The 144179-nt window shown below is 39.4% G+C and overlaps 5 protein-coding genes across 8 annotated transcripts; 3 read left to right on the forward strand and 2 right to left on the reverse strand.

Moving 5' to 3' along the window:
* The first annotated feature begins 11398 nt into the window (after positions 1-11398).
* On the forward strand, positions 11399-40876 carry tet2 (tet methylcytosine dioxygenase 2). 2 transcript variants are annotated; one of them, XM_069715440.1, is made up of 11 exons: positions 11399-11846; positions 11942-12140; positions 30950-33928; positions 34011-34101; positions 34214-34307; positions 34389-34597; positions 34851-35001; positions 35472-35561; positions 35795-35932; positions 36152-36506; positions 36705-40876. In XM_069715440.1, exons 3-11 carry the CDS (start codon positions 30994-30996, stop codon positions 38063-38065), a joined length of 5424 nt encoding a protein of 1807 aa, XP_069571541.1. In that variant the 5' UTR covers positions 11399-11846; positions 11942-12140; positions 30950-30993; the 3' UTR covers positions 38066-40876. The 2 variants fall into 2 exon arrangements, with proteins under 2 accessions (XP_069571541.1, XP_069571540.1); XM_069715439.1 differs by having other exon boundaries at positions 11399-12140.
* A 171-nt stretch (positions 40877-41047) lies between these two features.
* ppa2 (inorganic pyrophosphatase 2) lies at positions 41048-45829 on the reverse strand. The gene is made up of 12 exons (XM_069715407.1): positions 45490-45829; positions 44646-44710; positions 44504-44548; positions 44367-44420; positions 43669-43788; positions 43348-43434; positions 43101-43227; positions 42234-42361; positions 41993-42078; positions 41815-41884; positions 41659-41698; positions 41048-41569 (listed from the first exon to the last, which is right to left on the reverse strand). Exons 1-12 carry the CDS (start codon positions 45680-45682, stop codon positions 41547-41549), a joined length of 1038 nt encoding a protein of 345 aa, XP_069571508.1. The 5' UTR covers positions 45683-45829; the 3' UTR covers positions 41048-41546.
* A 4084-nt stretch (positions 45830-49913) lies between these two features.
* arhgef38 (Rho guanine nucleotide exchange factor (GEF) 38) lies at positions 49914-63446 on the forward strand. Its single transcript, XM_069715397.1, has 14 exons — positions 49914-50248; positions 54905-55089; positions 55586-55703; positions 56973-57120; positions 57257-57274; positions 57364-57563; positions 57743-57876; positions 58023-58127; positions 58222-58326; positions 59030-59398; positions 59513-59650; positions 60069-60270; positions 61727-62010; positions 62876-63446. The coding sequence occupies exons 1-14, from the start codon at positions 50026-50028 to the stop codon at positions 63056-63058; spliced, it is 2412 nt and encodes an 803-aa protein (XP_069571498.1). The 5' UTR covers positions 49914-50025; the 3' UTR covers positions 63059-63446.
* Positions 63447-63592: 146 nt separating this feature from the next.
* On the reverse strand, positions 63593-68849 carry ints12 (integrator complex subunit 12). Of its 2 annotated transcripts, none has more exons than XM_069715398.1 (7): positions 68750-68849; positions 67558-67715; positions 67271-67426; positions 66389-66570; positions 66058-66217; positions 65780-65923; positions 63593-64534 (listed from the first exon to the last, which is right to left on the reverse strand). In XM_069715398.1, the coding sequence occupies exons 2-7, from the start codon at positions 67711-67713 to the stop codon at positions 63971-63973; spliced, it is 1362 nt and encodes a 453-aa protein (XP_069571499.1). In that variant the 5' UTR covers positions 67714-67715; positions 68750-68849; the 3' UTR covers positions 63593-63970. The 2 variants fall into 2 exon arrangements, with proteins under 2 accessions (XP_069571499.1, XP_069571500.1); XM_069715399.1 differs by lacking the exon at positions 68750-68849 and adding an exon at positions 68579-68737.
* A 274-nt stretch (positions 68850-69123) lies between these two features.
* Positions 69124-115007, forward strand: gstcd (glutathione S-transferase, C-terminal domain containing). 2 transcript variants are annotated; one of them, XM_069715384.1, is made up of 11 exons: positions 69124-69775; positions 71221-71679; positions 73080-73349; positions 77754-77847; positions 98009-98124; positions 98468-98512; positions 98991-99119; positions 104358-104491; positions 106875-106905; positions 109605-109674; positions 114632-115007. In XM_069715384.1, exons 1-11 carry the CDS (start codon positions 69356-69358, stop codon positions 114820-114822), a joined length of 1959 nt encoding a protein of 652 aa, XP_069571485.1. In that variant the 5' UTR covers positions 69124-69355; the 3' UTR covers positions 114823-115007. The 2 variants fall into 2 exon arrangements, 1 of the variants encoding a protein (XP_069571485.1); XR_011311667.1 differs by lacking the exon at positions 114632-115007 and having other exon boundaries at positions 106000-106905; positions 109605-109672.
* The last annotated feature ends 29172 nt before the right edge of the window (positions 115008-144179 follow it).

The following is a 144179-nucleotide window of genomic DNA, read 5'->3' on the forward strand; positions in this document are numbered from 1 at the left end:
GATGCGATTTTTTTTTTTCAGACAGACTACCAGAAAACTAAGAAGAAAGAGTGACTTTAGCGAATGACACCAAAATGACTTGTTGAAAAAAAATTCGCACTTTGTATTTAATGAGAATTTGTATAGAAGTCTCTGGAGCTAGAGCCTTTTTGGAGCTATCCCCTAGCGGTGCTTGGTGGTTTTGCACTTTATGGAACTTTCGCATTTGCCTAACTTGTCAGACCCAGAAGCTGCGTCTACTTTATATATAGTCTATGTGCTTAAGTGCTCACTGGCGACCTGACAAGATAAGGTGCAGGTGACAGCGTGAGCTGGCTCGAGTCAAGCCAAGATGAACAGTTCCCACTGCTGCACCTTTGCGACTTTGTAAAGCAACCTGTAATGTCTTGTGTCATTGAATGTTGAATATAATTCAGCACTATTGAGTTTCATTTTTTCAATTCATTTGTCATATGCGACCCTTTTCCTACTTCAGTCAGGATGGTCCTCTGAAAAAAGTTGTTTTGCCCACCACCGATCTTTGTTTACAGCCTACATAACATGATGTCAGAAATATGGTTCTTTATGGCTTACAATGTGGTTGCTATAATTTCAAACTTTTACCCTTGGAAATATGCAGTCTGACCAGCCATGTGAAGCAGAGCATGGTATGATGAAACTGTAAAACATCCCTGGTCAGACTCAGAGAGTTGAAATCCAGGTCAGACTCTGCTTCACTTGCTTTAAAAGTTCAGCGTGTAGCTCTGCTTTGGTGTCACCAGTCGTTCAAAAGGCCTTCACCTGTTTCTGGATATTTTACAATGCAAAGGTGCATTCAAATTTCAATGGCTTGTGTTTGTTATGGAAAGGCTCTGACGCCAGCCGGACCGGGAATAACCTGCTCAAAATATTCCCTTCCACGCTATGGATGTGAACGGATATGTCTCCGAGAGCCCCGGTGGATAAAAACACAAACCAGGCGCACTTTTACACTCGATGTCAGTCATTCTGTGAGGCAGGAAAGCATAGAGGGAGGCATCCATAAAACAAACATAGCAGCAGTAGTGGAAGGGCAGAAGTGGCAGGATGGGAACTGCTGCCAGACACATTACAAGGAGCTCTAATGAGGGAGCCCACAATCTCACCCCCCGCCACCACAGAGGAACGCGAGGCGGGAATTAATTGTGAGGGCGATGATGGCGAGCGAGCTGAGGAGCAGGTCATTACTGCACGCCTCCTCCTGGAGCGCCGCGGGCAGAGCGTGGAACGCCACGCTACTTGCACAATTCCCATGATCCCACAGGAGGGGGAACAGATAGCAGGAGGGGGAATGAAGGGGACAGAGAGAGAAAGAGGAATAGAAAAACATAGCGGAGGGGGAGGCGGGCAGTTTCCTCTTTGTTGGAAACAGAAAAATTTAAGGAAATGTAATAGTAATGGCATTATTATATAAATTATTTTTCAACATCATGATTGAATTTTGCTATGTATAAAAAAATAAATAAAAAAAACATATACTGTAGAGCTGAACCCAACGGTAAATGCTCATAATAAACAAGTAAAATGTCACAAGAATTAGGTTTAATTTGTCCCACAAGGTCTTTCTTTTAGTTATTAATCAGCTTTATGATTACTGGATTTAATTTGCAATATAAAATTGGTAGGTGGAAGCTGTAGAGAAAAACAAAAAATGCTGCGTTTAAAAATGCCTAATAATCAGATGCAAAGAGCAATGACAAAAATATTGCATGTCCCACACCTCCGAGTCAAAGGACAACTAGGACGGAAAAACGGCTTTGTATCAAGGTAATGATCAGAATTTGTGGTACTTCACTCTTCCAATCTGCACATGGTGTAATAACTGACTCTTTGTCATTTCTCTTTGTGTGGTTTGTCGCCCTTATGAAACCTGTGACATCAGATTGAATGCATTGGACACATTGCCCTCTAGTGGATATTAAATGTCATAGCCCAAAGGGACTCACTCCAGAATTCCTCCTGCTATTACCCAGCAGCAGACGTTAAAGGGTAATATTGATTACATTATTTATCCCCTTAGTTAGGAAGATCATGGTGGCATGTATTTGTGCAGAAAAAGCATTTAGAGTTATAAAACATGCCTAATCATGTGTCCAATGGTGAATGACATTGAATAGCAGTGGCTATGAAAAATAAATGTTTTCAAAAAGGACAATGCTGAGGGGAATTTAGGTAAACACCATTATTTATTATGGATTCCTCTCATTAAATTGATATTAATCCCAAAAGAGAAGATGTAAATAAAGCGCAACAAATGAGCTTAAAAGATTTTGAAACTCTGAGATTAATGAATTAGAGTTTACGCTGTGCGACTCAGACTGAGGAAAATCACTTCACTGGAATTAATCAAACCTATGCAATTGGTGATATAAGTTGCAGCAAAATTAAATTCTCTCATTACGGAACATTCCTTATGGCTCAGTAATTAGATACAAAAACACAAATACAAGCAAACACTGACTTACTTTTCCCTACATATAACCCCCTCCCTTTCCGTATAACCGAGGATCATTTTGGCGTTATCTTAACTCATAACGAGAGAGCAGAGACACACCTCTTTGATGATGTATTTAACGACCCTATTCAGCGCTTTTACTTCTTCGCTACTTTCATGACTAGAAACCCTAATGAGACCAGTGCTGTTGCCTTAGGGATGGCCAAGCCCATTGCATTAGCACAGGGAATCATTTAAGCCATGTCTCTGGGAATAAAAATATCATTATGGTGACGCTCTCTGTAAAAGTGAGCTGAAAGTCCGTCACTTCCAAATGTTTTACGTCAGGATGATATATTCCAAGAGGCAGCAAGGGACATACTGAGGTGGGATTCAACTAAACTGCTCTTTTGCTTGCCGAGCTGTTGAATACAAGACTATTATAAAAAAAACAAAAAAAAAACTGTTTAGAGTTTTGCATAAAGCAGAATTCAACCAAAATCCAAACATCTAACAGGTGTATGTTTGAGTAAATACTGGTCATTGAAAACGTCAGGTTAGATGGTGATACCTCAGGAGGAAGTCCTTTTGTTTTGTGATTTCAGTGCAATCGAAGTGAAGATGAAATATAGTAAATATTTTATTACTCATCATTTGTTTTATTTTAAAGGAATTAAATTTGTAGTAAAATGTTCAACATTTCTGTTGAGTTGTTCTGGTTGGAAAAAAAAAAAAGGTTTAACTTACAAAGGTTGAACAAAAGGAGACTGCTCCTGTTGTGCGTGAACAGTTAGTAGCACCGTGACGTGAGCTGAGCAGGGTGAAGCTGTAACCTTCATCAGTAACTATCCCTAGCTTGGTCGCTTTCATGCTGGGCGGGTGCATCGGTTTCTTCAAGGACTTGAGCACACATTTTGTGTCAAACTCAGGAAATCAACCACAAAGACCGTTGAAATTCTTTATAAAGTCTAAAACCATGAAGTAACAAGTCTGGAGAGGGGTTTTGAATGAAAGTATGTGGCTGAACACAATGTTATGTTATAGATTTTCTTGTTTGACAAATGTTTTAGTTGCAAGTTGCAATGCTATTTTTTTGTGTCTTTTATAATATGGTCTGGACCATCTCAGAAAATGTCTGAGTTGGTTGTAAAACGTTCTACTTCAAATGCAACCAATAACTTGTGTGTGTTATTTGAACTCATTTAATCTGCCTCTGTAATAAAAAAAAAATTTTTAAAACTTACAACTTTTCACCCATCAACCAACGAGATTAAAAAAAATAATAGTTAAACATATCAGCTACTTATAGAATACACTGGCTATCATCTGTAAAAATAAGTGCTTTAATTGCTTTTTGAATAAGACGGAATGATTCGACTGATGCATGGAAGTGCGACCAATGGCAGTTTATTCTTGTATAAGACCATGTTTACCATAAACCCTGTCACCTTCAATTTTGCCATTTTGCCAGTTCAGTTGGTTTTGATGATGAGAGGACGGCAGAAGCGCCTTGCTGACTGTAAATGAGAAGTTAATTTTGTTGATAAAGTACGTTTTGTTTGGAAATGCATACTTTGTGTCATGATGACTGCTGCAGAGCTTCAACACACAACTTTAGTCATATGGTGGTCACTGCCAAATGGTTAGACTTTGCTCCAAAAGTTTCAAAATTAGCCTGAGAACTACGCCCATTAGGATGCAACGACTGAAAATAATCCAATAGACTGTGCCAGACCCATAGATTCACAAAGTAAATTTCGGTCTGGCAATACCAGACATGTTATACCAGATCCCCAATTCCATTCCTTCTCCGCCAAATCCAGAGTCTACCCTGCTGTTATGACTTGTGCGTACATACTTTGGCGACGTTATCTTTGTTCAAAGCCACATGTTCATACCTGCTACACATGACCAACAACATTATTGCTTTTCTGACCAATCCAAAGACTGCCCTGTTCAGCTACTTCCGCCGCTTCCCTCACGGCCTGCTGCAGGCTCCAAGCTCCTGCAAATACTGCTGTTGTTGACCACACAATGAACTCTCGACAACCTACCTCCAGCTGACACACCCTTGCACTCCACAACCTCCCCATACTTCAGCCACTAGTTCGGACTATCTTTCCCTACTCAACTATACTCAAATTAATCTGAAAGATCCACATTCCAATAAAAACCCACGGAAAATAAATCTTCTTCATTCAGCCCTTTTATTATCAAAATGTGGATAAATGTACAGTCGGTGCATCAGTTTTATGACTGAGGAATTGTTTTGTAACTTATGACCACAGTTCTTTTCGTGCAGAAAATTTAAAAAAAAGAAAACTACTTTGTAAAATATGTATAGTTATTTCTGTGATATAAAGTACATTATCTTAGAAATGGCTGCACGTTGCAATTTTTTGCGATGTCCTGTTACAGCAAAAGAATGGCATAATCAAAATTTTTGAGAGAAGCCACCAAAAAAAAAAAATAAAGCATTATGAGTGCTATAATCCCCTAAAAACTGTAAAAATCTTGGAGAGACTGATTTTATTTCCAAAAAACAAAAGTGAACCTACCCTTTAATGCCTTGTAAATAGACGCTTTTATTCTGTCTTTGCTGAAGCAAGATGTGAAATCAACCCTGCTCCAGAAATATCTGCAGCAGCGACAAACACGATAATTTATGTAAGTGCTTGTTTGTGTGTTTGTGAGTGTGTGGGGGGCATATCAGGCAGAGCTTGTGTCTGTGTGTAAATCATGTCCAACCATATGCTGCCTTCCTCCGCAGCGCTCACACAGCTGAAATTGATCGTCAACCATCTCCTGCTCACAACAGTATGGGCAGAGAGAGAGAGAGAGAGAGAGAGAGAGAGAGAGCAAGGTCACAACCAAGGACTTGCCACAATCAGTGGCAGGCTGCGGAGGGGGCTTATGTGTCACAGTGCAGCTGTTATGCTACATTGCGAGTCACAAGCACACTTTTGCTGCTGCAAAACATCACCTTAATTATTTTTGATACCTCGCTGTATCTCCCTGTCGAGAAGAATTCTGCTCTGGGTGCCTTAATCTGTGCCTAATCTGCACCATCTTCTCGTACTGTTTTGGAAGTAAAATCATAGCTGTGCCTTTCTTATCTTTTTTTTTTTAATTTCCTGTCAGGTTTAAGTGTTTTATGGTTGAGCAGTTCAGAGGGAGGGAGATTTGTCTCGTGACAGACAACATGGCCGGGGGCGGTTGTTGCACTGGGTGCTTGTCATGCTGAACCAAGTCCGGAGCAGGTGAAGGGATGATTTCATGTCTGTGCTATCTAAAAGGGCCGTCTCAGCTGCCAATGCATAGATAAGCAAAGAGGAGGCAGCTGCTGCTTCTGAGCAGCTGTGGGACAGTTTCTGAACTGTGAGCTGAAGGCAGCTCAACAGGCTGGTTGTGCATCATTCCAACCTGACAAACAAGTTGAGCAGCAATCTTGAGCAAGTGCATGGTTTACCACTACAGAGGCCTCGTTGTCTCCGAGCCAAGAGCTTGTCTGGTCACTGCAAAAACAAACGTTTGTTGTGTGGGATAACAAGAAAACATCAGACGTTTTACTTACAGGTGTAGAACACATAAATGTATTCTCTACTGACGGATGCCAAAGTCAAAGAAAAAAAGACAAAGTGAAGCGCAAAATATTGAAATATTGTGTTGGTCCACCGCAACCAGACACAGAACTGCCACAACAAAGTGTTGCTGCAGAGACAGTTGGCAGACAGGTGGCGGCAAATCGAGGGGACACCTGTGGTAAGATAGTTAATCGGGATACTGTTCAGCATCCAACGTTCAAATGTTAAAGGCCAGCTGTCTGCACATGGAGTGCCTGCGTGTGATTTTTGTTGTTGTTGTTCCTTTTAACAGAGACACATTGTATCTCTGTTGGAGGAGCAACCTTGTGCCTCTACAAAATAATGTTGTTTTTCCTCACTTTCAATACTTTAAATTGAGAGAACCTAGACCGCTATAAAAGCAGTCAGGTGAAAAACTAAGGGAGACAGGGGCTTGTTGTCACACTGCTTTTATTTCCAACACTAGAGGGTGCTACAAATAATTTTATGATAGGTTTTGTGCATTTACTTATTCTGATGCAATTTCCTGTCTGGGAGGTGAGCCATGCTGTGAACTGAAATTAGCTCAAATTAACTGTTATATATATATACCAGTAAAACCAGTAAAACCTTGCCACATCCCAGTGGTGACCCAGCCATTTGAAGTACGATTTTAAAATGTGTTGAATACAGAAAAATATGCCACTATATGATTTATGGATCACAAGATATATAAGAGAGAGTGAAAAGTGTGACAACTAGCCCCGGTCTCCCCTACATCAAACAGAAATTATTGGCTTTTTTGACAAATATGAACAAGCAAACATTTCGATCCTCTTTTAAACTAGGCCTGCGAATAAAGGCGATATATTTAAACCAACGCTAAATTCATTTGTGGGAAAGTATATCACCTTTATCTGTATGCAGTGCATCAAAGAGGGTCTAATGTTTGCCTTTTCAAACATAAAAAAGCCCACACTTTCCATGTACTTACTTTTCACATGACTATTGGGTATAATAGGAGACCCAGAAAAAAAAAATGAATGTCTATATAGGCACAAACATTTTTTGTTACTTCTAAAAATAGAAAGAAAACTGATTTATTTTGGAATTTCATCACTACGATGAGGTTTCACAGTTTGTACAAACATTATAATGGGATTGTCTGTGGAACTAAATACAGGAAACTGCAGGTTTGCTCAAACTCCAATGCACACTCTTTAAAAGAAGCATTAGATGCATTTTAGGTCATCATGCTTCACCAGCAGGGGTCATCATCTGCTCCATGCCAAATACCAGTGCGTGAAAGGATCATCAGCACGTAGTAGTAGTAGTAGTATGTCAACTGAATTTATCCTGAATAAATGGGATTTGTAATTAGTTTTATGAAAGTTTTTTTTTTTTTAATGAATTTGGGACTGATTTACAGTAGATTCAAATAATTTCTGCTGTAAAACATATCCCATCCATGCCGAATTTGATGTGTCAAATTTTTGGATAACCACAGTTTTTACTGTCCTTCCTCTTTTGGTTTAAGAAGACTGTTAAAGGCAAAGCAGACTCAGTCTGAGTCTCACATGAGATATCTCTGGGATCAGGGGCTGGAGATGTGTGAGGAGCTTACGTTGCAGCTTTAAAGGGTCGTCCCCGCTCTTAATAGTGGCCCATACCAACTGAGGCTTCAGCTGGGGGCGGTCTAAGGTGAGGATGGATCCTGCAGCCTGAATGCTGGAACCCATTTTTAAACCTCTCAGAAGCAGTTGGTCACCACGGGAACAGTGGCAAGCCATGATTGGCCTTGTTCAACCCTGCTGTGCTCAAGGAGGAACTCTGTCAATCGTTACAGGGTGCATACAAACACGCAGTAAACAGAGAAGTGAGACAAAAGTCTTACAAATATAAATGTGCAAGAAATGTGAAATGTGTTGCGACAGCAAAAAAAAAATTAAAAAAAATTGTACATTTGGTGGCTGTTGGAGCTTGTTGTTTTCCAATTATTCTCCCTCTCTTTCTGTGAACCCTGGTCTTCACCAGCCTGCACCAGAAACCCCCTGCTGGGGCTTAAACAATTAGGCTATGTGAGAACCACACTAACGACTCTCCCTTGTCTTTTAAGATAACTGCAGGAGGAGGGGAAGAGGTGGGTGACATCTTGTTAGGGGGGGATCCTGTGGTCAGTCATTTTGTGTATTGGCCCAGGAGGTGCATGTAGTTAATACCCTACATAAAGACTTGTGTGTTTATATTGCCCCAGGTGAGATGTGTGCACTACCACATGGTGATTGTGAGAAGTGCTGCTTTTCTCAGCTTTGTGACAGCCCTGGTCGCTCCTCAACTGTCACCCTTTTTTTCCCCACTTTGAGTTGGAAAGCTGTAAATCAGTGCTTACATCACAAATTAGTCTCCAGTGATTTAAGTCCCTATCCTATCAGGACCAAATGATTCACACCAAATATAAAAATATCTAATGTCCACATAATGTGGGTCATTTCGAAAACAATGTTCACATATGGAGTGGTACTAAGTTTTAGTATCTTTAGGTTTCTTTGCAAAAATGTGGTGTTCAAACTGAAATGAAAAAACAACTTTATCAAAAAGGTATTTTTAAATGTGCAAACCCCTTTGAGTTAGATCACATGACAATTGTTTTTTTGTGCACATAAAAGTGTAAAAACTGTAATTATGATGTGGATAGGCAGCCAAAACGGATGCAAAAAAAAAAGACAGTTTTAAATGTTTATTTAGCAGTGTAAAACATGGCCCGGGGGACTATAAGATGTTACACCAACCAGTCATGTTGGTTTCATAGACATGAAAAACATTAAGAGTCTGCCTTCAAATTGCCAAGAAAGTGTTACATTCTTTATAGATCAAACAGTCACCCGCTAAATACTTTCTGTATATTGGACTTTTCATGTGATTACATAGAAATACAATTTTCAGACCAGAATTTCACTTTGTAGGTTTTCAAAAGTAGCTCAACTCTGTAGCTCCTCTCTGAGCTGCTTCCCTTGAAAGCTACTGTAGATTGTAAATCAGAGATTATCTCGTCATTCCTCTCACTTTGCCACATTTCAAAGGAGTGGAGGCATGTGCCGTCACCTCATCTGTAAACACAGAGCTGTGGCCTCATGCTGACCCGGGGTCATCACAATTTAGGCACACTTGTCACTTGACTGATTTCACACCTAGGGACGCTGATGAGCATTAGTGAGGGATTTAAACTGTTGATTTATGCTAAGAAAAACAAAGACAGGAACTACTTCTTAGGTCAAAGATCTGGGCTTTTGGTTTCACAATAAATCATGTGGTGGTTTATAGTCACACTCCCTGACCAGTTTAAAAATGTGAATGAATGCTTTGCAGCCCAGTTTTACATGAAAAGTAAAAGCCTGTTCAGGGAGTGAAATGACTTATTCTTAGGTATTCTTTACTTGCCACGTAAAAAAAAATATCTGATAAAAGTGACAATGATAAAACCATCTTCAAATGTAATGTTGAGTTCAAACATGTACATCTTGTCGTGCAGAAGGCTGCACACTGATGTACAAGCTCTGCCTGCCTGACTGCGTGCAATATGCTTGGCAAAAGACACTGCGGCTATGACAAGACAAGCATCAATAAATGCATTAAATGCACTATCGGAGTGCTGTGACCTCAAACCAAGTGGCTGCTTCGGGGCAGCAGAAACGTCCAATATTGACTCTCTTTTAGCGCTGTATTGTTCTCCACCAACTCCTGATGGATAATTTGGCTACTCTTCTGCTAAATGCTACGCTACGTTCACCGGTTAGTTTCTAACTGTGTCTATTTGTCTTTAGTGGACAGTGGACTGCTGTTTGTTGAAGCCCGATGGGGTAGTGACAGCGGCGGCGTGAAATACCCAGAAAAAGGACATTTACGGACCAGGCAGGTAAGCAATCAGCTGTGACTTAATTCCTACAAGAGACCACTTTTATATCGTTTTTAGATTATCGTTTGTTCTCACTTTTACTGGAAAAATATTGGCTGTAGCTGAGAATAAACATCTAAACTGGACAAAGTTTAATGGCTCATCTCAGATGTTATTCAACCAGACATGCAGACAAAGTGCACTTTCTTGTTTTAACAGCAGCGGCCTGAGGGAACCGGGAGATGGAAGGAAACTAACCAGTCCAAACAACCGCTTGAAGCCCTGCAGCATCGATTACTTGTACACTTCATAGGCTGGTGGCAGTGGTAGGTTTACACATTTGTCTGCTTGTTTTTCTTATCTACGTCTCCACCTTTGTGACCAGCGTAGATTTAAAAGGGGGACCTCTCAACATGATCCTTTTTTTTTTTGGACATTTCTGTGGATATTTATAACCGAGGCTCGACCAAACAGCAAGAACACAATTAGAACAAACTGCAAGCCTTAAACACTTTGACATCCATTTAAAGAACACCCTCGCTGTCTGATTGGTATATTTAGAAATACTATGTACACCAGTCTTGTCTCTGCAGTTACAGTCCACAGTGACTCCTCCTTCCTCTTTCTGCCTCTTCCCCTCCCCCATTCTGTGTAAAAACAAATCTCCTTTTCTGCTCTGAGCCTGAAACTATTGAGTCAACAAATGTCACTGCAGCTCTGCAGGGGCTGCTGGGAAAGAGGTGGGGTATCCTTTTAAGCCTGAAATACATCCAAAATATTATTTTCAGACAAGACCCAACTGTAAGTAATGAAGGAATTAAATAGTAAAATGAATGGGAGGTGCTGGTTAAAACTATGGCCACATATTTAGGACAAATAAGGACAAAACAGCTTGTTATTGGATAGTAAGGCTGAGTAATGGTCACAATATGCTTATACTTGTTGCCAAGGCTTTCCCCTTTTGTATTCTGTTATTCCTCAAAGGAAAAGACAAACACAATTCTTTCATTGATCTCCAAATTGTTTTACTGCCATCAATGAAACAGCTTTTTGAATAAACCCATGACCTTTAATAGCAAAGATGCAAACACACACTTTGCAAACTAAGATCAAACTTGCTGCTTTGTGTAATACGTAACTGACAGACACATACAACAAAAAAACAACCTCTGAAGTTTTGTTTTTATCATAAGTCATATTCCCTCCTGTTAATTGGACAACATTCCAGGGCTGAATTTGTCTTTTAAATCACCCTCAGACCCTTTCTCTTGCACACTGCTCTCTCTATCTCATTCAAGCCCACGTGGCCAGTGTCAACAGGAGGTGGGTCTTGGCAGACAGATGAAGCAAAGTATGCTGCCTGTATGCAGTCTGTAGAGTTGTCTTGCACCCCACTCTAAAAATGAGCCAGCCAGCTGAGAAGTACCAAAATAAGATAGCCGTTGGAAATGAGTGAGTTGCTCAACTGGTTGGACTCCAAAGCTGCCACATCTGATTGTTGCTGTAATGCTCTCTCTAAAAAAAAAAAAAAAAAAAGGAGTGTGATTACACCAAAGGGGAACTTCTGTAACCAATGACAGAAAAAGAAAGAAGTCAAGACAGACTGCATGAAAAGGGAGGGAAAAACCCTGAGTCACCCGGCTTCCTGTCTGAGAAGAGGAAGGGGGTGGAGGCATCTTCTGCTCTGCTACCGTCACACAGTTAGGACCAGTGCAATATTCAACATAAAGTGGACTGGGGGTGGAGTCCTGTCCAGCTTAAAATCCATTCCAGTGCTTCAGAGCTGCCATCACAGTGTGCACTATTGTGTACTGCTGAGGGAAGAAGAAAAAAAAAAAGGAGGGAGCAGAGGGGAGGGGGGGGAAAGAAAACCTGTCTCTTTGTGTGGGAAGGACTTAGCAGGAAAGTGATTTTGTGATTATTTGAGTTCACCACCAAAGTAAGGCTCTACGCCTCTGACCTGGGACAAGTTCTTGTCCACTCTATGTGCCACTGCTGCCTTACACCAGATTCACAAATATGTGTGTTTCTCAGGCCGGCAAACAGCGACACCCGGGCTTCTCCTGATGATGAGAGCCGACGTCAGACTGGTTTCCATGAATATTGATGTGGAGGATAGTCTGTTTCATAGAAGAACAGAAGGAGGCAAGATGGCTGCCCTTTAGGATTTGTTAAAGAGGAGATCCAGACGGTTTGTTGGAATTTCTATAAAGTGGAGGGACGTAAAAAGAAGGTGAGAGTTTGCTTAGTATGTTAACAATCTGTTTATGCTTTTCCCCTTTAACCTTGAGTGCATTTTGGTGGTTTTTTTGTCAGGTGAAGTATAGCAGATGTCCCCCACCGTAAAAGCAAGAGCCAACATAATAAGGAGGGGATATTAGATAAAGCTACTCCAACATGGCTGACAATTTTCTTTCTATTTTTTGCCAGCTGAAACTGAAAGACTGTCTCTGTTTCCTTGTGTGTCCTATATGTTCACACAACATTCTTGCTGCTTTTGATCATAGAAAATGATGTATTTAGACTGCTAGATCAGGAGTTATTCTTTGAGCTTAATTTAAATGCCTGTGTAATGCTTTCTTTCATAATATTTTAACCTTGCTTTTGTATCGGGCACATATCAAGTATGTTTGAGTGTGTAATATATGGGTGTTTTTTGTTTGAGTGAGTATTTTTGTAAGAGTGGAAACACATTTTTAACATTTATGTGTAATTAATGGATATTATGAAATGATGACCTTTTTTTTTTTTTTTTAATTAAATGAGTTTAGATGCAGGAAGTGTTACCCTTTGTAGGTTTTCCTTTAACATCCATTGCTATGTATGTGCTTGTTTATGCTGTTCAGTGGGCTTCAGTATGTGGGAGAGTAAAAGTCCAACCTGGACATGTCCAGTAGTAACTGCATAGTGCCGGCACAGCAGTGGAGCTGGAATAGCTTCTGGCTTTGTGTATCTCTGTGAATCAGCTTTCATTGCTTTCACCACTGAATGACAAGCAGACACAAAGGCAAATCCCAAGGAGAAGCAAAAGAGAGGAGAATTGTGGTGGCAGAGCAAAGTGAAGGCAGGCAAGGTCAGAAAGCTCTGAAGGAAATGAAACACAATCCTACTGCACCATTAACTGGGGGAACAAGAATGGTAATTCTGGAGCAGATTTTCTGAACTCCAGGCTAAACAAGGGGTTGTTGCCAGAAAGCAGAAACAAACATGTTCATCCTCAAAAAAGTTTACTAAACTTAAACCAATGGTAACTTCACATGAATGCATTATTTAATGAATTTCAAAGTTACATTTTACCACAATCAAGCCAAGCAACTAACAAATTTGATTATTGACAATAGAAACAGTGTGTATGGGTGAACTGTAACTATGTTTTAAGGAATTAAAGCACAACATGTAAATTCCGATTTTTTTTTTTTTTTTACACATCAGGTCTCACCTCAATTACCACATATCTAATTGGTTGTTAGTTTTATGTCTCAATTCACTAAGTGTTACTTTAAGATTAACATCTGAATGGCCCATTAGATTATAACAGATCTCTGTGAAGTTTGTATATTGGCCCTGTGTTCTACTGACTACAGTCGTAATGTAACTACACTATGGCCTCAGGTCACAAGCAAAGTAAAAGCCTGTCTGCAAGGTGGAGAACAATGACTGACCATTAATTGGGCATTGTAATTTACTGGCGTAGGCTATCTGCAGCAGCAAGGCAGAACTTCAGTTTTAACTTGAATCAATAAATAAGTTTTCAGAAACTTTAGACTAATAGTGCAGATTTATTTAAAGTGCAAAAGGGACTATAAAAAAAAGTAAATGGGCAGTGAAGTTAAATGTCTAGAAGACAACTACCAAGCTTTTATCTGAACAGCTGATGACAAAGTAAAACTATTCTTCGACAGCCAAGTGTTGCCTTTCCACTTCTGAATCAAGTATTTGTTGTGTGGTTCCCTCAGCAGAGCAAGCAGCTACTACACAACAGTACACACAATCGACTGTGAAAAGAAAATTATCTGCTTGTAATGGAAGATAATCCCATTTTAGTTAGAGTGGGTTGTCACTAAACTTGCAAACTAACAATTGTGGTGTACCTCTCTGACACAATAACATGGCCTATATTTTGTATTTTGATATGGCAACCATGGTCACTGATGTGTACTCTCAACATGAGTGCTTAAGCAAGGGTGTTCACAATGTTCATTAAGTATGTTTTGACTGCATGAGATCAGGCGATCAATGCTTTTGTGTGTCTACATGTGTATAGTGATCCCATTGACCCAAACATGACAAGACACTAGATAATGCCTCATGTGAAAGACTGTATCTACCACATTGTTTGGATGGGCTGAAAATAACCCAGTTCATTGCTTGCCAATGAAAGCACATGATTCATTGTTGTAAAAGTGCAGTTGTATAATTTGGGTTGAGCTGCAGCATGCAGAAATTACCAATGTTAATCCTGACCTGCATAATAATGCCACATTGTCAAATTAAAAATAAAGCACAATCTAGCTAGAGGTGTTTTCATAAGTCTCTGCATGGATGCTGTTACATCAGCTGAAAAGGCACCAGAGCATTAATAGGGCTAAAGGGGACTGAGTGGGGGAAGGGCTATATAGATCAATCACATGCACATAGCTTCTCTCATCTATCCACACCTACAGATAAAGCTGTGCAGTTGGATTGCTCCTCCGTCATGGCCATAAGTCCCCTTTATGTCACTCCCAGGGCAAAGACAATATCACCTTTGGGAAGAATGTCCAGTTGCCATAGTGTTCCACAACAATGCTGTCTAGTTACAATACCCAAGCCCTTACCCAAGCTCTCACCCCTGACCCTGTCTGTCCAGCCCACGGATCATTTTTCCAGCCAGGGGCTGTTGCACAAATGACACAGAAACAGACCCAGTGGCAGGTTAGACATTTTAGATTGCACTACCTGCTGGCTGGTCATAGCTCAACTGCTTTCCTAAGACAAAATGGCGAGATACTGAGTGTTGTATTGATTTCTGCAATATTGATTTCCCTCTTGTCTGCTATTGGGGGTTGTTTTTCTGTGGAGACCGGGGAGACGGAGCAAAACACCATCAGGTGGTTCTACAATGGAATCATAGAAGCCATAATTCCGTCAATCATTTGCGCACATACTTATACATTTGCACATAATTCACTGTCAAGAATGCCCAGATGTGAGAATTGTCTTGTTGATGCAAACTAAAGGCAACAATAAATTTGATAAAATATGTTTTTTTTCTTGATAAAATTGACAATGCTTCAGCCTCAGACATCCCTGTGGAATTTTGAAAGACATGGGTGAACCACATGTCATAATGTGTTTTCATTTAGCATAATATTTGTGTGAGTTTCCTCGTGACCCTTTTCAGGATTAGGTGTGTAAAGATAATGAATATATAGATAGATTTGTGTGAGTTTTCCATTTGATGGCCATTTTCGTTCTTCATGTACTGAACAGTCCTAAAGCCTATTTCAGGTACCAGAAGGTCTTTTGACTTGTAAATCACTTCTCTATGTATGGACTTACTGCAAAAAAATTGTGGGTTGACGATCATTTTATGTGCTTAAAATAAAGTGTATTAACTAAAACCAAATTACAAAAATGTATCAGTTATAAAAAAAAAAAATCACCAAACCAGATCCAGACCCCCAAAACAATCTTAGCTTTCTGTCCCATGAAGGCCCGACCTTGTGAGAGAGATTTTGATGTAATTATGGCCTGGGATGGGTTTGTTTGTCATTGCTGGTATCGTAAAATAGTAATTATGTTTTTACGAGTCTGAGACACCCAAACGCTATCCGTAATTGCCACATCACATACAGTGAATCCCAAATTTGACTCGTGGCCACCTTCCGTGAAGCTGCACATTGTTCGCCCAGTTGAGGCGCAATTATGGACTGGGAGTGACAAGGCTATGTTTGAGTGGCATAGGGCTGGAGGGAGTGTTGCTGGCCCTGTGAGCACGTATCGATGTCAGGGTTTACCTCGTGGGTGAGACAGCGAGGGCACCGACTCAAAAGCTTCCTCCACGTGAGCATACGCACATGGCCGTTCTGTTTACAAACACTATCCTGGCATTCCGCAGAGAGAGAGGCAAGTGAGATGTTACGTAACCGCCACAAAGTGAATAGCATCCCTTCCCGCTTCTCGCCGCTCCTCCTACGCTTGGACAATCTTCTTGATAGCGTTTCCGCTGGTTCCACCACTAGAAGTTAAGAATAAGAAAAAAGACATAAAGAGCCCTGGTCACAATAGTGTCTGTACCCAAGGACATGGCGAGACCTTGAGCACGCCTCTTCTTATGCCAATCTGCATAGCTCTTGTGCAGGTGAGGGGCCTTAACAGCGGCATGTCAGGAGATTTAACTGCCTGTAAACCTTTCTGCCATCTCAGATGAATCCATACACTTCCCTGAAGTTACAGCTTTGGTGCATGAAAACAAAAATTGCAATATTTGCACGTCTGCATGCATAAAACCCAACACATGTAGTAAATAAGACCACAAAATGGATAACAGACACTGTTAAAGACAAAGTTTAGCTTCCAGTGGCGCTCTCCATTACACTGCACTGCTGACATGAATGATTTATCTGTTGAGGAAACTTGCTCTGACCGTAATTTTATGATTGTGAAGATATAAATGAAATTTGGAACTGAGAACTCTTGAAACGGAAGGTAAAAAAGAAAAAAAATACTTATCAGTTGTATAATAATGGCCTCCTTACAGATAAGGTGTGTCTTTTCAAACAAATGTGTTGCGAGGTAGCAAAGCAGCACACAGGCCTTATAGAAATTTAAAAGTAACCTAACCTCACGCTAAGATCCGACCTCCAGTAAAATGTTTGTCAAATTGTATAGCTTTCAATCATTTCCAGTTACAAATCAAATCAATGACAATGAAGAGGTTTCACAAGAGGTATAATCCTGAAACATTCACAGGGGGAAAAAAAGTTAACTTTCAGCAAAATATAGCTTGTCAAAATGCATTTTTTGCTATGAAAAAAATGTGTTTGATCAAGGTCAGTATCTGAAAATAAACTAATGCTAAGGCTATCACAATCTGCAAAGTTCTGTCATGATAGTACAGTCTAAAAGACTTTCAAAGTAATCTAAACAACTCCTTCTGATTGCTGTCTGGCCTCTTCTAAAATGGCTGTCAGATATGAACCGTTTTGATGCTCGGAGCTATCACCATAAAGGTTAGGCCCCACGGCCCCCCGTTGTCTACACAAGGAGCACAAAGACAGACAGCTGGTCCTGATTGTCATTTAGAAGCGTTACGCTACGAAAGGCTTTGAATGACATCACTAACTACTTCTGAGGGCTTCAAGTGGCTCAGGCTTGATATTAGGTTTCTTTAGTGGAATGTACAAGTGCAGCAGCTGGTGTCTTTCCGACCCGTAGTGCTCAATGACAACTGGACTAAGTTGCATCCATATATGTATTTATATTGGGAAAGTTTCAAAGTCTGATTTTAGCTCTGGATCTGAATGAAGAGAAACTCCTGGATGGGATAATATACAGCACCTAAGCAAAAGACTGATATTTATTTACCAGCTTCCTTACTGAAAAATGACACAGCTGAACATGACTGCCGATTCCTGAAGAACTGTCACATTTGAATGACATGTTTTGTATTTAAATGAACACCTTAAGTGAGCATTAAAAACAATACACAGACCGTGTTTGAGAAAGGATTAATATATCTTTAATACTATATTCCTACTTCCCAATTAGCTCCTGAGGTGTGAGAGATGAAGTGAAGGATATAGACAACCTTTAACTGAAGTAATGAATCACAAAAATATCCCTCACTGGGAATTTGTGATTTCTATTCAATGAGAATCACGTGCCTCCTACTCAATGGAGGGAAAGAGGGAGCCTAGCAACAGTGGCTTAAGTCATTCCACTTAGAAACCAATGGGGGAAAGACTGTCACTACATTTGCTTTCCAGATAACTGAAGAGCACCTACCAAATAATTCTTACTCAAAGTTATTGTAAGCACTGCTACGATATATTTTTTGGCTTCATGTTTGATAAAGAAGAGAGTAGACATTGCCAAACTTGCCTTGCTTTTTGTTTACACTAAACCATAGTAGCACAGTCCTCAATGAAAGGGAAATCTTCCCTGGTATTGAGTATATTTAGAATTCCTTTACTGCCATGTTCATGTGCCATGTTATACTTTCCCCTGTATGTGTTTCCCTTCACTCTGTTTACTGTTCACCTCCGCTTCCTGTTGAATTGCAAGCTGGTTTGGATTTAGATCAAGCAAACAGAAAATAAATATTTGCTATATGTGCCTGTGAGCTAATCACAGGCCAAGGCAAGAAGCTGAATGAAAGAAACATGGTAATTCCTACATTTGGATGAGTTTTCCATTTCATTCCAGACTGTAGTGGATGGGAAAAGAAGGGAAAGGTTGACATGAAGTATTTCTTCTCTTACTGTTTCAACATTTCTAAACTGTAATTTTAATGGGGTTGATCTACACAAGTGCAAATGTATCTTTTTTGGATGTGTGGCACTACTGGATTACTGGCAGGATCAATGCATAAAGCACATGTGCACACCATGGCAAAGAAGCCTATTCTGCAGTCAGCCGTGCTGGGGTAATGTTTAGACCAGATGGGCTTTGAAGCGCTCATAAGATGGTCGCCATGGCTACCATGCACCCAGAAAGAAATTAACTTTGCTCTGTGCACAGTTCATCAAGTTAGTCAGATATATTGACTGTTGCATAGACAAAGGGTTGGAGAGGAAAAGAGACAGGCAGTTTGGAGGGGGCAGGTTAGTGGGTTTGTATGCTCAGGAGCCCATTTCTTAATTAGAGTCTCCATGTGATGCAGCTCGAGGGCACAAACAAGGTTTTGACTCTCTGTAAGCTTTGCTAAGGGAGACTCTGGGCTAGGCAGGGTATGTTTTCAGGTTGTGCTGATTAAACAGGAAATATTCAAGACCAACAGGTTTATGAAGTGAGATCTAGGCTAATGTTCAACTGCTGTTTGGTTTGACCTCTTCCGGGAAACACTCAATGCTGACATGATTTCTGTGCAAAGGCACAGTTTTAATGAACTGTTTTTTATATAATAAAAAAATATATATTATTTTCTAGTCTTTCATCAAAGGAGTAGTGTGTTGGATTTAGTGGCATCTAGTAATGAGGTGCAAATTGTAACCAAATGAATACCATTCGCCTCACCTGCCCAAGTGTGGAAAGCGAACCTACAGTGGCGGTGAAACTCTCTAAAGCCAGTGTTTGGTTTATCCCTTCTGGGCTATTACTGTAAATATACATGGTGGTGGAACATAGCATGGTCCGTGGAAGATGGCTCACTACCTATGTAGATATGTTGGAAACACTATATTTAATTTCTGCCAATAGATCTCCCTAAATTCTAAATTCCTAATTAGAAAACCCTTAAACTGCTGAGAAGATCAAGCTGATTTCAGTAGACAAAAGTAGAACATACCATCATGATGTTGTGTGTGAGCGTTTGTAGGGTTCCCAGAATACCGGTTGAACAAGTTGTATCAGAAATACAGAGGCGGGGTTTATCCCCAACAACAAAAGCTGTTGAGTTACTCATATGCATGTGCTGACTACAAGAATTTATATATAGTCATCTCTCAACTTTGCTGTTCACATAAAGCTTCACATTCACTGCAAAATAGATGGTGTCAAGAAAAAAGTCAGTCAATTCAACCTTGCCCATGAAAAGTTGACTGCAGACAAACCTGTTCAAAAGCCAAATCATTAACTCCTATCCTGTATTCGTCACGAGTGTCTTGCGGCAAAGTAAATGCACGGTCCACCACAACATCAACACTATCTGCCTATTTTTGCGTATGTCCCCCTCGTGCCGTCCAAAAAACTCTGACCATGGACTTTACAAGACCTCAGAAAGTGTCCTGTGGTATCAGGCAAAAAGAGGTCAGCAATAGATCCTTCAGTCTTGGAAGTTGTGAAGTGGGGTTTGGACTTGTTTTTCCAGAAAATTCCACAGATTCTCATCTGGATTAAGGTCTGGGGATCTTGGAGGCCAAGTCAACACCATGAACTCTGTCATGTTCCTCAAACCATTTCTGAACAATTGTTGCAGTGTGGCAGGACTCAGAGAGGAGACTACCATCAGATAATAACACTGCAATGAAGGGGTACTCGTGGTCTGCAACAAGGTTGAGGTAGGTGGGACTTGTCAAAGTGACATCCACATGAATGCCAGGACTGAAGGTTTCCCAACAGAACATTGCCCAAAGCATCAAACTGCCTTGTTCCATTGCTCCATGGTTCAGTTCTTATGGACACTTATGATGGTAGATAGATGTTAGCATGGGCTTTCTGACCAGTATGTGGCTATGCACCCCTATATGCAGCATGCTGAGATGCCCTGTGTGTTCTTACATCTACCTATCATAGCCAAATCAAATTTTCACCAATTTGTGCTCCAGTTACTCTTCCATGGGATCAGACCATACCGCCTTTGCGCCCCACATGCACCAATATCTGATGTCACTGGTCCGCTGGTTGTCCTTACTTATCTGGACCACTTTTGGGAGGTAATACCCTCTGAGCACCAGGAACACCCACAGGATCTGCGGTTTTGGAGATGCTCTTATCCAATCGTCTAGATGTCACAGTTTGGGCCTTCTCAAACTTAGTCAGATCCTTACGCTTGCCCATTTGTCCTGTTTTATCTTTTACCTTGAGGAAAGTCTACCAGTTCACCAAATAAGCACTTCTTAGAGTTGACTTGGGACTCTCTTGGCTATTCCAGTATTGCTTTTCATACCTTTTAACTGTTATACCCTTCATGAAGCAGATGGATGATTTTAGCTTTTTGATTTTTGGCTGGCCATTGAGCTTTGTCCTCAAGAAATTGATGTTTTAGTTATCACTGCCTTCTTTTGATAGCCGATTGTGCTGTCTACTATGAAATTCTTTAAAACGGACATTCATTTGTTGGGTTCCAGCAGTCACCCATCACAAATTATTTTTCTTATGGTTGATTAAAAGTAAGTAACTCTCAAAACAGAGTGTCTGTTTGTCTACTCTTTGCCAAGAAGTTGAATTTAAAAGTGGACAGTTGAAGACAGTTCACAGACTAAAATTGATACTTTCTTCAACCACATGTGTACACTTTATAACTGTAGAAATAACTGAATAATTTCACCAATTGAAGTAGTTTCAACTATACTTCCTTTAATAATGTTATAGTTCGGTAAATTCTAAAATACAATTGAAGAAGGCAATGAGACAAGAAGCTGTGGGAGTTCAAAGACTGCAGTGGGAATCTCTAAAAGTCTGCCACATGTGTCTTACATTAGACATAAAGAACAATGTAGATTGCACAGATCCCTTCTTCATATGGAGGGGGAGGAGGCTCTCAAGAGAAGAAATTATAAACAGAAGCGCGTGTCTTCTTTGTCTGTCTCATAGTCTGGACATCTTATGTTCAGACTGAAAGATACCAAATAAAGATACTGAATTGCATTTGCATGTATTTGCACGCTTACATTCTTGAAAATTGTCTATCAGAGCAAAAATGAGACATACCAAATATGCAAAGATTTTTGTATCATATTTGATCGGAATAGTAAATAATTTGCAAATCAGGATTCAATTTCTTAGCAGGGTGACTCTATTTGCAGTGCTGCCCCAGTTTTGGTCAGTCATTGAGGGGCGAGGAAAGATAAGGGAGAAAAAAAAGATCCTTTACTCCAGGCTGCAATGTGATGCAGTCATCATTATATCACAATCTTGTGATTAGGCCACAGATAGCATCAATAGGTAACTGCTCAGCTCTACCTGAAAAACTAAGACCTTAGGTTGTGCGTTACAAAGTCAGACCCTACCCCCATGCAGGAAGCTTTTTCAAGCTTATTAATGAAACCAACATGTGTCACATCAGTAGCTCTGAACCTCAAGGCTGTGCATTCCTGGTAATAACCTTCACATGTATCTGCATCTATACAGTAACCAATGCAAAAGATCACCATTTAAGTTAAAAACAGAAGCTCTGTATATACCAAACATCAGACAGATGCAGAAAAATCTTAAAAAACAGCAATAAACATGTGACACTTCAGATTTACTCTCAACCTCAAAACAGTAACTTGAAATGTAGGCAAACACTTACTTGCTTTCTTTTCAAGTGGTACATCAGATATCACTCAGTACGATAAAAATGAAGCTACAGGGAGCAGGCAATTAGCTTAGCTCAGGACAAGTGCATAAAGGGAGGGGGGGCAGCTAGCCTGGCTCTGTCCAAATGAACAAATTCTGCTTCCCATCACATTTAAAGCTCACTAATGAACAAGTATCTAATTTGTTTAATCCCTGCAAAGACTAAAGTAGAAATATAATAACTTGTGGTTTTACAGGATGTTGGGGGCCAAACTATTGCTTGTCTAGAAGAAGGGGGAAAAATGATGTGTCACTCTGATCTGAAAAATAAGGAAATGGTATGGCATGATGCTCTGACCAGTCTATGTGGTCTACTCCATCTTGATTTAGGATTTTGTTCCACATTTCACTTCCATGTTTGATTTGTTCAGATAGTTCATCTTACTGACTAGGCCGAAGAGCTAACTGAGTGTAGATCCCAGTTTTGCTAAGGCCATTAATGTGCAGCAACAAGATCCAAGCGCAGAAGAAAATGTTACAATGATTTGAGCAGCCTTTAAATTCAACTTTAGACCAGACAATGTAATGATTATCGGGTGTACTGGCACAAATCATGGTAGGACGCCACAACGGTGGGCTGATGAACCGTCAAAGAAACCCACAGAAGTTATTCTGCCCCTAGTTTCTTTACCTGCCCTGTCATTCAGGGTGCACATCTGTATTCTGGGACTGGGCTCTCTGGCCAACAACAACTAATATGTAATCATCACCTCTTTCCCTCCTCAACAAATAAGTCCAGGCTGAAATTCTTTGCCAGTGCACCCCTGTTGCAGACACAGGGGCCTTTTGTTTCTTAGCCAGGGAGTGTCATATGTTCAGACTGACAGAGAGAGAGAGAGAGAGAGAGAGAGAGAGAGAGAGAGAGAGAGAGAGAGAAGGCACAAACAACCACATGAACTGCATTGCACACACTCACTGCACAAGCGTGTCATGTGACAAAATTCACAAGTTTGAGGTGCATGACCAAGAGACTCAGTGAGATGAAGAACATGAAGGAACATCTGTTCTATTGCGCCTGATGAGCATTTGACTAACACGAACGCATGCTCCTTGCACATTAACTCACATGGTGCTTTATAACTTGGCATGTTCTGACCTTCTACTCTTTTCAGTCCACCCCCTTAACTTCCCCCCTTACATTCTCTCCAGGGAGTCAACCCACTCTGTTCATAGGCAAGCCATACATCATGAACTGTCATGATTCAAAATGTCTACACAAATGTCTGAAGGAATAATCAAACAGTGATTTAAATCAGGCAAATGAGTACGCGCAGAGTACCCTCTACTTTGTCAACATAGCTGATGTTTATTGATATGGCATCAAAGACAACAACAATTAGGCTGAGAGTGTGGTATGTATGCTTGAGTACCCCAGTGACCAATGAACAAATTCAGTCTTCGAATTAAAACTGATCATTAGATTTGTTTTCAGCATTCATGTTTTTGTTTTGTTTACACAGTCAGTTGGAATGGAGCTGTGAACATTTTCTTCGGGGTCATTAGGTTTGTGGAGCAGCAAGTTCAGCTCTATATTTACAGCAGGGATTTAAAACACTGTAGAATGCAAGTCATCTGACCTAATTACACTGGTAAAGGATTGCTAAGGATGAGGTTTCACTCACAGCTCAGCTGCATGCAGTCTGAACCGTCCAAGTCCAGTCTGTCAGCATAGCGTTACTTCTACTTTTTGAAGTGAAATATTCTTTATGAGAATGTATGTTCTAAACAAGGACTTTGTTTTATCTCAGTTTTTAGTGACATAACTTTATTTGTCATAAAAATGCAATTAAAAATGAGAACTTAGTGGCAATATAATTTCAACTTGGGGTCTTGTACGATTTAACAGTGGCTCAAACGATGCTTTTTCAGTATTGAAATATAACACAATATATACATATATATATATAGGTTAATGTTGACACTTCCATCATACACATAGCTATATATACTTATTTGGTGTATTATACAGCATGTTTTAGAACATCATATTTTCAGGTCAAGTACGCCATATGAAAGAGACATCAAGGTTGTTGTACTATCAATACTTTCAATTGTGTTTTAAAATGAAGGCCATATCAATGTTTACTGTTCCTTACAGTTGGTAGGGATACTGCAGCTATAGTGGCTAAATGACAATACAAGAATGGCAAACAATAGTTTACATTTTGTTTTTTTAGTTGACTACTGAATTGGTCCACACCAACTGTTGAGAAACCTAACTGGGTTAATGTCATATTATGTTGGTAAGTTGTGGCAGATGTAGCATTAGCACTGACTTACAGTGGTGGTGTAACACTTAGTTATAACATCAAATCACGTGATATTACAATGAATGTTAGCACTGCATGGGCCTTCTTGTGACTCAGCTCACAAGGCTTCTTGGTTTTCCCTTTAACTAAGTTCTTTGAAAATTTATAGTCTCTGGCCTGAGCGCATGCTCTGCGTTCTTATCTTCAAAACAGGAAAATACAAATGGGCCCATTTCAGCCAAGAAAAGGAAATGTACACTTGAGATTATGGCTTATTCTTGGGACTATTCTACAAAACAGTGGTGTGGCTTGGCAAGTGTGTGTGTTTGATTTACAGGTCTGCTCCACATCTCCCCTTCTTGAACGGCATGGCTCTTTAGCATAGCTGCCTTGGTCTTAACCTGAGAATACAGAGATCTGAGTCTCCCAGCAGCTGTCGTTAGTGGTGAATGTCACATACGGTTGCCAAGTCACGCTAAACAGACCTCATCTAGCATGGCAGATCTCATATTTCATGAGCTCTGTCTGGGAATAACAAAAACACAGTATGAGTCCAGTGCATTTAAACACTTTTACACCAGTGCTGTGAGGACATAGTGAGGTTTTACTAAAACGAAATAGGCTGACTATCCACCACACCGTAAAGTTTTTTGGTAAAGCAAAACTAGATTTTGACTAAGCAAAACACAACATTGCATTGTTAAAAAAAATAATAATAATAATAATACAAAAAAAAGGCCCTACTGTCATGTGCATTAACTGCCGCCTTTAAATGACCCTTGTGCAAACTGTGCCCATTGTTTTGCAACACTTGTCACACAGTGTCCAAGAGTCCACCATTGCCCCCAGGCTCCAAAGCACTAAAGCAACTGACCATCTATAAATGGCAGCAAATATATAGCTTGAGAGCAAATTACTATGGGCAACAACTGTCTAGCAAGGTTCATAACTGCATGGGTTAAGATAGTAGACTGAACAACATGGCATACATAAGTAGAGATGGACCTAAAGTGTAATTACAGGGCAGAGGTGAGGCTGTGGGAGAGGGAGGGAAACCAGACAACAGCATACAAAGACAAAGAAATTGACTTCTGGAGGGAAAGAAGGCTTTGTTGGCAAGTGAGTTTAAGCCAAATAAGTTGAGTCATATCATAAACTGTAACAGAGTGCTCATTTCCCTGGTGGACATTAGCTACTAGAAAGAAAACCAAAATAGATCGAAGCATTATAACTTCCAGCAGGCATCCACACTAAATCCACTGCAACGCTGTGCCTCTGGCTTAGTTTAGTGCTCCACTTCCGGAGTAAAAATAGATCTCCCCGTGAATCACATCTAATAAATAATTAACAAGAGGCAGCCAATACTAATGTCTTAAAGCACACAGTCAAAGTTGGACTTACAACATTGCATAATTGGTGTGTGTGTGTTTGTACGGAGCCTAGATAAACGCGCACACAGCTGGGATCTCTGGCTTTGTTCTGGGTTTGCAAAGATTTTTTTTGTTGTTGTTGTCAGTGTGGGTGTATCCAACTGTGACAAGCTGCTTGGCTCAGTTCAGTCCTTTGTAAAGCCTGGAGTGTCCCATAGGAATGGAGCTGCACTGAAAAAAGCTTATCACTGTGCTCACCTCTTGACTTTGTTACTGATTTACAGACAACAAGGTGGGCCACAAAAAAAAACATGAGTATGTTTTTGGGCTCGGGAAGTGGTATTCAATTGTTTACCTCATGGTTACATTTTGAGGGATGCATTATATGTGGGAGACTTTAAAGACGATGGGAGCACTAGCTCACTCCTTATTTGTTAACTGTGTACTTTTTTACATGACATTTTAATACAAATGTATGAACGAAACCAGTTAGAAATATCGACATAAAAAAATGTTTGGCATATTGGCATTGCTCATTTGGTTTATCTATCTGCAACAGTTTAGCAAGATTATTAAATTAAGATGCAACACCAGTCACTAGTCTGCGTTAAATGTAGCTCATGACTGATCATAACCACCTCATCTCTTATCATTCTCTCAATTTCTGGGCCAACAAATTACACAGAAAGAAAAGTTAATCCAAACAGCACATTGTGAAACCAGTCGAACTGTCAGCGATTACAACATTCAGTATTCCTGTTGAGTGAATGAAAATACCTTCCGGGTGTAGACTCCAATAGTCATCCGTCAAAAGGAGCCATGCACGATTCACAACTCCCACGTGGTGTGACTCTACTCATTTGTAAAAAATAACGCATTTCCATTTTAATATGGTTGACATGATCATAAATGAGTTCAGTGTCACTTCTGATTACAATGCTGCTGTTAGTATTCCACTGTGGCCTTAAACATCCGCTCTGCAACTTGTTGCCCGAGCAGCTAATGACACTCTTCATCTACAGGTTCCAGTGATGACTCCATATAATTTTATAGATTGACATGCACTGCAAAGTTTATAGTATAGTTTATATCATAGTAGTCATTTAGTTTGAGTAGTTAAAACTGCAATTATTTTGTATCCATTCCAAAAACAGATCATCCTTAAAAATCATTAGACAGGGAAACTTCAAGGAACTTCTTTAAATCAGTAATGAACTAAATTATTTTAGATTGATCATCTTCTCAGTGATGTGCATGCTGAAACAATTCCATACATGGTAAAATGTAGAGAATATACATAGGATCTTTAGGATTTTCGTTTTCATTTTAGGATCTGTTTATTGGTACATAATACTAGGTCTACTTAAGCGCTAAAAGCCAATGACTTCAGTTCTTTGGTTTCTGTCCTCTTCAATTCCCTTAGGTAATGCCATAAATCAATTCCCATCAAGCTGATGAGACAGTTTTTCTGAATACAAATTGATATTTGGGATGCAAGATATTCTCGTTTCACCCTCTACAAACAAAAAGACACGTGAGGCTCTTTTCTCTAAACATTGACCTTAAAGCTGATTTTTTTTTTTTGCCTGTTAACATGCAATTGGCTTCTCTGTTGTGACAACAGTGGGAGCTTCCAGACACCCTTGCAAAAGTTTGGCTCATTACTGGGAGATGTAAAACTCTAACTTTGAAGGTCTGGTGGCTCAAATGTCCTGGATGGGTGATTGACATTGAAAGGAGACCATTATGTCACCCAACTTGTCTGCTTAGGCACTGCTTGCCTTGACAGTTTCCTGTCGTCTTGGTCAAGTTGAGCAATTAGACCACAAGGCTGAAATTTTTTGTAGCCTCATTCATGGTCCACTTGACTAAGCTGGAGATTGTGGTTAAGAAAATACAGAGACCTAATTCAACATACTGCCTCTGTCTGAAAATGCGAGGTATGTTGAGGTCTTTCACAGGTCATAAGGTCTCCTCTTATATACGTAGTTTAATATATCAGATATTTCATTTGAACATTTTAACCATTTGTTTGGTCCAATCAGAATTTTGGACATGAATGTTAGACGTTGCTGAACTTTCAAAAATGTGTATGGACATTCTTATGTAAATGTTATTTATAAGCCATTTTCAGTAACAAAACCAACACACAAACTGATCCAAACAACAACAACAACAAAAAACAGTAAAGTTCTGGACATTCTTGAGTGAACAGTGTAAATCATTAATGGATAATTTTCTTTAAAATTGATTCTTATTGTGGTTGAAACAAATGCCGTACACATTTTTTTTTTCTTTAATGTCATCAAGTTTTGGAAAATACATCTTCATCTGAAGACAACAGCTGTTCTACCAGAATTATAAATAGCTGTAACATGTTCCAGATGTGATAATCAGGCCCAATGACAGAGCACAATTATGCTAAATGAAACATGCCATAGTACCTCAATTATTTAGCATTTCTTTCTTTGTTCCCACAAGCATCAGTCAGGGCTAATAGTGAACCTAAAGTAGGTTCACATTAACAGAACGGCTTTTGTGGAAATCTAATGTTGGATCCAAGTTTGCAAAGTACTGTATTTTTGTTCAGTTTTAATGTAAACAGTAGCAGCTGCCAGTTGTGACTGGAGACTTCAAATACATTATTCACTCCTTTGTGTATGTGTATAATGTGTTTTTAGATTGCTTACATTTCGGAGTCTTGGAGATCCATAAACAAATCGTTTTTTAATTAACTAAACCTAAACTGACCTGATGAACATGTTTTCTGACACCCATCACAATCAACTAGTCTTTGAATCCAAACTTGTGGTGAAACATCTTATTAGCTGGAGTTACAAACTCATTACAATCATTGTTATTCTGTGTTGCATTTGTAAAATGCCTTGGATGAAGTTAACAACAGGGATCTAAGACATCATTTTAAATGAAAACAGTTCAAATTAAGCCTGTTAATTTATGTTAAATTACATATATTGACTTTAAGGACATAAGCCTGGAATCAGACAGTTTGGTTTCCTACTGTGGTGTAAATAAAAAGGGTTGTATATTTCCCAAAACAACCACGCATTACGAATTCAGCATGTAGAGTTTGTGGCATTTCTGTGGGATACTTTTACGTAGGCGAAAAAAATCCTGTGGACACCACTTCAGCAATTCTATTGTTTTAAACATATGTAGCATAATGAGGCTCAGGGAAAAGCTCAGAGAGTTTGAAAAGATGGCTGCCTGTACTGCATACAATATTGATTAGCACAAGCTAAATGGAAATGGCAGCTCTGGGTCAGTGTGTTTTCTATCTTAAAGCCAGTGAAGAGAGTCAAAAGTAGGCAAATAAACTAATACAAAAACAGAGATGCAAATATGATACAAATGTATCAAACCTAATTCCAACTCTAATAACGCAGTACGAAATCAGCACTATTTCTCTCTTTTGTCGCGCCGCTTTTATGCCAAACACTAACTATTTCACTTCAACTTACAACAATGAATCTGGGCTCCTATTGATGCTCACCAGCTACCCATTCCTTTGGCATCTGCAAGAGAGTTGCTCATAATTATGATGGATTAGACTGCAGCTCTTTGTACCTGTGCACTGCAATGGTTTTGCAGATGCTGCGGATGTGACATGCATTAATAATTGAGGGCAGCAGACAGAAATCAATGCTCCACTGGAATCACTGGAATCTATTTGATTTTGGCAGAGTAAACCAGCACGGGAAAATGAAAAGGTAACCAAATGCATAAAAAAATATTTAGACTGCCATGTAAAAGATTCACCTACATTTTGCCCCTCTTCTAAAGTTTTGAGGTTTATTCCTGGAGCTAAGGAGAAAAACTAAACTATTTTGGCAGACAATTTTGTCTAACGTAAGATATAAATGCACCAATAGGTGCATTCAAACCATTTAGGAGAAACAACTGTTGTTTAGTGCACTCACACATGATACAGCACAAGTGTACCAACAAAATTGACATGAGTAATATTCAGTGAAGGTGTTTCTGCTATGTTTGTCTATAAAAGACAGTAATATGGAGCAAAACTGAACATTAGAAGTTAGCTGATGGGCATTTTGGTACCAACAACTTTGATTCAGAAGAATGTAGTTACAGTATTTTTCTAATTATTAACCCATTTTTTTGAACCTGCAGAACAGTTTTGTGCCGGAGCATTTGGTCTAAGGTGGCTTTTTAGATTTACTATGCACATACATTGCATGGTAGGAAAACCTTCAGAATGAGATAATGTTTTGCAAAAAAGAATGTATACATTGCTATGCACACCTGACACTAGTTATCAAAGATGCCACAGGACCACAAAGCATGGTCAACATCAAAATAGGGACTCATAGTACACCTATATTCTCTTTTTCTTGTTCACTTCCTACTAGCTCCCTGGTTTTTGGGTGATGGAGGGATGAGGTCATGGTGAATCAAATTCAAATCAAAATGACAGGACTTTTTCCACCCGACAGAACTTCGGTGCCAAGCGTGAAAGTGGCCTTCCCCTCAGTACAGCGTTTTAGTTTCAAAGTGTTGTAATAAAAAAATTCAGCAATGTATTTAATTGGTGAAAGTAGATATTTCAGTATAGCTGGTGTAAAAAGACTTAAAAAGGCAGGACTTATTGTAAATAATTAGCTTAGCTTAAAAAGTGTCACAAACAAGTGTCTTTAATTTAATTAATTTCTGATCAGAAACAAATTTCAATTCACCTTGTTTCTTTTTTATTATTATTTATTTCTGAATAAGTGCAGTTTGCCTATCACTAGTACATATAATAAAGCATAATGATGTAGAGGTTTACATGAATGAAAATAATCAGGCTACACTTGATTAGAAAAATGTATTTGAGGTGCAAATTGAAAATTATTCCTCTTTCTTTGGCATACAAAAGTTAACTGTATCCAATTGTGTCTAGGGGGCTGTCATGCTATAAGTACACTAACAAAAACAACTGGTTGGTTCTTCAACATGATCATGGATACATTTTCTTTCACACTATAATACATTTTGTGGATATATACAGGCACATACGTACCTAACCCCAATGCTTTTAGAGGTAGGGGTGCGACCACATAAAACATATTTTGATGTAAACAAACATTTCAACCCAAAAGCTTTTTGTATTATGTAGTATCCACTACTGTATTTGAAAACACAACTCTTCTTAAAGAATGACATAACCAAATATTTCTCTACCACTTTCTGCCTTGCAGGACGGACAGAGGGCAGCCCTGTGTATGGACTCTGAGCAGGCCAGATGGAAACAGAACAGACCAGACATGAGACGGAAGAAAGTTTGATATTAGCACAATTTGGCACATCTCGCAACATCTCTCACAAACTCCAGAATGGAGGCCAGTCTTCAGAGGGAGACTCTCTGCAAATTACTGGGGATGCGAACTGGAACCATTACAAGCCCAACACAGGTGCCAACTCCATGAAAAGGCACAGGGAGAACTGCAACAACCCTGCTGCAGAGCTAGGGCTGTTAAATCAAGGTTCCTACATGATGAATGGAGAATTGATGAATGGAGAGTTGAGACATGCGCTTACTGAACAGTCCTATTTGGCCCATCAGCCCAAGAAAATAAAAGTTGATTCTAAAATGAAAGGAAATGATGACAGTTTGGAGGACAACTTTCCTGATTTGACAAAGGCAAGAGAATTTGAATGCAGTTCCCCACAGACAGATATTAAGTTAGACAAGAGGAACTGTAATTTTCCTAATGGAGATATGTTCTGCCTACCACGGAATAAACAAGTTCCAAATGGTGCTGTATCACCCCCCTCAACAATTGAAAGCACTCCAGGTGATCTGTTAGAGAAAACCTTGTCTCAGTATTATCCTGAGCAAGTGTCAATTGCACCACAAACATCTGGGTCAAAATTAGATGCTGTCAATGATTCATTGGCCAACACGCTGTCCAGTGAAGGTGCTCAACCCCCGCCTTTATCCTCAGGATTGCCCAATTCAGCACAGATGCTTGACTCACAGCAACAGCAGCCTGGGACGTCTAGAAATGCTGAAGGAGGCAATAATTATAACTCTGTCAACTATGTAGTGAATGGATACTCCAACAATTTTGGAGCAGCCCACCAGCAGCAACAACAACATCAGCAACGATCTTACTCCAGTCAGGAGTTGGCTCTGGGACAGCTGCCCAGCATGATGACACCAACAAATAATGGCAATAGCTTACAACAACATCCAAATGGTGCACAGCATTACCCAGATGACACAAATCCTCAAGATATATATGCAGAAGCTCACCAGGGGTTTATTCACAGCTCTTTCCTGGAGAACAGTAATCCCATACAGGCGGCAGAGGCAGGTGGATATGGATCCTTTCCCATACAGAAGATGGGGCAAAGTGAGAAACCTGGATCTGGTCAGCATCTGCATCATGGCACTGACAGAGGCCTCCAGTATGGGATTCAACCCCAGAACTTTCAAGAAAATGCTGGGAACCCACATAGAGCTGACAGCATAGGTCCCATGGCGCCCAGTCTCCAACAGCCACATCACACTGGATTAGAAAATGGGATGGAGAACACATCTCAACAGAGAGCCAACTTGTCATGTTCAACTCCCAACCAGAGAGGCTGGATGGAAATAAATTCTTCACATCCCCAGCGGCAACCATCGAGTAGCCCATCATCTCAGGCACAAGAACAGGACATGTGGAGGGGCTTCCCTGCTAAGTCTCAGTCAGAACAGCAGACAGCTAACCCCCAGGTTCACAGCCAGACGTTTGAGCCAAACCCAGCGCAACGATTCCAGACACAGGGAGTTTTCACAGAGAGAAACCAGGCGTCTAACAGCTTCCAGAAGAAACAGCAGGATTGTCTACCTGCCCAAACGCACTGTGCTCCAGCTGAGCACAACACTGCCCCTGAGTGGGAGCAGTCAAATTCTAAAGCACCTCAAATGCAGCAGCCTCTACTGCAAAAAATGGCTGAGCAGCATAACTTCCCTCAAAATGAGCTGGCAGACAGCCGCTACCACTCCCGGATGCAGTCAGAGCACTTATGTGAAGACACTGACCTCCAAGATATACTGTCACCTGGGTTTTTAGCAACACAGCAACAGCAGCAACAACAGCACTGCCATCTTCAACGTCCACTCTCCCACCCACCACAATTTGAAGGGCAGCAAATTAAGTCTCCCAATTACAGACCTCGCAGTCAGCCTCCACCAGGTCAGCATCAGCTTCAACTCAATCAGCCTTTTAGAAACAACTCTGGTCAGCCCAACAACCAACACAGCCAGCACAGCGACCATACAATTTTCAGTTGCAATAACACAACAGAGATGCAACAACCGCAACAACATCAAAGGCAGTATCCATCAAACTCAGGCAGTAGTAACCTCAAGCAATTTCAACCACAACAGCCTAACAACCACTGCCACCAGCCCAACCCCGTGGACTTTCCTGAGACCTCGACACAGTCACAACCTCACTTATCACAAGGTGCGTTAAACCAACAGGTGACAACAGAGATGTATCTCAAAGCTGAACAGCAGCTAAAGACATCTTGCACTCAGCTCCAAAGGGGACCTAGACTACCTCTGGGACCTGCAGGTTCCCATGTGGACTTGCAGAGGCATGCCGCCCTGCGTATGCACCTGTTACAAAGGCAGGAGCGGCAAGGCCCTCCCCATCCCCCTCAGAGCTCTAGTGACCCTAAACATATTCTAAGAGTTGTAAAAATGGAAAACGGACCGAGATTTGAGCTGTCTGGTTCACAGCAGCAGGAGCAGCAGTTACAGATGCCTGACGTGGGCATTGGCGGAATCCAAGTCAAACAAGAAAATCAACAATTCCTGTGCGAGCAAAGCAAGAAGCAGGGAAGCATCCTGGCCTCTATGGAACAAAGCCTGAGGCAGTATCAGCTTTCACCTGTATTTGAGAAGAAATCCCTTGTCATCAATTCATTAAACAAAGTCAAGGTGGAATCTTCTGGGCCTGTCACAATCCTGTCAACCAACACTGATTTGAGTGGATTAGAATCATCAGCATCTGCCTCAACCACTCTAGCTTTGAAAAAAACACCTGATTCTACCCCTAAAAAGGAACAACTCCTACAAAGTTTTGTGGACTCTCCTATGAAGCTATTGGATACCCCTATAAAGAATCTTTTGGATACCCCCATGAAAACACAATACGACATTGCATCCTGCCACTGCGTTGGTGAGTGTACCAATTTTTGTTCCAAAGCATGAGTGATCTGTTCAAGTGTAAATATTAACATATTTATATTTATGATATTTAGAACAAATCAGTGAGAAGGATGAAGGCCCGTACTACACTCACTTGGGGTCAGCACCAAGTGTTGCTGGTATACGGGACTTGATGGAGAAAAGGTTAACCAAAAAAAAATATAACTGAAAATTACTGTAAATATGAATTCTGTTACATATGTACTTTGTACTTTTTAATTTGTGTTTATTTTAATGCCGCTATTCTGCTTTGAAGGTCTGGTCTAACTGGTCATGCCATTAGGATTGAGAAAGTAATATACACCGGCAAGGAAGGAAAAAGTACACAAGGGTGCCCCATAGCCAAATGGGTATGAGCATTTTTCATATATTTCATACGAGATGCAGACAAATCTTTATGTGCACATATTCCTATAACCTTCACGTTACAGGTGATTCGTCGATCCAGTGTCGAGGAAAAGCTTCTGGTGTTGGTGCGGCAACGTACTGGTCACAGATGTGAGACTGCCTGTATCATTGTTGTAATGATGGTCTGGGAAGGCATCCTGCCCAGTCTGGCTGACCGCCTGTACTTCGAGCTAAGTGAAACTCTCACAAAGCATGGAGCCCTGACCCAGAGACGCTGCGCTCTCAATGAGGAGTAAGTAACAGCACAACAAAACAGATTGTAGCAAAAGACAGTTCTCTGTAATTATTTTGTATGCATAAAGTACAAATTTAGTAATTGCTTTTGTTTTGTTCAAAAGGCTCATGTCATTACTTGTTGTCAATTCATTACTTCTTTGTTTGGATGAAGTCCAGTTGCCTATCTAGGCCTCAGTCATTAATTTGACTCTTGACAGATTTACCTGGGCAAAACTGACACATTTTAATTTATTTTCTTGCCCTTTTAGGAGGACCTGTGCATGTCAAGGGTTAGATCCTGAAGCCTGTGGAGCATCTTTCTCCTTTGGCTGCTCCTGGAGTATGTACTACAACGGATGCAAGTTTGCCCGGAGCAAAATCCCAAGAAAATTCAAGCTACTAGGAGATGATGTGAAAGAGGTACCTTATGCAGGTTAAAAATAGTATTCTAAGTGCACACCATAGTTAAATTACTATTATACGCTAATCAAAGTAATTTAATTCCAGTGTTTGGAGTAACGTGTTATAAAGTAAAGTAAAGCATAATGTCACTATTTTGGGCACTAACTCCTGATGTCAAAAATTACTTTTAAAATTAGATAATGCAATTACAGTTTGTGAAATTTAAGTGGGCTCATTACTTATTACTTTTGTGTATACAGTAAATAGTAATGGATAACTGCAGACTGTAGCTGGCAAGGAGAGTTGGGTACTTGGACATGCCTGAAGGGCGACAAAGGTGTATCAACTTGCGATGATATCCCAAGTGGTGGGCAAGGACTAGCACCCCGCACCGTCTTATGCGCGCACCCAAAAATAATGTCTGTCAGCCCTCGGAGGAAGTGTAACTTCCACAACATCGCTTAATACCGCCAATTTTTGTCTTTCAGGAAGAAAAAATGGAGCACAACTTTCAAAACTTGGCAAACTTACTGGGTCCCTTGTATAAAACTATGGCACCTGAAGCATATGGAAACCAGGTGAGTATATCTGTATATTGTATGAACTGCTTGACCCTTTTCATGTGTAATTTATCATAAAACATAATGAAAATGTTGTTTCTGAAAAGTAGAATTGACTTTCATATCAAATCTAAACCAAGTATGATTTTCAGTCACATATTAATATTTCAGTGACACGTCTGTATTGATTAAAGACCTTCACAAACTCTTTTTATAGCTTGTTCAAATGTACTTGTTGTTCATGGACACAGGTCGAACATGAACATAGGGCACCTGATTGTCGTCTGGGGATCAAGGAGGGACGTCCTTTCTCTGGGGTCACTGCTTGTATGGACTTCTGTGCCCACGCTCACAGGGACCTCCACAACATGCAGGGTGGCAGCACTGTGGTAAGCAGAACCTGGAAAGCGTGTATCTCTCTCAGAATGTTGTAATTTTTTGAGAATGAAACATAAAACAGATACACAGACTCAAACTGCACACAGAGGCACAATAACCCTTCAGAGCATAGCATTAAAACTAATATGTGAGTAAAAGTAAACTTGTTATGTGTGTTATGTCCCCAACAAAAAGTATTTAACTCAATTGGTTGTAAACTTTATTTCCAGGTGTGTACATTAACAAGGGAGGATAACAGACAGATCGGAAAGATACCAGAGGATGAGCAGCTCCATGTCTTACCTCTTTATAAAGCTTCCAACACTGATGAATTTGGCAGTGAGGAGGGTCAGCAGGAGAAAATAAAGTCAGGGGCCATCCAAGTCCTCAGTGCCTTCCGCCGCCAGGTGCGCATGCTTGCAGAGCCTGCCAAGTCTTGCCGGCAAAAGAAGCTGGATGCGAAGAAGGCAGCTGCCAACAAGAATGCCATGTTGGACAGCTCTAATGATAAGGCAGAGAAGGCCCTCCTGGCCAAGTCAAAATCTGGCACTTATGAGAACACTGCTCAGAGCACTCATATGGCAGGTAGGGTAAGATTTATACATTTAATAAATTGTACCGTAAATCTGGTGTCTGTTGTAGGGGCATATTGCCAAAATGCTAATTTAATGATAGAAAAAAAAAAAGAAAAGAATAATTGATTGACACAAACTGATACAAAGAAATGCTTGATATTTTTCTGGTGCCAAACCCCTTTATCTTTGTCGGGGTTCTGTTTTCTAGGACCTATTCCAGGTGCTATGGGAGCAACCCTACAGTCAGGTCAGCTGTCATACCCTCTTGGGGTCCATCATCAGCATCTACAGCAACAACAGCACCTTCTCCGTTATCCTGGCTCAACAAATACTGCATTCACCAGGTTCCCCAACCATCCTGGGTCTTTTCCAAGCACTTCCACGCCAGGCAGCATGTATCCCCCTCAGCCACAAACACCAGGGGGTCCTTACCCTTCCCCACTCCATGTACCAAATGCTTACATGAATGGATCGAATCGTCTGTACCCAGGTTATCAGTGTAATGGAGGAATGCCCCTCGACAGTTACCACCCATACTATGCTTCAAACCCAAAGCATCTGGAGATGTATCGACAACAGCGGCCGGCGCTTTACTCAGAGCAGCAGTACGGTGTACCTCAACGTTATGAGGTCAGTTATCCTCCAAGGTATGGTCAGCCAGGTTTACAGGTCAATGGTTACAATGCCAGCGGCATGAGACCAGTTCACCCCATGAGACCATATGGCCCTTATGGTCCTAACAGGGCCTCAGACCCCCAGTTTATGGATCCTCTCTCAAGAGCACCCTCAGTCCATGGTGGCCTCGATTATGCAGCTGCTGGGAGCAAAGGAAATCAGTTTGGTGAATACCCAAATCCATACCTGCCTCAGAGCCCTCACATCTTACCCCCAGGCCAAGATCCTTTCCATATGCAAATTAAGACGGAGATGGGCATTCCTAGTCAACAGATGCTTTCTGCTCAGCTCAGTGGTGGATGTCTAAACCCTGAAACACAGTCAGGGTTAGGTCTGCCTAATGGTAGCCTAATGGGCCCCAGTATTAAGCAGGAGCCGGGAACACCACAGACCCCCACAACCCCACAAAAGCCAGAGATGTGGTCAGACAATGAGCACAATTTCTTGGACCCTGACATCGGTGGTGTAGCAGTGGCACCTAGCCACGGCTCTGTCCTCATTGAGTGTGCAAAACGGGAGCTTCATGCCACAACGCCCCTTAAAAACCCAGATCGCAACCACCCAACGCGCATCTCCTTAGTCTTCTACCAGCACAAAAATTTGAATGAGGCCAAGCATGGCTTAGCATTGTGGGAAGCCAAAATGGCAGAGAAGGCTCGGGAAAAGGAGGAAGAAGCAGAGAGGAATGGTGGTGAGGGGACACCGAGCAAGAGCAGCAAGAAGGGGGTAAAGCGTGAGCATCCAGATTCATCAGAAACCACAGGGCAGCCTCCTTATAAGCGTTTTATCAAAGCACTAATGGAGGGGTCCTTGTCATGCACAACGAACACTTATGTAAATACATCTCCGTACGCCTTCACCAAGGTTACAGGGCCTTACAGTCAGTTTGTGTAGAAAACACTTACTAAGACTTTTAAGGTGCTTTGTCTTTGACAAAAATGACCACAGGCACTTATGCCCTCTCATCATCCTCATGTTGATAAATCACCTTTCACATCAGGTCTTTCACCTATTTTACAATCAAGCTTTACCGGTTGTCCCTACTAAGAATATTTATTTTTGTTCGGTAACTTTTGCAAGATACACAAAATCTCTGGTGCTTTTCAGTCTGAAACATATGGATCTATTTTAGCTGGAAACAAAGTTATCATTTTTTTCTTACAACATTTTGGAGATGTAATCTTGGCATCAAACACTGACTTTGTAAACATTCATGGTGCTAAAGTATGTGCTGATTACTCATTTAATGCAATTCAAATACTTTCACACTATAACCACAACACACTCTATTAGTGACCCTAAGTTACTTGTGTCCACAGGACATTGAAAATATCATCCCACTGTCAAGTCATCAACATTACAAAGGTTTTTGGCAAGTCAGTGTTTCTTAGAGCACTTTTTGATAATGAGAGTAAAATGTTTGGGGAAAAAACATTTTTGGTAAAACCTTTAAATCTGGTTATACTGTATTACTGCATTGACAGTAACTAATTTCTAAGCATCACTATAGTTACATTCATGAATTTATAACAGGGGGTTGTATGTGCAATCTATGAAACTGTTTCGAGTTCATGCAAAAAATGGTTTTAAACTATCATTAAGTTGGTGCTTTGTTCACTTTCCTATGTCACTTATACTGTAAATTGAGCCATTCTTATGGTGCATTTTTAACATTTTGAGAAAAAGACCTACATGTTTGTTTTATTTTAGTTTTCTACAGGTTTATTTTGTTGTCAGCAACTGTTTTTAATGTTCCTTACTGCAGGTTCATTGAACAAACCTGGATTGTGAATATTACATGTAGTTTTATGTCTGTGGTGCTTAGTAAATGTGCTTTTTATACACTGAGGAACATGAAACAGGGTAAGCTCAGTGTCAGTTTCAGAGGGCAGCTGGCTTGCTGTGGGGTCTTTAATTATTGTAATCTAACTGTAAGATAAACATGTGAGATTTGTACAGTAAATTAATTTCATTTTTGGAATTACTGTTATAGACTTTGTGTTGTAAAGAATGCTAACAGCCTATTTCATTGTGTTGCTTTGGGTTTCAACTGATTTTATTTCATAAGGTGCTATTCAGCCTACTAGAAACATACAATGTGAGACTCTTTGGGCAGTGAGAAGGCTTTTAAATAATGTACAGTACAAACCAGTCATATACCTCAAAACTAGTTTGGCAATAGGATTATAACATATTTTTCTTTCTTCATTTGTATATTCCTTTCAAAATGTTAAGAACAGTTCAAGTTCATAAAAGTTCATTTCTTACTTTCTTATCAATCTGCTAGAAAGTATTACTTGAACTTCTTCGATATTACTGTAAAATCAGGGACACTTTCAACTAATTGTGTTCATCTTCATTGCCTGTAATCATATTTTCCTTTCCACATTCAGGGACTTGCCATTGCATCCTGAATCCCAATACAATTCTTGTGTACTATGCTTCACCCAGATGAAAATTATTTTGAGGAAAATTATACTTTCCTGCAATTTTCTACTCATATTTTAGCTAGTAGGATGGTGGTAATCTTTTAAAGGTAATCTGAACATATATGCACTGAGTTGACTAAAGGGAATGATATTGACAAAGTAAAAAGCAAACTATTTGCTTTTGCTATGAGGCAAGACCAGGGCAGTGATTAATGTAGTTGCACATTTTTGTGCCTGTGTATAGTTAAATTTATTTATAACCACTAAGCAATTATATAATGATTTCTTCCCTGTCTATTTGATTTAATTAATGCGATATATATAATTGAATGACAGTCATGTTATAGTAACAACTCCCCTAGTAATCCCACTCTTCAACGTATTATTTGTCTGAAAGCACTTCATTTCTTTTTCAGAAGAAAAAAAATGTAATAAAGAATTACAAAACTTTTTATTTAAACAGATTGTAAATGTGTTAAAAATGAATAAATTATGTCACATTGTACATACCAAGAATTTGTATTGCAGGAGTAAAACTCATTCTTTGATGTTGATGTAGGTTCTTTTTGTTCTGTCAAATTGACCAGCATTTCCTCATATATCATATCTTTAAAAATTTGTTTTGGCTTTTTCGGGTTACCAGAATGATTAGATTATCCAGGAAGTTTTTTGTAAATACTACACTCACTGTCACAGCAATGTTTACAGTTATAGTATAATGTTAGCTCAGTCGTTAGAAGTTAGAGTTTTTTTTTTTTTTTTAACTGTTTTGTAAAATAAATCTACAAACAAAAATGTTGAATTTCCTTGTACAGGACCCAGCTACAGTAGCAGGTTGTCGTTGAGAAAGCCAAGGTGTTGCAAGATATAGCGGGTTATAAGCATAGCCATACTTGAAGATGCTTCAGTGCTTCTGAGTGAGTCAACATTACTTGAATGACTTTCTGGGCTTAACTAGGGCACCACATGTGCTCAGCTCAAAAGGTTAAGCTGGCAGTTCATACACACTTGGTCTTTTTTGCAGTTAGACACTAAAGTTGTAAAAAAAAAAAAAAAAAGGTGCAACATTTTGCCTGTCATTTTACTTTTTAAAGCTTTCCTAGTTCTCCTGAAGTTTGGTATGCTACAAAAAAAATTTAATTAAGGATGGGTAATAATACTGTAAGTATTGTAATGTAATGAATGCAGTTTATTTGAAAGCTGTTTATTATATCATTCCTGATATTGCTGATATGTGGGTGTTTTTTTTAATAAAATTTATATTTATTTAAAGCAATTTTATTTGTTACGCCAAGTTAATACCAGGATCTAAGTTTGACGCATTATTATCAATATGTTAAAGTTGCTAAATGCAATTACAGATATTGCAAAACTGGAAAGAGATGTTCACAACTTTTTTTTTTTTTTTTTTTTTTTTTATTAACCCAAGAGAATTAACAATTAACAAGAGAAACTTGTTGCATACAAAGTGAGTTGTGTTTGTGGCTGCAAGAACAAACAATTGTAAAAGCAAATTAGAGCATTAATTTCAGTCTTATACAAGGCTGGACCACAGTGGCCACAAAACTAGCAATACATTTACAACATAATTTACAATTTATTAGAAAAGACACCAATTATTTTGGTGATTAATCTCTAAATTATAATTGGCATTATCGACAATAAATCAATCTGGGGTCCAACATGACACTCAAAATCACATCTCACTTCCGGTCCCTAACTCAGCATCACAACAGTACATACGGTATCTTTACTGGCTCATTTTGTCAGTGAAGTGGGTATATCTCTTTTCTTCAACAAATTACTAAATATAGATGGCACTTAACACAGCTGAGATGAAGTGCTTACCAAAAATAAATCCAACTGCATACAAAAGCTGCAGCAGAGTTGATACTGCTTAATGGATGTTAAGACGTTTTGATGGTATCCATGCTGTTTTGGGAGCTTCAGACAAAATGCCACTTGTCCACTGTACAAGTAGAGTAGATTTAGAATGACATAAAATGTCAAATTTGAAGCATACAACCATAAATAAAACCAAAGTCATTGTTTGCTTACCCTCCGGAGAGTCAGGATGTGCTCTGCCAAATACAGGGGCCTGGAGAGTCAAAAGATAAAACTCGGCAATTAGCAAACCGAATTCCAATGCAGTTTTATATGCTATCATCGTGTTTGCTATCAACAGCGTGAAACAGCAGCTTTGGAGATGCTCACCGATTGGACTACATCTTTGGCCTCATCAGCACTGCATTTGAAAGGGCTATCACAGCAGGAGATATTTTTGCTGAACAAAACAGAAAGCAGTCAGTAGTGTTCATGACACTTTCATAGGCAATTACATGTGTAAATCACCCACATACACACTGCAGGCGTTTTGTCTCCTCTAACTTACCATTCAATCCCTCCAGTATTTGTCTGCTTCTGTACTAGTGCCCTCCAGTGCTCATGGGTGGACTTAATGATCTCCACTGCAAAGTCCTATCAGCACAGATAAAGACATTTTGATTTCTTTGGGAGCAGTCCTTTTGAACCTTTTTATTTCGAGCCAATAAAACTGCAACTGCATGGACTGTAAAAACAGCACACCATCCATCATATCTTATCTTTGTGTGTATAAATACAAAGGTACCGACCCTATCTTTGAACTGTCCATTGAATCCAAACTGATTCTCAGGCTTTCCATCAGGCACTTTATATTTCCTAAACCAGTCAACGGTGGCCTCCAAATGACCTGGTCGGCTCTTGCGGACATCCTCTATGCCTGAAGAAAACACATTTAATTGAATAAGAACCTGGAGACCAATAGGTATCTGGTTTATCTTGGTATTAATTAAGATATGAATCTGCAATTCGTTTCCACTCCATCTTAATCAAAAATAAGAATTTGTGGAATATGCACATCCTTTGGGGGATGTGAACTACTATCAAACTGCAGCAAATGCTTTGTGATAACAAATGTTAGAAGGTAGCAATAAACCATAAACCAATATACAATTATTTTTAGGAACAGGTTTCTGCAAATGCTAAGAAAAAAAATAATTAAACCAGTTTGATAGGTCTTAAGGATACACACAATATGTTTTGAAGAGAAACCTTGAATATAAACAAAGCCATGTTGACAATAAAAACTCCACAGCGTACAGACTACGCTAGTGTTTTAACTACAGAGCGCTACTCTGAGGTTACTGTTGGAGCAGCCAAACTTCTCCCAGGATTTCTGTGATGGATATTACAAATTCACTGCTCCCATATTCATAGTATGCCAAACGCAGATCTGACAAATTGTAGAGATTGGTATCAACTAATTTAATCTTAAAGGGCTTTGCATTACTTCCATTATCACTTGTATCTTATTACATACAATTACATTTGACCTTCATTTTCTAGTCAGGAATAAACAAAAAAACAAAAAACAAATTATAATATTCCTTTAGAGGATGAAACGGTTTGTGAGACACTCAAGAAGATGACTGTTGATAGAATTTGTTTAAAACACCCACTATTTAGGTTTTTGGCATCTGGGTCCTGAGCATTGATCCCAATAACCTTCCAGTCCATTTCTCCCTCATCAATCATGGCCAAGATGCCGAGCACTTTAACTTGGATGACCTGACCTGGAGAGCACACCTGATAAACAACTTACAGTCAATTTATCAGAAACACAATACCAAAATATATACTTTAAAGGTGTCTGTAAAATGAGTCATATATGAATACAAATCATATTTACACCTCATGCTATATTACCTGGGTGCCAATGTCACAAAAATCGATTGGATCATTATCACCACAACACTTTGTTTCTTTGTCCTCATGGTCTGGATCCTCCCACGTCTTCTCCGACCAACAGTTCAAAAACATGTAAGAAATGAAGAAAACTCTCGAACAATTAACTGACAGAAATAAATACATATGAATGCATTTACAGGAGAAAAGACACGAGACTAATTTACTGAAGGTTCTTCAAATAAAACAAGATTAATTGACTAAATGTGCTCACAAAACTTTACTCTAATGGTTTAAGTTATGAATCGAACACAGACCCTCAATGCTGTGGCTTTAACTCACCTGTGGGAGCGCCCCGTAGTTCCAAATGTAACCTTTATGGGGAAATATGTTGGCAACATATCGGAGCTTTCCTTTCTTTATGTCTTGTTTGATTGGGTTCAGCGGTTCCTTTGTCGCAATCTGAGAATTGAAGCAATAATGAAGGAATATTAACGCGAGTGTGCGTGTTTGTTTCGAAGCGTAGCAGAGTTTTTAAAAACGACTCGGGCTTACATAGTGAGGAAATAACTCTCGAGTTAACAACACACAAAAGTTTAGCTTCTACTGTTACACTAGCTACCTTCAGGACATTAATATTCTAACTAGAAAAAAAAGGCTTTTAACTGACCCTTCAGATAAAGTTTTTAAGTGAGACATTGAATTGTCAATGTCAGTTACAACTGGTTTTGTAAATTAAACGGTTCATCTATGAATAATACTTCTTAGGACTATGCTATCTATTTCATAATCCATTACAAATACATTCTTGAGAAATGTAAAATTGGACATCATAGAATTAAAGCTGGCATGCAGGCCCAGACATAGCCAAAGTGTTAACACATAAATATTGTAATATGAGCCAGCATTTAATAAAGCAGTAATAGTCCTTTAAGCAGTAGAAGCAAAATAATTGAATACATGATTTTTTTTTTTTTCTAAAAAGAAGACATTGTAATATTTAGCCAGTATACAGATGAACATACTGCATCTATATTTACCTCCATTTTAGCATTTGACCATCGAGGGACTTCAACAACCATGTTGTAGAGAACCTGAAAGTAAACAAAAAGACTAAATATAGTATATACTGGAGTAAGTGTTTTCAGATGGATAGACTATTTGAATTGGACAGTACCTCATTCTCATTCTTCTTGTTTTTTTTAGCTGGTACATCATTGTCCTATTAAAAGAAAACAAAACTGTGAAGTCATAGTTTGAATAATACGTTTAAATTAAACAAACAAACAAAACTAAAACCTCTGCTGTCAAAGAGTTACCTGTTCCGTTTCTGCTATAAGTGGAATATCGTGGAATGGTGAAATGTATTTCCCCTCGGAGGTTTCTACGAAAAAACATTACAAAAAAACAAAAAGTTAAACATTGGCCTTCCTCCATATAAACATATTTAATAATGAAATCCCAGAAGACACTTTACAGAAAGTAAAATACTGCACATACGTGTGGTGTGTTACAAAAGGATTATCAATCAAGCGCTTATTAAATAACAAATAAAGTCACGGTTGGTTTCTGACTGATTGGTTATGCTGGAAACCAAACGACAAATACAACACAATGTGAAAGATAACATAAGGAATTTACTGCTCAGCTATCCTACAAAGTTGTTTTATTATTCCTATTAAGTGATTAATAATAATTAAATCTCTCCATTAGGTCATTAGGATGATACATAGGAATATTCGTGAACCTCAAATGAACAATTGAATAAGTTTATGTCTGAATTTGTCTACTGTCTATGGGAACATGCCAGTTTTTGTCTTTGCTGAAGGTTTTTTTTTGTTTTTTAGCGACCTTTAATCACGTGACGGCCTAACAGGAAGTAAAACCACGTGAGGTGATGCGCATACACCTCTTCCTTACTTTCGGCTTATGGACATTTTATAACACTTGTGAGTGGGGAGCCAGCATAAGCATGGTTTTGATGCAAGTTGTAAGGGTGCCACGTGCTGAGAAAACACCGCTCTTGCAACTCAAAAGTCAAACATTTACCTGGAGGTCGACCAGGTGGTTTCCTGTCAAGACACCGGCTGCCGTTACATAAAACATCTACATCGTGCAAATGACACGCATTGGGTCTTCCATGATGGCGGCAAATCAACTTACTAAAATAAAGCCGGTAGTCGGGAGAATTCGGGTGTCCTCTCTGCTCCGTTTGATAGTGCATCGTTTTTCTCAAATAACACAGAGGAGAAACAGCTGCTGCTTGTGTGACGACTTTGTGGCGAGAGGCGCAACGTGATCCGAGAACCGTCACCGAGCAGCCGAGCGAGGAGCGCAGCAGCAGAAGCGGTCTCATTGTTAGACAGTCGTTATCCCCTCAGTTCCTCCTTCCCGTCCGCCACCTCCTCCGAAACGGGGAAGCTCCAAATTAGGACTTCTGGTCAGGGATTTTCAACGTAAAAGCCCTTCACGGTGCTTCTTCTTCTTTTTCTTCTTCTACTTCTACTTCCCATTCTTCTTCTTCTGCTTCTGCTTCTTCTTTTTCGTTTTACTGGCGGGCTACAAACCAACGTTGAAGGTGCATGCCGCCACCTACTGCACCAGGATGTGAAACATCATGACTTTATGTAGACGTTATATTCTTGCCATTAACCTGGTTTCAATGAAATACCTGAATAAAGCCCTTTTGATCTGTGGTTGTTTCTCTCCTGCCTCTAAAAGCCCTTTGAGACTCCACTACCTTTCCAAACAGATCACTCTGCCCTTCCACCTTTGTCTTTCCACTCATAATTCCCTGCATTCTAACAGTACATGTACACAGTCTCTTTGCAGTTTCAAGTCACACGTTCACCAGTTTCCGTGTTTTTCATTCTATAGGCCTATAAGGTCGAATTGAGCGGTCCAGGCTGAATGTGCTGCTTCTGTAAGTCATGCAGTGCTGAAAAAAATACGAAGTATACATAATCAAGTGCAGCCCTAATTCTAAGATACTTGTTCTCTACTTGAGTATTTGATGCTACTTTATACCTCCGGTCCATTGACACGAGCTAGTTGATCATATAATAAGCCTACAACACATTGTTAAAGATTAAACCAGTGGTCCCCTAACTTTTGCAAAAAGCAGTATGATGTTCCTTGCTAAAAAAAAAACAAAAAAAAAACAATGTGAATTTCACATGTGCAAAAAACCCATGTGATCACATGACACGTGTTATTGTGCACATGTGAAACATGTATTCTGCCAATGGGGAACATGTGGTTTTGAAACAATGTCATGGTGTAATGTGTGAAGCGCATGTAGATTCCAACTTTGCCACATATTTTCCCCATTTTATCACATGTTACAGCATGTGGAAAATGTGCCTGTCAGACATGTGATAAAATGTGTCCCATGTGGAAAACATGGGAACTCATGTCTTTTTTTTCTGTAAGGCCAGAGTCACAAATATAGATTTTATTTTTTTCCCCCTCTAAATTTCTCACACGGTTCCATTTTTAATAAATGCTTAAATGTCCCAAATTGTCACAAAAACTCAAAGATTGGACAAATAACGTCCAAAAACTGAAAACAGATTAGTGTATCAGAATTTGGGGATTTGTTTTCTTCCTTCTTCTAATTGTTCACAAACCCTCCGATTTATCTTCTGTCCCTGTATGTAAAACTGGTTATAAAGCAGTTCAAACAAGCCCCACCTCCATCTATCCACCCGCTTTCTCAGTTATGTCTTCTGGTGTTGTAACTGCTAAAAATAAATGTTAAGAAAAGCTAATCCCAGATGTTATGTTTTCTATTCTTTTGCTGTCAGCAGTTTTTTTTTTTAATTTCACAGCTACAAAAATATGTCCAAAATAACTGTATTTATTATAGAATTGATAATAATTATTGTCATTTGTTCAGGCATTAGCAAACAGGAAGAAAAGCAGACACAAGGTATTTGTGGGGCTTATAATTATGCTAATGCACACCAGGCTTCGATTAGTTGGCAGAGGTATGAGAAAGTTTGTCTCCTATTCTGAAAGCTTTCACAATGGTCGCTTTTTTTGCTTCACAGTCCACCTGCTTATTTTTCAAGCAATGAGTGACTGAATTTGATGGTGGTAATTTCCACAATACATCATATGATCAAAGTCCATATGTATCCATTGTGTCATGAACAAACACCCACCCCAGCCACCCTGATGTGCCTTTTTTTTTTTTTATTATTGTTGTATAGGTTGGTCTCTGTTCAAACAAATGACTTAAGCACAGCCATTAAAACGGTGGTTTATTGAGATCCCTTTGATATTGTTGCCAAAGGTAACTATCCAGCAAATAGCAGAGTTTTCACTCGTGTCAGTGTTGTAAGTTGATGAAAGATTTGTGTAAACCTGCACGTTTGACAGGAGTCAAGGTTAAAGTACTGTGACTTGACATTAAAGAGAGATGAGGACTGTGCTGCCAGAGCCACATTTCAACAAGTGAAATGATGCAATATTCCCAGGATATTAAAAGGTGTTTGATCAGTTCTAACGTCTGCACAGATTCAGATAATCTGGATGGAGAGCCACATAAAAATCAACTAAAGCGAAGTAGGTTAACATTGAAACAGTTTCAGAGATTTATCAATAGAAAGAAATTGGAAACATTTTGATGTTTGATGAACAAATCAGAAGCATTTTTTTTTTTTTTAATGGACAGCGTAAGTTTAATAACTTTTCTCTTAGGTGTGAAATCATTTGAAAGAGTATTCTTCTGTCTTTCAGCAGGTCAAACAAAGCCACACCCTGAGTGACATCATGTCACAAATATTCCCTCGGGGTACTGCCATGCTGACAGCTCACAGAAGATAACACTGTTTACTCACTCGCATGTTTGTATATAGAATGTGATTGTTTTGTATGGTTTTCTTTACCAAGTCCACTGGGTGATGTAATGCTGCTAACATTGTAATCTGTTTTGTTTGACCACAGTTTAACTATGCTTATTCTACAGAGACGACAATAAATTAATGCTGAACCCTTGTTTGGTGTTCATGTTTTTGTGAGTCACGCAGTGTTGGCAGGTCTGGTAAACTCACAGCAATATTACCATACAATTAACAATCTATACAAAACACTGAACAGCTGTTGCCTTTATCTCATTTACAAGCAACGTGCACACACAAATACTTTCTTGCTTCAGCTACTGGAGCAGGTGATTTTTGGGCAGATGGGACATGGAGTCCTCCATCTAATTGCTCCTCACAATTGGGGGCAGAAGCTAGGGTCCATGTTCTCTCCTCTGGATTCAAGGTCTCACCAAAGCTTCCAGAAAGAGCTGTTCGTTATGCAATTTCTCTTTAATTATATCCTGTCTGATTTTGGAAAGAAAAATGAAAATGTATCTGTGTGAGCAGAGGTGAGCGTGTTTTGTTGGAGGTGATGGGGAGGTGCGGGTGACAAGCTTCAAATCTATTATTATTTATTTATTTATTATATGTTTTTACTGAGTACCTGTACTTTTTTCCTTTTTTGCTGCTGCGTAGCACTTTGTGACCTTGCTCTAATGAAACGTGTCATACAAAAAAACGTATTTTTACCTATTTACATCTGTTATTTCGAACCATAGCTTGAACCAATATTTCTTTTACTAAACATTGAAATGTGTCCCATGGACCCTAACAGGATGAATGGTTTAATTCATGATTTGTTTTCTCCAGTACTCACGTTGATAATGTTGACGATGATGTGCGATACTAGAAATATACAGTTTTGTGTTGATGATGACATCATTTCTACTGTCCATCAGCTATATGTGTGCATTTAGTCCAATAGAAGTTAAACGGATGTGTTACACTGATCTAGAAACACAATGAGAGCCTTTACTACCTGTGCTTCAATGGGAAGAAATGTATCCATTGTTCTGACAATGAATGCAGCATCTGGTTGCCTTGACCAGAAATCATTGTGGCAGCGTGTGTGTTGATGAACTATGAGTCTAACCAGATTCAACAATTAATGTCTTTCTATCTGTTTGTTTCATTTATGTAAGACTTGCTAAATATTTACTCAACATTAGCTCACCAACATACAACTTGACTGGTTGAAACCTTTGCTTTTTCCTGTGGTTAAAGAGTACATAGATACAGATATTCAAGATAAATTATTCAATTTGACTATATGATTATTTATTACTGTGTAAATATAAAGCTTTTTGTATTGCCAAGTGTAATTTAGATAGATAGATAGATAGTTACTTTATTAATCCCTAAGGGGAATTTTTTTTCTGCTACAGCAGCATTTATAGCCCAGCCATTTACATGATCACTTCCTTGTCAACATTTGGCACATTGTTTGTTGCTCAGGCGTGTTTTGTTTTGACAGCAAAGTTTTAGGGAAAAAAATATTAAACTTAAGTGAGTTATTTCTGTCTTCAAACCTTCCGGAGAGAGAGGGCGAGAAAGTGCACCATCACTTTCTCTCCCTGGATGGATGTGATGGCCTAAAGGGAAGAAACATAGCACAGCAGTGGAGAGGTGTGGCCATATACCGTCTCATGACAGGTAGACATGGGGAGGAGCTGCATTACCTGTGCAGAGCTCTGGCAGGCAGTGCACAGAGAACAGTACACCTGTTGCACTTCCCAGGCTCCTTCTGTCTCTCTTCATCTCTCTCTTTTCGCCCCTCTCTCTCCCCTTCTCTTCACTGCTCTGAAAGCACAAGGGAGCTGAAGGCCTCACCATGGATCCCAAGGAGGCCAGCGGGAGTGAGAAGGAGAAGGAGAAGGAAAAAGAGAAGGACAAAGTGATAAAAAGGAGGAATCGGCCCGTGTTCCTGCGTTACTTGGAGAGAAGAAGAACGGACACTATTGTGGCTGAGGACATGGCCAAAGGTGACATCAACCTCGGGACCTTGGTGAGGAGGAGTCAGTCTGACAAGACGGAGTACAGCGCTAAACTTAAAGGTACAGCAGCTAATGATGTCCCCTGGTGTCAAAACTATGGCAACAATTTATACACGTGTGAGCCAACAGTCTTGAAAGTCTCTCAACTTCATGCATTGCAAACCTGTTGATAACACACTGGCTAGGAGAGGTTTTAGAAAAATATGTATATGGGCTGTATGAGCAGCATTTATGATTGGGGGTTAAAATATTCAACCTACACACACACACACACACACACACACACACACACACACACACACACACACACACACACACACACACACACACACACACACACACACACACACACACACACACACACACACACACACACACACACACACACACACACACAGCCAATAAGTATGCTCATCTCTATACTGGGCACTTGTTGTGTTACTATGTGTTGAACAGGAGATACTCCCACAGGAACGAAGCCACATATGCAAACTGTGCTCAAAACTCAGGCCCAGAGGAGTGGCTTTAGAAGTGTTCCAGACCAGCTGGTAAACAAGACCTTGACACCAGTGATGTGTGGAAAAAGACTTACAGTTTATTTTTCATTGCCAAGTTTAGCAAAAGAGTTTTCAAATATTAGAAGACATTGTCAGACGCTTGGTCGTAAAGTTTGGTTGACATTAATTGTAGTATTTAACCAAAGAAACTGCAGTATTTGACAATGAAAAGTAAGAACCAGTTGGAAAATCAAATGGGTTGTGGAAAAAAATGGCCAATTCAGGTGTATGTTGCCTCATCACAACTGCTGACACAGTCTTTTCAGACTAACACACATCCATGTTTCTGAAAAACTCGCTCCGCTTGTCTTTGGAGGGCAGTCAGTGACTAGGAATGCTGCACTTCAGGCAAAATGACATCATTGTCATCAGAGGGTTACTATCAAAGATTAACCAGAGTATGTTGGCTTTCCTGTGCCACTTGTTTCTTTCCTGTGAACGTGCCAACATGATAAGTGGCACAATGATTAAAATAGAAAAGTATAACCTACTTCTCACTTGCATTTACACAGATAGGCGATAGCTTTCACACAGAAACTCACACTTGCCTTAACAGCAGCAGCTCTGTTTACCTGAAATAGAGTCACTCTACTCATACACTACTCTTTACTTTCTTGACCAACCTGCATCAGGCAAAGTTGTCAAAAAACACTGTGGTGTTTTCAGTAAACCAATTACCCGCACTTTTTAATTCTAGCCTCAAACCTGACCAGAAGTATTACATTCTGCATTTACAATGGTATTACCAATGCAAATATTGACAGAACGATGACTTCACTGAAAGAGGAAACATGTGAGTTGCTGCTCGACAGTCTGTTCTCATATGCTTGTCAGACAGGTTGGTCAAGCAATAGAACCATGGCAACGTGGCATCAATATGTGTCATTATTTACAGCAGCTATATATAATAATAGTTTTGGCAATGGTTTACCAGCACAAAACTATAAAGGGGCTGTAATGGTGAAGGTATTACTACGTATTTATCGTCTACGTATTTATCTACACCTATTGTGCACTTTGCTGTGTAGCAACGTCTAACATGCTATTTTTTTTTTTTTATGGCGATACATGATACACCATGCCTTGTATTCTTTCCGGAGCAGCCTGTTGGATCCCTTTCACTGGGCTGAATAGTGAAAAGGCCTGTATCCACTTTCATGGGAACTCCTGTGCCAGTAGCCATACCTGACAAAACATAAAGTTGGGAAAAGAATAAGTCAGCACTGTTTAAGATCTGCTGCTGAGTCTTCATAGGTCAAAAAACATTTTTATTATTATTATTATTATTATTATTATTATTATCATTTTTCATTCTGCCACTGTGGAGGGATATTTCCAAGGCCAGGTTTGAATGTGACAAGTGTCAAGCAGAATTCAAAGGGCTTTTTAGAGAATCTGCTTATCTTTTTTTTTTCTTATCAAGACTTTGTACATGGGCAAGAAAGAAAAATGGATTAAAAGCTGAAGTGCTGAAACCAGGGTAAAAAATAAAACACACTTCCATCTCACAAGCCATCATAGATATTTCACCCGGTCTCTCATTAAGGGGATTTTTCTTGTGGTTGGAGGTTTTCAGATATTCTCTGGCCTCTTTTCACACCGAAAGACACATGACACTTCATGATACAGGTGAAAGATGAATGTGATATGTCTCTTATACCACAACGTGTCAGATGCTCCAAATTAGATTTTGTGAAAAATGGCATTACACCATGAAAGGTATGAATACCTTTTAAACATATTACAAAATATATTCTAAAGCTTCATAAGAATCACATGGCAATTTTGCTTATCTTTTTTCTGTAGGAATTATCAAGTTAATTTAAAACTTCTGGAGGAAAAGGCTTAATCCTGCACAACAGTATGTTCAGGTGTTGACAAACCTTCATGTCAATGTGCTGTATACCGACTTTCCAAACATGTTTTTACTATTTGATAGACTGACTAGGTGAATTCATGAGGGCAACATATAAATTTCACTTGTTAGATCATTTAACAAAAAAACAAATTGGGGAGTAGGTTGTAGCCTCTTCAATAAAGACACAGACAAATGCAACTCCATTTATACCAAGTAAAATGTCATCTATATCAAGATTCCAGGTGTTTACCCAAGAAATGCTTAAAGTCCTTTGATGATTATCATTGTGTGTCAGAATTCCTGTCTGCTCCTACTGTTTGCTCCTCTGTTTTGTCCCCAATCACCTCTCCTCATGTTTTCTGTCATTCCCCTGTCTGTTTGTTATTGTTTTTCCATGTGTTCTGTGTCCTCCTCTCCCTGACTCCTGTCACCTCCCGTGGCCACACCCCTCACCGGTCTCAGCAGCTGCTACCACTCTCCCCAAATCACCACCTGCAGGTGGCTCATTTCCCTGATCACCTCCCCGGACTATATGTACCCTGCCCCTGCAGTCATCTAGTGTCGGTCCATACTGCCAGTCACTGCCAGTCACCCGTCCGTCTGTTCCCGTTCCAGTACCGGTACCCTGTTTCTGCTTCTAGTCTGTGCGATCAGTCAGTGCTCCTAACCTCAGCTGATATCTGAAGCTAAGCAGGGTCAGGCCTGGTTAGTACTTGGATGAGAGACCACCTGGGAGTACCAGGTGCTGCAGAGCCACCAGTCAGAGCTGCCTGGTCACTCCAGTACCAGAGTCTGTTGCCGCTTGCTGTGGAGGACCTCAGGATTCCCCCAGTGCAGCCTAGCAAATCAGTGGAGTTTCACTCCCGACTTGGGAATCAGACATTGACTTTAGGTACCGGCCTTTGTTGATCAATAGAGACTGTGTTTTGAACTTATACCCGAGTCTGTGTGCCTGCGTTTGGGTCCTGTTACACCTCACCTCATAACATTGTGAAGATTTTTCCTAAATGGTTAGAAAATTGACAAATTGCCCCTGCAGATATTAATTTCATCACTGTATCGGAAGGGCTTTGAAAAAGTAACGTGGAACTGGATGCAGTGTTGGAAGCAGAAAGCGATCAGATCTGTGCCGGAATCACCCGCGTGTGAACACACCGTGCACAGTGCTCCCATTCATGAGGAGGCACTGCCCACAGGCCAGAAACACACGAACCATTTTACTCTGCTTCAACAAAGGGCAGCCAGTGAATATTTTACCTTTCCATCATCTGCAAATTGTAATTTTTTTTCATTCCTGTTACCATTAAAAAAAATAAGAGGAATTCTTTGCAGATGCCCTTGCTTACCTGTTTAGCCTATTAAGTGCTAAAAAAAAAAAAAAAAGGACATGACAGCACATACAAATAGTAGATGTAAATGCAAAGGGTAGGATTGGTCTAATCATTACCAAAATGTCTGACATAAAGGACTTTATACTATTCATTCTTGATTGGTGAGTAATGAGATAGACGGAATATATATGTTTGCATGTGTGACTGTGACACTGTGCATATGTCTTTGCATTTGTAGCTGTGGGTTTATCAATGCACCCCCCCTACATACACACATACACACACACATACACACACACACACTCTCAGTCTCAGCAGATGGAATGCCTGAGCACGCTACGGAATTACATCAGCGGCACGATTAGTTTCGTAACCTGACACAGGCCTAGCAGCCTTCTGTCTCCCTTCCCTTCCCTCTCTCTCTTTTTCTCTGTGTCTCCATTGCCCCCCCCCCCCCACACACACACACACACCTCCCTCCACCAGAGGAGGAAGCAGCGCGTGGTGTCGATTAGCAGCAAGGAAGCATCCCTCTTCCCTGAACAGACACTCCTGCCTGCCATGCAAAGCACAGAGCAACCACAGACTGATTAGGCAGCAGAGCAATAAAAAAAGAGAGAAGTGAGCCTGACTGGCATGTTAAGTGAGGCCTTCTGGCATTCGAGTCAAAATAATTAGATCACCGTGAAATACCGAATACTGCTCAGGCGTCAAGCGGATGTGTTAGAAGAGATGTATATTTTTCAAAGCATGCCCAGTCCACAGAGATAGGGTGTTTACTAGAAAATGCATATGTGCCTCAGATGGCTTAAAAGGCTGGCAAAACCAGAACATTTTCTGAGTAAAATCTTTCATCAGTGTTATATGACATTGTATAGCCTGTATGGCTCATTAGGACAGTTGCTGGGATTGCTATATGACTATATGATTATGTAAAATAAAAGGTTTTTTTGCATCTTACCATTTACAGAGAAAATGACACCCCATGACCTGTCCACGCCCCCCTCTCCAGCACTGGATCCAGAGGAGGTCCGTTCAAGGAAGATGAACCGCAGGGCAAAGGTCATTCAGGAGCTTGTGCAGACTGAAAAAGACTACCTCACTGACCTGGAGTTGTGCATCAGAGAGGTGGTCCAGCCTCTACGAAATTTGCAGGTAGACACTTTTCAAGATCCCCAATGACGGCTCTTGCTCGCTAAATGTCACATTAACCCCATCAGCATGTGCACATACAAAAACAGCAATGACAGTCAGTGATTACATGGTAACCTTTGCTTAAAATAAATCCAATCACAAAGTCCAGCCTGCAAACACAAAAAGCTACGAGCGGCGCAAAAGCTGATGTTCTACTGTTGCCAATATAAATCTAACGCTAATAAATTTTAACCTCTTTTACCTCAACCCTATCTCAGTAACTTTTGCTGACATATTTAAAACCTGCACATTCCTTTTTAGTAAATCACAACAATTTAATAAACTTCAATGATATTTTACAAACAAACAGGTGGTTAGGGATCTAGGAATAGTCAAATGTTGCTATTTGAACAATAATCTCTTTAAATGACATTTGGACAGAAATGGCACTTTTAGTTCTACATCATTTGATTTAGAAAGACAGTAGATCAAACTCTTACTTCACATATTTTATTAGGTTGTGGACGTAGATCGAATGTTCACCAACATGGAGACAGTTTGTGAGGTATCTGCAGCACTCCTTCACAGACTGCATGAGGCCGTGGCTGACCCTGATCCAGAAGCAATTGTTATAGGTGAGGCTGTTTGGATTCTTTACTGATTGACATTGTAGCAGAAAGTACTAATACCACACTGGGAATATACTATCAGAAAAATCATGTCACGCCAGTAATATTTGTGTACGCCAGTAAAACTATCTAAGTGTCATCAGCAAAATGACCTAACAAAAGTAAAAGTAGACACTATGCCGGTTTTTACTTAGATGACTTAGATTCATCACATTCTAAAAGATCATCATTCGTTTGTAGCTTTACTGTCCTGTGAGAATAACATTAAAAAAAAATCAACATGACACAGAAAAACCCTTTGGATTTCAGCTTTCTGATGATTTTATGGCTCTTTATGCCATTATGGTTTTGGGTTCTCAGTCCATCCCGTTCTGGTGAACACCATATCTCAAGAAGCCTTTTATTAAGCTTAATTGTTCACTTTGCCCTAAGTATGAACTGATCAGATATTGGGGTTTTGAAGGCCAAAGTTGAAGGTCACAGTGACCTTCAACATGGACAGATGCACCCCATCTGTCCATCTCAGTGCAATGGCTAAAATATCTCAGAAATGCCTCAAAGAAATTTCTTCAAATTCGGCACAAATGTTCACTTAAACTTATGGGGTCAAAGGGTAAGGTCGCTGTCCCCTCACATTGACCCATGCTGGTGAACGTGATATCTCTGAAAAGCCTGGAAGGAATTTCTTCAAATTTAGCCTTAACCATGAATTGATTAGATGTTGGTGGTCAAAGGTCACTCTGACCTCACAAAACATGTTCATGTTGTTTACTGTCAATCAGCTTTATTTGCCAAGCATGTGAACACATTAAGGATTCCTTCTAAGTCTTTTTAAATAGTTTAAATAGATATGGATGTAAACTGCAACTTGTTGGTGGCCAAAACTGAGGTGATACTTCTAGTTTTAGTGCAAGCGGTAGTAGAATTTTCTGAACCCATGAAGGAACATTTAATAGTTCAGTTTTTCAGAAAAATGGGAGACATTGTTTTCACTGGACAGGAAAGCTATAATAAATTGTAATATTGTTAAATCTGAGGTGAATACAGCTCAGCTGTTGGCTGTAGTGGAGTAAAAAAGTACAGTTTTAGTTTTCAGGTAGCAGAATGAAGTTGCTTTAAATGTACAAGTGCCTCAAAATAGTATTGAAGAACAGTTCTTTAAGTAAATGTAGTTTGTGACATTCCACCACTGTTGATTTTCCAATTTTATATTTGTTGACAGTTGCCGTTGGTCAGTACTTAATGAAAGATCTGATGTCCTATTTTTGTTTGAAGGAGAAGTATTCATCCAGGCGAAGGCAGCTTTAGAAGATGTATATAAGATTTACTGTTACCATCACGATGATGCTAACATGTCACTCAAATCCTATGAGAAAGAGGAGGAAATAAAGCACCATTTTACCACATGTGTATTAGCACTAAAGTAAGTTGTGCCACTTCCTCCAAATATTTGTCATATTATTTTGAACCAATCAATTATATTGATGATTCCTTTCTGCTGATAATCTTTAATCGTTTTTTTCCCCCCCTTTTTTTAAATTTATTTATTTTTATTACAGGAAGATTTATGACCAAGAGTAAGTGCAGTCATTTATCAAATTTTTCTCACCATGTTTTGTTTCTCTTGTTGACCATATTTTACTATACAATAAACTTATTCTCTCAGAGGGAAACCTAATTTATTGAATATGGGTTCGCTGATCATCAAACCCGTCCAGAGGATCATGAAGTACCCATTGCTGCTTGGGGAGCTGTGGCAGGCCACACCTGAAGACCATCCTGACTTTCGGCCACTGCAGGAGGCATTCACCACAGCCAAGATCATAAATATTAACATCAATGAGTTCAAGAGACGTAAAGATATTGGTGAGATTTAATTTACGCTGGCTTGTACTCTACAAGGGTATTTTATTTGTGAAGTCTAACAAATGTGTGATTTTGCTACCTGTAAGCACAAGCAAGTTTAAGGTAAGTCATCTGTCTATGTCAAGTCTATTCAAACTTGATTCTTTAAATTTTGGCTCCATATTCCTGTTTATTCTCAGTTATGAAGTATAAGAGGTTGGAAGATGAAGGCACATTGAGGGGCAAACTAAACAAGTTCAACATCCACTCTATCCGCAAAAAAGGAGACAGGTTTGCTGGTTATCTCAAAATCCTCACAGGAGTTGAACCACAGGTAAAATAAAGAAACAATACACTTATTCCTACATCCACACTCTTTTTTATATACACTCTATATGAAAAAGATAAATGTGAGGAGCAATTAAGGAACAAATTGGCAATTACTGCTTAAGCCGAATAAGTGAACTGTTATTTCTGTAGGTGAGAGATGAAGTATTTGATAGAGAGGAGAAGCTGTTCAGGAGTTTGGAGAAAGCTGTGAGGCAACTCGTCAAGAATGTCCACTGTTACCTGCAGCAAATTCAGGTAAGTACACATTTCACCATTTCCTATTTGTGTGTTTAAATTTGAAATACTCTACTGACTTTCTGATGATTTTTTTGCCATACCTTTTCTGCAGGAGATGGTGTCGGTAGCCGTTCAGAATGTGCAGGACATGGAAAACATTGTCAAGGATACAAATGGATCGTCGCACAACAATGGCAGTGATCCCTATAAGCACTTTGTAAGTATAGCGTTTGTAGAACTTAGAATACTTTACTGTCCAGCTTCCCCCTCTTCCTTTTCTTCCTTGAATCCTTTGTATCTGTCTTTGTTTTACTGTCCTGTTCCTGCATGACCTCCCGTTCACCCTCCAACTGAGTCATATGTCACTTTGCCCAAAGCTACCTGTCTTCTGTCCATTATATTAATCCTCTCCCATGGTGCCGCTAACCTTTCGATTGCATCCTGCAGTAACCCTGCCACTCTCTCTTTTCTACCCTCTTCCCTCTGTGAACTATTCTGTCTCCAATTCTGAGGTAACTTCTTTGTAAGAAGATTTTTTTTTGTGCAGCAGATCTTCACTACAGAATTTCAGCCCTGCCACAAACCAAAGTCTGTAATGATAGATGTTTTCTGGAAGCATCACATTTCCAACAAAGAAACAGTTCTTTTTTTACTTGATGTATACCCATTAGATGCTTCCTGCAATTATAATCTGTTATGTCACCACATCCTTACCTCCTGTTCATCTGTATGCAAATGGGGCTGTAGCAGTTCTCTTGTTTTATGTATAGTCCTTTACCATATTCACTTATATTACACAAAAAATATAAAACAAATACACAGGTCTTTAGGAGCACCTGTTCACATATACAGTGTACAACATAAAGTCTACACAGGTAATAAAATAGGCATCATCTCCTGCCACCTTTTTTTTCCTCCAGAAAGACAGTGTGGAGCACTTGGTCCTCGCCCCCCTCTCCTCCCTGCACGGCATGTTCACAGCACCGCAGAAGCTCATCCAGAAACGTTATGACAAATTGCTAGATTACTGCAGCCGCCTGGAGCGCTCATCCTCTTTTTTATCCTCATCATCCACCACGTCTTCCTCCCCTTCACTGGTGTTGGAAGACCCACCTGGTCCTGCCAGAAGGGACTATGAAGCTCTCAATGCTTTGCTATTGGAGGAGCTGCAGAGGTTCAACATGGCTGCCTATACTATCCTGACCAACAGCGTGCTGTATCTGGTGGCCCTACTCAGAGCAATGATGAATAATGTATTGGTCGGTGCTCCAGCCGTACAGCAGCTACCAGTGAGGATCCCAACACACCATTGTGGTGTGACATAAATCACACCATTATACACAGTTTACAGTGTTTTGTCAATTTAATATTAAAACTAAAATGTGTTATGTTTGCCTTTTCAGGCTCCACTGTCAAACATTGCTGAAGTGCAGAACAGCATCATGGACGAGCTGAACAGTCTGACTTTCGTCAAGGATAATGCACAGAAGTTAATGGAGCGAAAAGTCAGCTTTGAGAGACAACGAGACAAGAAACTGCCGGTAAGAAAGGGTATAGATTATTTTGAATAGATTATTTAAATCTACAGACTAAAAGGTCTTTGTGCACTATTTAAATCCCCGGTCAGATGTGTAAGCATCTGTACACTTGTCACTGACACCAGGTTGAAACAAATGTTCTTCCAAGCTTTTCAAAAATGTTTGCATAAACGCTGCTTCTTAGGGTAGACACAGAGAGCAGCTAAAGGTTGTGATCAGGGAGGTCACATGGCAACTCAAAGGTCTGCCAGGTATCAGTCACCTGAGACAGCTATATGTTTGTAAGTGTACACAAATACATGCACATGTGCGGACAGACTTACTTGAAGTGCCAGGGTCTTATCACCTTTTACCCTCCTTTGTACACTGATTACTAACAAATATTCATACCAACACTCCTTTGTGCTGTGCTGTCCTCCAGATGCCGGAGGTGCAGCATCAGACCGAGGAGCAGCGTGCCTGGCTGCTAGCAGAATACCCGCTGAGCCGTATGTACCAGCTAAAGAGGAAGTGTAATGGCTGCCAGGAGCAGGACCTCAGCCTGCTGGAGGGAGAGCTGGTGGCCCTGCTGGAGGACACAGACCCATTAGGCAGCAGCAGCCGCTGGCTGGTTCATTCTGGAGGCAAGTGTGTGAACGTGTATGTGTGTGTGTGTGTGTGTGTGTGTGTGTGTGTGTGTGTGTGTGTGTATGTACGAGGACAAAGACCTTTGGGGCAAAGGAAGCTGTTGCCGCAGTAAGACATGCAAGGTGAATTAAGTTATTACAATAGATCATCTGCAAGGATGGTTGGTGCAGGTCTCCTCTGACACACATTCCTCTATGGATACACCTGCATCTATTAGACGACTGAGGCCATGTACGCGCACCAAACTTTACTTTCTGACGCTGACAAGTCAGCGCACAAGAATTGGTCCCAGGAGCTCGTGTGATGTCATGGTTGCTGGTGCCTGTGGAGATGGTTGCCTCACAACAAGGCCAACTCCTTACCTAGTCTCTATCTCCCCTTCACGTCTTGCAGAGGCACCTGAGTTCCCAGCGTCTTGTTTGGAACAAACCACTGCGCTGTGTAAGCAGTGTTACTTAGAGTACAAAGCCTTTCCCTCTGGGTATTAAGAAGCAAGGATGGAGATATTGCGCTTGCGCTCCTCTCTGTACTCTGCAATAACAAGTTTTTTTTTTTTCACGAGTACTAGGAAAAAAAAAAAAGTCTGTGTATGTTTCTTGGTACATTCTTCACAGACTTGTCTTTTCCTCTGGGATAAGAAATATTCCCAGGAAGTTGTTGTTCATCCTTCTGTTGATATCAACACTATGAATATGCCTTATATTTACACACTCTTCACTCACTCACAGTAACTGGATTTAAGACTCTGTAAGCAAGATGCTCCAGCCTCAAGCTGAAATGCTTCCAGCCTTAATGTGACACACGCAGGCCCATTTATTAAGCACACGTATATCATCTAGAAATGATGACCATTTCATTTCAAGCAGTTTTGTTGTGGGTTTTTGTGAATTACAAAATGAAATGTCTTACATTGTTTTTTGTGTATTTATTTTACTCTTTACTAAGACAAGAGTAAGTGTTGTCTCAGGACAAAAGAACATGCTTGATTGAGGAATATCTAGCCATGGAGATGGTTTGACTCTCTGGTTTTGTCATGCATCTCTCACCCCAATGTGATGTAAACCAACTTTTCTTGTGGTGTTTTAAGAATTCAAATGAAATATATATTTTTTAAAACTCAAACAATTTGATATTTACTACAATATTGCAGTAATGATTGATGGTTATTTGCTCTTGTGATTTATCAAGATTAACACACAAAACAAAGGATGTGGAAGTGGGTGGGTGGAGGGGGGGAGGGATGGGGGTCTCCTCGGGAATTTTTTTTTGAACAGTTTTTTAATGTTTGGAGCACCCCTTAAAAAAAAATGCATTCATTAGAACCATCTAAGTGCCTTGATACCTGAGAATAACAATAATTTAAAAAAAATATATAATTTGGCTGAATCAACCCTTTTAAATGGTCTCAGAGGTCAGGCCTCCTGACAAACTATCCCTGTGTGTCTCTGTTAGGTACACAAGGCTACGTGTACTCCACATTTCTGAAGCAGTACAACCCTCTGAGGGACTCCCAGCGGGCAGGCCAGATGGACAAAGAGCAGCAACAGCAGCAGCCAGCTGTCATGGTGGATGAGGACTTTGATGACCTCAGTCTATTCGTGTCAGGAAGTGGCAGCAGCAGCCTGCGCAGCTTCAACCTCAACACCACCGACAGCAGCTCCACCCTCTCAGGTCTACAGGGGGAGCTGGAGAGTGCTGAAGACCTGGAGGACACACTGGACACAGAGGCTCAGCAGGTGCGTGTGATGACATGCGACATTATCAAAACTGTTCTGGCACCATATGGATGTCATTTTAACATATTGCATTGTTCGGCACTTTAGAGGGAAAATATCTTTTGGTTTACAGGATAGAACAGAACAGTTAAGGTAAAAAAGATTAACTCCGTTTTCAAGTTTGTGCAAAAGGCAAAATTACAGAATGACTATGCTGAAAAAAACATGCATGAACAAGCACTTTAAAACAGTTATAATTAAAACAAGCAGTATCAGAAATGCAGGGTCAAAACTGAAACACAACAAACCACAAAAACCCCACAATTATTATCAAATGAATGCTCAGCGACTGTAACTTGAAATGGGTTTTCAGAGTCAGAAGTGTATCCTCATACAGGAAGACTCTGCAATATAAGTTATAAGAGTCACAGAAGTGCACAGGCATAATCTGGATCAGTCAAAGATGTGACACTGTAAAATTTGATAGCTTCACACTCTGTCTACCTTGCATTAAAATTAAATGGGTTGAATAATGGTGATGCTGCTGTGATTTAGCACGTCTTCATCTGCAATAATGGCTTTAATCTTCATCATATCATGACAGAGTTATTGGTCTTAAAATATAGTGCTGACAAGGGTCAGTAGTTTGCAACCAATGACAATTAGTATTTGTAGTAACAGCTTGTCTGGTTTTAAAGCTAATGAACAGTGCCACCTGCTGGATTTCTTGGAGGACACATGTAACTATTATTTCATGATATCTTTGTTTTGGAGTGAAAATGAAACATTTATGTTTGAAAGTTGAATGTCTTCATTCAGTCGTAAAAAACAGAATTAGACGAAGCTGTTTGCCTCTTAATGTGTCTGAATTGTGTCTTGTCTCCAGTTTTATGCCGTGTATGCATTTCAAGCCCGCTGTGACCAGGAGTTGACCTTACAGGAGTACCAGCACGTCCGCATCCTCAAGTTCTGTGACCTGGGAGGCAATAAGGAGTGGTGGTTAGCTGAGGCCAACGGACAAAAGGGATATGTCCCTGCCAACTACCTTGGCAGGATGTCTTATGCATAAATTGAGGGTATCGAATAAAACCAACTTGTGGTTTTAAGCATTGAAGTTCATTCATAAACTTGGAAACTTTTAGCTTTTGAAGAAAGGCTACTTACTTTTTAATACATCATTGAACCTTAATTTCCTCACTGTACACTAAGTTACATTTCTGCTATGTGAATATCAAACCTGCACTATGCGTCACTAGAAGTTGTTATGAATAGTGTCATACCAAAAGTGTTGATGTTGAACCTGTTTTGCTGTCAGAAGATCATGAGAAGGAGCTCTCCAATGGGACTGGACTAATAATCTGTGAATGTCAATAATCATACTATAATACAGGGCACCTTGCTGAGCACTTTTTGTACTTCAGTGTTGTTACGTTTATATTGATGATGAAGTGATTCTATCATGAAGTAAATTTTATATGTGAATTGATTTACAAACAAAGTTTATGTTGTATATGAAATGATTTATACACAAAGTATGTTTTATGTCCCGAAATGAAGAAAATGATGTCATTATTTAGATTTTATTAAGTACATTATGAATAAAAATGATCTCTATGATTAGACTATTGCAGTTTATTCTCCATTTGTCCTAAGGAATATAATGATTCTCATTCAAAAAACATCACTTTGTAAGAAGCCATTGTGACTGCCAGTTTATAAAAAGAGGATATTTAATGACACTTCACATTTTGTCAGAAATGTGACACTTTTTTCTCTGGTTAGATTTGTTAGGACAGAACGAGGCACACAAAGTCCAGCAGCATTTACACAAAGTAAAATTCAAGTATTTGACTGGATGGTGTTACTCCACGTACAGATGCTCTTGAAATACAAACAATGCTCTGAGACTAATTCCACATTTTTTGAATGTATATTTTCTACTCCCTCACACCTCTTCCTTTTTACTTCTCTCTATCTCTACTCATTTCTTCAGTTTCTTCTGCGCTGCTTTCTTCTTCACCAGCTGTAACCGTTTCATGGCGTTGAGCTGGGACTCTTGAGATGTTGGTGCTTTCTCTCCCGGTGCAGCCTTTGACCCATTCCCATTGTTCCCGTTACCTCCGACGTTATTGCCCCCGTTCCCTCCAGCACCTGTCTGGGAGCTGCTTGGGGAGCTGGCTCCTGATGACGCAGAACCTTTCCCTTGGCCTTCACTGCTCGATGAACGGTTCAGTGGCTGCTTACCCAGAGTCAGAGGTGGAGGGGGTTTCAGATTAACCTGGCTGGAGCCATTTCCATTGCTACTCCCTGCTATTTTGGCACCCCCAAGTCCTGACTTGGCTCCAGCTAGCCCAGACAGCCCGGCAGGCTTCTGACCAGAAGGAGTTGCCAAGGTCTTGTTGCTCCCACTCGGGCCTGAAGAACCTAGTTTGGAGCTAGCGGGAAGAGATGAGCTCGGTTTGGCGCCAAATGCAGCCCAGCCTGTAAGACCACTGCCGGAGGAGGAGGAGCTACTGCTGGTGGGATTGGCTGATGTGGTAGGTGGCTACATGAAATAAAAAAGGCATCAATGTAGATTATCAGAGTGCAACACAAAGTCAACACACCTAGTACGGTATTGTTATACTGTGATAATAACTTCTAATGTTTTGAAACTGAGACCTCAGGAGGACAACAATATTTCTGAATTCAAACACTACTTGCCTAATTGTCAGTGAGACTATATGTTGAAATCACACTCCTGAGACACCAAATGGGGATTTTTATACTGTCTTTCTGAAGATTTAGGCTCTGTGTTTATGTTTGACATTTTAATATTAAGGTTAACATTAAAAGTACAGTAACTGAAGCTTTTTACCACCTCGGGATAAATAATCCAATTTAAGATGCATAACATATGAAACATTCAGTGCACTAACTGATGTAAATGGTGTTATGAATGAGTGTACCAATCTCCACTCCATTCCTCTTGCAACACCTACAACTACTTCATCAGACCCTACTTTACCAATTAACACTCCAACCACCGTAAAAGCGCTTCAACCTTTGTGCTTTCAATCAAAATGTGACTGTATGATACAAGGTAACCAGTGACTTTGTATGTGAAGAGATAATTCAAAATGACCCAGAAATACAAGCTACATTTTGGAGCATCACTGCTAACATCTTCCGATTTGAAGCCATTGTCAGTGGCGAATTCACTGTAAAAGGGAATCTGGTCTCTTACCTATAAACAGACAACAACTATTAGCTGTTGTTTCTCTAACATTATTTATTCAGCTGAGTTACCAACAAACTAAACAGGAGCGTGACTTTCTTACTTGGGCAATACTTTTACTGCAAACTAACATAACTTTCACTCCCGACATGAGTGGTATTAACATAATCAGTGACTACAAGGGAGCATGTTTTGGGGTCAAAAAAAACTTCATGTCGAACTCCAAATAGCAAAAAGTGCTCTGAAAAGTTTTAAAACTCATTCCCTCTCGGGAAATGATACGGTACTGGAACACTATCCCAGCTGCAGAAGTCAGTGGTCTGATCCTTGAAAATAAATGTGTACTTTCTGCTTGCTTTCCTCTTCAGGGATTCACTGACTTTTACACCAGTTTTTCAAACTGACAGCAATTGCTCTTTTCCCTCTGGCTACCAATAATAAATTACAGATGGGGAATCCCAGTTTTTGCTTAACCTTAGGTTGACACAGGAGCACATGAGTGCCAAACAGGTTGGTCAAATATTTGTTAACTATTCACAATGACTGCGTCAGACATACTGAGTCAACACGTACCTTCACTTCTGTTCTTTTGAAGGCTTGGAAGGTGCTGGCTGCGTCCGTTTTGAGTTTCAGCTCAGTCTTTTTTACCAGCGTGTCTTTTACAACAGGAGCTGATGATGCAGATGCAGGTGACGGTTTCTGTGGAGGTTTCTGGGCCTTGTGGACAGAACAAAATTAATTAGTTTTACACAGAACCAACACCAGGTCCTCCTAACATGACTGTGGACTGACTGTACACGTCATCAGTGGTGATGGGCAGCGAATACTTGACCATAATTTAATATCCTCACCATGCGTTTCATTTGCCTGGTGCAGCGGGCACAATACCACACCAGCCGTGGGTCATTTACTTCTTTGTCTGTCACCTGGGGCTTGTGACAGTCCTGGTGGTACAGATTATGACACTCCTGACACTCCACCAGCTGATTTCCCATGGTCACCGTCATTTGTCTTAGGTTATTAAAAACACAACAAAAGAGTGAACATAGGAATGCAACACAGAGGTCACCAAGTTTAACTGTCCAGGCTAGGAAGAGATAATTGGAATTGGAGCAATATGAACTGACATCCTGAAGCTCAAGCATTACTAAATAATTATATTTACTAATAATTAACATGTACCTGCAAACCACACAAGCCAGGCCCATCTCCATGGCAAAGTCATCAGCGTTAGTCTCATCATAGTCATTTATGTTTGGCAGGAGGTCTTTGCTGGTCTGAACAGTAATTGGAGAAGAACGATTCTCCAGTTTCTCCGGACGTGGCTTTTTCGGCAGGTCCACCTCTCCCAAGTCAACCCTGACCTGTTTTTAAGCAAGACAGAATGAGGTCAGTTTGGACAATGCATGCCTAAAAACACTGTCAAATTATATCTACCATATTATCACACATGTGGAACTATGCACGTATGCTTCTTGCACTTTAAGAAAATCTCTGGACCCGGATTTCCCCATCATGCGATTAACTCTGACCTGAACTGCATGCTTGATGCAAAATACTGCTGCAGGCGTAAAAGAAAACTAGAAATCCAAAATGTAAAAACAACATTGCATTTTCCTTTCAGCTATCTTAACCGTCATTGCAAGATAACAGACATGTGCTTTACATATGAACATGTACATTTGATCACGACTTGACAACTTTCGCAGTTTATATTGTACTACTTCAGAAAGAAATCACATTAACAGGCATCACAGGACTCAAACATGGAGGTCAATTTTCCTTGTTACAGTCTAGACAGTTACAGTTTGTCTTTTAGCACTTTGAAGGTGCTAATGTGCAATAAAATTTGATACCTCTTTTGAGTCTTATTACCATCTTCTTAATTTGCCTGGTTACCTGTTTGCTCCATTCCCCCTCAATCTAAATTGTAACTCTCAATCAGCCTTAAGTCATGTGTGAGATACTTGTGAAGGAACTAACATTGAAACAGCTCACAGCTGTCCATGACACATTGTGGCACTAAATTATTCTAATTCACATGATTTAAAATGCATCAGGTACCTTTTCAGAGGGCCTCTTCTCTCCTTCTTTCTTGCTCTTTTCCGAGCTGGATTTGCTACTTCCGCTGCTGCTGCTGGAGGATGAACTTGAGGAAGACTTTGAATCTTGTTTACTTAAGCTCAGTTTTGACACAGATACCTTTGACACCTCTATATCCTAAAGATACAAATGCACAGAGTATAAGAGCATTTAATTGTGTTCAAATTACATCCCAAAGAAACTGAAAGAGAATTTGACAATAATGAGGTAGGGTGTGAATAAAAACATGTCTGTCTCCAATTTCTTACTTTTTGTGATGAACGGTAGGATGAGTCACTTCCTCTTGCAAGGGACTCATCGAGTAGACTTTTGAGTTTCTCAGCAGAGTCTTTACTCTTAGAGTGCAAATAACTCAGTCCCTTCAGAAAGACGGGGTCCAACTCCAAGCTGACAGGTCCAGCCATGGCTTAAATTGAGAATCATAAAGTATTGTCAGTTTTCCAGGCCTCAATTTCAACTTACAATGCTAAGTCCCACTACTAAAGTCTTTCCTAGACATGTTTTGTTAGACAAGTTAGTGATTTTCCAAATTAAACTCAAAATAAACGAACAAAAAAGCTGCAGGATCTGTATAGACAATATAGTGCTAACTTGCAATGTCAATCGACTTGGATGAGACTTTCAAGATTCATAGTACAGTAAAACTCTTCATCGACTGAAATAACAAAATATCTTCGCTGCAGTTGATACAACTCAGTATCACCTTGTAAAAAAAAAATAAAAAAAAAATGGGTCTCTAACATGGGGAACTTCCTGGAGTCAGTCTGATCTTAAGTTCATCCTGGTGTTAGGATTTAGCTATTTATTGGGCTCTTAACATTATATAACCCTCCTCCCCAAAAACAACAACAACAACAAAAAAATAAAATAAAAGATTTATACCGACGCATGAAAATCTTTAGAAAGAATAAGTATTCAGTGATAACTGTATGTTTCTTCTGGGCAAAGTTTGGAACTCATGCAATGGCCGTGTTTATATCTGAAACATTTTAAAAGATGACAATAAACACAATGAAAGGACGGGAGGACAAGAGAGGAGAGAAATAGATGAAGACAAAACAGTGGAAGTCAAGAAAAGACGCCTTAAATCGACCAGGATTTAAATTTGAAGTGTTCACTCCGATGACCAAGTGACACCTAGACACTGCTCTGTCATCTTAATTACTCCATGGCGATTTTACATTATTTTCATGCTTTCAGGTAGGATCGTCTGAAAAAACACGAGTCTCTTTGTTGAGCACCAAATCTCACAGCTGCCCTGATCTTTACCTGGTGGGTTTACTGAAGGGAAACGTACGGAAGCAACCAGTTCATTTGGTTGCTATTACGTTATTGGTCCGGACCGGGAACACGGAGCAGCGCAAGCGGCTAAAGTTTACTCTGAGCTGTCAGTTATAAATTAAAGTTCACAGCTTATCGTCTCCACTTGAATTACGTTACCTCGCACTCTGCTTCTGGTAAAAGTCGGACCCACAGCCCGGTGTTGTTGTTCTACTGAATAACTGAAGGATGGGCTGCACTTCCTACAAAGGAGCGAACGTTCCGTCTTGCAACCGGTGCAACAGCCAAATATGTCCGGAATCTTTAACAAGCGGAACCTTATCAGGAAATTGTTTTTTTTTTTAACTCAAGAATATTGCATATCGCGGCTCCTGAATTTAATGTTTAGTGAAAAGTACAATGTACACCGATTATATACGTACCGACGGAGCACTTTTAACATATTACGCCATTTTAAGTATTTATTTATTCCGAAGGAGACCGCAGAAGGCGCTGTGGAGCTGTGCTTGCCCACCTTTAGCACAAGGGAAGAAGAAGCGGCAGCATTTCAGGGTTGTTCTCTAACAGCGTGGTTTTTACTGAACCCGCCGGTGCATATTTCTGGATATCTCTTGCTATTATTGTAAGTACCTCTCAACGTCGTTCAAAGTGTTTGGTCCACCTGGTATTTTAGCTTACGCTCCCCAGCCGGGCATAGCAACACACATCCTGAACTAACGAGGGACATCCCATGTCTTTTAACCCACAGTATTGTTGTGTTTTACAATGAAACACACTGAGGTGAAGAAGCACCAGGGTCCCTCCCTCTACTTAGAAGTTTGTGCCCAGAACGAGGAGCCGCGTCTTCCCCTGCACACCTCCATTGTCCTGTTTCTCCTGTCCTACTGCGAGTGCAAGTCTTTCACAGTGTTTCTGGTCTTCAACGAACAAACCAGCCCGGAGTCTCTGAGGAGTCAGCTGCCAGCGTCTCTGAATGTCTCTGCCATCCAGCTGGAGGATCTCCCACAGCTGGTGAGGGGCTGCCGTCTCCCGGCTGTGTTGGATGAGACCGGGCGGCTCTGCAGGGCGGGGCTGGCAGTGGTCCTCAGACATATCATCAACAAAACCGTCGCGGCAGACCCCTCCAGAAATGATGTACTGACACTGCTGGGGTTCAAGAAGACATGTCTGAAGGCCTGTGCTGAGGTTGGTGGCAAATATATGACAAAAATACAAGAAAGAAATAGAAAGTGCTTAAATAGCAACTTTTTTTTCCTTTCTCACATGCAAGGTGCATGAAGATGATAAGTGTAAAAGGGTTAGGTGTTTTGCAACAAATGAGATATCAAGAACAACTATATTAAAAGACCTATGTAGTTTGGCTTTTCTCAAGCTGTCACAAGTGATCCCGATAGTTTTGACTTTTAAAACTCAAGTCAATCCATCAATATATTCAGGTGAATTTTGGGTAAATATGTCATCATCAGTGCTGTGCATACAGATTGTGTACATACTGATTTACAATAAACTAAAGTAACTACGATGTATAAGTTACAATTACTGAGAAGAACATATAATTAAATTGAAGTTATTAAAATGTTAAGGATTACAAAGGGGTTACATTTGAATATACTCTTCAGTGAAAAGCTTATATAATGTTAACTCTGTTGCTTCTGTTTCACAGTAATCAATGTTGACTGCTTTTGGGAGATTTACACTGCCTAGTTAAAATCAAGCTTTTAGGACTTTTCATTTTTATTGTCCAGTTTAAATCATTTATTCGAAAAGTAATCAAAATAAGTTGCATTGAAGAAATTAAAATGGTTACATTACTTTATTACATTTTTAACAGTCATACATTGCCTTCCCAACACTGATACCTACAGGGAAGCATGCAGTTCAGCACCAATGAAGAATCATTTTTCTATAATCAATTTGAAAAATGAACTCGTATGTAGTTGGGTTTCAACTAATCAGGTCTCAGTAGATCTAACAAAATTCACTAACCTCACAACTTGTTTTTGACATTGTTCTTCAGCATTAACCACCCAGGATATTATTCAGAATTGATCAGGTTTAAAGTCATTAGTGGTTCTCTGCAGGCTGCACTCGGTGGTAAACTTATTTTCTCAGTGGTATCATACTTTGACCAACTTCACTATAATATTTCATACAGTGAACCGTCAACAAATGTCTTTCAGTTTTGATTGAGGCTGCCGCTAACAAATAATTTCATTATTGATTAACCCATCGTTTATGTTCTCTATTACCTGGTTAGCTGTTTGGTCTAAAAATGTTAGAAAATGGTGAAAAATGTCGATGAGTGTTTCACACAATTGAGGGTGCAGCATAAAATGTCTTGTTCAGTCCCAACCAACAGTCCACAACCAAACAACATTCTGTTTATAGTCATGGAGAACCAAAGACACCAGGAAATAGTCACATTTAAGAAGCTGTAATCAGAGAACTTAAGCTTTTTTTCCCACACACAATTACCCAAAATTATTATTTGATTATTAAAATAGTTGTCCAATTCATTTCTGCTGAGTAACTAATTGATTCATCTTGTAATCATTGCAGCCTTAGTATTGAGTGACTGTAAAGACGGTGCTGTATTTGACGTCAAACCTCTTGTCATTCCTGACTCTCAGGTCAGCAAGTGGACCCGACTCTGTGAACTTGGCATCCCCTCTGCTGTAGAGGAACACCTCCAGAATCCAACAAATCAACATTGTCAACTGCCTGTCTCCATTCTCACCCTCGAGCAGAGGCTCGCTGAACCCGTCAAAGTCCACAACGATGACAAAATACGGAGACAGAAACTCCAAGAGCAGAGACAGAATGAAAAGAATGAGTCCTCTGAAGGCCAAGAGAGCCTGGACTCTGAGTCCAAGCCTGGACAGTCGTCCCAGGCCTGTGATGGTCTTGAGCTTCGAGCGGCTCTGGCCAAAATGTCTGTGGATGGAGTTCCGGCTTTGACCACCAGAGAGAACTCTGAGATCAGGAAAGTGAAGACAACAGATTTGCCTCAGCTGGAGCATGTGTTCGCTGAGGGACTATACTTCACTCTGACTGATGTGGTGCTGCTGCCGTGCATTCATAAGTATCTGGTAAGAGCTTTAGACGAGATGACATGACATGATTAATGTTTGAGTGTTGTCAGCAATATACCCTTGTGGCTGCGGACCTCCTTCCTATTAGCTTCAATGATTGCCTAATCTGGATCCATGAGTACACATCAAATGCTTATTTGATTTTATTGTCAATGTCTTTATTTCCTACATATTTCTTATAATTTCAACACGCTGACACACTTTCTTTAAGAAATATTCTTTCAGCAAAACACATGTTATTTTTCTGTCCGTCAAAGGCTTTGCCTTACCACTTTAAACAACACGCATGACTGAGGTGTGATGTCACCAATCTGACGTTGCCACTCAGGCCAGAAGGACCCACATTACATGTATTTGCTGGCGTCTTAATGCCTTTTATTATGATGACTTATCAAATTGTGCGTGATATATAGTTTTGACACTCCGGTCAGGGTGAGCAGGCGGTACACCCAGCTCCTTTCACATCCATCCAGGCACACTCTTGACTTAAGAAGACTCACTGCATCAGACTTGGCATAGGTTTTGCTCTCTAAGGTGGTCTAGAGCCACCTGGCAACGACTGATAAGAGCGTATGGGAGGGTTTCTATTCAAATGCAGCAGGTTGAAATGCTTTTCACTTTGCTTTGGGAACGATTCTCTCTCTACAGCAGATCAAGGGTTGGCAGGTTGTTATGTTGACCTTCAAATTGTTAACTTAACATTTTTTTTTAACACTTTAAAAGCTGGCAAACATTTTCTGATTATTCATCACAGACAATGATTTTGATGAGCTTGCTTGTAGCAATCGGAGTAACTGCAGTGGAGGACTGAGAGTTGTTTAGTACAACTGTATATCTTTATTGATCAGTAATGCTGCATTGTCAGGCAGTGATGTGGGACTCAACCTCCAGTTCACCTCTCAGCTGTCTCCAGCTATTCCCTGAGTGTGGGAATAAACTGAAGTTCCCACAATGAGGCTTTTAGTGGTCAGCTGTGCTCCAGTGGTTTCCAGTTTCACACTCAGCCTAGCGTGTCTCCTCCTAACGCCATTCACTGTCCACGACACACGCAGCCACAGTGGATCCTTTCCACTCCGCCCACTCATCGTACTGCAGAGTGCCCCCGTCTCCCTCTTGTGTCTTCGTCCCTCTTTCTCTCTTATGTCTTCCACACATTGTCACATGCACTGATACAGCTTCTCTGATCATGTCACTGTTTGTGTCTTTACTCTCCCCACCCGCCAACTCTTGTTTTGATGTTTTTCCCGCTGGCCCCTTGTGTGTGTCCATCCACCACTGTGATGAGTGAATTCTGGTGGAACCTGACATCTCGCTTCGCTGGAGATGACACTTCAGTCGAGTCATTTAATCAATATCTCCTTGTTTTTTTTCTTTTCTCTTTCATTCCTCTTTAATAGTGTTCCCTCCAAGCTCATGCCGCGAGCTCTCTACATCAGCTTCCCCACCTGCTGCGTTGGTACAGCCGTGTTCAGGAGGTACCTGGGTTGCTCCGCGCAGCCGAGGATTGTGGGTTACTTCTGTCCATCCCCCAAGTTCCCGCGTCTAGCCTCCCCGTGGTCCCATCAGAGAACAACCCAGCCAGCCTGCTGGCACAAGAGGAAGGCCAGGAGATGACCACACAGCTTCCTTTTGTCGGTGGCCCCAGGCCCACAATGACAAAACTTCAAGTAAATCATTGTTTTCCATTACTTATCTCTGTGCACGCGTTGCCTCTATAGTTCTCCAAACATTTTTGCTTCCACACTTGCATATACACTGACCTAGACTTAAAGTAGCTGTCACCCAGTGTCCCTTCATAGCACAGATAGAGGGTTTGTAGGCATCGACTGGTTGTTAACTATTATCCCTGTCATTTCATGCCTCCATTTTCTGCCGATTTAGCCTTCAAGAGTGTAGCTCTAAGATAATGTTTCGGCTTCTGGCAGGCTTTCTAAATTGTTGATTTTTTTTTGTCTTTCTGCCAGTTCTTTAACGTTAATTGCTTTGTCACAGAATTGTCATTTTAAGTGGGCTTTTTAAGGATTTTGGGCTATTTGTCTGTTGACATTTGTTTTCTTCTCATAGGTTGTAAATAGTACAGTCAATTTTTAGTCAAGACATTGAAACAAAAAAGGGACCTTTCTTTAAATGAAACAAATATGTTTATAAAAAAAGTATCCTCCTGCATTCAGCATTTTTTAAAAGGCACATTTCAGTACTCTCAGTGGATCCTTGTTGCCACTTGCATTAGTGCAGACAGTGCACATTCAGCCGGTCCTCATTTCAGGTGCAATAAATACAATGAATCCAGTCCAAAACAAAGCAAAGTTTTACATCCATACTTAGTTGTTGTTGTAATGGTTGAAATTCTTGGTGCTCCACTCCACACTTTTAAAATGCTGCTCCCTCAGGAAGCATTGGCAACGGTCACATGCATTTATAGTTTCCTTAGCTCCATGCCACCCCAGATATTACCTCTGCTCTGAACTAGCTTTTTTTGCAGCACAAGATAAGTAGGCCCAGCTGTTTAAAAAGATACTGTCTCTTCAACCCTGACTAACCTCTCACTACTGAGCCCTCAGACTGTTCTCTTGGCCTTTTTGCTCTCCTCGCTCAACAAAGATATTTCCTTGATTTCCTGCTGGCTGTGATGTGCATAACAATATATTAAGTGACAAAAAGGGAGAAAGCAGGAGGCTTTGGAGAATTTGGTTGGGGCTGAGTGAGCTGGGTGGTCAGGATGGGAAGTGTCTTAAACGTGCCATGCTACAGGATTAAATTGAGTTAGGCCCAGATGTGAACAAATGACAGTTTTCATGGAAGGTTGAAATCAGGCATTAAAAGTGAGAGGAATGTGCACAAAGACACATACACAATGGCCACCATTCTGTCTCAGCCTGGAGGGATTACAAGGATGGCTACATGTCGCCACCACCCTGTCTGCAGCGCAGCTGTTGCCTTGGCCTGTGTGTGTGTGTGTGTGTGTGTGTGTGTGTGTGTGTGTGTGTGTGTGTGTGTGTGTGTGTGTGTGTGTGTGTGTGTGTGTGTCTCTCTCTCTCTCTCTCTCTCTCTCTCTCTCTCTCTCTCTCTCTCTTTCTCTTTCTGTCTCTCTCACCAAGGCAAGTACATAGAGACAGAGAGGTCTGCTGTCTGACATGGTGGCAATCGATCCTTCACTGCGGCTAACCAGAGGCACCAGACTCATCTTGCTACACTATCCAGAGTATAAATGGCTCATAAACTCTCCCTCTTTCTCAGTTCAGTTAACACACACCAGTGCATGGCAGTCAAACTGCCTGTGCAATGAGCTGTAGAGACACAACCTGTGATCCAAATGTAAACAAAAGCGTAGGCCCAACACTTTCATTTCCTAACAAGGGCTAACAGTAGACCACAGCTTAAAAGATACCAGTAAAAACAGAGTTTATCTTGAAAGGAATATAACTCGGCTAAAACGATGAGTTAAATAAAAACTAAGAGGAATCTTTAATTTTTTTTTACTGGAAGAAGTGGGCTCACAGAAGCTGGAGCTCCAAAAACAGGGATTGTAGACACAATCTATGTGTAAACTTTATTGCAGGAAACTTTCACCTGGACCTATTGGGTTTAAGGCTTAACCAAGAAACCAAGCTTCTTTTTTCCAAGCAGTGTCCACCCGAAAGCAGCTTCAGAATACAACTATAGTGCATCGTAATGATGTGGCCGGACCACTTTCAATTTAACGAATAAAGACAGATTTTGGCCCTGGCTACATATTATATTAGTTTATATTACGGTGTTAAACTTTAAGTACATTTTAATTGCTTTTTACCCTATAGAAAGGAGTTGGACATTTTAAAGCTGGATTTTGTGGTGTTCTTGTATTGGATTGCGTTGTAGTGTAAGGTTGTTGTTGTTTTTTGTTTTGTTTTGTTTTTTACATATTTTGGCTTCTCCTTTAATGTAGATAAAGAAAACACAGCATAACACTGTTCAGCCCCATTGGGCCGTAGTCAGTCAACACACAAACAACTGAAGTACTAGTTCAACCTATAATGTTTATTGTAGAGCTGTGCATTACATGTGTACATGTGTTTTGATCACAGTGTTCATATTTTTCTGATCTCTTAGTTTATCTTATTAATATGTACAGAAGGAACCATGAGTCTGGGGCGACTAGTGAAGATATTAGAATTCAATAAAAAAAAAAATCTTTATTGATATAATAACAACTTAAGAATTCGAGTGAAAAGTTGAATCTCTGAAAATTGTTCTTGGATAGTATTTGATATACTCCTTTTATGCTTCAATTACAGCTGTACCCAAGCTGCATGGACTCCAAAAATGTGTGCAAAACTGGATAAACTATATTATTCCAGCATAATTTTACGATGTTCCAAAGAGCTTCTTGTTATGTCAGGAATCTTTGACTTTCTCAGTCTTCAAGTGCATCATAAATGTTAAACAGGGTTGAGGTCAGGAGACTATGGAAGGAAGTCCAGGACAGTCAGCAATTCTTGGTCTACTTTGGTCTTCCAGTAGTTCTTCAAAGCTTTGACGTGTGTTTGGGCTCATTATCCTGCTGCAGTATGACTCCTCTACAAAGATGCAAACCAAGGGATGCATCATGTCTCTGAAGAATGGAGTTCTTACTTCTGTATCGCTGTTTTGTCAATTTCTTCCTCATTTCTCGTGTTTTCAAATGTTTCTAAATTTACAGATTTTTCGGATTATTTATCAGTTCTCGAAAATATGACAAGACAAATGTGGTTTCAGACTTTTGGACTCCTCTGTATACATACAGTTCTGTGTTGAGTTATTTTGGTGTACAGGCCTTGAAGTGAGGCCAAAAGGTATATTAACAATATTTTGTTTTACCATTGTACCTTCAGAATACTTTCTTCTCCAGTATAAATGTCTGTTGTCTTCTTTTTTAAATTGAATTATTGTAGCAAAGTTCTGCCATACAGTACAGCCATATTGTATGGTAGTAATAACTAAATGGTAATGCACAGCATTTTATACATAGTACTGTCTACACTTTAGGCACTGAAGGTAAAGTGAGGATAATTTAAAGAATAATTTCATAGTTTTTATGTATTGATTCATTTCATACAGAGCGCACTAAACAGAAAAAAAAAACAAAATCAAATCAATACTTCATGACCACGCTTGGCTTTAAAACAGCATCAGTTCTCTGAGGTACATTTTCATTTTCACTCATTCTGTTCCAATGCCTCTGTCTCTTTATGTAATCCCAGACTGAATCAATAAAGTTGAGATCAGGGCTCTGTGTGGTCGTTTTCATGCTGCAGAATGAATTTAAGACCGATCAAATGCCACCCTGATGATTTGTTTGATGGATTCAAATCTGAACATCTAAAGTACCCAAACGTTTTGCACAGTTCTGTATTTTACTCGGAGCACTTTGATAAAGTTTCACATTTGGGTAATTTCAAGCGAAAACATTAGTTGTCAAGTACCACTACCTTATAAATAATTGTAAATTGTAAACCAATATGCCCGATATTTTGCTTGCATCCATATTTGTTTCTTCCATGTGTGTCATATAGCCTAATAACAGTTTAAGCACAAAGTGATTTCATATTTATTATTGGGCATTTAGCATCATATTTGTATTATAGTGGCTTTCCATTCACATGGGGGTAAAAATATAGAGCTGTCAGAAAATATTTTCCAGAAGATACTTAATAATAGTTCAACTGTACTAACTCAAATAGACTGCTGTGACGAAGTAAATAGTTACTGCTTTAACCTTCTCAAATGTAGTCTAGTAGAAAAGAAAGAAATGTGCTGTACCTTTGTTGCCCTTTTCTATGTCTTGTGTATTTAACTGAACTGGTTGTGCAGGAGTATTCACTATGCAGGTGAAGAGTTGTTCTCTCCCTTGAGTAATAAGTGCTGTAGCCATATTTCTTCCTGGGGTCCAGCTTCAGATCAGTGTAAGCAAGGTGACAAGGGGCATGTTTAAGAGCAGTTCTCTTCAAGTCACTTCATTTCAACCATTTGGACCACATACCCTCATGGCTGTAAAGTGGTTTCTATGGTAACATGTTTTTTTGTGTGCGTGTGTTCGTTCGTTCTTCCCCTAGGAAAATGGTATCGAGGCAGTCTTTGCTCCCCATCCCCGCCCTGCCTGGACCCTCCCATGGGACAGTTTACCAGGAGCTATCAACCCCACTGAAGGTAGTCAAATCGAGCCTTCTGGCTCTCCTCTTTGCCTCCCCCATTTTCCTTTTTGCCCCTTTGCCCTTGCACTGTTTTATTACTGCTTCGGTTTGTCTTTTTCTTTTTCTGTTCTGATGTCTTTTTTCTTTACTTACTTCATATTCATCTCTTTCTATCTGCATCCAAACCTCCTCACGCCACTTTTACCGCCTTCATGTCTTTGTCGGCATACCTTTACATCACTTGATACTCCCTCTAAATTCTTGTTTAACTTCAGTACAAATACTAATGATACTGTATACAGAGCGAGGAACATGTATAAATATTTACATCAAACCTCCCTGTGCTACTGTGGACTGGTGCTTTTCAGGGGCACCTTCCATTGACATGTTGCAGAGCTTTCTGTTCATCCTCAGTTGGATGTGGTTTCCCATGAGGCCCCCCTAATTATTTTTTAAGTGCTTATCTACATATTATTCTCCTTAAATGTTGCAGGGGTGTGTGTGGAATTTGTATGTGATAAAAAAACTCAACACAACAGAAACACACAAAAAAATGCATACACTGCTTATGTTTAATTTGTGCTTATGCCTCATATATATAGCATATCCACCTTTTTCCTTTAAACTGACATGGAGATGCTTTAACATGATGTATCGTAGTGTACATCAGACAGTTATGATACAGACAGTTAGGCAGACATGCAGGCAGTTGATCTGAGAAAGATGGAGTTTCGCTTGGGAATATTTTAAGTTCAAAGCTGATGATGCAGGTGAGCCAACCGACAGGGATGAAACTGTGTGCTCTGCTCCATGAAAGTTATGGGGGTGGCCTGCAAATCCCTCTGCATGTGAGCTTCAAGTGCAGCATCTGAGTGAATTATTCACCAAGGTGGAAACTCGGGATGTCACAATACCTGAAATGCATAATGTGATTGATTGATGCCTTTATTTGTGGTGTAAAAGCACAGAAAAATAAACCTCCTTTCTACCCTGCTGCTTTTTCGCTGCTCAATATTCGTGTTTTGCGGGTCAAAGTGCTGATGAGAAAACAAACAGTTCCACAAACCTAAATAATACAGTGTGCTATACAGGTACAATGTACAAGATTAGACCCAAAAATCAAGCACATATTATAATCGCTTGCTGATTGCACTGTACTAGTAATTGTTTACACCCATTTGTAACCAATTAATGTGCTCCCACAGTGCAACTTAATCATCTATTTCTATCCCAAACCCCACTGACATCTAAAAGCTCCACCCAAAACCTCCACTCACACCTCAACAGAAGTACTCTTGATGATGTGGGAATTGTGTCTATTCTGGGAGTGAGAATCATGTAGAGAGACTAAATTTTAGCTGTCCCACTTTTGTCAGCACTCTGCATGATAAACGGCACTGTTGATATCTCCTTTTGCAGTATTAGCCTGGTAGGTAGGTAGCTCCTGCGTTTCAGTACTGTGTAATTAAAGAGGAGCAGAGACGAAAGGCAGCCAATTTGTCCTGAACCTCAGTGCGTAGGCTTTCCCATCTATCTGCTACTACAGTATACACAGATGGTTGCACATATGCCTGCACGTACCGTACCGAAAATTGCAGCAATTTTCCCTTACATATTTCCATGCCTACAAAACTAATAAATAACATGCACAAGTCCTTGAATCCGGTCTTATTTATATGTATTGGCTTATCATTTATTGTGTAACGTTTGGTTTTGTTTCTGTACTCCACAGCAGTGGATTTAAAATTAAACAATGTCTAGGAGGTCAAAGTGCTGACTTTCAGCTTCAATTTGAGTGTTTACATCCACTTTCAATGAGCTGTGTAAAAATTGTAGCCCTTTTCATCCATAACCCCAATGGCTGAAAAAGGCTACAATTTGTACAATATGGACCTCCAAGCAGAAAGTCATCGCTTTAACCCTCTAGTTGTTGTTCCATTTGAAATCCATTGTGCTAATGTTGGACCCAACAGCAAAGAATTATCTCAATGATTTAGTATGGCACTGTTCTTTTAGACATGTTGGGTATTTCTACTTCCATGTCTACAAAGAATATAATCACATTCATGCATCTGTGAAAACCAAGTTTGACTCCTTTGCATGCAGTGGTAATAAATCCCACACACTGACACTTAGGTATGAACAATACATCGAGGAACAAAGGGACTTCTGTGAATGTGAGGTTTTTGTCCTCCTTGCGTCAATGGCTGCTTCGCTAAATATAGTGAGGGCTGTCTGCAAACAGGTAAACAGCAACATGAATAGAGGGGCCATTGTATAGAGCAGCCAGCTTCATGTCTCCAACACTTCACTTAATAGAAGGAGGATGAGAGGTAGAAAATAAAGCAGGATAGCATGATGGAGTGTGTGTGGCAGTGGTGAGATAGGGGTGAGACAGCATGAGGAGAGACAAGGGTTATCAGGAGAAAACAAGGCAGGGGAAGAGGGGTGAACGAGACAATGAGGCATAAAGAGGAAGGGCTGGTGAGTAAACCGCATAGTTGTCATGCTTGAGACATGCTGCTATTAGGTCCTTCAGGGTTGTTTTGGTACAAGGAGATGAGATGAGTTCCCTTGTCTGTGTCTTGGGTTACAAGAGTATGACAGAAGTTGAACTGCTGGAGTGAAAACTGGCTTCATTTGTCTCTGTCTCCCTGCTTTGACTGCAGCAGGGACATGATTGAGATTTCACAAATTCCACAGTTGACTGGTGTGTGTGTGTGTTTTCTTTCCTAGTTATTGGACAGAAACAATGAGCCAGAGAAAAAAGCTTGTGGTCTTTAAAAGAAATGTTACTACCTTTATGTTGCATTACTTAAGCATGAAATCCTCATGTTTTCTCATGTTAGTGATAATTGGACTTGGGAACTTGGTATAAGGGCAAAACCAAAATTTGTATACTTATTTGGGAAGCCAGTCAGGTAGAACATATTGATTTGTGTGTATTAATGATTTATCTTGTTTTCACCATAAATATTTCACAATTACAAAGTTTCAAAAAGTTTTCAATTTCCATCGCAAAAGCACAGCCCTGTTCCCAGAAAAATTGAGACACTGTGTGAAATATAAATAAAAACAGAATGCAATAATTAGCAAATCATGTAAACCCATATTTAATTGAAAATAGTAATGTTGAAATTGAGAATTTAAAAAAAAATTTTTTTTAGAAGATATGTGCTCATTTTGAATTTGATGGCAGCAACACATTTCAAAAAGGTTGGGAAAGGGGCATTTTTACCGCGGTGTTTCATCAACTCTTCTTTTAACACCAATCTGTAAACATCTGAGGAAACCAGTTGCTGGAGTTTCCAAAGTCAAATGTCCCATTCTTGCCTAACGGTGGATTTCAGCTGCTTAACAGTTAAGAGTCTCCTTTGCTGTACTTTTCATTCACGATGCTCCAAATGTTTTAAATGGATGACAGGTCTGGACTGCAGGGAGGCCAGACTCTTCTCCTATGGAGCCATGCTATTTTAAAACGTGCAGAATGTGGTTTGGGATTGTTTTGCTGAAATAAGCAAGGCCTTTCCTGAGTAAAAGTGTTGTCTGCATGGCATCATATGTTACTCCAAAGCCTGTATATATCGGTCAGCCTTGTAGTGCCTTCCCAGATGCGCAAACTACCTATGCTATGTGCACTAATACATCCCTATACTATCACAGATGCTGACTTTTGAACTGTGCACTGATAACAACATGGGTGGTCCCTCTCCTTTTTAGCCCAGAGGAAATAGCATCAATGATTTCCCCCCAAAAATTTAAAATTTTGATTTTTTTTTTACTCCATGGAACAGTTTTCTGCCTTGGTCTGTCTGAAATTAGCTCAGTGCCAGAGAAGGTGGCAGCGTTTCTGAATCATGCTTACATATGGGTTCTTTTCAATTTTAACCTGCATTTGTAGATGCAGCGATTAACTGTCTTCACAGATAATGGTTTCAGAAGTGTTGCTGAGCCCATGCAGTAATTCCCACGACAGAATCATGTCTGTTTTTAATGCAGTGCAGCCTGCCTCATTGGGATGCTCTTTTTTTTTATACCCAATAATGTTACTGGCAGCTGTGGGCTTGATTTTGGTGGGTCGGCAGCTAGAAACGACTTTATGCGCAAATTACCATACAAACGCGGCAAGAATCGACTGCAGACTAACTAGACTGTACCATGTTGTTTTGTTTCCTTTTTGATGCTTTCCTAGTATGTCATGTGGTTTATTGATCTGATTGTTTGAAGCCAAGTGATTTACAGATGATTCATCAATCACCTGCCAAATATTTTTTGAAAGTGCCAGCCATTTTCCAAAAAGTTTGTAAGACAACTTCTCTGTGGAACAAACACTGTGGTGCGTCAGGTAACCTAAAACTGTAATAACAGATTTTCTTGATATTGGTGGGGAGCAGAAACAAGCTACAAACACAACACAGTGCACAGCATTGACATATTATCTTTTTAAGAACTAAGCAAGCAGTTGCCTAAACATCTAGCAGTTATGGAGCAACATGAGTATTCATGTTTTTGGCCACCTAATTAATTTCAGTTCAGTATTCACTCACTGTTGGCCTTCACTAGCTGCTGAATATAATATCAGGCTCTGACTTTAGATTTACCTGTTAAATACTCTGCTACTCGTTGCTCATTGTCTGTTTGGTGGACAGTAGTGTACAGAGCGCTTATCGGAGTTTGGCTTGTCTGCTGCACCTGAATTTGATGCTATGAGAGCAGAGAGAGGAAACCAAATATGTCAATTTTAGAGCTGCAAATCAGTAAGCTAAAGGATGCAAAGCGATCACTAGAGTTGAGGGGAGAACTGCTGTGCTCAAGATAATTCTCTGTAGGCTTTTTCACATACAAGTGTGATCTAATTTTGATATAAAAATATTGATTTTAATTTAGCTCCATTCGAACTTAGTCATCATTTTTGATCTACAAGAAAAACAAGTGTTTTCATTTAAGTTCACACATGCTACATACAGTATTGATAAGACACATTCAGCAAATTCCAATTTTGGTCCTATATATTGTTTGCCTCTAAGGTTAAGCTTACAGTATATCAGGATATTTCTCAGACTGCAGGACTGCTGATGCAGGATTTAATGGGTTGAACCCTGTAGTAATGGCTATTCAGCATTATAACATCCATGCAGTGTTAAGTGATTTCACAGCATCCTGAGGTAGCATTAAACGCTGTTTTAAAAACTGTTTGCAGCTGAGTTGGAACTTCTTATTCCGTTTACAATAATCCCCCAGCCTCATTCCCTTCTTTGTAATTTAAATCCCAATAGAAATCTTGGCCTCATCAGAATATGTAGCCCACGCTTATGCTTTGCTTGTTTTTTCTACTCTCTGCTTATGTCTAGTGAGTAGTTCAACATCTGTCGTGTTTCACTTCCAGATACCCCTCAGATGATTACCAGTTGGTTTGGGAATAGAAAGACATGTCTGTAAGATGCATCAAAGATGGAATATCTATCCAATAACAACTTTCAAATATTTCATTATGTAGGTGGATATGTACTTTTTCTCTGCTGTGTTTAAAATGTACTTTTCAACAACTTATATTAATGAAGAGGGGTTGATTTCTTCCACCGTTAAGTCAGTTTAGCGGCCTGTAATGGCTGTGCTTTTTTCCCCTCAGGCATAACATCTCACTGTTATTGAAGTTATTCAAGAAGATAATTAGCTTGGAATGATTAAAGTCAAAATTTATGAATCTTATACATTTTCTCATTTCACTGGATTGGGTCGGACTATTGACTGGATGCCCTAAGGATAGTGCAAATTCTCTGTTGGACTTCACTAATGGATTATCATTAACTTTAAATAAATAAATATGACAATGATTTCATCTTCCAAATTATACTGTCCATGTCATCCATCTCATATCCTGCACATTACCTTCCAAGATTACACTTTACATTTCATTTGCTTATAATCACTGACAGATATTCATAGAAAGAATTAGCAACCCAAACTCAATTAATATTAATAAAATGATCAGATCTTAAGATCTGATGTGGAAATCATTACACTACCCCTCTACAAATCCATGTTGTATTAAGTTTTTGTTTTCTGTGTTAAGATGAGAGCAAGTCAGGGAATATACAATGTTTTTTGTTTTTTATCTACTTTATGTAAGTATACCTTCTTTTAATATTCTTGTTGTAAGTAAAGGGGTGGATCCAAAAGTTCTTGGACTGCTCCTGTTGCGTGCGAGCAGTGCACAACACTGTGAAATACACAGAGCAGGAGGAAGGTATAACCCGAATGAGGACGTGTTGATAATATTGCTGCTTGATCATCAGTTCCTGAGTTGCACACGTTTTTGTTCGCGCTGGTCTGGCACGTGTGTGCAATCTCTCTGTGAACATGACCAGAGGACTAGGAGTCTGGAGAGTTGTTTGAGTGACATGAAGTGTCCGGCGCTCAACCAGGTGGATTTTCTTTGACATTTGTGGCGTTGTGCACTGTGAATTTGTCCCCCAGGGTCCGACTCTCAACACCAAGCTCTACTGTGATGCTCCGAGACATTTCAGGGAAAACATTCAGTGCAAATGACCTCACTGAATTTGGCTCCTCACTTGTTTCTGTTCCCCGATGATTTGTTCAAGTTTCAGGAGCATAAAGAATTGCTGACGCTCAGAAAAGCATATGTCACTCAGGTGCTGATTTTGATTAAGCAACGAAACTTGGAGTACTTACTCACGAAGGTTACAGCTTCTTTCTGCTCCGTGCACATCACGGTGCTACGCATCGTTCGTTCACAACAGGAGCAGTTTATGAACTGAATAATCCACCCTCATTTATCAAACACACTGAAACATAAAGCTCATTAAACATCCATTTTCAGGAAAGACTAGAAATGAGGTTGGCTGAAAACCCTGTGAACCAAAATATATTTTCCTCCCTTACTTGTGGGGTGTGTGCACAACATTTAAGTCAACTGATTGAATTGAGTTCTGTGCACATGTTTTTTTTTTTTTTTCCTACCCAGCTGTCAGGCTGAATGAGGCTCTGCACAGCAGGCTTAGTCACAAATGTGTCTAACTGTTCTCCCCATCAGCTCAGTCTTAAGACAATGTTGACTGATTCTCTCTCCCTGACTACTTGTGTATTTCTTTTAACGCATTACTGTTTTTTAGGTGTGCTACGAGCTCAACACAAGGGCAAAGTCAGGACATATGACAAGATTGTTGTTGTTTTTTTAAAGTGTGTCTGCCAGTCAGATACTTGTCAAAAGGTGCTTTAGGCTTCTGGCGGACAAATGTCTAGGGTAATCTAGGCGTAAGGTTAATTGGTTGATTTTCCCTTCAGACACATACTCTTTCAAGTAGACTTGAGCACAAGACTAATAAATATATCCGTCCAATTTCTTGGCACTACATATAAGTTACTGATCTTGTCACGTTTTCAGAAATCCGACTCTCCAAATGCTTATAATGAATGAAATATCCCACCAGAGTGCTTTGTAGTGGGTTTGATCTGAGAATGTTTTGAGTTGCAAAGCAAGATTAATAAGAATTGCAACAGTTCCTCAAAAGCAATTGACCCAGACTAATCTTGAATCCAAGATCCCTTTCACATTTGTCCTTGAGATAGTCGGCAGATTTCTAATTTACTGGAAAATAAACTGTGTAAAGTCTACAGCTGGGCAGGTGCCTTTGTTAGACTCTATTTAGGCACAGTTGTGGTTTGAGCCTACTGTGTAATGTAAGCACGTTAACATGCTGATGTTTAGCAGGTTCGCCTTCTTCTTTTAGCATACTAACATTTACTTATTAAAACAGAACACCAACTACAACTGACACTGGAGAGCAATGTCAGAAGCTTGGCACACTTTTGTTTTTAGTTTGCCTTGAAGGAGAGGTGTGTGTAGGTAGAGCTGTCAGTGCATGTATAAATAAAAGTAAATTCCCTGTTATTAATACTAAAGAGTTTCATTATGGAGTACATTTTAAGACCAATACAATTTATAAATGTTTTTTTGAAGGTTGGTGAGGATATGTGTTTGTACTGCGTTCTGGCATTTGGTTAATACTTTATTCCCCCAGGCTTTACTGCTCCAAACAGCAGGCTGCAACTCCCAAATCACTCCTCTCATTCTCAATTAATTGAACTCATTAGAGCCTTTAAATTGGAGATTTAAAGATACGCAGTAAACACGGGACCTAGCACAACAGCCACCCAGCTTTGTTACTCCCAATTAGAGGGATAATTGGCACTTTATTTCTACAATTCAAGTTCAAACACATCCAGACTCCCTGGAGGGTTACCACAGAGTTTCACTATTTGCCGCGATGTTTGAGGTGGGCCCATTTAAATGCAGAGCCACTGGCTGCCTCCATGATGAGCTCCTTGCAAATGTCACATCATGAATATGCATTTGTCTCCTCAGTTTTGTTTTGTTCAATAATCTCTGCTGAGGCATTGCGGTGTGGGTATGGAGCAGGAAGACAATTTGCCTAACCCTCAGCCAGCATTCAGTGAGGTTTGGATTACAGAGTATTTCTTGCGCCGTTTCACGACACTCGTAATTAATTACTGATTCATGTTTTCAGCTGGGAGCACAATGTAAAAGCAAATCTTTCCTCTGCAGGCCTTTCCTTTGGAGCACAGTTTGGCGCGTCTTATCGGTTAAACTCATGTTTGGATCATATCTTATGACATTTGAAGGCTACAACAAATTGAATGAAATAACTTCCTCACCTGGAAAAGTTTCTTTCTTTTTTTAGTTGCAGATCCTTTTTTTTTTGGTACAGATATGGCATGATTATGTAATTACTTTTTTAACTAATAGATCTGTAAAATATATTTAGAACCCTTTGTTTATATAAATGCTGTTCTCAAATGTTCAGAGGTTTTGATTGAATTGACGACCGTAAAATAATCCCAGCCAGAGTTAATCCAAGTTGCATTTAATATATATTGTCCGTTAAGGTTATTATTGTTCTAGCTCTAGCTTTTTTAGTTGAAAAGATGTTGTAATATTGGGGCTATTGTCATGATATCCATCCACTCTTATGTGGTTCTTTTTTAGTACATTTTAAATTAACACTTTTGAATTGTCAAAATGAGAATGTCATTATTATTAAAAGTAGCAAATGTGTGAATTGTTTTGTGTCCTTAAAAAAAATCTTAGTTGGCAACAAACTCGTTATTTTCACAAATTTCCTTCAAAATGTTGGATGACAGTATGAAGCGATATTTCCCAGCAGAAAAATGCAAATGAGGGGGGACAGATGCTGATCTGCCCTTGTTCTCATTCTAAGAAACATGTGTAAAGCAAAGCGTGTAGTGGGAAATAAATGAAAGTTGCTTCCCTAATAGATGACTAATATGTTCCACAACACTCTTGAACCAGTTCAGTTACGCAAATTAGCAGTTTATATCAGTAGCTTGATACCTCATTCATTAATGTGGTACGCATCAGTCAATTTCAGTCATTCTTTTTGAGAGTTGTCACTTTGTTTTTTTCTGTCCATAACTACCACAATTTGAGTTTGTAAACATTACTTTGACAGAAAGACATTTAAAAAAATGTATTCCCACAAACTCTGACAACAGAATTAAAGCCTTTTCCATTCCCATCACTATGTGTGACACATTTGCATTTTTCTTCCCATAACTAAACAAAGAGGCCCATCATTTTTGTATTTGTTCTGTATCAGGTGACCTGTAATAATGTGTCATATTTTGTTTTAGTGTGTACCGTGAGATGTGCTTCTAATACAGGAGGATCCTTCCCTAGTGCCCACATCTAATTTGACTCAAAGCAGGGTTGTGTATGGACTTTGGCATGTACTGTATGTCTCCGTTGTCTGTGTTCGACGTGTCTGTGTTTTTGTTAATGGTGTTTTCCCTTGTGTTTTTTACACCCTCATGGTGTCTGCTTACACTGCTATAGGTGTCAGCTTGAGTGTGTTTTGTCTGTTTCTGCGGCTGCAGCTCATTTCATAAAAAACATAAACCACAGAGGTTGCAGGAGCCATCATACCATCACCTACTTGATAATTATAGTCTTTTAGATAAATGTGCATATGTGGCTGTTAAAATTTGGACAGTGAATCATATCCCCAGAGTTACTCAAGTGTATCCTGTTGTCAAAATGTAATCATTGTATCATGTTGAGTCAGTTGGGGTTATATGTTGAGAAAATTTGGCCAAGCTTAATACTAGGGTGTATGATGTGATTTTTTTTTTATTTTTTTTTTTTTTTTTAGTATGCAGGTGGCTCAGTAACACACAATAATGGCTCATTTAAATTCTGCTCTAATTATCCAAAGGGCATGTGTAGTGTTTGCGGCCAATCTGCAATCCCTTGATTCTTGTCCCACTTCAGCAGCACAAACAACGTCCCTAATCTCAAAGATGCAGTGGATGGGGGGAGGGGTGAATAGTTGATTAATAATTGAAAAATTCAGAGAGAATTTCAAATAGTTTTCTACTTGAAATGCCCATGCTTAGTAGAGTTGAGTCTAATTGAGATGTATTCGGGTGGAAAAAAGGCAATAGAAAGTCAGGTTATTTTGAAGGGATAATCATCCGCAATCTGTCAAAAAGTAGTATTTGTTGTTCAAACTTTCCTCTCAAGCTCTAGGAATCTTCTGCGATGACAACATAAGCTTACAGAGTTGAAGGGAGAGTCCCTTTATTTCTCTCTATAGAGGGGCCCCCGGCTTTGACAACCCAACATTTGCTGTAAGAAAAGCAAGAGGAGTAGGGAGACCAGCTGGCTGGAGTTTATACTTGACTTAGCACAGCAAGGCTAGGGCTAAAAGCCATACGGGCTTGAAGATTTTACAAAGGTGGCAGGCCAAAAGACGTCGACACGGCCCTGCACAGATGCCAGCATTGTGCGCATCCTCCCCGACTTTGACAGCTCTGGCAGAGAGCAGAGAGTGTGCACTGAATAAAAACAAACTACTTAGTTTAAAGGAGGAATTGTGGGGGAAGGAGATTTTAAGGGATACATAACTGGAGGAACAGGTGGATTTATACACTACAATTTTCATATATTTTTCTTGCATTCAAATTTATTACAAGTATTCATTTTTATAGTTTTTTATAGAGCTGAAGCAAAATGGTAGATCATAACAGTTACTCCACATTTTGCCAGTTTATTTAAAGCAATACATTTGTGAGAAATACAACATTAACAATTCTTATTCTAATTTGGATCAGAATGTCGTAGATGCAGTATGGCCAGGCACCCAAACGTTTGTTAATGTTTTGCCATTTCCGTTTCTTACATTATAGCAATGGTCTTCTTGGCTAAGATGCTTCACAATGCCGTGATGAAGCTGGTATAGTTTATCCTGATTGATATGTCTGTTTTTTTTAGCACAGGAAATTTAAATTATTGGAATATACTCAATATGAATATGATATATGTAAATTGGAATTAGTGCTTTCATCTTTCTTCCAGTTGATCAGTAGGGAAACTGGTTACATGTGACTTTCTTTGTGATGCAGTAATGCATCCTGGGACAGGACAGATTGATTGATATTAAAGTGTGAAAACTATCTCAAGCACAAAACCTGAGCAAAATCTTATGTTTCCCGTGTGGACATGGTTTACCGACATGTGAGCTTGTGGGTAGCCTCAGGTCATCTGTTCCTGAGCTGAGCTGTGCATGTGCTGGTCAGGATCACAGGAGTTTAGTCATTTGAATCTTCTCTGAAAAAGCACAACAATGTTTTTCTCTGCCCTTGGCAACAACTTCACTGACAGGGTGGATCGATTCCAAACTGCCCAAGTTTTAAAGCAGAGGAGTGTAGTGTTGTTTTGCCCTGTCCACTTCAAATAGTGCAGAGAACAGTACGCAGGAGACAGACTGCAAGTCAACGTTTACTCTACACACTGAATGGCAGCCAAAAGGAGAGAGATTGCTTTGCATGAATGTGCCAATATCGAAATGTAGCGAGATTATTATCATGGCCAAAATATAAAATATGATTGTATAAATATTGAAATAAGACATAAATGTCTTGGATGTGTTGGTTAGCTTATTATGGTTCCCTTTGGTCACCCTTTTCAAATAAATTATAATAAATAGTATTTTCCTTCCCAGAATATCAATATTGTTTCAACAAATTGTCTTTGATGGGGGAAAAAAAGCTACATTGCTGTAATACGTGTGAAATACAATCAGCTGAAACGAGGTAAGGAAAGCTTACTTCAACCTCAACTTCTTTAATGTCAATCCACCATATGACATACAGACATCCAAACATTAAAGTCTTTATGTTACAATTCATACCATAGCAGCTCATGGGTAACACTTTATTTGACTTCACTTTATTTATCAAACAGCTGTTTTTTAATGAAATTTTAAAGAAAGATGTATGGATTAGATTTACACTTATGGCAAATCTTTCAACTTTTATTAGTTGATGAGTTTGATAGTTGTCGGACGATTGAATAGGTGGTTATCATCAAACTCCTATCCCAAAAATATGGGATATATACGGGCCTGTTAAGCCTTCTGGTAGGTTCAGGAGGCCATTATCAGCGGCAGGTGTAGCAGACCTCCTTCAACACAGTTGAACTAACAAACACGTGTTCAACGTTCTGACACAGTTTGGTCAGATTTAAGTGCCAAGACGACTTGGTTAATTTTGGTAAAAATTCTACGTTACTTAAAATTTTTACCCATTTAACCTATGTAAGTAAAGTTGCGTAAAGTTTTTAAGTAATGTAACATTTTTACTATGCCCAATTTGACTGTTATCAGTCTATTGAATAGGCAATTATAATCACACATCTGTCCCATAAGGGCTGGCTCTCTACCAGAGCTACTTGGCAAACTGAGAGTCATAGGCTAGAAAGAAAAGACATGTACGACCTCTTTCCTAGATGAAAGTCGTGTTTGATCCATCCAATCAACCCCGACCTGCTGCTTTTTGTGGTCTTTGTTGCTATTTATACTACATCACCTCAGTTCCTCCCCTGCTTCCGTCATAATTACGATGGCCTCTGGGAGGCCCACTTATTGTTACCGACTAGCCTTTGCAGTTTGCCATGTAGGTCTAATAGTCGTCTACCTGCCCATATCTTTGGAACAGATTATAACAGACTGTTCAATAGTTTGATAACAGTCAAATTGGGTGAATACATTGACTAAGCATTTTAGCTGTGCCAACAGAAATTCAGATTTCTATTGTGATAATGGATGTCAGCGTGTCTAGCATGTGTTGATTTGATGCTTTGAACCTGTGTACAAAAAAAGTCAGTAATTGGCTATATTTGGAGGAGCCAAACTGACATCTCAGTTTGGTTGTATGCTCATTTTGAAACAAAACAGTGCAGACAAATTGGGTAGGTGCCGTGACATGAGAGGAACCATGGGAGTTTGATAATTATGCCGACTTCTCGCTTTCAGCTACGTCTGGTCATGTCTCAGACATTCCAAAGCTGCTGAATGATGCACAGTAAGAAGGCTTTTTCCTCCTGCGTTTGTCTTCATTATTGTTCATTTTTCTTGTCATCACAGTCTTAAACAAATACATTGAAAACTTTCCGTGACTACATGCTGTTAAAGCAAACATTTCTTTCCTGACAGCTTGACAACAATGAAAGCATTCAGTGTTGTCAATGTTTTTTCTATTTTAAGGCAACTCAAAAATATTATATTTAATTACTTCTCCCTCTCACTCTAAAGGATAAGCTGGTAAAACTAATGGTATGCTATGGCATTGCACTTACACTACCAGGAAAGCTGTGTGTATGTTGATGAATCTTCTGTCATTAATTACCAACGTTATGCAAAACGTTCCTTGTTCATTAGTTCATAGATTTCCATAATGATGAACATATGGTCAAATGCAAATTTTTCTACACCAGTGCACATGTTGTTCATGCCAACAAACTTTCAAAATTTTAATTATGGGAAAGTTGTTGGTAGTAGTGCATGCCAAGGTAAAACTAAAGCCATGCCAGCTAAATATTGTGCCCGTTTACAGAAAGATGGGTCACTGCCAGAACCTTGTCACGTTAGAAATATGTCAAAAGTGCCTTTAACTCTGTGGAACTTCGATCAATCATTTTGTGTCCTTATACAGAAATTTTTTACCAAACAAGGACACATGCACCTCTGAATCTGTGTTTTAAGAAATGGTTCCCATTTCTTATTGTGCTTTCCCTTCCAGTCTCCCTCTGATGTTTTTTTTCACATCTCACTGAGCAGCAACTACAAGTGCTCTTGTCAGCAAACAGCACTAAAATCATAGAACAAGTTAACAAAGACGTAGCTTGTGCTGTAAGGGAGGCCTGCTCCGTGTTAGTTGTTGAGAAAATGTTGTGTTCTGGCAGGCTATAGTAGATGTGTAACTATCTTTGTGGAATTAGAGTTGTAATTAAACAAATTGAACAAACCTTTTAGAATGTTTCCATTTGTTGCAATTGGGTAGCTGTATTGAGCTCTGCTTAGTCTGACCATCATAAAGTGATGATCGAGTCATTTGTAAACTTTTTTAACAAGTACATACAGGATATATTTCAAATGCTGTTACACAGTAAATGCAAAGAAAGTTTAAAGGACAACTAATCAGAAGGTCAGAATTTTAAAAAGTGATTTAAAAAAAAAAAAAAATTTGTCATTCTTTTAACCTTGTATGGCACAATCTTTAATCTTGTAGACATTTATTTAATTCTTTGTAATCCATTTTACTTTTGCTACTGCGCTCCAAGCAGTTTGTTTTTTAGGTGGTTGGGAGTGCTTTTTATTAGGGTTGGTCAGTTTACTCCTGAGTGCAATTCACAGCACTTAAGAGAGCAGCAATTTGCACTCTTCCAGTCCCTTATAAATATATAGGTTGCTGTCTCACAGCAGGTGTAATAGGAGACATTAGCCAGCCTTTTGTTGCTGCATGGCATATTCACATAGTCGGAGCAGGTAGGCCTCAGTCAATGTATGAATTTCATATTTCATTCAGCTGGTAGACCAACACTAAGCTGCTGCAAGTGTTAACTGGTTAGGTTTGTACTTTATTGTTTAATGTTTTCAGTGTTCTTTAGTTTTTATTCTTTCCAAGAGCTCCCACAAGATCCTTTCAGCTGGTTTTATGACACACACGACATTGTTCTAAGTGGCAGCCAAGACAAGAAAACAATGTTATTGTGAGGAGGACTTCGGCAGCCAGCCTTGTCTTGTCAACTCGAGCAGAATCCAGGCATTCATGATGTGATTCTGATCGCCTGGATTCTGATCAAGTACGGATCTGATGATAATCGAACTGCACTTTCCTCTTTCTGATTTAGTTTCCCATACACTTGCGCAGTGTGTCCTTATGGTGATTATTTCACTAATACTGACACAAACATGTATGGAGCTGAATACTGAAGTTTACTCTTCAATCTTACTTCTCATGCAAAATATGCATCTTTTATCTTGATCAGAGTCTCTCCTCTATATACTGACCTGTGCTTTTCTGTATTTGTTTTCATTAGGCTGTGCTGTGAGTTGTGAAAAAATACAGTAAATGAATATGATTTAATCAAAAAAATTATTTAGCTTGCCTTCTCCTGGAATTATCGAACATCACATCCAAGGATAAACCAGTGTCCATTTGTTTTATTAACTATATGTACCGTCAAATCTATTACTTATTTTAGAAATATAAGATCGCAATTGACAATCAAAATCAAATAAAGTATTACATTTTTTGAAGTGTCCTTTACTGAAACTAAAAAAGTGAATATTTACATTCATTATTAAGAGCAAATTAACAAACCAAACATACATTTATTACTGACATAAAATACAACAAAAGTTGCATTCAAACCCTCATATACTCATATGTTCTTCAAATCAGTCCATTTTAGAAACACAAAGTGTTTGGAAGACTGTCCTTTATGGCTCGCCATCTTTTATCATGTCGTCCTGTGACAGCATATTTCTTGGCTGTTAATGGATGAGTCTGTCTGGGACATTTCTCTGGTTGACACGTCTGGAGACGCTTTCTGCTCGTAAGGAATTCATTTTCTCTGTGGCAATAAAAGACCTAGTGCAAGCCAGCAGATAACTTCTCTACTTTCAAGACTGAGCTACTCCAATGTACGCACTTTAACGTATGAAAAGTTTCTAGCCTAATGCTATTCAGGCTACAAATCATCTATATTACAGCACCCTTTAAAAGTAACAGGCACTGTCTGTAACACGAGAGATGGTGCTTTTACCGTTCAGAGAAGGCATGCACTGTTCTGAATACATAAATAGGTTGTCTTCAAATATAATATAAATCAGACTCTCCTGTAATTTATTTATTGGCCGGTATGCCAATAGAGTTAGCAATAATTTCACCAAGCAAACACGAGATCCAAACACTTCAATCCAAAATATTGAAGCCAGAATTTAAATAATCTAAAGGTAAATCTCAAAGCAGCCCTTCTCATGTTTGCTTTTTATACCAGCATGTCCTCTCAGAGGTGGTAGCTGTTGGATCTTGCAGAGCACAAACAGAGGTCCCCTGTGCCACAGCACTGTGTTTACATTCTAATCTGTGTGATGGACCTGCTTGATAAGGCCGTGGGCAGTTCTGCAGCATCAGGGTAAAAAGGACGAGATCGGGGCTCGCTGCCAGCAACAGCAGTGGTATAGGTATCTTTTAGCAGTAAAGGACACACGGGTGAATGGATCCTCAGTCTCCCCCGATGATACCGCCACTCCATGCTTTCTCCTCTCTTAGCTTTGAGAGATGGTAAAGCAGAGATGACCTGCTGCAAAAAAAGAAAACTTGTTTCCCTGTTACCAAGACTCTTCCTGGCTCTGTCATCTCTCGCTTTGTGCCATGAGTTATCCAGGTGGGATGGTGTCCGTGCACTTGTTCATAAACTCCACCAACATAGTTCTGCTTTCAGCTCACAACAGCCTGTGGAAGGAGGTTAAACACAAAAGCCTTTCGGAAGCAAACACCTGAGCCCCATCATATTCCAACCAAAGGAAAATGTCAGACCAATATCCAAAGAGGTCAAGGAAACATTATCTGGAACTAAGAAGTAATTACATTTTCGACTCAACACTTGAATTGCGGTTGGCCTGTATGCCTGACAGGCAGTTTCTGTCATATTGTGATTTCTGTAGCTGTTTTTATTTTCTAAATAAAGTGTCTTGAAGACAGCAGATTTAATTGGGATGCATGAGAAAAAAGTGTTGGAAAAAAAACCCCACTGTATAATGGCCTACTGTGCTCATTGTGAACTACATGGTCTGTGATTTTTTTGTTTCTTTGTTGTAATTTATTATACATTCATTCAGGCACATGGATTATTCTGTGATTCATACTATTTGTAGAAACCGCATCATAGCTTACCCTGGCATCATATTGTCATGTAAACATTTTGTTTAATGAGCAGTGAGACCATCCTTCCATCAGAATGCCTTACCTCAAGCCTTGCATTGATAAATATGCTACTTTCTTTAATATTAGTAGTTAGTGTTATATAAAGACAGTGCAGCTCCACTCCACCCCCTTAGAGATTCATTGTATCCTGTTCATCTAAATGTTTCATGTCTCAAACACATTTGAGGAGACATTCAAATCTTCTTCATGTGTTTCGCCTGCATAACTTTAATACAGCACCTGCAATCTAGTTGTCATAACCACACTCTGTTCCTAACCTTAACCCAAAAGGTTTTTGATGCCTACCTTTAACCTTGTCATAACTATATTGTCTTTGTTGAGGTTTTTGGAATAACAGATGAAAAGGATGACACTTGCCATTCAAAAACCTCATCACTGAACATAATCCAGGGTTTCACGGAATTGTCCAGAATCCACATTCAGTCTGTGAACTGCAATTTAGAGCTGAGATCCTATGAAACACATGCCGGCGAAGGTGTATTTTATCTGGGTGACCCTCTTAGCAAATAAGCAGTTTTGGATCATTACCTTGTGGCCTCATTACTTGTGCACACCGCTAGTAAAGAAAGGGACAGCGTGAAAGGATGTATATAGTCACATCAAAGTGAGAGGTGAAAGAAGCAAGTTCAATCAATGTGACTCATCTTTTAATGGTTGAAAAATATGTGGTGGAAGGCTAAATTCCAGTATTTGCATATTTTATCAAATCTATCAAGATAGAGATCTCCATTGGAATGTTAGAGATCTCTCTATCTTGGGGTTTGATACAGTAAAAAACATTTGACTGCTACTCATTGATACTCGGCAATATTTTCTGCAATGGCACAAGTGTTAATTAAGTGTTAAATTTTTCAAAGGCCACTCAGTTTATCCATACTTAGTTGCATCAAGGCAAAACGAAAGGACTGAATGAGGTTGCAGCGGGAAAGGGACATTTTCTTTGGGGATTGTTGTTGTCTGTTATTGTGCTAAAGGTAGCACTATAACCATTTGTATCTTTAATTAAGATATTGATTTTCCCCTTCCCTACCAATACCGAAGCATTTTTTTTAAATAAGGACAAAATAAATACATTTCCCTTTCCCCCTCTAGGTGTCTGCTTTGTCTGCTATATCTTGCATTGTTACTAGTTTTCCTGAAACCAAATTAAAACAATGAAATTGAAAGTAAAGGGAAAGCTTGACTGGCAGGTATTTAGCTCTTGTGCTGCTTATGCTGACCTCTAATTCTGTGATGACCTTTCCTTAAACTCCATCTTGTTTGAGCAAAAAAAATGCTAAAAGTCAATCATACACACGCAATGACAAAAAAAAAAAAAAAAAAAATAAATAAATCAATCCATACAGTTTTATTTTGTAATAACTGGCATAACTAACCTTAGTTTCTTATTTCGCTGCACTCTGACCATGTAAGGCATTAACTTTGAGAAACTGCCTGATAGATATTTGGAACTTACCTAACATCTTTTTTGTGGCTCCACACACGGTTGCCTTTGAAGGATGTCTATGCCCATTGGAATGTAATGACTGGAAACAATCCTCAGAGCGTGGCCAGACCCATATATTCTCACAGGGAATTTATGTCTGGTAATAGCAGGCTAGCAATTTCCTGGAGGGACTGGTAATAATATATACGTCATTGTTGTGTTTGAAGCTTGTGTCCAAGTGGTCTAATAATCAGTTGTAACCTGAAACTGCTATCACTTTAAAAGTTTCAGTCCTAAAGGGTTAATCTTTGCTTTTTTTTTTTCTGATTGCTTATTCCATTTCACTATACATAGATTCCCCTCTCTATTGCTGCCCTGCTGAATTTTAATTTGCAATAAAAATCTAAATGCGTTCAAAGGCATCAAAAGGCCTCAATGCCGAGGCTCTCTGGAGTCATGGATACATTGAAATGTTTACACCCATGTGAATTACTCATCCAAATGAAGAGCAGAGTCTAGTCAATACCCGACTTCTGTTTCTCTGTATTTAAATTAATCCTCAACGACAACTGGGAACAGCCAGTGCGGGAGGCTGAATAATGCCATTGTGAAATTTCCTGTTTGTGTCAGAATGAGAATCTCCTCTGCCATCCCTCCTCACCTGTTGTCATACACAAGACACAATGTGAGCAGGAAAGTATAGGAATAATATTATTCTGATATTTCAGTTGTCTGAATGTGAGGGAGTGACTCAGGGGTACATGATGAAACTCTCATCACTCTAGATTTATGGACCAGAGATGGCTTCTGCACAGCGCGTCAATGGCTCACTGCCGATGTGGTGCACTAGAAGTCGGAGGAAGCAGGAAACTGAAATATGCTCTGAGTTAATGGAGTATTTAGAGCTCACACAGCAGCTAAAAGTTCTGCCACAAATAAAGAGACACTTGATTTTAGCTTGAAGGCCCGCTTTTTACAATGTTAAAATATTGTTTGCACTCCCCAGTTGGGAATTGGCCAGAAATATGTTGATGAGAGAGTGGAGGCGTTTTCATCTGTGTGCTATAACCATTATCTGAAATGGCTGGTTGTAAATCATATTTTGAACAGTTGGAGGAACGTCTGTTTGCTCACTCACAGCAATGAAAAGGAAGACATCAGAGTCATGAAAGTTTGATTTGGACTCCACTGGAACAATTCTGTTCTGTAAAATTATAGTATTATTATTGTAATAAGTTAAGTTACCAAATAGCTTTATTTCATAGCTTTCTTCTGTAGCAGTTTCTATTGTTTCCCTTAATTGAGTTTTCAGATGAATTGGCCCTACAAACCTGTTGGTTTCCAGTACTTCCTCAAATGTAATGAGAATTTGTGCTTTTTTTTTCTTCTTTCTTTGCAGGGAAAATGTCAAATATCCGTGCAGTCAGGAAGATGCAACAGCTGAATAACTTGGTTGCCATGGTTACAGAGCTAGCCAGGCCAGGATACACCATTGTGGATTTCTGCAGTGGCACGGTACTTGTGTTCTACCATCAGTCCAGCAATGCATGTGCATTTATCACCATATTAGACTGCTGCTCCATTAGCGACCAGCGAAAAGGAACGAGTCCTTGTATTCTCTCCTATTTCCTCCCCTCTTTAAATGCTTTCTTTTGTTGACCAGTGCACAAACGCAGGCTGATAATTGCACTCATGAAAATGCACACTCAGAAGAGTTTAGCACTGCATGCCTGAAGGGTCGGCACTCAGTCAGAAAGGGCAGCACTAGTCATAACTCAATTGATATCCTCTTTGATGTGTGCTGTGTTCTGTTGTGCATTTTCATTTTCTTTCTGTTTTTCTCCCTGCCATCTCACAGGGCCATGTGGGGATTGTCCTGGCTCACATGCTTCCAGATTGCCAGGTAACGTGTGTTTGGAGATATGTGCTTGTGGTTAAAAAATACTTTTTAAGATTTCTCTTTGGAGTCTGGTTACCTTTCACTGGCATTAGGGGTTGTTTGACATTCTACTGGCTAAATTAGATCATTCAGTAATGATAAGAGGATAATGTTAATCATTATCTGAGTCCATATGCTCCTACTGTGTTGTTACAAACTGTTGTGATATACTGAAGAACTTGCCATGTTGTATTTACAAATATATTAGTTGGCCTCTTATAATTTCATGTTACTATAAATCCATTTAAAATCTATGTTTATTGTTAAGTTATAAAGGTTTTGTTGATTTAAAAAAAAAAAAAAATTATACATTCACTCTGTTTTAAACATGGCTATATTGTAGACAAACAATTTATTGCTCATTCTAGAGCTTTTGAAAAAGTAACAATCACCTACTTTATAGTTATGTGATATTTTTTAGTTTTTTCTGTCTTTATTCAAGGTCATCCTCATAGAGAACAAGGAAGAATCCTTGGTCAGAGCTCAGAGTCGCATTGCTGAGCTCGGTCTGAAAAACATTGGCTTCATTCAAGCCAATTTGGATTACTTCACTGGACCGTTTCACATTGGGGTGAGTATTGACAGGAATACGTATGTTTTTGGACCATTTGGTCTCCATTTGTTGTCAGGTAATCCCTGGATCTGCAGACAGTATGGAAACCATTTCAGGTGATTTAACCACTGTAAAATTGACCAATTTGTGAAGAATAGAAACTGAAAATATTGCAAGCAAATGCAATGTAAAATTTGGTTGTGATGACTACGATAAAACCTAAGCCATTGGGGAATTTACAATAATTAGATTATTAGGATTAGTCACAATATTATCTGTACTGATCTATAATTGCATGCTACTTTTAACACCGTTAGAAAGCAGTCCCAATGGCCTTTATTCACTTCAGTTTGTTTCAGTGTAATTTGAATTGTAAAATGTAATCATAATATAATTTCCACACTATATTTTATACTGAATTGTTTTTTGTTTTCCTCTTACACAATAGCTTTCTGAGATAATGATGAAAAAATAGGGAAGATATAATTAGCAATACAATTTTACTCTAAAGCTTAGGAGGTAAAACTTATTCTCCATAAAAATACTGAGAATCAGACAATGTGTTGTCTTACTAATTATCCCGTTGAGCTATATTGCAAAGAAAATTTGTTTTTATTAACAATGCCATGACATGAAATTATTCTACACAAATAAATATCGTGGCCATCACCAGAATAATTTTCCAGTCTATTATTATTTGTTGACACTAGTGAGATGTTTGGAAGCACTCGTGTCAAAACAGTTGCCATCGTTTGGTTGTTTTCTTAAGAAATGACCTTTTTTTTTTTAACATTGAGGCACAACATGAGATTTGAACTGGAAAATAAAATGTTAATGAAGATGACTAATTATATTTTCTGGTGATGGATCTGAGACCTAAACACCTTTGATTATCACTGCATAAGCAATATGCAATGTCCTTCTGTGCCACAGTCACAAGTTCCCTGCAAGGTGTTTGAGTGTTGTATCGTTAGTCTTAAAATATTAATATATAACAGAAGAATGCAGCCCAAAATTACACAGAGAGGCATGTCACTCCCCCATCTTTTTACAGAAGCTGCAAATGCCAACATGTAATTATTTTTGTCAGTGCAACTAAGATGGCTTTTCATTCCCTGATGTGGAGCTTTTAATCAGAACCCTTTTAGCACCCTGCACTGTCAAACTGTCATTGTTCCCGCTCTATATTGAAAATCCAAAAGGTAGTTTTACCCAGAAAATTAAAGACAAGGGTAATATCAGGGTTAAGGAATGTCTGCATTGAAGAATATTAATGGTTTATTTTTCTTCGTTTGTTCTTGTTTATTGTAGAAATCTTCTATGCTTTTGGTTTGCTTCATACTCTTATTAAAGTCTTAGAAGTCATCTCTGGAAAGGGAAGTGTGATCTTTGGAAAGGGTTTGTGATGAAAGGGAACATGGTTTCCAGCCATTTCAAGTTGTATTCAGGAAGGTTCACTTGCAGGGTCACCTTTTTGCTTCTTAAGTCTCCACTCACTTTTTACACCAATACGTCTGCCGACATTGCAGTTCTGCCTGTTTGTGTTTGTTAAGCTCCAACTTACTGAACGTGTTGAATTCTGCAGAGCTATCTGCAACAACAGAATAAATATTTGACTGGCTTTCAAACTCTATGCTTTATGGGGCTTAAACAAACTAAAATTCAGCACTAAGTAGAACTCTCCAACAAGGTTGAAACCCTTAAGGGTCTGGTTTAAAACACTCACCTCCATCTACAGACCTCTTGACTTTTTACACTGGTAATTACTATCAATTTAGAGCAAATACTGTATGTCCTTAAGTGTTGACATCCAGTAGATTTTTGAATCTGACTTTGTCACCCGAACAAAACAAAAACAGGGATTTAAAAATGATTTTCTTCATACCTTTTGTAGACTCTGTGAATTCCTGTTTCCACACAGGCAAAACTTTTACTTTCCTGTAGAATCTTTACTATCATCGCTTTTGGTCAGTGTTGTTATTCATGTGTCTCAGGCCAGTGTCTTCACCCAAATATATTCCTGTTGTGTGTCATAGCCCACTTTCAGACAAGCCAGCTGCTCTAGTAGCCTCAGTTTAACTTTCTCTGGGACCAATAGGAATATATCTATATAAAGAATTATATATGTACCTGCTGTAATTAGAAGCAGCTTTTGTTCCAGCATCATCCTCCACTGAGACCCGCTCCACTTGGCAAGAAACAAACAGCACAGATTATTCTTCTCTCCAACATGTGGGTGTTTTTTGTGTAGCCTAGCCTGAAAGTTTACATACACACACACACACACACACACACACACACACACACACACACACACACACACACACACACACACACACACACACACACACACACACACACACACACACACACACACACACACACACACACACACACACATACACACTTGCACACACGCACAAACACACACAAGTTCTTTTCACGTGTAACATGGATTTACAATACATTTATGTAAGAAATGGGTGCTTAATTTTGCCCTTTTCTGCACTGCTTGAGATTCATACTGTGGCTAAGCTTCCGCCTGCATAACACAGATAGTTCTACCTGAAGGAGCCACCCATCACACTGATTTTAATCTTGATATGTATAATAAATGTAGCCATTTTTAGTCCTGTTCATTAAGTCAGGCTAATTAAATTGAGGTGTTCCTAATCTTAGTCAGTGTCTGCTCTTCCTGGCTGAACTTGCATACCCCAGGTGTCAGCCTTGTATCAGAACCAGCCTATGCATGCAGTGTTTTTAGCCTTTATCCTCTCCCCTGTTGGATAACATCCAGCCAACACACTTCAGGGGCAGGAAAGTTTGCATAGCTTGAAGTTGATTTGGATTTTATTGGATCCATGTCCATTATTGATTCTGCTTAAGGGTCTGATTGTTTGCAATCGATTCTTTCAGTTGACTTCTTTATGTTTGTGCGAATACAAAATTTAGTTGGAGGAATTACCTGAAGCCTTATGTAAAAATTGGTATTGATTAAGTCCCAGATGGCTTCATCAGGTCTAATTCCAAAAGTAATGTCATCCAAGGACATGTGTGTGTTTTTTTTAAGACTTTAAGATTGAGTATGTTTATCTCCCGTGAAAGGCATCATTGCATCAACAGCAAAACAACTCTTTGATTTTATGTAATCACATTTTGTCTGGTTTTTTTTTGTCTGGTCCAAACAAATATGCATTCATATTTTTGTATATGCGTATACAAACAAAAATGTAGACGCAGAAATTATAAATACAAAACAATTGTTGTGGTTCTGTTTACAGATTGTTGATGACATTCATGTTTTTTTTCTTTCATTGTCAGGTGATATTAAATATCATAAAACAAAATCAGTGCAACATTTATAGGAAAGCCACCAAAGGTTTTTCCAAACTGTGGCACACACTTTTGAAGCTCGCAAGACAATTTTACAGAAGGGTATGATGCTGATTAAGTATTATTGAGCTCTGTTACAGGAGCTTGTTCTTTCTCAGCCCCTGAAAGAACAGTAGTTTAATATCATTATTTGACAAAGGGTGAATAATGAAGCCTCATTATTTCTGTGATGTAATTATTGAGAGAAAGATACAGACGGAAACAGTTTTTCCACTCCTGAAAAAGAGTGATTAATATAGGTGGCCCTGTGGTTGTCGCATTTTCATTCATGATTATACTTCTAGTCTGTTTGTGCAGAGGTAATACTCAGCAGAATATGTATTACAGTAGAACGATGAGATTTTAGAGTTTTAAAAGCCGTGCACACATTTCATCATTCATTTTTAATTAGTAACACAGACAACATATTGGGCACTTCTTTTTCAATACTTCTTAAAATGGACAGAGATATTCTTTAGAAATTTATAAGGCAGAGATTTTTCAAAACTTGGAAATGCATAATTGGGTATCAAAACATATAATGTTTTTTTTATTTTAGTTGTGTGCATTTCTTTTGGTTGACTGGCTTTGTGTTTGTGTTAAATCAAGGCTAAAGGTTATGAAATGTAATTAGGATTTAGCACAGCATGACTAATGTACAACATTAAGTAGCTGGGGGAGAGTGATGGTGTGACTACGTTAATTATTTTTGCTTTAGATGTGGTGGATGCAACATCATGCGGCCTTTGATAGGAACCCCTCCTCCTAATCAGCCGTCTGAAACATGCTGTAGAAAAAGTATAAAGCTTTTCCCTGATGACAAAAATAAATGCAAGATTAAGTGTCAAATAGATGCAAGGCCATGGACGTAATTGATGTTAATTCCCCAATTTTCAGTTTCTGGTTATTCTTTCATCTGCACAGCTTCGTTTGATGAATTTATGTTTAAATCAATGCAATGCAGAGGAATAAATAATGTTTTTTCTAATAAGCGTTTATTCAGAGACCAAACACGTCATGGTACCACACAGAGCTTTCCAAACATATTTCCAAGTACCGACTGTGAAATCGCACAACTCTTCCAGGGAGAGTTTAGGCACCTCTAAGAAATGTAACCCCCCTTTCCAGACATTTCACTGACATCGGGAGTGGCTTTGGCCGTGCTCAGAGTGTCAGTATCTTCCCTTCCCTTTCCCCATGTGTGGAGCTGCAGCCAATCTTGGCTCAGCTCTGAACTTCTCCCTGTGGCACTGCTGTCAAGGCAACATGCAGTCGATTCAGACTCACGGACGCCAAGTGACAACTTCTTGGAAAACAAGAATAGAAATTTTAGGTGTCTGACAGAGCTGGATGGGGTTAATTGTAGAGTCTCTGTAGCTATTGTCACATTAAACAGTTGATAATGGATTTTATTTGGACCATTGATGGGGAATATTTGGAGCCAGTAAATGTTACCACTTTACTGTCGATATTAAACTCATTGCCTTTGAGGAGTCATGATGTATTTTTTCAAAGGGAATGGACAAGAAAGACGACTGGAACTTAGGCCGGCTGAAACATTGGCTCTTTTAATCACTTTCTGCCATCCAGTATATAACCACCATTATTAATGCATAGCTTGGTGTTCATCGCCACGCACAGTTTACCCACTCAATAGGAATCTTGATGAATTCGTGCCTCCACTCCTAAAGCACAAATACACTTAGTTTACTCTTGCTCCCCGAGTCTGCACCTTGGAGAACATAGATGCATTTAATAGGAGCAGCCATTAGGAAGTAATCAGTGAGATTGAGTGCATGCTCTCAAGTGATCTCAGGTTTGGCCTTGCTTTTGGACATAAAAGGTTTTCAAGAAACCAAGGTTTTTTTCTTCGTTTCAATTCAGGTGGCCCTCCATGCATGTGGCGTTGCAACAGATATGGTGATGGAGCACTGCATCCAGGCTGGAGCCGCCTTTGTCATTAGTCCTTGTTGCTACGGCTTCATCCAGAATGCAGTCAAATTTACCTTCCCCAAGAGGTTCGTACTTGCTTGTAGCACCTCAGTCCAGTTTCACCTCTCTGTTTTTTTAAATGTTGTTTCTGACTTTGTTGTATTCATGTTCGAGTGATCCTCCTTCTTCTCTCTCCTATTCTCTCTGTGACTTTTTTCAGTTCCTGTTTTTGACTCTCCATCATTTTGACTCTTCCTGTTTCTCTCACATACATATAATCTATATCTCATTACTGATTTTTTACACCTCCTGTCTCATCAGCACTGACGATATGAGGCAGCAGCATCACACTGCCTTCACAACAGGCTCCACCCATCACAATTTCAGCCTTGTTTGTTCAGTAACTGAGAATGCGGTTCTTGATGCACAGACTGGGATATTATCAGGGATATTACAGATAGACGGACAGAAAAACCTCTTTGGAGGTACAGAAATAAATATGACTTTTGACTTTAGGACTTCATCGAAGGTGGTGGAACAGACAGCTAACCACTTCATCCAAAATGCCTGGTGATCTTGCAAGCTGGAGTAGGATGCTGTTTAAATTGGCTGTACTTAAATGGTATTGAATCTGTTGCCATGTTGACTAATGGCACTGTAATGGTTTAATCATAAAAATATAGTTTGGTGCTAAAACAATTTTAGGAGTGCAATTGCTGCTATGTGGGGATTGCTGTTGGAGTATCAACTTTGATCACTAACAAGTTATGGTGGAGATGCTCATATCTGTGTTGTTGTTGGTCAAAGTCTGCTCAGGTTTCAGGCTGATAAAATTACACTGTGGTGGTAAAGGATTCTGCTAATTTATGTTTGGATTTGATCTCTGTCCATTGTCACTCGTTCATTTTAAGAAGATCTCAACTGGAACTCAGTCGGAGATTTTATTACCGTCTAAAAGTGACAACCAAGCAGCAAAAATGGGGCTGTGTGCCTTCAGTGAAAATTATTTTACAACTTGCGAGGATGTCAAATTTTCTCAGCTCAGTTGGAGCTGGGTCACTACCAACTCTCCTTGTCCCCCTACATCTAGTAGTCCATCCACATTTCTGTTTTTTTGAACATGTGTTTATGTTTTGAAACAGAAACATGCAAGAATTTGTCTTATTGCAGGATTTCAAGGGTTGCAATTCTGATCACAGACTGCCAGTCCAGTGTTGTCTCTGTATTTACTGAGTCATTCACTTCATGATTTTTTTTCTTTCTGTCAGTCCTCATAATTACTTTATTGGTTGATATTGACAGGGTGTCTCCTCTTTTGTCGATTTCAAAAAGCTTAGGTATCTTGTTGAATTTGTGAATACTGTTTATGTTTTGGAAGATAGTAAATAAGCAGCTTAGCTTTTATCTCGCGCACAAGGTGGCCCATGTAGGAGGAGGCAGGCTGCGCAGTGCACACACAATATCAGGCTATGAAACACTGTTGGTGGAAGTAATGTGATTGGAAATGTATGGATTTTCACTGGTGCTTTGGTTACTTCCCACAGTCCAAACCAAATGCAATTTAATTTAATTGACAACTCTTATTTACCTGTAGGTGTGAAAGTAAAAATCTGATTTTAAGGGCCCCATGCATACAAATGAAGGTAAGAATGTTTTCTGTGTACCTGTTATTACTGACCCTAAAATTGTGCCTTGGGGTAAACCTCAACTGTACAGTATAAATATTTAGGTTTTCACATACTTACTTTTTCCTTTCCTCTCTTTTGCTAACTTGACACTTTACCTCTTCTGACTCATAAATTATTAAGGAATGACAGAAAAAAAATTGTCTTTGCAGCTGTAATGGACAACAAGAAGCTCTGTTTCTGCAGGGCAGTATATGTGTAAAGGATCTGCGCACCTAACTCTGTCAATCTTCATCTGACTACTTTTTGTGTTTTCCCCTCAGGTCATGTTCCAGGTACTCATGTGGATATTCTGCAGGTGTAGACATTCCTAGCAGTTCACAGGTTTTTATGAGCAGTGAAACTAAACTGCCCATTTCATTAAGGCCTGAAAAGTTCAAGTTAAACTCATCACTTTTCTCCATGTGACCTGACTGGCCCCTGACCTTTGACCTTGTGTTTTTTTTTTTTTTTATTAACATCAACCATCAACCAAACTGTGTTTGACCATTACAAAGAGACTGACTCTGTTCCCATGTCATCGGAAACGTAATGAAAGTCCTTCTTTCCCAGGGAGAAAGGGGATTGTTTTGGAGATAATGATAATTGTTGTGTTTCTTCAATTCTTGGATTTTGTTGCATATTCCTAATCTGTTTGTAAAGATATTTTCCCTAAAAGAGAAAATCTCCTTCCCAGAATTTGAGCATGGAAACATATGACATATAGTAAATACAGTCTGCTCCCTCATTTGAATCACTGCACTATAACATAAAAATCTCCTCTGTTTTTTTTCTGTTTTTACAGCAATAGATTCCAAGAGACTCTGATTTATAAGGTAGGCTTTTATACAGGATTAAATCACTGTTACATTTGCTATTAATTTAAAGGCAAAATATTAAGTAGATAATTATTGTGTTCAGATTCCATTCAGTTACACATCAAAAGAGATCTTTATAACATATTGTAAAGAGTTTTTGTCATCAGCAGTTTTTCTCCTCGCTCATTGCTTCTTGATTAAGATGCTACCACATCAACAGAAGTATAAAGGCATTAGAAGAATTTAGTTTAAAAGTTATCGTTTTACCATGCCTGGACCGTAGTTCAGTGAAAGGTAAAAGTGCTTACTCATACCACGAATGTCAACACTCAATAAACACAGATAGTCAGACAAGACTAAGACAAACAAACTGACAAGCAGAGACATATCTGGGTTGGGTTGCACTTTCCATTTTTCTAGCCATGTTTAGAATTGCGTTTTAGAACCTTAATTCTTAAATTATTAGTTACTAGCCAGTTTCAAACAGGTAATATTCAACCTTCAACAAACTAAAAAACTTCAACAACTATTTGAGATGACTTTATTTTGCTCGGTAAGAGTAGGATTTCTTCAAGTTGCTTTGTATGAAATTGCCCCTTTTATTTTATTTTATTTCATTTTTATTTTATTTTATTTTATTGGTCAGTAAAACAGAAATAAAGGGATCTCTGCACTCAACACTGTTGTGGAAAGAAAGATTCTCCAGGCACTTAAAAGGGGAAGCTCGCACCCTCCAGTCTCTCAATCCCTTATCGCTTCATACAGACACACCACTGTACTCTGGGGGGGCCTAACCCATGATGATGTATGGGACCTGTCATTGCCCCAGGGAAAAATCTGTGCAGAAGTAGCTGCAGGTCCCAACCATAGCAACCTGAAGAGTTGACGTGTCACAACACTGGACCACCTCTGACATTTTTTCCTCTGTGCATTACAAGAAGCAGATTTTCACATGGTGTGAGAAGCAGAGAAGGTAAAATTGTATATACAAGGCACTAGGCAATTGCAGTGTTCTGTGATAGTGAGATGTGGGTGTTATGCCAAATACAGTGAGTAAAACCAAAAACACGATTGCCATATTCTCTGTCTGAAAGTAAGAGGCTAAACATGCAGTCAAGCAGCAGGAGAAATACAATTTGTTTAAAACATCACACGCATTATCTGCCACTTCCAACCTGAGTTTCAAATCTCCCCTGTCTCCCCCATGGTTTTGTTTCCAACAACCATGTTTGGTATTTGCCCTTGATTTGGGCTCAGTGTACAGAACCTCACTGTTTCCTGTGTCTCTGCCCCAACCACCTAGGCGACGCTGTCAGAAATATGAGCTGCATTGCATTGTTTTATAGCTGAACCATAGTTGTCCATCCTGAACTACAGTAGTTAAACAGAATGACAGCACATTGACAAACGGTATATCGCTGGAACAAAGGGCTAATGGTGTGAGATATTGCTGCTCAACACTAACTTTAAGCACCTGCTATGTGGCCTTGTATTCAACGTCAACCCTGTGGAGTGAAGAATGGAATCAATTAAAGTAGAGGTAGGTTAGAGATGACTAACCGCTCTCCTGACTCCCTTGTTCAATGAACCATAGAAAGGTAAAAACAGAATAGGAAAGCTTTTTGTTTGGTTAGAAAATAAATTACTTCGGTTCATCCAGTCTGTCTGTAGAGTTTAATGGGATATACATATTGGCTTTTGAACACTGGAACCCGAAGTTTTGTATTTACTTTTATGTGCCACATTGTATTGACAAAAATATATAAGTTGGAAAAATGTCACTTTAATGGACAAGCAGCTGCAGTTTGGATTCCTATCGAGCTATGTAGTAACTAAAAAGACATACAGCTGCAACTGCTCTCTGACTTTCTGTATAAAAAATATCCATGCCAAAAGGAAAGGTACTTAACTCTAATAATTGTTATATATTGCTGCAACAAAGAAACCTGAACATATTCACATTTAAGATGTGGTAATCAGAGATTTGTAGCATTTAGTGACTAAAAACGATTCATCTATGATCAACATAGCTAGCAATTAATTCTGTCGATCAACTGGTTGACGAATTAACTAATTGTTACAGCTTTAGTTAAATAAATGATAAACGTACACTTCATAGTGTATCAGGTATCTGTATCAGCTGTTGTCTAGGATGATTGTTCAGGTGAGAGCTGAACCAATTAAAAGGCATACCTTTATTTTAAACTACCGTATTATGAGTTTATCATCATTCAGGGAATTTTTCAATGAATTTTATCAAGATTTTTTTATTAGCCTCATACAAATTATCATGGCAATATATGTAATAGCTGCTCAGACAGGAATAAAGAGGCCTTCTCTAGAGTCATGCCACCAGTGTGGCTAAGAAAGACAAAATATTGTTTAGGTTCAGTGCCATGTTATTTGCTGAGAACGTTTTCCTGCCTTTCACCCAGTGCATGCTGACATTGGCTCCATTGCTGACAAGCAGATGTAGAAAATTGAAGGATGAATGGAGAGGGAGACCCAATTCATTTATAATAGTTATTTTCACTGGATGGTTGATTTAAAAAAAAACAATCTTTGTGGAAGTCTCTGATGACCTTGATTGGTGATTTTGCTGTTATTGCAGTGGCGAAGCCTAAATGTGTGGTTTTGAGATTGGACAGATATTATCCAGCACTTTCATTTTAAATGCAATAAACACTTCCTGTACTCATCGTCTGTCCTTGTTTCAGGAACACATGATCCTCTGTCGCTTCGCAGACCAAACTGCTGTCCAGCTCACCCCAGAAAGACGACTCATTGGTAATGTTTACAATCTTCTGTTTTCACAACCCCGTTTCTTAAAAAGTGGGGACACTGTGTAAAATGTAAATAAAAACAGAATGCAATGATTTGCAAATCATGTAAATCCATATTTAATTGCAACATGTCAAATGTTGAAACTGAGAAATGTTATTGTTTTAAAGAAAAATATATGCTTATTTAAAAATGTATGCTAGCTACACATCTCAAAAAAGTTGGGACAGCGCCATGTTTACAACTGTTTTGAATCACCTCTTCTTTTTACAACACTCCAGAAACTGGTCTCCTTAGTTCCAAAATGTTTATAAAGTGAAATGTCCCATTCTGACCTGATATAGGATTTCAGCCTCTCAACAGTCCAAGGTCTTCTTTGTCATATTTTTAATTTCATGATGCACCAAACGTTTTAAATGGGTGACGGGTCTGGACTACAAGCAGGCCAGTTTAGTACCCGGACTCTTCTACTAGAGAGCCATGCAGTTGAAATACGTGCAGAATGTGGTTTGGTGTTGTTTTGCTAAAATAAACAAGACCTTCCCTGAAAAAGACGTCTGGATGGCAGCATATGCTGCTCCAAAACCTGTATATATTGTTCAGTATTAATGGTTCCTTCCAAGATGTTCAAGCTCCCCATGCCATGTGCAATAATGCGCCCCTGTACCATCACGGATGCTGGCTTTTTAACTGAGTGCTGATAACAAGCTGTGTGATCCCTCTCCCAGAGGAAGCAGCATCCATGATTCCCCCCCCCAAAAAAAAATCTAAAATTTTGATTTGTCAGACCACTGGATAGTTTTCCACTTCACCTCAGTCTATTTTAAAATAACTCAGACCCAGAGAAGGAGGCTTGCTTCTGGATCATGTTTATTTATGGTTTCTTCTTTGCATGATAGAGATTTAACCAGCATTTGTAGATGCAGCAATGAACTGTGTTCACAGACAATGGTTTTCAGAAGTGTTTCTTAGCCCAGACTATGATTTCCACTAATTGAGTTGGTTTTGAATGCAGTGCCGCCTGAGGGCCCAAAGATCACAGCCATCCAATATTGGTTTTCGGCCTTGTCCTTTGTGTACAGAGATTTCTCTGGATTTTCAGAATCTTTCAACGATATCATGTACCCCAAATTTTTTCTTTTAGGTTGAGCAAGTTTATTTTTAAATTGTTGCACTATTCTCTCATGCACTCATACAGATTGGTGAACCTCTCCCCATCTTCACTGCTGAGAGACTCTGCCTCTCTGGAATTCTCTTTTTATACCCAATAATGTTACTGACCTTTTACTAATTAACCTAATTAGTTGTGATATGTTCAATCAGTTTTTTTTTTAAGCGTTATACAACTCTTTTATTGACCTTGTTCCAACTTTTTTGACACGTGTTGTTGGCATCCAATTCAAAATTTGCATTTGCAACATTTTTCCATTTGATATGTTGTCTTTAATCTATTTCCAATTAAATAGGGATGCATGTGATTTGCAAATTGTCACATTCTACTTTATTTGCATTTTACACAGCATCCCAACTTTTTTGGAAACAGGGTGGTAGCATTGATCTATCAGGCATAGTTTTTAAGGCACAGAGTGGGTATTATTTATTTAAAAAAAAAGAAAAAAAAGGGCTGTTCCCAGTAAAAAAATTTTTTTTAAAAACTGCCTTCTAAAATAAACAAGTGTATGATTTCTACCTTTATTTGGCATTAGGAACATCCCTCTTTATTGCAATTATCTGCCAGTATAAAGGGGCTCTGCTTTCCGTTGTCCCGCTTTTTCATGTTCATGTGAATATACTAGAACTAAAAAGATGCATCCTGAAAACATATTTGGATTCAATGTGCAAAGTTACATACAAAAACTGGTATTTTTTTTTTTTACAAGTGACAAAAGTTCCAGTGTTAATATTCAAGGAGCAGCAAAGAGGAAAAAAGCTAAATCAAATCAATAGTTGGTGTGAGCACCAGTTGCCTTTAAAACGGCATCAGTTTTTCTTGGTAATCTTGGCACAGTTTTTCAGTTTATTTGGCAGGAAGGTTGTTCCAAGCATCCTGGAGGGCGTGTCATCTGAGGCAGGACTCCTTGTCCTGCTTGTCACAGAAGATTGTTTTTTATGACTGGCTGCATTGTTTGGGGTCGATGTCATGCTGCAGAATGAATTTGGGAATTTGGGACCAATCTGACGCCTCCCTGATTGTACGGCATGATGGATATAAATCGTAACTTCTTAAAGTCCATCTGTTTGCACACCTTTGTGCAGAAATTCATCGGGAATTTATTTTCATAGGGATTCCTAGAATTCCTGACCTTGCCAGCTCCGGATCACAGCTCCAGTATGATTTATATATTTGGTATTATGTATTTATATATTTTTGTTATTTTGTTATTATATTTATATAGCTATTTACATGCTGAAATTTTAAATATGTTGTCTTGATTGCTTGAGAGTGTGACCTACGCCCCTCAGCCCCCCTCTACTTTTTCAAAGGTCTCGACTTTTGAGAAGTGTAAACAATTTTAATGCTGGGATTTCTACAGACTGACAACGCAGCTGCAGCGAACAGCTGCCAGATCAGTGTTTGTCAGATTCTGAGGGAAGTGTTTTGTCAGTCTGAAACCTGGAGGCCTGTGTTGAAGTTTCACCGTACAGTGTTTCATTATGTTGAGGACTCTCTTCACCCTGATAGCTCTCCAGGTTATCAAAGCCTCCCTCTGAATCTAAGAAGGCTCCCCAGTGCCTCGTCAGTCTGTAGCCCTTTCATATGTACCTGACAGCACCTGTCACACTTGTTTCTGCGCTATATCAGTTAACAGAGCTCAAGCTTTCCCACTAACATTTTGCAACCATGTTTGATCTCATCTCTGCTGAGCCTGCTAGTAAGACTGTGACCGTCTATGCAGCATGCAGTCCAAAGCTCGCATTTATTGTGTCTGCCACCTGCTACCGAACAACTAAACTGCATAACATGTTTGAAGTCTTATGTTCAAAGGAAACCCTAAGAGAGAAGCACGATAATCCATGTGGAGTTGTTGGTGAATGAGTATCTCCTGTAGGGCACTGGTACAGAAAGGAATACACAGAAAGCAAACAAAAGGACATTAATCAAACCAATACAGCAGCAATACTATAAATGCTGCTGAATTAAAGCCAGACTAATGAGTTGATCTGCTAGCTAAGATATGTCAGCAGATGGGAGGCAAATTAAGCGAAAAGCCACGGCTGTCATCAGAAGTTGCCAGAACAGCTTTAGTGATCCCTGACTTCCAAATCTCGGTAACTCTACTGGAGGGATGAATAGGCCTACCTTTTCTTCCAAAAGATGTTCCCTCATCTGGCATGTTGATGATTTTGGTAAAGATCACTGTCTCAAATGTCAGTCCAAACTGTGAATGCTGTAGAATGAGTCAAGTATTTTTTTTATACTCACTAAGCCACTCCTGCCCTTTGGACTGGGGCATTGTCATCCTGCAAAGAGATTCACACCAGGATAGAAATGTTTCTTTTTCAGCAGAGTAACACAATGTCATAGCATGGTAATTAAATGTTATTATTAATAGTTAATCGTGACATGTAGTGCACATGTGGGGAAGCAGCTGCAAATATAATTAATCATTTAAAGTTTTCAGGTTTCCCATTTGATCTGTCATCTATCCACGTAATAATTTAGCAAACAATTTTATATTATATTTTATTTTCCTTTTTTTGTGGGTATTTGTGATCATTTGTGTGATCAAAGTTTGTTCATTTTAAACAATAATTCATGGTTAATGATTTAGTGTTATATTTATGGTTGCTGTCAACTTGGATATTAAGTTAAAAAAAAGTTTACCATTCAGCTGTAAAATTCCCTTTCAAATACAAAGTTTGAGAAATCTTTGCTAGTAATTTTAGTTTTTGGTCTATGTATATCAGGGCTGCAACTAAAGATTATTTTCTTTAATAGCTAATCTAAATCTGAATGTAAGTAAGCAGTGAACGGTGCCTCCTAAAATAATTGTTGCTCCTCTGACTGTTTAATTTGACAAACAGTCCCAAACAAAATATTCAGTTGATCTAATAAAAAAAATAAAAAATAAAAAAAAATCACCAAATCATTGTGTTTGCTTTAACCATCAAATATTTAAAAATTTTGTCTTAAAAGTTGTCTAAATCCTTTTAACAGATTGTCAAAATAGTTAATTAATTTTCTGTCAATTGACTAATCTATTATTCAAGCAATTACTCCAGCTCTAGCCTCCATTTTTTTCTGTCTGGTAAAAGGGAAAAAACACCTCGTCTTGTGTGTATCTCATTAAACCAATCGCAATAATATTGAGTGGTGATGAGTCCTGAAAACATTAATGGCGCTTTTGCAAAGTAGCGTCAGGAAGGAACTTGCTTTTGCAGGAACATTTGCTCGTGGGGGGGGGCGAGACCTGACATTAAAATGGCATAAATCCCTGCAAAGTATGAAAACCAACCGTGCAGACACATGACCCTAATCTGTGTCAAAACTTTTTTCAGCATTAAGGTTGCTGCTTGGAGGTTGTTGTCGTTTCCTGTTGCGACAGGGATTTTGAAAACCGTAACACAGATTTCATAAAGGGAGGAGGATGTTGACTGAAATAGTCGGCCAATGGCAGGTTTATACCAACTTTCAACATCCAATAAGTCAGACTGCTGCAACTCCTGTAGATATGTTAATAATAAATATCTGTAAAAAAAAAAAAAAAAAAAATGTAATTCAGTTTGTGACCTGTAAATATATGCATCACATCAGTGTCAAAAACATCCACCGGTAGTCAGGCTCTAGTTGTGGCTGGTCGTATCTGACGCATTAAATTCTGCACACATACTGAATGTTAAATATAATGTGCCTGATATTTTGTCTCTACCCATCAGTAATAGTAAGTTCCTTAGTAAGTGCTTGATAATAAACAATAACAAGATTTTTTTTTTTTTTTTTTTTTTTGTCTTTGCACAACAGGTAAACAGTGTATGGGCTTGGTTGACTTGGATCGCTCGTGGGCAGCAGAGACTCATGGGTATTCGGTGCGGGTAATGACTATGGAGCCTGAAAGCTGTTCACCAAAGAACAACATGCTGGTGGGAAGGCCGCTGCAGACGAACGGACGGGAAGTCACTGCTGGCCAACTGGAAACACCGGTGCATAATTAGGACTTCAAGCACTGGTGTGCAGCAGAGCATCTTCGGCATGGTCAGCGTTTGATAAAGTAGCCAGCCTTTGCGGCTCCCGGCTGTATTATGACTGTTTTATCCGCCTTTAACATTGAATTTACTTTTTAAAAGCTCATTTTTATAAGAAAGGGCCTCAAAAAAAAAATAAAAGGATTTTTTTTGTGTGTGTGTGTATTATATCTGGAGTAGCAGAAGTCATTTTTTAAAATTCTTTTAGGCCATGATTTTCTGATTAACATATGTATCGAGCGCTCTCAGAGTTTCTCCTCTCTTTAGTTAAATACCCTCAATTATCAGACAATTAGTTGTAGTAAAAGAGCTCAAGGTTTTCACCAACTGCACTGCTACGTTTGTGTTGCTTCACTGATCAAGCTGTCAGTGTACAAAAAAATCAGCAGGAATTACACACCCACGTTGTGAATTAAGTACACTGTACGTCCACATGCTGGTTTTGCAAATAGTTTGCATACAACCTTTGTGATAGCGCTCAGCAGTCAGTTCCCTCTGATTAACATAAGAAGGAGAAACATCAGCGCTAAACATGAGATGGGGAATTAATTCCATCTCATCTCAAGTACCGCTCATCTGTGTTTTCATGCATGACTTAAAAAGAGAGATGGATATAGAAAGAGGGAAATTGGATTTACACTCATACCACATCAGGTAAAATACAGCATTTGTCATGGTCCTACAGAAAACTTGATTATTCCTCATAAAGAAGCAGTGTGAATATGGTATGCATCCCATAATACGTTCAGTAGCAATGAATATTTTATGACGCTGGCGAAAAGGTCAGTGTGCTTGATTAGATGCGCCGTGTTCAGAGCCTCGTAGCTGAAAATCACACAGTACACTCCGCATTTGCAATCCTGTACACTGTAGATACACTGTAGCCCCCTAAGCTTTCACTCTTGCAGGTGAGACCGCTCATCTGTTTCTCTGAGAAATCCTGTGTTGTCACCTTTGGCAGTGTATTGCAGCTGCTTGAGAAATCTGGGGAGGTAGCCGAAGAGCCGGTTTTCCTGCTCGCACTGGAGGGACGGACGAGAGAGATGCAGGCTTTTCCAGCGTCAAGCTCATCAGAATTCAGTCAGCAGAGTCAATCTATCCCGAGGTAAATGGCCACAGACACAGCTCCTTCCAAGGACTGGAATTATTTCAAAAGGAGACGTCTGACTCCCTGTTCATGCTTGTGGCTTTGAGAACATTACAGAGATGCATAGGTACAAAAGAGGAGAGACAGAGAGTAGGTGGCATTACTTAAAGCTTGCATGAGAAAGAAGAGAATATTAAAGCTTGAAAATGGTTGATTCAACCCCAAGCAACCACAGCTGGAGGGTGACTAGACTGGATTCTTTGTTTAGGAAAAATAAGTGATGTCAGTTAAGCCTTTTCTTTAACCAATAATTCACCTCATGAATCCTCTCTTTTAGAGTCAGTGACATACTAAACTGAATACATTTTTATTGGTTCAATTAGTTGATAGACCTCAATAAAAAAGTTGGCAACCGGTGTGCTGAACCATGCCCAATTATTATTATTTATTTTTTTTACATTTCTTTGAGCAAAAGCAACCTGCAACGGAATATAAATGATATGCATAATCGATTTGTATTTAATCAGTGAGTATCCTGTATTCATATTTTGATTATCAGCACTGAAATAATCAGTGCAACAGTTCAATGTAGAATCTCTTCTTTTAAAGACTTAATCATTTGTGGAGGTTTTTAAATTCAGCTCAGAAAGATGTCTCGCAACAGAAAACCTCTACCAGGAAAAGATGCAGCTATGGAAGCTGTTTTATTAAGTTAAGTCATTATTATAGTTAAAATTCACCTCATTTTAGTGTTTTTTTTTTTTTTTAAACCAGTTTCATTATGCTGTTTAGTGTTTGTGGTTGTTGGTCTGCAACAGTTCATTGATCCATATTTGGGGGGCTCTCCCTGTTAAGGTGAATTTTATTTTTGGACAAGCAATAACTGCCTATGTGTCCTATAGTTTAATACAGCAGTCTGATATGACTGATATAACATACAAGTCAATGTAAAATGGATGCAAGGAGTCTCTATGCTACCCTCCATTATCTTTAATGTCATGCCTCTTTAATATGAAACTTGCATCACGATCATTAAAATGTGTTTTATTTGACTCGCATAGTTTTATAATTAACAACACTAAACATAATTATTGGAATCTAAAATACTAACAATTATGTACAGTATACATTTCCTGTTTTTGGTTGCCTATAGCAGGTTTTAGCTGCTGTTATTTTGTGCCTCCTATTAGTGTGGTAATCTATTCCTTGTGCTTCTCCCCCTATTTGTCACATATAATCCCAGTTTAGGATTTCCATGCTTCTATTCTGTTTTTGCATTTATTTTCTACTCATTATCTGCTGTAGAAAAGTCTGTTCAGAATGCCACATAATGACAAATTTTCCCCCACGAGGTTCATTTAAGTTCCACCAAATCACAAAAATATTGTTTTCCTATTTCAAGCAGTAAAACGTAACTTCATTTTTAGAAATATGTGTTGTTGAATAGCTTTTTTTCAATTAAGTCCCATAAAAAAATTTGCTTAAAAATTGAATATTTAAAAATGTAAAGGCCTTTTAATTTCCTATTAAAATTGGAAGTGATTTGCAAAAAAATAAAAAGACATTCACTCGGTACGCTTCCAGTCCAAATCAATTTCCTAATGCAACCGAAGGAGTCTGTAGTCAGTACAGAGCAGGTTTAACATGAATAAATCTTGAAACGTGTCTACAAACTCAGCATATGAATAGGTTTTCAATAACATATAAGTAAGACATGAATATTTGGCCTTAGATGGATTTGGTAACTCCTCTTGAAATAAATCACTGATTCTAGATCCTCTCAAGTAAAAGAGCTTTATCTCAAAGATAGCCTGGTTCTGCCTGACTGTTGCTCATTCAGTTTTTGCTGTGATTATATAGTCTGACACTCTGTTCGCATGAAGGTTTGCACAGCCGCTATAAAGGGCGGACCTATCAGCGACAAGTGGGGTTTTAAAAAAAAAAAAAAAACAGTCAATCCAGATTTTATTTGGACTGATCTTTGAAAATCTGGATGATTTTTGCAAATCGTATCAAACTGCATTTGGAGGTAGTTTGAAATGCAATTCCAATCAGATTTCTACACATGCGTAACAGTCCTAGCAGGAGAGCATCATCAGATAGTGTAGTTATGAAAGACCACGAGAACAACTGTCTGTGGACAGACGCCGAAATAAATTGTCTGTTTCCACGTTGTGAAGCTGCTCCACCAGCGTAGCTACGTGTACGTCGTTACCACGGAACGGAAGCCTACCGCAATGAAGCAACGAGCCAGGAGAGGTGTTTTGAGAGACATTTGGAACAGAAGAGTCAGACTGCCAACACCGAGTTGTCCAGTGATGTTCTGAGGTATCTGAGGGAAAACAATTAGTGCAAATTACCTGAACTGTGGCGCGACTTAGTGAACTGTGACTATGTGCCTGCTCACAATGTGTGGAAGTTTTTTGCCTACGACAACGAAATCGTCGCTCCCCACCACCCATCACTCTCTGGATTTGGCTCTTTGTGACTTCGCTCTGTTCCCAATATGTTGTTACAAACTTTGATGGGCATTCTCTGCTCAAGTTTCAGGGTTGTAAAAAAATTGCAGATTTACCGGGACCACTGATCACAAAAGCATGTGTACCTCAGGTGCTGATTTTGATCATGCGACGTAATTTGTAACACTTACTCATTAGGGTTATACCTTTTACCTTCTCCCTGCACGTCATGGTGCTGTGCATTGTTTGAGCAAAACAGGAGCAATCTCAGAAACGTATTTATCCACCCTTGTATTTATGCAATGAATTAGGGTCTGGTAGCAGGCTATCTCAAAGATGGGGATTTCTAAATTTCAACAGATGAAACAAAAACACTTTCCTTAGCTTATGAGGATAGTTGAGATATTTTTGTGTTTTGGTGAACTGACCCTTTAAATTCATCCGCTCAACCTTGGTTTCCCCCAACATACCCACATTTTGTTGGTAATGAGGCATGATTTGGGTGATCTTTGTAATCCATAACTCATTTTTTAAATGTAATCAATCTTAGAATCAGATTCTTAAAGTCCAGTCATGAAAATAATGTGATTGATAGTCTAATTATACACAACAGCCATTTCCCCAATCACTCGATGTCAAACCTCTGTGCTGCCACATGGATTGATTATCAAATCGGTGACAGGGCGTAACAAGGCGAACAGTGCCATGAATCAAAGACTGCTGTGACTGTGAACAACCAGCAGTAATCATATCAAACCTTCCTCTCATCCATCTCCTTCTCCAAAATTATGGTGTTTGGTTTCCCAGGCTTTTTTTTTTTTTTTTTCCCACTTTCTTTCTTTCCATTGAGTTTTTACTGGGTAGTTATTTTACTGACAGATTGGATTCTCAAGGCAGAAGGCTGTCACATCAGAAAATGAAGCAGCCTTTATGATTCTGCCCCCAGAAAGGAAGTGCAGTTCACCAGACTTTGAATATGAAGTGCTGCTTATGAGCCTGGCAGGAGATAACCAAGCTATTAGAGTCAGACTGTGGTGGTGGGGCGTGGTTTGATTCAGCTGCAGGAGGGACTCATTGGGGGAGTGGTTCAGGGAAAGGTGCCTGGAAGGGGCTTAATTATCCCCAGCTGAAATCAATGAGTGATTGTCCCTCTCTTCCTTTTAAAAACCCAAGCAACAAGACACCAGTGTCTCATTCCTATGGACACGGAAAGGAGGCTGGCTGTGGACTGATGGGTGGCATGGCATGGCATGGCATGTGCCCGAATGCCCGAATGCCCGGCAGGAGAGCACCAGAGTGAAAAGTGATCGTTGGTGGTGAAATAAACACATTGGAACAGCGTACTTTGGTGAAGTGTGGTGCATTCAGCCACACTTCACCCACAGTGACGGCAAGGATGCCTGTCACACAGACAAAGAATGAGAATAATAAAGACTGAGCAGTTTCACAAGAGGGCATCTCATTTTCAACAAGTGTGCGGTGTGAAGTGTGATGGGAACATCCTGGAGAAGTAGTTTGCAGACAAAATATCTGACACAAAAGCAAGCTCCTGTCTCTGAAATTATCATGTTAGAAATTACTTCAATCAAAAGCCACATTTCTCTGCCTTTGTTAACAATAATTACTGAGGTCCAACAAAAGGCTTGGTAGTTATTTAGGGCTCCTCAAACTTTGTCAAACTGCTTATTTTGTATTTTGCTTCAGCCCCAGTAATTTTAACTGGATTGTGTTATTGTTTGAGCAACATCCACCTGGGTGGTCGATGCACCTGCGTGCCTCAGCAGGCTACGCAATTAATTAAGGCATTTCCAAAGCATGGGCATGAGTCACATCTGAAGTCTCCTCCTCACGGCTGTTTAGGTCAAGGTGTTACGTCAAAACTCCCCACTGCTGTCTGTTTAGACCGCTGCTTATTGAAAAGAAGCGAGATAAGGTCAGACTGCAGTGGGTGTTGTTGGTTGGAGAGCCCACAGCCTGAACTTGAGAAAAGAGAGAGAGGGGGAGCTGTGCGCTCTCTTCCTGGCAGAGTGCGTCCCGCTCCACACACACACACACACACACACACACACACACACACACATTCACTCACACACTAATCGGAGTCACTCTGCTTCCAGGCGTCGGGCTGCTTTCTCTCCCGCACCTCCTGAATATCGCAGATGAACAGCGTGAAGGACGCCAACATACCTTTCCTGCCGGTGCACCTTTAGCGTGCATCAAAGCAAACTGCTGTTTTTTTTTCTCTCTCTCTCTAATTGTTTCTTCCGCAGTTTCCTACCTGGTGCTTTTGGATTACGGAGAAGAGCAAGCAGCGTGTGCGCGCAATCCCCCCCTCCCAAATCATGGAATTATGGATAAAGTTGATGTTGTTGTGCAGCTGCTGTTTAGGAGGAAGTGCAGACTTCGATGGCAGGTAGGGGCACATGGTCTGAGAAAGCGGGTGTTTTGTGGAGAAAAAAAAAAGAAAAAAAGAAAGTGGTTTTGTTAAAGAGTATGGAACAAATTGATCATCACAGTCCGATCAATATAGACTATAAACTGTTTCTATAAGAACTGCGTCTTTGTGTAGACCCAGCACTTCTGCTGGAGTGCGGCTGAAAACCGGAGCATTATTTTAAGATGTCCAAACATAGTTGTGGAATGAAAACATGTTGCTCCTGTAAATAAATGCGCTCGAGCGCGTTGTGAGTGCCGATCCGGAATCTTGGCAGTTCCGTTTTATCTATTTATTCTATCAGTTGAACTTTTTCCAATAAAACCAGATTTAATCCGAGTCCATCCGAACCAGTTATTTTTGCGCCTCTGATCAGGCTCTCCTTTGTAGTAGCAGCAGTTTACGTTTACTAGAATCAAGCCGAGCGGTTCTTGTCGTGTGTGGATGTCTGAGGGTGATAATAAAGTGATGTGACAGCACATTGCCGGTGCTTCATGTTCAAACACGAATCCCATGAAGTGTGTGGAGACGTGTCAGACCCCAAGGAATGCACGTGTCCGAGATTTCGATCTGCCTATAGGTGCATCTGAGTTGAACATGATGGATGATGGCTGCTTTTTTTTGTACCATCATGCATAATGAAGTAGGTTGTAATTTAGGTTTCACCCAGGTCCAACAAGTAGCCTATTTAAAACTGTAATTGCGTCAGAATGTTCTTTGGCAGAGTGTTAGTCCTTATAATTCTTCAGAGGACTTTAACAGTATCAATAAAGTCAATACTCTATTCCATCTCTTTATCTGTGTCTTAATGAGATGGATTTCTAGAGCTAAAAAAACTGGACTGAAGTCCATCCAAATGGTAAGAAAGTTACACAAACAAAATCCTACTGCCAAATTTCCAATCTCCAACAGGAAATGCAGCCAAGTACTTTATTTTTCCGCATGTATCTCTGTCAGGCCAGCTGGGCTCCAAAGCAGAATCCTCTCCCATGTTAAATGTTTCTCTGATGAACGGATGCAACTGTTATAGAAATATTGTGCATGCATTTGAGAAAAGGCCTTGTCTGTCTGGCTGTCATTCCACCTGCTCGTGAATAGTTTTGGACATCTGGAGGTATATAGACTTTTTTTTCCCCCCTCCTCAGCTCTTTCAATTCAGTTTTCTGCTGTGTTCAGAAGCATGTCAAAAGAAGCAATTTGGATATCAAAGGTTTCAGCAAGTGTAAAAATGGGTCTATTTGCTACAGAGAATGAGGGAGAGGGCAGAGAATAATGCAGAGAAGTAAAGCCTAGCATTTGCCAGCACATATATTATTGTTATTGAGGACATTATTTTTCTTCATCACCAAGGTAATGTCTGTGTGATCACTGATGCGATCTGTCGGGCTTTAACTTTATTTCATGCATTGCCTTTGCGTAATTATCATTTACTTTATCCTCGCAGCAACATATTGTACGTTATTAACATCCCTGCTTATGGAGTGGCTTGTCACCATGGTCATAATTTGCCAATTTTTATGGGTATAAACTTGCTCGGGCCTGAGTACCCGCTTCAATATTAATTCATTGAGAAAATATCCCCCGAGACTGAGCACAAACAAAAAATAAAACATTTATTACCTAGTCTTCCTCACTTATTGCCTTTTAGAGAGCGTTCCTAACAGGCTTATCCAGCTACTCCTGAAGGGTCCTTCACGGGCATCATTGGCAAGATAATTTTGTCCTCCCATAACTGCTCATAATATACTTACCTGCAAATCGGTCTCTCAAAGTATTGTGCTGTTGTTATTGCCGCTTTTTGTTCCAACCAAGGACTCAACAACAGCCAGCTTCATGTCATGTAGCAGAAAAGACTTTTCCAATGTGAAAGGCAACACATACAGCAGGGGATTTCTTTTCCAGTGATGTCACTAAATTTTTAAGTCTAACACAGCCCAGCGCCACATACCAGACCTCCGCAGTAATAATCCAAAGCTGTGGACTGGTGCCAGGTTATGTTAGTATTGTAATATCAGATGCACATTTGATCTTCCAGGGGTTGTGAGAATAAGTGTGAAAAAACGGCTGGAGTCGTCTTGTGTGCTTATTGCTTAGCCTAGCAGGCAATGTGAATCACCTCAGCGTGAGTATCTGGCATATGTCAATGAATGTGACAAAGAGTGTGTCAACATCTTTACTACATTTCATTGATAAGATGTAAAGTGCAACCTCGACATAGGTTGTGTGAAAGCCAGACTTCACTGACGGACAGTTAAATGTTGTCTTGCCAATCACAAAACAATTATTCAACTACAGTACGACTCTTAACAAGACATGTATAAACTAAAATAAATTATCACAAGTATTAGTTTGATTTCTCCGCCTGCTTTAAACATTTTTTGTCATTTTCACAAAGCAAACAGCAGTGTGGGAGTTAAGAAACTGAATGCTGCATGCAGACTACCATCATTTGTTACTATGATAATCTAGCAAAGTCTCTAGCCACATAATATGACGCATGTGTGTGAGTAGGCCCAGGCAAGTTATGTCCTAGAGATACAAAAAAAATACTTTAATATTGATTGTCATAACTGAGAACATGTTTGGCTTTAGATGATTGATTGCAAGTCAGAGTAGTTATAATTCGACTCATGAATTAAATGTTTAATTGTTGCGGTTCTCACTCTTGTCCTTACAAACATCCCATTCCGTTCATAAGAAATCATCTTATAAGAATTTGTATTGTAAATGTGCTTTAACTGTTTGGAAGGGATGCACTTACAGTTGTTGACAGGCTGTATCTGTTGTTCCTGTGTGGGCTAAATTCATTTATTGAAAGTCACTTTTAACAAAAGTGCTAAGTGAATGTTGTGTAATGTTAAAAAATGTGCATTGCAAAGTATTTTCAACTGATTGGTCCACTACCATTTCAATGTTTATCTTGAAAATAGCTGCAGAATAGAGCCAGCACACAAATGTCAGAAGTGGCAACAAAGCATTTCAGTGTTGTTTGTCTCAGGGTCGTAGTGTTGTATTGTGTTACACCGTGCAGGTGTTTTTATTTCTCTGGTGACAAAGTGGATAACTTCCACTCTTCTTCGTTGAAAATATCCCTTAGATTTATCAAGGCAGCAGATTTCTCACTCAAAATCTAAATTTTGGCCTCAGATATTTGTAAGTATGTCCACGTGTTTCTACTGTATGTGTTAATGTGACAGCCTTGGCAGTCTGCATGCAGATCTGGCAGTACATGCAGCGGAGGAGGTTAATTAAGGCGGCAGACACCCTCTGACTCCATAAGCTCATGCCTTCAGCGAAGCACGGCAGGTCCAGGCAAGTCTTTCACACCAAGATACTACAAATGCAGCAATCAATACCTATGGGTGCCTGTGAGGAAAATCTATTCAGCAGTCAGGCCTGGCATGCTTCAGTATGGGTCGTGGCTAATTGATAGATTGATTGAATTATTATCGCTCTAAATGCAGACCATATACCGTCATGATCCTGATTATCACACTACATACTTGCACCTCTGTGGACCGCAATGAACCGACTACTTCACTGTCAGGCAGGGGAGATTGGACAGCTATGTATCCCTTTAGTAAAACAATGGAAGAAAGATGACGACCTCATTGTGGATATCAACCTCTCAGGTTCTGAGGCAAGGACCTCAGAGTCTTAAAGTCTGTACATGAGAAGAGGTGTCACGCAGCATGCGTGAAGGGTAATAATTATCTGCTTGAGTTCCCTCAAGGCTTAGTGCAATTTGGGATCATTATTCAAGGCTTGAGGGTAATAAATACAGGTATTATGCACACGTCCATTTGATATGGCAGCTTTTTGCTCAATAGAATATCACTGAGGACAAGATACATCTGAGAAATGGGCTTTCTTTATTGTGCATTGTCACCACAGTTCCCATTCTTTATTGTGATGAGTCACAATTTTACCCCCATAAATGTTACAAGAAATGAAAAATGTCTATTTGACATTGTTGTAGTGTTGGTATAATAAAACAGTGAGCTGATGAATTGTATTAAACCGTCAGTTTCAAGTTCAGATTGCGTTGAGGTGCACGACTGCTTCAGGCTATATTCAGCAGAGAGAGGAGCAGTGAGAACATGAAACACGATTCCGTGTTCACCATGCATGTGTATTTATATATACGTGTATGTAGGACAAAGCAATAGAGGGAAAATATTTTATTTCATATTCCACGACCTGTTGCATCTCAAGAAGTTCCGATCTCCTTATCGCTCCCACTGCAACAAACAGACCTCCCAGACACCTCTCGCCCACCGTCCACACAGGAGCTCTTCGCAACAAGTCCTCCAGCCAGTGTGACCACATAGTTTGATTGTTCCTACCCTGAAACATGACCCAGAAGAGTGTTATCTTAATTAGCGGCCCTGGTTAGGTTTAAGCAATACAAACCTTTGGTTAGGTGAAGATAATGGTTTGGGTTCGAATAATGACTTCAACCATGATTTGTGTTAAAATCACTACTTTCTTAAAGTTATGTGACCTTTGTTGTCATGGCAACAGTGAATGCCTGACTCATGGTGGCAAACAGCCTCCCCTAACAAGGAAAAACATTATAGAGATGTCGTCTGAACTGCGTCACTTCTGCAGAACACCACTAGAGGTCACCTAACTGTAAAACGTAACTGGATCGTAATAAGTTGCTTGCACAAAAGACCTTTCGGGTCAAATTTAGTGGAGGACAGTGCTGTTTCTCTTCATTATTTTATTGGCTGCCCCATCTGTTTGTCATTATCGTTTTGAATTTCACATTTCATTGAGCACTGTCTCCTTTGGATATCCATATACAAATAAGGAGTGCTGCAATATTAATCGTTATTGGCAGCCCTACAATAGACAGTGTGAAGCAGTGAATTTCTGGTTCTCTTGCTACATGACCAAAATTAATTGATTATATTAAAGTAGTTATTGATTAAAATTCTGTCAAAGAGCTTTTTATTTCATTGATAAAATAATTTCGATTAAAAATGAGGACATGTGCCAAAGTCACACTGGACAACACCAGATGGTGAGGCAAATTACCTACCTGTATCTGTTTTGACATACAGCACAACTTACCGGTATACCTTTTCTACTACCGGTACCGACTCTACTCTACTCAGCTCTACTCCACTTGCTTTTCCACTATAGATAGTACCCCAGCAATGCAGTGTCCTTACTATGGCAACGCTGTAAGAAAACTGCTGTGACATTATCTTAAACGCGACATAAAGATTTGGTAATTCCTTTCATCAGTAAACGGACATCTCATTTGACCACGGCATGGTTTTACGGACTGCCATTAATTGAGTAGTCCAGTGAATAAAAAAGAAAAAGTGGTTTAAATATTAGCTTGGCTTGTTAACAATGGTGGGTTTATGCATCATGTCCCGCATGCATGCAGTGATGTAAGGATTGTGACGATTCTCTCTGGCAGTCAGTGGTCTTAGTGTTTTCATGTCACCATTTTAGTATTGGCTTAGCTTGGTTGAAACCTCAACACAGGCGATAGCAAAAATAGTACTGGTTACAATCCACAATTTTTGCCCAATGACAACCAAAACAAACCAAAAAACTATTAGAGTTGAGCCAAGTAAGAAGGGGCTGAAGATGCTAAAAAAACAGGAGGCAGCACAATAACAAGACTGTTTATCACACAGGGTTTTTTTTTCAAGCTGCAAACACACACACACACACACACACACACACACACACACACACACACACACACACATGCAAAGAGAAAAAGACTTCAAAATGTCAAAACCTACGACAAGGCTTGGTTAACAGAAATATATAGTTATAAAAGTTATAAAAGCTTTTAAAAAGCTTTTATCTTATCTAAGTCCATTACAGCACAATGATTGTGTGAAAAAAACCACCCTAGACTTGGGGATGTCGTTGTACAATTAGACGGAGTGTTTGCAGAAATCAAAATTAAATCTGTCAACTGTGATGGGTGAATAGACAGATGCATGGGAAGCTTTCCATTGGCAGTCATTAGATGTGATAATTACTTTGTAATCTGTAAACGAATATGAGATCATTAGGTTATTCAGGAACAGGTGCACCCAAAGCAGAGTAAACTCTTCCCGCCTGATGCCTCCATTTTCTAAGGTGGTGATTACCTCATGTACACTGATAAATAAATTATCAACAGCTTTCAAAACCTCTGGATAATATCAACCCCCAGTCAGCAGATCTGAATATCATTGAAATTTCATAGGTTGACAGATATATTTAAAAGTGGCACCATCCTTCAAATGAAGTGAATTTAGCCAAAGACCGAGAGGTTCTGGTTTTGTTTTATGTAACAAGTTTGTAGTACTGTATATGCAAACAAAGCAGGGTCCCATGTCTCTGTGTGTGTTGGGGAAGGTGGTGGTGGTGGTGGTGTGGTGGTGGATGTGAGGAAGTTAGTGGCATTTAAACTTGGCTTCTCTCCAGATATTTCTTATTCCTCCTTTCCGTTCCTTTGATTTTGATTCTCCTCTCCTCTCCTCTCCTCTCCTCTCCTCTCCTCTCCTCTCCTCTCCTCTCCTCTCCTCTCCTCTCCTCTCCTCTCCTCTCCTCTCCTCTCCTCTCCTCTCCTCTCCTCTCCTCCTCACTCACTGTGTGCTTGACTGACTGCCTTCCTACTTGCCAGGCAGCAGACAAACATTTTCCCTGGATCTGCCACTCTCACTTAGCATCCATCTGTTTTTTTTCCAATGAGGTGATTGGCAGTGAGGGCCAGCATTAGCATTTCCTCATCTTGGCATAGAGACACTAACAGGCAGGGATAGTGGCAAAGGATGTGCCTTGAATACTGAACTACAACCTGACTTTCTCATCAAGGCAGTAAAGAAAGCATCTTTTGTGTAAAACAAGTATATCAAGAGAGCTTCTGTTTTGTTTTTTTGCAGTGTTTCTAACTCTCTTTAAAACCTTTACTTTTCATATTTTTGATTTATTTATTGATATATGCAACACTCATGTACTCTACAAATCTTGTAATGTCAAGGAAATAATCTCAGTGCTTAACGACCTAGTTCTCTTTATTGTAACAATAAAATTCACTCAGCAAGGTCCTGCCTACCCACGGATTCATTTATTTGAAAGATTTTAGGTAACATCTCAGAGCTACTGTTGGCTCTCAAATATGTAGCTTGGATTTTCGTCAGTATCCTTAAATGGACTCATTCCTTCTCTCAGTTCTCTCCACAAATATGTGGTCGACCCTGGTACAGATATAAAGGTAATCCACGAGCACTGTCTGCCAAGAAGCTATTTCTTGCTCTGAGCAGAGTAGAACATGGTGTCACAAAACCATCCAGCTGTAATTTCTCTTAGAAAATAACCTATATTAACTAATACCTGCCTGTTCTTTCTGTAGCAGATCTTTCACTGTAGATCCAGAAAAATACTGTATTTTGAACGAAACACAGAGGTGCACAATATCTGATCCTTTCCACGTGCGTCCACGTACCATGATGCATACTGAAGACTAAATTAAAATTGGGTGTGGCACACACTTTCAACACAGGTCTCCAGTTTGACATCACACAAACCAACAAGATCTTATGTGCTACCACTTTTATTTCCATGATGTGAAGATAATCTGCAGTCGCGAGGAAGTGAAAAGTCAGCCTGACATCTCTCAATTTTAAACCATCAAACACATTTTATTAATTGCTTTTAAAATTATATAGAACTGAAACTATTAGAAAATGTAGTCAAATTAATCAGCAGCACATTTTAAAATCAATTGGCAAGATGGGAAATATTGCCTACAGGTATGGCCATTTTAAGCAAAAATATTATTTGATATTTAGAGGGAACTACTCAACTATTATTCAATGACTGTGCGCAGCTGTGGTGGACTAATGATATGCTGGCTAGTGATTGCGCTGTACCTCGTTTTTGTTCATTTTCACGAGTTAAGTTCCTGCTGGATTAGTCCTCACATGTTTCAGCTGTTTGTCGCGTACCTTCTCTCACAGCGTCACTCACGTTTTACTAACACCTGGTGGTAACACTTACTTCTCCTTCTTTTGATGTTTAATGGCGGTTTGCAAACAGCTGTTAGGTGCGTTAACGACACCTTCTGGCATTAAAAATGCATTATGACAAGTGCTGTAAAACAAGGGAAAAAGAACAAAATAAAATCCTGAAACCGTAGTCACATAAACTATTTGATTTTTTTGTGATTTACTTAATGACTTTTTGAAAAATTTGAAATCCTGATCCATCTGTAATTTTCAGTGTTTAGCTTTTCAAATTCAATCACTTGCTGCGTTTCTTTGTTTTATATGAAAGTAAACAGAACATATTTGTGCCAGTCAGATGGAAAGTGGGATCTGGGAAACTGTAATGGACATTTATGATGATATGCTGCCATTACTGGACAAATATAACTGCTATTTCACCAATCTCACTACAAACGGGCAATATCAGTGTTTTGCTTCTGACAGAACACCAGGATTTGACAGAATTCAGGCCCTGGTATTAAAAGGGCTGTATGGACTGAAAGATTTTGTCCCACATTAGTCAATATATATATATATATAGACCAAAATAATATCGCATACATTTTAACAAGGGCTTTTCAATCCTTATAACATACCCTACCCCACCCTTTGACTCACCAATCGATTCCATTAAGAAAACAGTTTGACTATATTCATCCAAGTGAAAGCCCTCTGTTAATTTCTCTACCTCTTTCTTTCTACAGCAGGAAAATAACATGAAAACTGTCAAGCCTCCACCACCTTCAATGTTCAAACAACATTAAAAAGACTCCTCCTTTCATTTAGACATTTGAATTGGCTATGAACTAATTATGTCATCCACTCACAGGTGGCCACGGCAGATGGCATCATCCAATGGCCTGTGTCGATACGGTGCCAGGGTGGACTGCTGCTGGGGATGGACACGCCGCTCCTGGGGTCACTGCCAGCGTGAGTGCCACCATGCCTGCTGCTGATGCTGGGAGCAAACAGGGCTAACAAGGTTGCGAGGTTTCAAGCTGGGGTCAGAGATGCTATTATACTGAAGGATATGCTATAACAATGCCACAGTAACTAAAGGCTCTGGGAAACACACACACGTACACATGCACATTGCCACAACAGAAACACATACAGGTAATGGTGCATCGCACCTGGGACAATCTTTGAGTAAAGATTGATGATAATGGCTGGTGGGACTGGTGGACCGGCTGACATTTATATTCACACTGCGGGTGGCTGTAATGAGAGAGAGACTATAGCTGCAGGTGGACACATTCAAGGGTAGAGCGGAGATTGATTATAGATAACAACTGTGCAAAAACAAACTAGCTAACGCTGCCACAACGAGGAAAACAGAAAGATGGTGTTAACACAATCCATTGTTTTGTCAGGTGTACATACCTTGACTCATCGATATATTCAGGAACAGGATTCAGAGGATGTTTCCTGTTGTTACTTGTAGTATCCCAGCACCACACACCTTTATCATATTATCACGTCACATTTTTTACATGTGAGAGATCCTCCACTCTGCTGTAATGCTACCCAGGGAGGTGTGACTATACCAGTGGGTTTCAGATGTGAACAGTCGCCTCACAAATGTCACATCCTTTGCATGGCTTGCTGCCTGTGATGGCATACCTGCTTCTTTGCAGTGGACGTTTAATAAAGAAGGGGGTAACACATAGATAGGCTATTTCCCATGCAGGAATTTACCAACTTGCAATTTAAAGGAACAGACAAGGAATATGCTTCCTTTCCAAGAGTTAGATGAGGAAATCAATACTACTCTCACATGTGTCCGTTAAGCAGCGGACTGCAGCCAGATGCTGTAGCTTAGATTAGCAAGAGGACAGGGGAACAGAGCTAGTCGGGCCCTTTACGCAGTAGTAAAAAAATCTAAAGCACAACAGATTAAAGAAACAAGATATAACATGTAATTGGTAGTCTTTGGTGGAAGCGTTTTGTTATCTCTGGATAGAGCAATGGCAGCTGTTCCCTCCATGTATGTATTAAAATGAACTGGATACAGCAGTCAAAGACACCAAATAATTCACATGAAAGCTTGAAGCATGTATCAATGCAACCGGCCAAAAAAGTCTCAGCAGGCCTGCACACACTTTGACAATTATGGGTATATAGAGCATGCACGCTGGAGACACTGTGCTGAGCTGAGCTGGTTGAGAGGGTGCACATCCAAGACTTTCACAAGGCACGTCAATGGACTTTGTGTTGGCTTCTTATACATATAAATTGTATAGAATAATTTACTTAGTATGCAGCTCTTCCAAATATTATTGGCCAAATGGATCAAATTCTGGTGTATTTTTCTTTTTTGTGTGTGTGTGAAAAATACTTTTTTGCACAAAATCACCAAACTGTTTAGTGCCATTCTCGGGGGTTATTTTCCCTTTGTTTCCAGCCTTTACGCCCAGCTAAGCTCATGAGCCGCTGGCTTCAGTGTCATATATTGAGTACAAATATGTGAGTGGTATCAATCTTCTCATTAAACTCTCGGCAGGAATACAAATGAGCATATTTTCTAAAATGTTAAAAGCAGGTTTTGCTTTTGTTTCCACAAATCCTGAAATTAAATTATAGTCTTTTGATTATGATTGATCACAATCACGTCATCACATCACAACAAATGACAACCACAACAAACACAAAACCAAAAAGTTTATATGATAGCATGTCTGAGTTTTCCACACATATTAGGAACTTGTTTTATCTTTGGTGATTTATTAATGTAAAAGGAAAATAAAATCAATATCAGTATAAGTACTAAGTCTTAAATGTTTTGTCTGATGAACTCTGACTGTGATCTTTTAATGGAATATTGTAATTAAAAGTGGTGTCTTATTTTTAAATGACATATAATGTCCCAATTTGTGGGAAAAAAAAATTGCAGAGCTGACCACCAAAGTCTTGCAAGTTCATGTTGTTTAGGTTCCTGCTGTGGAAAAGGCCTAAAGGGGTTCATAACTCTGCATGTTGGTTCTGGCCACATATTTATAGCTTCTTAAATTGTTGTTTATCATTCCACTCTTTTTGTGTTTGACTAAATTATTATATTTTGATTTATGTTATTAGGTGTTGAAGCTCATCATGCTGTCTTATAGCTGACCCTTTCTATGTATCTCATTGTATTTTGTATATTTTCTTGTGGAACATGTGTCACAGACTGCTTGTTGGGTCCAAAGGCCTGTGCTGCTGATCAGAAAAACTGCTGATGGTGTTGGGTTTAGCTGTTGGACTGCTCTTATTTTGTTCTGGAGAACACAAACAGTATTACTTGAGTTCACGGCCCCAGTGTTTTATATTCCTTTTAGCTGAGCCAGATTAACCTCAGCTCTTTGTGAGACAAATGTGCTTTTATACACTTCTTACTTCATGTCTATTAGAAACAAAATATGATAATTTTATTCTCGTGTAAACACTTGGAGCCAGAAATTATGCCAATGTGTTATGGGACAGACCAAGACTTGTAGCTTGAGGGGAGTTGTTTTTCATACAGTCGTTGACCTTGTTCAGAAACCAATTTTTTCAAAGGCCTTAATGTTTGAACAACAAAATCTGTGCTGGAATGATATAGGCAAAAGCAGCACTGTTTCAATTGTATCATTTGATAGTGTTTGTTTGAACATGGGGCCAGGCTCAGTGGTAATCCTGGCAGGAGTCAGCCAGCTCAATGCCCAGTTCCTCCCAGTGCATCTGTACTGGGCTCTCTGCCTGTACATCTTCCCATGTTCAGTAACATTGAAGGTGGAATAGATATGCACTTTGGTTTGAGGACGGAAGATGAAGATGACTTTATTATCACAGAGTCTTTGATTAGGGGGCAAGAAATTATACATGTTTTTATATTTAACTCACCTAAAACCCAAACGTTAATGTAAACTGCTGCAGCACATGATGCATCCTGGTTGCAGTTTCAATAGACAAACCATTAGACAAACAGTAGACAAAAGTCACATTAAAAAAAAGTCAAGTTTGTATCAATTTCTAACCCAGCCAGTAAACAGTGTGTGAGCACGTTTTCTCTGTTGATCTCTGGAGTCCCCCATGTTGAGCCAAAAATATCAGCTAATTTTGAGCTTAGCCATCATATCCAGCTGCTACTTTCACCTCTCCTTTTTTTTTTCTACAATCCATATCTGCTCTGTGAGTTAAATCACTCAGCGAGTGCTTGCCTTAATGCTTCCAAATGCTGCCAACTGGGCCCGGTAAAAAAAAAAAAATCCCTTCACTTGGGACTACAATCAGCATTCCATCAAGTCAGTAAGGTGCTGATTTAAACCTCAGAGGACAGAGGTGGAAGGATTAGGGAAGAAATCGAGTGTAATCATGGGTGTGTACATGTGCATGTGTATCTTTGTATGTGTGTGAGAGTATGCAGTCATCACAGATTTGAGGTCTTGGTAAGTTTCAGTGGAGATGGAAGAGATTAGACTGGAGCTATCGGATTGTGGCTTGCTCAGCCATGGAACTCAGCAATTGGTTTGTGCAACTTCTCTCAAAGAATGAGAAACTTAATGCATCAGCCTTGATTTTTTTTATTTATTTTTTTTTGCTCCCAGAACTGAAAGAGTGATGGAGAGAGCAGATGAAGGACTAAAAGTAAAAATGCTAAGGTACAAGATAAATGGTTTAGAGGTAAGATGAGTGTTGTTGTAGTGGGGGAGAGATGTAAGTGAGGAATTCAGGCAGATGGAGTAGAGAGCTTTAGATTTATCGTAGACCGAAGCTCCACTCATAATGTTGTGACAGGCCATCCGGCAGGCAAAGCTACTCTTGAAGCTACTTACTCTAACCAGCTGCCATCATGAGCATTTCACTGCCACTGTGAGCAGTTGAACATTTGCATTTCTAAGTGCATTTCCAGTGCATTACTGTAATCATATGAAAATACTGCTCCTCTCTTCCTCCCTTGACAAAGATGAAAAGCTGTCTTTTCAACACGTTGATCTGAGCAGTTAGTTATCAAAATGGTCCGCTCAGCAAGTTATAACAGGAGCTTTGATCATTCATTGCATTTAATGTGAAGTGATACAGGATGTGTGAGGTTATAAAAGAGACCAACTTTAATTTGAATCTAAATTCATCAGTATGACTTGTAGATGCTTCAAAAAGCTTAATTAAAACATAAATATTCATAAGAGGACAACCGACCAAAGATTCCTGATTATAAAATCTGGTATTCATTTAAATAAAGTTTGTTCTTCACTTCAACGCCAATATTCAGTGTCAGTGCAGGAAGCACCAAGATGTGGATTAAGGGTGTAAAGTTAGTTTGGTGGTCAGGTCATGCAGAATGTTGGTCCCAGGCGTGGGGAACAGCAAAGAAGTCACAAATAGCCAAATCAGGCGAGTCAGATTTGTGGTGGCAACAATTGTTTTGTTGCAGGTGAGAAACATACACATTTTCAAAGCAATACAGTATGTGCAGGTGTGTAGTCATGTCAGGATGTTTGCGCTGAATCTTTTCCATCAGACACTTCAGAACATCACAGTTGAACTTTATGTTGACACTCTGACCATGGGGGTGAATTCATGGTGCGCAACCCTATGAAATGTTAAAAAGAGCCCACCTGGTTGCGCTCCTAATGGGACGTGCTTTGTTTGGTCTTGAAAAGTGGCATTCTGCTGCTGTTGAAACATTAACGTTACTCAAAACCCCCACCCAGCTCACTTCTTCATTGGCGTAGGCTTTCTGAAGTATTTTAATGGTCTCTTTTGTCAGTTTCTTGAGTTTGACACAACATTTAGCGTGCTCGACTTTCAGGTCCCTGCCTAAAAAAAACGCCCACATTTTTCAACCTCCACACCATCAGTTTGTACCACAGGCTTTCTGATATGAAAGTAAATAGCTGATGACATCATCAGGGTATCTCAGTTTGCAGGATATTATGCAGCTGGTTTCACAGGATCTATGTTTTTTTTTGTTTGTTTTCATGACAAGTTAACTGAAAGTCATGTGCAAATTCAGTTAAGAGTCCCTTTTAAAACATCTAATGGAAACATTAGAAAATATCATTAAGAATAAACTCGGGTTTTTGCAGAATTGTCCATTAACAACATTCATTGTCTGGAGAAAAGATTTTATGATATTATCCAAAACCAGAAGAGAGGACTTGGATTTGAGTGTGACTGCCACTGCAGGGACAAAAATGAGGACCCTAAATACTCAAATCAACATCCAAATACAATTTCCAATAGAAAATATTTAATAATAATAAGATAGTGAAAGGTAGTGATTTGATTGCCATACAGCTTCAATAGTTCATGTTTTTGTTTTTAGGTAGGTACTATTTGTCACAACACGATAAAAAACAGTATTGACAAAACTTTGAAAGGTTCAAATATTATATTTTATCAGTCGGTATTCAGGACTATGAAAGACTTAAACTAACTTGCGATTTTCTAATGAAGACTTGTGACTGGACTTGGACGAGTATCAAAGGACTTGAGACTTGTTTTGATTTACTTGGATCTTTCCACAAGACTTAGGAACGGCTTGGGTAGAACGACGTGCATTGATTTTCTCTGCATTGTAAAGGAATTGGGTTGAATATCATCTCCATATTAAATAGATCACACATTATAATTTCCTCAGAGGTCCTGGTGGATTTTACAAATCCACTGAGACCAGGATTTAGTTTGATTGAGTGCAGTCTTTGTTTCTTTCAATGGTGTGGACCGGATTAAGGCAAGACTTTTGAATTGGTAATGTGAGCTAACAAGTGAGCGATGAAAGGAGCAAAGTGATAGCTCAGTTTAAGTTATTCACTTTATCATGATTGTCTGTGTGGTTTCCGTGTCTGCCCTACTTTCTTTCATTATCACTTGGCTGTAAAACCAAAAAGTGTGTCTTTTCATCTGTTTGAGGTGAAAGTAAAAGAGAAGGGTTTGCTCTCTGAAATTGGAGGCGGTGTTTGCAGAAATAAAAGGAACACGTTCAATATTGACACAATTCTGGCTTTAAAGGATCTTGAATTTAGGCAATTTAGGATCAAATGCATGGAGAAAAAGCAATGTTCACAGGCAGGTAGCTGCAGCATTTATTTTTTCATATATTGATGAAACTAGGCCCACTAATTACATTCGTGGTAATTTCATCTTTCATTGCAGTGGTGTAAATTTAAATCGAAATTGAAATTTTACTGTTTCACTTGTGTAAATGAGGAATGGTAAATATTTTCAGAAATAAGACAACATCAGAGAAAGTTGTTGCAGATCAACATCCTTTTGTTTATAAGTACATTTACACCCATTTTTTTCATTGAAGGTAATCATCACCCAGCTGTCCCAAATATGTGGGCAAGTACGGGGCTACTTAATCAACTAGTAGATTCAATAGGATGTTATACACGACATACAATCATTGATAGGTGTGCTAAACCTTTGTCGTCATGGTAACAATAATAATCACATTAACGTTGAACAGATTTGCAGTTTAGTTTGGTTTACGTGCCAAAACTACTTGGTTAGGTTTAGGAAAAGGTCATGGTTTGTTTTAAAATGGGTACGTTAATCACGTATGTAGGTTAAGTGCGTTACATAAGTTGAGTTACTTACGTAACTTTAAAAAAAAAAAATCTAACGTTGACTTTTGTTTTCACATAAAACACGAACAGAAGGTTCATCCAACCACCTCAACCCCCTCTGTACATGGACTCTCCATAATACGTAACATGACTTCCTCCGTGGCTCCCATCATAATTACTACAGCCACTAGAGGTTGGAAAAAGTGTAACCTTCTGGTGTAGTTTGCCTAGTTGAAACATTTGATCAATGAAATAGTGATTTCACTACTACTAAACCTACAACGAGGTTAAATAGGGCCCTCTTAGCCCATATATTTTGTAGACAGATGTGTGATGATAACTGCCTCTTCAATAGTCTGAATAGTCAAAATATAACCATTACCAAGAGGCAACAATGAATATGTGTCACTCCAGAACTCCAGACTGTGTGTTTTTTTCTCAGGAATGTTTGCTTGTCAAATTGACCAGGCTGTGCCCTCTAACATCATGTTTGTTTGTTTTGTTTTTCTCTCAAAGACTAAACAATGCTGCAATCTTTGTTTGTTTGTTTGGCTATTTGTTTTGCAGCTCTCTTCGCCTTAACTCACAGAGTAGTCGGGATAAGGTGCCAGCCCCAAGGTTAGCTCCACATGTTTCTTGAAGTAATCTTGCTAGACATGTATTGCTGAAGGCACATCCTCTGAATCCTCGGCTCACTCACTTATTTATAGAGCCAAGACCACCCCCTTCTTCCCAGCACCAGTAACACCTCACACCCGTTTGGCAGCGGCCATCGCCTTCCCTCTGGCCTCCGATCTATGCAAACAACTAACACTCTGCAGACCCAGTTTCACCTGAAGCCATGTTGAACATGAATTATGAATTAAGTTCTTTAGCAACTTATTAATATTCAATTCTGCCTCTGGTCAACTACTTGGAATACTAATGAAACCCTGAAATCCATAATGATTTTTAATTAAATCATATATATACAATGTCTATGGTGCAGAGTACAAACCGAGTATCTAAAGTGGTCAAAGATCTTCCGCATGTGAGAACTCTTGATTTATTTATTCAGGTTGAGAAGGCCAATGCCATCACATTTCATTATTAAATAAATACTCATTGTGACATATTGTCTATCATTCACATTTTTGCTGCATACCCACAATAGGATAAAACACATTGAAACTCCAGACACTGTTGATGCTGGTCATGAATTATGCAAATTTTCATATTCAGAGCAATTTTTATCATTGATAATTTGCTGTTTATCATGTGAAAATGACAAATGTTATCTGGTTCCAGCATCACAAATGTTAAGATACTCTGCTTTTCTCAGTTTCACATGATTTTGTATAACAATTAATCCATTAATCAAAAGAGAGAGAAAAAATTAGAAAAAGAAAAGGGAAATTAAAATCAGCCTTAGAGGTGATCTCTTCATTTTAATTAACCTTAAAAGCATTTCTCATATTTTGTAGATAAGATGATGCATTACAGTGACAAAAAAGTTCATACGTGATACGAAAATAATACTTATTAACTTTACAAATACAATGAGTTGATCACAAACAGTCACCTAATGAGAGGGATCTTCAGTGCCAGCCTTCCTGTGTCCACAGGAATGGCTGATGTAAACCAGAGTGAAAGTGTGTCATCACGCAACGTGTTTTGATGGTGTTCATGGAACGAGGGTCACACACGCTATGTTTGGCCTTCCAGCTGGTACGGCTGTTTTTAGTCCTCCTTGTCCTTTGCTGTGGTTAATGAACACTGGCCGTTTTGCTGATCTCTCTGCCATGCCAGGGGCTTAAAAATACCCTGAAAGGCAAAGCCTGTTGACGGCTGCCTCTGATCCCGCTAATCAAATCCTCCTCCAAGAGGAGAATAACAAAAAGCACTTCACTCGGCTGCTCCCTAACTAAAACATCAGTAGTTTCTTTCCTTTTATCTTCTGACCAGACCAAGGTCTATCAAACTTCTCCTTACAGAAAAGTCAGACTCTTTTCATTTCCTCCAACAAATTGGGCCATTTTTAATTTGTAATCGTGAACTTTGACTGCTCAGTGTGTTAACAGCCTGGCTCCTCTCTCAAGCCTCTCAAACTGGGTTGACAATACTTTCATTCTATTTGATTAAATAGCCTAATAAAGTGGAATGAGTCTGGAGATATTATCTACACAGTTAAATGATTCATCTGGTACCTGTGTGCCTTTGAATTCAGTTTGAACAATGTGACTGAAACCTAAGGAGCTAAAGTTGTTCTGCTCGGCTGCAATTTGAACTTGTATGAATGGGAATTTCCGAGACTGTAACTCAATTCTGAGCCTATGCTTTTCATATATAGAAAGAATTAGACAGCCCATTCTTCTTCAGTTATTTTAGATGTACGTCAGTATGCACTAAAGTACCCTTCACTTTATTTCTAGTGTTTAGAAAATAATTTTGAAGAGCGAGCACTTTGAGAATTTCTCAACCAAGACTGCGCAATTAAATGTAAACATTTCCAATACCATCAAATTACCAGTGTGTGAATGCTGCCGTCTGAGTGTTCCAGCAAAGGCAGAGGTCAAGGTTTTATTGTTTATGTTAAATAGACTACGCAGTTAGGCTCATCCACACTCAGGATAATATGTACCAAGTCTGGTGAAGATTAAAGCTGAGGAATAGTGAAAGTGTCCAGCAAAAATATTTTGTTTTGTTGCATAAGCAGGAATATAACATGCTTCTTGGAAGACCGTGTTCAGATTGACTGTAGCACTGCATTGAAAAGCCCAATGAGATTACTGTTTTGGCACAGTGGGTGTCCTGATGCAAGTGGAATTAGCAAATAAACACACACTCGTCCAAAACGCACATTGCTGATAAATAATTTCATAAGACAAACTGTGTTTTTTGTTTTTTATTTTACCCTATAAACACTAAGACAAAGGATAGCTTTCCAGAAACTGTCTTACATTACAAAGTGCTACTGTTTGGGGCTCCAAATATGCCTAAAAAAAATGATCAATTTATTTGTCATGCATTTCTTTTAATAAACTGGACTGTCTAGGTAATTTTTTCATTCATTTGGTACCTGAAGCTAAACTAGGTCATTTTTTCATTCATTTGGTACCTGAAGCTAAACTAACTTCTACACAGTCCTTCGTGTGTTTGAAATGCAGTGCTGCTTTCACTCTGAATAGCTGCTAACTTGCTTTTCTATCCCTCGGTCGTCCCAACTTTCCACCAAAATTGAAATCTGCTGAGTGTTTTTTTCAGCAACGCTGTTTGAGGTCATACAGATAAACATGAGGAACAACATACAAAAACATCCTTGAAGCAAGTTATGTAGCAAAATCGTTATCTGGTTGTAGCATGTAGGGCATCACCAACGCAATGATGTAGAAAACCCCGCAGCTGTATCGCCACAAATAAAGCTGAGTACACTGTCACACCTTTCCAGATACACAACAAACTGGCTGTTGTGATAAACACTCTCCGCCCGAGTTTCTCTCTGTTTGTGACTCAAACACAAATACTGCCTCTTCTACCATAGTGATAATTAAGTCCTCTGATGGCACTATATTATGACATAATTAATGAAGCTTTTAATGAAAATTAGTAACACTTGGCTGAGGCCCCGTGTATCACACATGCTTAGCAGCAAGCTGCAGTTGGCAGTCAGATAAGCAGGGCAAGCCTCCAGCTCACTGAGACAGAACACAGTGTAAGTGAAGCTGTATGCACTCAAAATATCACTATCCAGGCACCACGTACAATCTGCAGGGCAGCTCTGCATTGAGAAACTAATTATAATCTACTATTTCGGTGCTTTAATTGTTTCAGTCTAGGAGAGAGACATCATCCTCCGAGGTAATCCTCGTTGGGTGTATGCCAGAGTAAATATCAGCACTGCATTTTAAAAACAAGAAAATGAAAACTTTGCAAGGTGTTAAAAGGTCAAATTTGTCATTTACCTCATGAAGGACAAGGATAATAAAACTTTTCCAAGATCCAGAACAGTGCAAGGTGAAAAAAAAAAAAAACTGCTATATATAATGTGGTTACCTGAAAATGGCTTCTCAATTATCATTAGTCAATGATAATAACACTGTCACACAAGGAGAAACAAACACATTTCCTCTATGAATGAGGCATCATGCTGTTTTATTTCCTTAATGTGGTGTAAACAGATAATTTACAGCCAAAGGGGTTGTGGAAGTCAAGAAGCAGTAGGATTAAGTGCTTTGTCATCCTGATCTGGTACAAGCAGTCTGCTAGGGTGCTGCACTGATCTGTCTCTTCCTCTTTGAATCCTCCCTGAACAGCTGTGTGCCAGCCTGGCTGTAAGCATGGAGACTGCGTGGGACCCAATAAGTGCAAGTGTCATCCTGGCTTCACCGGCAAGACCTGCAATCAAGGTGAGCTCCTGCCTGGATTTTGTAGACACTATGACGACTCTGGCTATGATGTTACTTTGCAGTTGGTGTGTTACTTTTTTATTTGTAATATGGCACTAAAATGGAAACAGACAGAATATATGGTGTCCGCCCACTTTGCAACACACAGGCCTGCTGACATGCACATTTTTCACAAGGAGATGAAGCGAAGGAGATCTCCTGCCCTGAGCAACAGCAGCGTAGTCATTGTTTATTGTGGCCGGATCTCCACCGCACAACACCAGTGTATTAAAACTGCCACGGGAGCGGAAGCTGGTTTGCCGTCAGCCAACAGTAGTGAGATGCTTTAATCACAGGGGAGGAGGCAGAGAGGGAGAGCTGATTCAGCTCAAATGGAAATGAGTGGTGAGGCCACGTTGAATGATCCCGGGAGTGCATCCTCTCCTGTGAAGATAACATCTCAATTAATGACCTGAGATAACTTTGCCTGGCTGAGTACAACCTATGCTATTGAAAGAGTGTTTGTTTTGCTGTGTGTGTGTGTGTGTGTGTGTGTGTGTGTGTGTGTGTGTGTGTGTGTGTGTGTGTGTGTGTGTGTGTGTGTGCGCGTGCGCGTGCGCGTGTGGGTGCTTGAGGTTTTGTGCATTGATAGTTTGGACATGTTGAAAAGCTTTAAAGCTCCCCAGTTAGCATTAAGTTGACATGCATCCAAGCAGCTTGAAAATACTTGCGGAATCACGCCCTGAGACAGGAATAGGATAGTGTGTAATTAAAAACGGGGGCGGGGGCGTGGGGTGGGAGGGGGTTGAAATCCTTTCCGGAATGTTCCAAATGACTCATCTTGCATTTGGAGGCTATAGGTGGCTCCTGTCTGCCTGGCCAGACAACTCTACTTTGTCTTAATCTACAACAAAGGGGAGAGGAAAAAGGATCTGCATCCCTTCTCCAACTACAATAGACTTTGTTGCCAGCTATTCAAACAGACTTATCTGACAAATGTGGTTCCAAGACCTTTCAAGATGAAACTGTACTTTCAAGCATTCGGCAAACTCCCATTTGTCCAATAAGCTGTAGATGTTTGACAGAGCTTACCACTTTACTGAGCCTTGAGTGGTAGACTTGACCTTTCAGCCTAGGTAGGTGTTGATAACCTTGGATTCGGTGTTCAGTTGCCCCATGCTATGGAAACCAATTTAATTATTCAGAGACCAGAGATTAGAATATCTAATTTAAATGCAGCCTCCGTTAAACATTGATTTGAGGTTTACTATTGATGTGGCAGGTGGCCAATTTTCCGAAGCATTCTAATATCCAATCCCTCTGGAGTGCTGCATTTATCTTGAGGAGACAACTGGAGGAGCGAAATACGCTGCCCCGAGCTGCTCGTCTGACCTCGTTGCTGCCGAAGGTCATTTTTAAATCATTTTACAATCTATAAATTTGTTTTGTGGACAACATTGCACCCCAGGAGGTTGCACAGATAACCAGTGAGAGATCTGGTAAAGAGATGAATTGTATTTATTCAAATACTCAACTTAAGTACAATTTTAAAGCTTGAATATCTAAGACCTCTGTTTCGTTCTCTTTGGCGGCACCTTTGGCAACAATTAACAACTGTAGCTATATTTTTAGACTTCACTGCCTAGAAATTCATAGAATGTGAAATTCAGTATGCCAAAAATACCGGGATGTCCTACTACATCCAGTCGTATTTTGCAATATGCAGACCAGCATGTTTCTCTGATTGTTCTGACCCACAATCCTCTGTGCAACGGAGAGATATGTCACATCAACTGAGCTGGTGGCGTTAATGCTTGTTTGTAATTCGCAAAAGGAAGAAGAAGCAAAAGAGGCATTAGTACAAAGTGTAACATGAAGTGCATTAAGCTTTTTCCTTTTACTCAAACCGTCACGCTATTTATTGCGACGGATGTGAACAAGAAGGTCAAAGTTCACTTGAATGTTTTTATTCGTTTTTATTTTAAATTATATTAACATTTTCATGCCACATTATACTTCGGCTTCACAAAGTGGGAAACATCGTAGTTTTTACTCAGCTTCATTGATCTGTCACCGTACATTACTAACAACTTTCTAACACCACACCTTTTGTAGTTATAGCAGTTCAACCAAACAATAATTGTGAATAAAAGTACACCAAGTACAAGTGTACACCAACTTGAATGTACATTGGAATATTTTGCATGCACACACAAATGGACACACATTCCTCGGCTTTAAGTGGGAGGTGTGGATAGATGCGTGCCACTCTGGAGGCACTCTGATTAACAAGAGTGTTAAACACCTTGGTAACACTGCTTGTATGGAGCAAAAACAAACCACAGAGGAAACATTCGTGTTTACACTAAACAAACAGCACAGCAGACACGGTATTGATTTCTCATAGAATCAGAGCACTATTTTCCTCTGTCAGAGTTTTATTAGCTGTTACTGTTATGAGAGATTTACCTTATACTTCAAGGACTACATGGCTAGTTTAAGTGGTAGATCTTTTCACCTGTCACATAATTTAACTATAGTGGTTATTTCCTTTTCGTTGCTGTTCCTGTACAGAAAATCTCAAGGCCTGAATGGCATATAGTTCAAATGAATCTGTTTGCTTTTCACCAGTGAATCAACAGGCACTCATCTGTTGAGACTACTTTGAGAATCCTTATCATTTTGAGGGAGTGCTTCCCCTCTGTGCTGATGAGAATTGTTTCTGTCATACAGCATGGTGAGGATAGATGAATATGCTCTCGCTGCACAAATAAACTCATTATAGGGATAATCTGTTTAACAGTTTGGCAGCACTCTCCCCCTGCTGATCCAATCATTTTAATAAGATGATTATTCCGTGCAGGTGGATTTAATTAAGTGTAGTTGACCTGCTGTTAAGACACTATTAAATGATTTTGCTGGAGGAACGGCATCTCAGATATCAGAAGCAATACAGCTGTAACGCCTCCACATGCTGCTTTCCTCCTTTTCTCACTGTGTGTCAGCCAGATATATAATTAATAGCACTTCAAGTATGATCATCTAGCACTGTTGGTGAAGCACATATACCATTTATTTTTTTATTTATATATGTCTGTTCTTAGAAAATTTGGTAATATCTGGATCTTTCACTGCTTTATTTTGGCAAAGCCACAGGAACTTTTGTAATTACTTCCACTAATATGCACATGAATGTAATTCAGTGTAGGTGTAGGCAGATACTTCAGGGGTTGTTGGTTTAGAAACGATCCCTCTCTGTCACTGTTTGTCTTCCTGGCTGTCTGCTGTTAGCAGTCAAACAGCTGCAAGTATTTAAAGTATTGCATGGATGTCATTATACTGTGTTTTTTATTTTTTTTATTTTTTTATTTTTTATCTCAGTTAACATCCAATTATGCCAAATTTATTTTATCTCATTTCTCTTATAAAACAAGTCATTAAAGAG

Source organism: Brachyistius frenatus, unplaced genomic scaffold (genome assembly GCF_029030835.1).
Source record: "Brachyistius frenatus isolate BFR_SWC_R1_liver_20210118 unplaced genomic scaffold, ASM2903083v1 Contig_142, whole genome shotgun sequence".
NCBI lineage: Eukaryota > Metazoa > Chordata > Actinopteri > Embiotocidae > Brachyistius > Brachyistius frenatus.

What these genes read in the sequence shown, in the direction of transcription:
- ints12 (XM_069715398.1), bottom strand. Translation starts at nt 67,713, where the DNA reads ATGGCTGGACCTGTCAGCTTGGAGTTGGACCCCGTCTTTCTGAAGGGA. An exon ending in CCTACCGTTCATCACAAAAA is followed by an intron (nt 67,427 to 67,557) that starts GTAAGAAATTGG and finishes TTGTATCTTTAG; the next exon opens with GATATAGAGGTGTCAAAGGT. An exon ending in CCAGGCAAATGAAACGCATG is followed by an intron (nt 65,924 to 66,057) that starts GTGAGGATATTA and finishes TCTGTCCACAAG; the next exon opens with GCCCAGAAACCTCCACAGAA.
- arhgef38 (XM_069715397.1), top strand. Translation starts at nt 50,026, where the DNA reads ATGGATCCCAAGGAGGCCAGCGGGAGTGAGAAGGAGAAGGAGAAGGAA. An exon ending in TCCAGAAGCAATTGTTATAG is followed by an intron (nt 55,704 to 56,972) that starts GTGAGGCTGTTT and finishes TTTTGTTTGAAG; the next exon opens with GAGAAGTATTCATCCAGGCG. An exon ending in CAAGAGACGTAAAGATATTG is followed by an intron (nt 57,564 to 57,742) that starts GTGAGATTTAAT and finishes GTTTATTCTCAG; the next exon opens with TTATGAAGTATAAGAGGTTG.
- ppa2 (XM_069715407.1), bottom strand. Translation starts at nt 45,682, where the DNA reads ATGAGACCGCTTCTGCTGCTGCGCTCCTCGCTCGGCTGCTCGGTGACG. An exon ending in TTATAGCAGAAACGGAACAG is followed by an intron (nt 44,549 to 44,645) that starts GTAACTCTTTGA and finishes TTCTTTTAATAG; the next exon opens with GACAATGATGTACCAGCTAA. An exon ending in CCAAAGATGTAGTCCAATCG is followed by an intron (nt 41,699 to 41,814) that starts GTGAGCATCTCC and finishes TTGACTCTCCAG; the next exon opens with GCCCCTGTATTTGGCAGAGC.
- gstcd (XM_069715384.1), top strand. Translation starts at nt 69,356, where the DNA reads ATGAAACACACTGAGGTGAAGAAGCACCAGGGTCCCTCCCTCTACTTA. An exon ending in CGTGCATTCATAAGTATCTG is followed by an intron (nt 71,680 to 73,079) that starts GTAAGAGCTTTA and finishes CCTCTTTAATAG; the next exon opens with TGTTCCCTCCAAGCTCATGC. An exon ending in CCCAGAAAGACGACTCATTG is followed by an intron (nt 109,675 to 114,631) that starts GTAATGTTTACA and finishes TTTGCACAACAG; the next exon opens with GTAAACAGTGTATGGGCTTG.
- tet2 (XM_069715439.1), top strand. Translation starts at nt 30,994, where the DNA reads ATGGAAACAGAACAGACCAGACATGAGACGGAAGAAAGTTTGATATTA. An exon ending in CGGGACTTGATGGAGAAAAG is followed by an intron (nt 34,102 to 34,213) that starts GTTAACCAAAAA and finishes TCTGCTTTGAAG; the next exon opens with GTCTGGTCTAACTGGTCATG. An exon ending in CTGAAGCATATGGAAACCAG is followed by an intron (nt 35,562 to 35,794) that starts GTGAGTATATCT and finishes TCATGGACACAG; the next exon opens with GTCGAACATGAACATAGGGC.